The sequence below is a fragment of the Schistocerca americana genome, chromosome 8 (assembly GCF_021461395.2).
Source record: "Schistocerca americana isolate TAMUIC-IGC-003095 chromosome 8, iqSchAmer2.1, whole genome shotgun sequence".
Classification (NCBI taxonomy): domain Eukaryota; kingdom Metazoa; phylum Arthropoda; class Insecta; order Orthoptera; family Acrididae; genus Schistocerca; species Schistocerca americana.
The window spans coordinates 397019281-397163459 of record NC_060126.1 but is presented as its reverse complement, the minus strand read 5'-3'; the positions used below and the strand labels follow the sequence as shown (position 1 = coordinate 397163459).

The window sequence follows — 144179 nt, the reverse complement described above, 5'->3', positions numbered from 1 at the left end:
ATAGGGTTATAAATAGAAAATGAAACAGGGGTAATGCAGGAGTAGGTTTAATAATTAATAAAAAATAGGACTGCAGATAGATACGAAGCCCGCACCTACCACAGTAGTGCAAGTTTACATGCCAAATAGCTCTGCAGATGATGAAGACATTGAGAAATATATTATTCAGATAGTTAAAGGAGACGAAAATTTAATAGTCAAGGGGGACTGGAATTCGATAGTGGGAAAAGGAAGAGAAGGGAAAATGGTAGGTGAATGTGGACTGGGGAAAAGAATGAAAGAAGAAGCCTCCAGGAGGAATTTTGCTCAGAGCATAATTTAATCATAGCTAACACTTGGTTTAAGAACCATGTAAGAATGCTGTATACATGGAAGAGACGTGGAGACACCGGAGGATTTCAGATTGATTATATAACGGTAAGATAGATTTATGAGCCAGATTTTAAATTGTAAGTCATTTTCAGGGGCTGGTGTGGACTCTGATCGCAATCTATTGGTTACGAGTTGCAGATTAAAACTGAAGAAACAGCAAAAAGATAGGAACTTAGGGAGATGGAACCTGGATAAACCAGAGATTGTCGAGAGGTTAAGAGAGAGCATTAGAGAACGATTGACAATTACAGGAGAAAGGAATACAGTAGAAGAAGACTGGATGGCTTTGGGAGATGAAATAGGGAAGGCAGCAGAGGATCAAGTAGGTAAAAAGACGAGAGCTGGTAGACATCCTTGGGTAACACAAGGCATACGGAATTTAATCGATTAAGGGATGTAACCTCCCCACAAAATAAATTCCGTAACTTCCCAACAGTAAAAACAATAATTATTTATGTCATTCACATTTAGTGTAAGCTTCCAACAGATTTATTCCGTAACCTCCCAACAGCAAAAAATAATATAAATAATATTCTCATTTAGCGTAACTACCCAACAGTGAAAATATGTATATCATTGACATTTAGCATAACTTACTAACAGATAAATTGCGTAATCTACCAATAATACAATGTGACTAATCTCTCAATAAATTGACTGTGAATTTAAACTGGTAAATTTAGGACGTCAGCAGTGCTGCGTCATGGCCCTGAAAATTCATTCTGAATAAATTGAAAAATCTTACCTTAATTAGGTCGCCGGATAACGCGTATATATCTGCTCCTATAAGAAATTTTTCTGGCGCAGCTAAGTGCAATGCTGGCCGATAGATTTGTCATGTAAAAAAGAAACAACTGATTTTTCTTTTCAATAATCAGGGTGACCAAGGATTGGAGAAATTAGTAAATTCTTTAAATTGAAATGAATGAGTGTCAAAAGTTACTTCTTATGAGAAAGATTATTATTAAGAGATTTTTTAAAAAGATTTACATGGGACTTGATATAACAATACTACATATGCGCGAGGCTGCTTTTACCTTATACGAGGTGCATTCAAGATCTAAGGCCTCCGATTTTTTTTCTAATTTTCGTGGCAGCCACCTGGATGACACTTTTCGCATTTTCAGGTCGTCATGCAGGATTGTGTGCACAGAACCCACAGAAATGCCAACTCTGGAGGCGATCTGTTCAACAGTCATTCGGCAATCCCCCAAAACAATTCTCTCCACTTTCTCGATCATGTCGTTAGACCGGCTTGTGCGAGCCCGAGCTTGTTTCGGTTTGTTGTCACACGATGTTCTGCCTTCATTAAACTGTCGCACCCACGAACGCACTTTCGACACATCCATAACTCCATCACATGTCTCCTTCAACCATCGATGAACTTCAATTGGTTTCACACCACGCAAATTCAGAAAACGAATGATTGCACGCTGTTCAAGTAAGGAAAACGACGCCATTTTAAGTACTTAAAACAGTTCTCATTCTCGTCGCTGGCGGTAAAATTCCATCTGCCGTACGGTGCTGCCATCTCTCGGACGTATTGACAATGAACGCGGCCTCATTTTAAAACAATGCGCATGTTTCTATCTCTTTCCAGTCCGGAGAAAAAAATCGGGGGCCTTAGAACTTGAATGCACCTCGTACTACAATGCTCAGGCTCCGCCATCGCTCCACCACGACCGGCCCAGCAAACACGATACACCAGACTGCTCGCTAGCAACTACTACACAGTTCCTACTGCATACAACACTGCTCTTTGGTCTGAGATTCTCTTATACCTTACATATCTCAGGCAGCGCATGAGCAATCCATCGAAATTACATCTGCTCGAGTGCGCTAACAACAAATTCCTTAATCATGGACCTCTTACAAGGAGAAAATATAAAAATGCAGTAAGAGAATATAAATGTTTAAAAATGAGATCGGCAGGAAGCGCAAAATGGCTAAGCAGGAATGGCTAGAGGACAAATGTAAGGGTCTAGAAGCAAATATCGCTAGGGGTAAGATAGATGCCGCCTGCAGGAAAATTAAAGAGCCCTTTAGGAGGAAAGAGAAACACATATGCAAATATCAAGAGCTCAGACGGAAAACCAGTCCTAAGCAAAGAATGGAAAGCAGAATGGTGGAAGCAGTATATAGAGGGAGTTGTACTCGATGGCAAAATTATGGAAATGGAAGAGAAAATAAATGAAAATGAGATGGAAGATATGATACTGCGTGAAGAATATGACAGAACACTGAAAGACCTACGTTGAAAAAAGGCCGCAGGAGTTGACAACATTCTGTTAGAGCTACTGATGGCCTTGGGACAGCCAGCCATGACGTAACTCTTCCATCTGGTGAGCAAGATGTACGAGACAGGCGAAATACCTTCAGGCTTCAAAAAGAATATACTAATTCCAATTCCAAATAAAGCAGGTGCTGACAGGTGTGAAAAATACCGAACTATGAGTTTAATAAGTCACGGTTGCAAAATAGTGAGACGAATTCTCTACAGAAGAATGAGAAAACAGGTAAAAGCCGACCTTGGGAAAGATCAGTTTGGATTCCAGAGAAATGTAGGAAGATGCGAGGCAGTACTGACCCTGCGAATTCTCATAGGAGATAGGTTAAGGTAAGGCAAAGCTATGTTTATAGCGTTGGTAGACTTAGAGAAATCTTTTGACATTGTTGACTGGAATTCTATCTTTCGAATTCTAAGGGTGGCAGGGGTAAAATACAGGGAGCGAAAGGCTGTTAACAGCTTGTACAGAGATTAAATGGCAGTTAGAAGAGTCGAAGGGTATGAAAGGGAAGGAGTAGTTGAGAAGAGAGTGAGACAGGGTTGTATTCTATCCCGATGTTATTGAATCTGTATACAGGGTGTTACAAAAAGGTACGGCCAAACTTTCAGGAAACATTCCTCACACACAAATAAAGATAAGCTGTTATGTGGACATGTGTCCGGAAACGCTTAATTTCCATGTTAGAGCTCATTTTAGTTTTGTCAGTATGTACTGTACTTCCTCGATTCACCCCCCAGTTGGCCCAATTGAAGGAAGGCAATGTTGACTTCATCAACGCAGATTTTCTGTGAACGTTTGGGCAGGCATTGTTGGCGATGTCTTGATTGGGCCCCACGTTCTTCCACCTACGCTCAATGGAGCACGTTATCATGATTTCATACGGGATACTCTACCTATGCTGCTAGAACACGTGACTATACAAGTACGACACAACATGTGGTTCATGCACGATGGAGCTCCTGCACATTTCAGTCGAAGTGTTCGTACGCTTCTCAACAACAGATTCAGTGACCAATGGATTGGTAGAGGCGGTCCAATACTATGGCATCCACGCTCTCCTGACCTCAACCCTCTTGACTTTCATTTATGGGGGCATTTGAAAGCTCTTGTCTACGCAATCCCGGTACCAAATGTAGAGACTCTTCGTGCTCCTATTGTGGACGGCTGTGATACAACATGCCATTCTCCAGGGCTGCATCAGCACATCAGGGATTCCATGCAACGGAGGGTGGATGCATGTATCCTCTCTAACGGAGGACATTTTGAACATTTCCTGTAACGAAGTGTTTGAAGTCACCGCTAGAGGGTGTTAAATATCTCAAGGAACACCTGGAAGAAAAGTAGTCACGTCTCTCACAGCTTGAAAACACTTTATACGATCATATGTCGGGCGAAGAGTATAACGAGGACTTAATTCTCTGAGACGAGTAACTTGACAAGGCGGAACACCCAATTTTCAAGGTCTAACAAGAGGGTACCCAGCGTATCTGTCGTGACATCGTTGTGACTGATCCAGTCTCGTCTGTAGTTCAGACCCCTATATCAATTAAGCCGCGACCTATTAAGCTCGAACCATTCTCTGGAGACACTGAGACATGGACCAGATTTTGGGAATAGTTTGAAAACTATACACGTGTTCCAGACAGAATATCTCGTAAGTGAGCCCATACAATTAGTCCATGGCACAGTGGTGTTTGCTTCTGCTTATGAAGGCACTACGAGAATTCTTCAGACATGATATGGAGACCGCAACCGCATAGTACAGGCATACTATTTAGAAGAACTGTGACCCGTTTGAGATTAATGTCCTGAAACAACATTCATAGAATGCTATAAACCTATACAAGCTCTGAAACCATAGGATGAGGATCTGACTGCCTATGGCAAGGTTCTCCCGCCAGACATTTTGCACGGTCTACCCACAGACATTTGCCAGCGTTGGATAATACATGTCAAGAGGGAAAAACTACCCAAAGGAGATGTGCTACGTTTAATAGAATTTTTGGGGAAAGCAGTCGATGGAACACTCACTGCGCGAAAGATACAGGAGGACAAGCCATTCACAAGCACATCCGGTTGTTTGGGCACTCCTGCCACATCCATTCTCAACGTTAACTCCAAGCAAGGTCGTTCGAAACCCAAGATCCCCCTACGTACCTTGAAGCCTTGTTCTTGTTGTGGTTTTCAGTCCGAAGAATGACTTGATACAGCTGTCCATGCTACTCTATCCTGTGCAAGCCACCTCCGAGTAACTACTGTAACCTACATTCCTCTGAATCTCCTTACTGTATTCGCCTCTTGGTCTCCCTCTACGATTTTTACCCCCCCCCCCCCTTCGCTTCCCTCCAGTACTAAACTAATGGTTACTTGATGTCTCAGTATGTGTCCTACCAACTGATCACTTCTTCTGGTCATGTCGTGCCACAAATTTATTCTCTCTCCAGTTCTATTCGGTACCTCCTCGTTAGTTATGTGCTCAATCCATCTAATCTTCAGCATTCTTCTGTAGCACCACATTTCAAAAGCTTCTATTCTCTTATTGTCTAAACTGTTTATCGTCTATGTTTCATTTCCATACAAAACCATACTCCATACAAATACTTTCAGAAAAGATTTCCTGACACTTAAATCTATATTCGATGTTAACAAAATTCTTTTCTCCAGAAATGCTTTTCTTTCCATTGCCAGTCTACCTTTTATATCCTCTCTACTTCGACCATCATCAGTTATTTCGCTGCCCAAACAGTAAAACTCGTTTCCTAATATAATTCGTTCAGCATCACATGATTTAGTTCAACTACATTCCACTATACTCATTTTGCTTTTGTTTATGTTCATCTTATATACACTCCTGGAAATTGAAATAAGAACACCGTGAATTCATTGTCCCAGGAAGGGGAAACTTTATTGACACATTCCTGGGGTCAGATACATCACATGATCACAGTGACAGAACCACAGGCACATAGACACAGGCAACATAGCATGCACAATGTCGGCACTAGTACAGTGTATATCCACCTTTCGCAGCAATGCAGGCTGCTATTCTCCCATGGAGACGATCGTAGAGATGCTGGATGTAGTCCTGTGGAACGGTTTGCCATGCCATTTCCACCTGGCGCCTCAGTTGGACCAGCGTTCGTGCTGGACGTGCAGACCGCGTGAGACGACGCTTCATCCAGTCCCAAACATGCTCAATGGGGGACAGATCCGGAGATCTTGCTGGGCAGGGTAGTTGACGTACACCTTCTAGAGCACGTTGGGTGGCACGGGATACATGCGGACGTCCATTGTCCTGTTGGAACAGCAAGTTCCCTTGCCGGTCTAGGAATGGTAGAACGATGGGTTCGATGACGGTTTGGATGTACCGTACACTATTCAGTGTCCCCTCGACGATCACCAGTGGTGTACGGCCAGTGTAGGAGATCGCTCCCCACACCATGATGCCGGGTGTTGGCCCTGTGTGCCTCGGTCGTATGCAGTCCTGATTGTGGCGCTCACCTGCACGGCGCCAAACACGCATACGACCATCATTGGCACCAAGGCAGAAGCGACTCTCATCGCTGAAGACGACACGTCTCCATTCGCCCCTCCATTCACGCCTGTCGCGACACCACTGGAGGCGGGCTGCACGATGTTGGGGCGTGAGCGGAAGACGGCCTAACGGTGTGCGGGACCGTAGCCCAGCTTCATCGAGACGGTTGCGAATGGTCCTCGCCGATACCCCAGGAGCAACAGTGTCCCTAATTTGCTGGGAAGTGGCGGTGCGGTCCCCTACGGCACTGCGTAGGATCCTACGGTCTTGGCGTGCATCCGTGCGTCGCTGCGGTCCGGTCCCAGGTTGACGGGCACGTGCACCTTCCGCCGACCACTGGCGACAACATCGATGTACTGTGGAGACCTCACGCCCCACGTGTTGAGCAATTCGGCGGTACGTCCACCCGGCCTCCCGCATGCCAACTATACGCCCTCGCTCAAGGTCCGTCAACTGCATATTAGAGATGGGGGATCCGCTCTTGAACTAATTCATAGAGTTGAATCTTTCAAAGGAGTGAACAATCAGTGATTCAGAAAAAAAGAACGGTAGCTCCAAATGTTTCCCACGGCAGAGAGAGAGAGAGAGAGAGAGAGAGAGACGGAGCATATCAGCAGCGCCTCTGCTGGTCACAGCACAGTGCACGCCACACAACACAGCCAGCGCCGGCCTCTGCCCTGCTTCTGCCTCGGCTGCCTGCATTGTGTAGTGCCCCATTGGATTTTGTGTTTCACATATGCCGTGCCGTCTCTGTGCGTCGTCTGCCGCTTGCAGTGTCTGGCGCAGCTTAACTTCGCATCGCACTCTGTCGGCGATCGTTTCAGTCGCACGTCCTGCCCTCTGGGCAGTTGATGCGAGCAACAGGACAGAGAGCCACCTAGCGGATAACATAGGAACTACTTGCAACAACCTGCTCGCAAGGGAACGGACGATTTGTCTCGGAGCGGGTGAGTTCACCGCTCCCCCCACCCACGGAACTCGCCCGCTCAACACTCACCCCACTGTCTCGACTCTAGCCAGAGCGTTGAGCAAAGCGACTCAGTTGTCACTCTGGTCTCTGCGGTCTCAGCTCACGCAGTAATACAGCTCGCGGCTCGACCTGCTCGACTCAGCGCCTCTGCATCAGAGTTCGTCCCTACTGGATATTGTTCTTCGTAGTAATACCGCTATGTATATTACATTATTATGTTATGAATACATCAATTGTTTTTATTTTATTTTTATTTGTTTAAACTGATTAGATTAGGTTCCTGATGACTCCTCTTACTATAGGATTTTTATTATGGACACTCGAATTTACGCTTTAATTACGAGCGAACTGATAAACGTATCGCAAAATGTGATACACCAGTATTTTCCTTGTTTTATTCTGCGTAAGGCTATATGCAGCACTTTCGTTTTACAGTCAAATTTATATATTTTTTTCTTATTCTGTTACGGATTTTGCGATTTTAGGCGTCTTCGGAAGGAAACGTTCACTTTAAAAATATATGGCTTGCGATGTATTTGTATGAGGTTAATGAAATTTTAATACATTATAGCCAAATATATTGTTAATGTAAATCTCAAGTTACAACATTTTCAGATCACCCAGAAAACGACGATAGTGCAAAATAAATCAATAATCAAAAACTTTGTCATATCGTGGAAATTTCAATAAACAATACAAAATTCTTACTCATTATCTGTGTTACTTCAAAATAGGATCAAATAAGATCAAAATACAGGTATAGTACTGGAATAAACCAAGTTTAAAGGGCAATGTGCCTTCCATTTATTTTCTATTGTAAATGAGTGGTGAGTCATGAAAAAGAGCTAATTCATTTCAGGGAGTGAACAGTTCTGATCCAATCTCTGAAAAGAACAGTTTTGCCCATCTCTACTGCATATACGGTTCACGTCCACGCTGTCGCGGCATGCTACCAGTGTTAAAGACTGCGATGGAGCTCCGTATGCCACGGCAAACTGGCTGACACTGACGGCGGCGGTGCACATATGCTGCGCAGCTAGCGCCATTCGACGGCCAACACCGCGGTTCCTGGTGTGTCCGCTGTGCCGTGCGTGTGATCATTGCTTGTACAGCCCTCTCGCAGTGTCCGGAGCAAGTATGGTGGGTCTGACACACCGGTGTCAATGTATTCTTTTTTCCATTTCCAGGAGTGTAATCCTTTCAAGACAATGCCCGCTCCGTTCAACTGCTCTTCTGAGTCCTCTGCTGCCTCTGACAGAATAACAATGTCACCAGCAAACCACAAAGTTTTTGTTTCTTCTCCCTGGATTTTAAATCCTGCTCCAAATTTCTCTTCTGGTTCCTTTACTGCTTACTCAATCCAGGATGTTACAAAAAGGTACGGCCAAACTTTCAGGAAACATTCCTCACACACAAAGAAAGAAAATATGATATGTGGACATGTGTCCAGAATCGCTTACTTTCCATGTTAGAGCTCATTTTATTACTTCTCTTCAAATCACATTAATCATGGAATGGAAACACACAGCAACAGAACGTACCAGCATGTTTGGCGGGAGAACCTTGCCATAGGCATTTAGATCCTCATCCTATGATTTCAGAGCTTGTATAGGTTTATAGCATTCTATGAATGTTGTTTCAGGACATTAATCTCAAACGGGTCACAGTTCTTCTAAATAGTATGCCTGTACTATGCGGTTGCGGTCTCCATATCATGTCTGAAGAATTCTCGTAGTGCCTTCATAAGTAGAAGCAAACACCACTGTGCCATGGACTAATTGTATGGGCTCACTTACGAGATATTCTGTCTGGAACACGTGTATAGTTTTCAAACTATTCCCAAAATCTGGTCCATGTCTCAGTGTCTCCAGAGAATGGTTCGAGCTTAATAGGTCGCGGCTTAATTGATATAGGGGTCTGAACTACAGACGAGACTGGATCAGTCGCAACGATGTCACGACAGATACGCTGGGTACCCTCTTGTTAGACCTTGAAAATTGGGTGTTCCGCCTTGTCAAGCTACTCGTCTCAGAGAATTAAGTCCTTGTTATACTCTTTGCCCGACATATGATCGTATAAAGTGTTTTCAAGCTGTGAGAGACGTGACAACTTTTCTTCCAGGTGTTCCTTGAGATATTTAATACCCTCTAGCGGTGTGTTATCTGGAAACCCGCCAGGGTAGCCGAGAGTTCTAACGCACTGCTTCCTGCACTTGAGTAGGCGCGCCGGCCCCGGATCGACTCCGCCTGGCGGATTAACGACAAGGGCTGGTGTGCTGGCCAACTGGATGTGGTGTTTATGCGGTTTTCCACATCCCACTTGGTGAATACTGGGATGGTCTCCACTTCCCGCCTCAGTTACATGACTCGCAGACATTTGAAACACTTTCTCACTATTTCATGATTTACACTAGACACAGACACCTGGGGTACACTAATTCCATCCCAGGGTATGGGGTGGTGGCAGGAAGGGCATTCAGTCACCCTTTAAAATTAACCATGCCAAATCAATACTTAATCCTGCCAATCCTGCGCACCATGCGAGACAAAATCAATAGCAAAAGAAGAAGAAAAAGTGGTTTGTCATCAGGAAACGCTTCAATCACAGTTACTAGATGTATGATATGACTTCTCTGACAGTACTGTTTTCTCTTCAAACCTTGTAACTCTTCAGGGGGCATTGTTATTCTTAGCTCTCAAATACTATGCTACACTTGTTGTCAAAATATTGCATTGTTTAAAGTAAGCAAGGATTAACTATGAGAAGCAATCATGAAGGTAAAAAAAGAAGGAAAGTGGCACTGGAGACTTATGATGTAGTACGTTGTTTTGAAGCCAGTGTGGGCGGAGCCTGTCGCGATTTTAAGTAGCCCAAAACGTTAGTAAACTGCTGTTTACAGTTTCTTCTTGTTCATGATTTCTACTGTGTGCATGCAACAGCTGTTTTAAATATGAAAAACTACAGTACTTACGTAAAAACTTAGTGTCAGGAAAGCAATTTCACACGTTTTTCTTTCCTCGAATGCGTATTTGCGCTAGCAATGCTACACATTTGGTCTCGTTAACGTAACTTGTTTTTTGCTATTATATGTCAGATAACCAGAAACGGAAAGAAGTGACGTGAAATGCATGCTTTCGTAAGCCATTTAATTCCACTTTGCTGTATTTGTATCGATAGTAAATGAAACTGAAAGTCCGAAACCAATGCTTGTTTGCTTACTGGTATCGGTACTGCTTCTTGTTCGTTACATTTTCAGCTTTCAACTCGTATGCACAACATTTTTGGAGTTCACGTCTGCAAAAATTTTACCTACGTGTTCTTTGCTAGCCCACAAACGAGTGCAATGAGGAAAGAAGCAAGGCATGCTATCGTACCTTGGGCATGTCAATAAAGTGAATGATTATTGAAATATCAAAGAAAGAGAACTGCGTAGAAGTATACCTCCACACAGAATAGAGTCCTTGTTTTAATAGATTGTCAGTGCATTAGTCTCACTGTCGTTTACCTATCCTCTCACTTTGAAATCCTATCTATGTTGAGTTAGTGTGTGGCCAATAATAACAACTTACAGGCTAGAAAAACAATATAATTTTTAAACATCTTCTAGCATTGTGGAATGCTTTATATGTAATTTAGAGAATGGTCTCAGACGCTTAAGAATCCTTAAACTGAATATTTTGCTTTAACATGTAAATGAGTAACTTTTTATTAATGGTAGCCTAACCCATGTAAGATGTAGCCCCACCTTTCGAACAGTAGCCTATTTGCTTCTTTTCCCGGACTGTTTCTCGCCATGAACGCTGTCAAGTTTTCAGGAATAACCAAACGTTGCACAGTTGGAATGTATGTCTACTTTGATCATCTGCTTGATTTGACTTTTGAATTTCATTTTGAGGTTCGGAAAGTATGTAAGTCTGTCTTTGTGATATACCAATAGTTAGTTATTAGTTTCATGTTCCATGTATCACTTGCACGATAAACTGTAATGATATGGGACGAGTCAGTCAATACTGATATCAATTTTTTTGTAAATATGCCTCCATGCTGATCATTTATTAGTTTTTACGTTTTTTAATTAAAGACAGACAGATGTTAGTCAATAATTCCTACCCATCATCATATACACCTTACAGTAGTACATAATCATCTGCGGAATAGGACGAATTATCAAAGAAAAATGTTTTCAGTTTAATTTCAAATTTTACTTTGCTGTGTGTCAGGCATTTGATATCAATTGGTTAGTGATCAAAACGTTTGGTTGCAGCATTGTGAACGCCTGTTTGTGCTACAGACAAACTTAATGTGGCGTAATGAACGCTATTTTTCTCTTCTGGTACGACAAAAAAAAAAAATGGCTCTGAGCACTATGGGACTTAACAGCTATGGTCATCAGTCCCCTAGAACTTAGAACTACTTAAACCTAACTAACCTAAGGACAGCACACAACACCCAGTCATCACGAGGCAGAGAACTGGTACGACAATTATGTACATCGTTGCTCCCGTTGAAGTGTAGTTTGTTATTTATAACAAACTTCATGAGAAAATAACTATACTGTGAAAGGACAGATTGCTACTTTAACGCTGAGCACAAGGCAGGCATGACGAAAAGTGTTCTCATAAGTTACATAGCCGTGTGTGGCTCATATGTCGGACCATTTGCGACTTGGAAGGTAATGAAGAACACAGGAAAGAAGAGAAAGAATGGACACCGAGTAAAGTAAGGCAAATTTAAAGTCAAATGACACGAATAAAAGCATTACAATAAAAGTAAACAGTGCAACGATACTTTATGTATACAAAAGAAAATATTGCTTGGATTGCAGCGCTCAAGAATGAGATGTGATTGCTTTTAACTTTAGATTACCATCAGATCGAATAGTACACCTGAAAACAGCGCAAACTAGCATGTGTGATGAAACAATACGTCTCCACACAGTCAAAGCACCCAACACTGTCGAAACTGGGCACGAGCACGTTAGGGTGACGTCACAGGGAAGTATCACCGCGGTGTACCATGGAGTTATGAATGCGATGAACCTAATGTTTTGGGCTAGTTAATATGGCGGCCATATGCTTCAAGTTTATGACATAATGACACCTCCTTTCTCTTTTTATCGCCATAGAGGCAACTCGCTACTGTCAAAAAATACTAGTGCCCACAGTGTGCGACAATCGACGAACAATTTTAACTTGAATATGTACAGGGTGTTTCAAAAATGACCGGTATATTTGAAACGGCAATAAAAACTAAACGAGCAGCGATAGAAATACACCGTTTGTTGCAATATGCTTGGGACAACAGTACATTTTCAGGCGGACAAACTTTCGAAATTACAGTAGTTACAATTTTCAACAACAGATGGCGCTGCAAGTGATGTGAAAGATATAGAAGACAACGCAGTCTGTGGGTGCGCCATTCTGTACGTCGTCTTTCTGCTGTAAGCGTGTGCTGTTCACAACGTGCAAGTGTGCTGTGAACAACATGGTTTATTCCTTAGAACAGAGGATTTTTCTGGTGTTGGAATTCCACCGCCTAGAATACAGTGTTGTTGCAACAAGACGAAGTTTTCAACGGAGGTTTAATGTAACCAAAGGACCGAAAAGCGATACAATAAAGGATCTGTTTGAAAAATTTCAACGGACTGGGAACGTGATGGATGAACGTGCTGGAAAGGTAGGGCGACCACGTACGGCAACCACAGAGGGCAACGCGCAGCTAGTGCAGCAGGTGATCCAACAGCGGCCTCGGGTTTCCATTAGCCGTGTTGCAGCTGTGGTCCAAATGACGCCAACGTCCACGTATCGTCTCATGCGCCAGAGTTTCACCTCTATCCATACAAAATTCAAACGCGGCAACCCCTCAGCGCCGCTACCATTGCTGCACGAGAGACATTCGCTAACGATATAGTGCACAGGATTGATGACGGCGATATGCATGTGGGCAGCATTTGGTTTACTGACGAAGCTTATTTTTACCTGGACGGCTTCGTCAATAAACAGAACTGGCGCATATGGGGAACCGAAAAGCCCCATGTTGCAGTCCCATCGTCCCTGCATCCTCAAAAAGTACTGGTCTGGGCCGCCATTTCTTCCAAAGGAATCATTGGCCCATTTTTCAGATCCGAAACGATTACTGCATCTCGCTATCTGGACATTCTTCATGAATTTGTGGCGGTACAAACTGCCTTAGACGACACTGCGAACACCTCGTGGTTTATGCAAGATGGTGCCCGGCCACATCGCACGGCCGACGTCTTTAATTTCCTGAATGAATATTTCGATGATCGTGTGATTGCTTTGGGCTATCCGAAACATACAGGAGGCGGCGTGGATTGGCCTCCCTATTCGCCAGACATGAACCCCTGTGACTTCTTTCTGTGGGGACACGTGAAAGACCAGGTGTACTGCCAGAATCCAGAAACAATTGAACAGCTGAAGCAGTACATCTCATCTGCATGTGAAGCCATTCCGCCAGACACGTTGTCAAAGGTTTCGGGTAATTTCATTCAGAGACTACGCCATATTATTGCTACGCATGGTGGATATGTGGAAAATATCGTACTATAGAGTTTCCCAGACCGCAGCGCCATCTGTTGTTGACAATTGTAACTACTGTAATTTCGAAAGTTTGTCTGCCTGAAAATGTACTGTTGTCCCAAACATATTGCAACAAACGGTGTATTTCTATCGCTGCTCGTTTAGTTTGTATTGCCGTTTCAAATATACCGGTCATTTTTGAAACACCCTGTACGACCATTTGATCTTTTTTTTGTCTACACAAGATACTCATTCTCTATTTACGTAACTATAAAAGGCCCCACACGTGGTTGATGGATCGCAGCGATCCGTCTCATGGGAGACCGATCGTTTCGTAAATCGCACATGAGTGGCAAATCACGGCAATCGGTCGCTGATCGCTGATCGCATGGAAATCCCAGGCAGTCTGATGGATCGCATGCAATTTGTGCATGCAGTATGGATGCGATGCCGACGGTTTAGCAGCGATGTGTTGAAATATATCTGCGACTCGTTTTTCTAGTTATTAAGCGTTGCTGTGTAATTCTGTTTCGTTCTGCTTTTCCCACATTGACTAAGATCTTTACATAAGACTCAGTTGTTATTCAGGAACCACGAACTACGGTACGCTGGGAAGTGAAGTGGGGCCCGAAATTTCTGTACACCCACTGGCTTTGCAGTCATTAGCACTTTGGAGTGTGTACTGTAGAAGTAGTACTGTTTGTTGTAATATTTTGGATACTCTGGGCGCCATATGATGATTTTGCGCTATGTACGAAAAATTACATGTACATCTACATCTACATAGATGCTCTGTAAATCACATTTAAGTGCCTGGCAGAGGGTTCTTCACAATAATTCTCTGTTATTCCAATCTCGAACAGCGCGCGGAAAAGACGAACACTTACCGGGTGATCAAAAAGTCAGTATAAATTTGACAACTTAATAAATCACGGAATAATGTAGATAGAGAGGTAAAAATTAACACACATGCTTGGAATGACGTATGGTTTTATTAGAACCAAAAAAATACAAAGTTCACAAAATGTCTGACAGATGGCGCTGGACAGCAAAACGTCAGGGACTGCGCATGACAATCGCGTATAAAAGGAGCTGTAATGAGAGAGAGAATCCGATGCGCCAGCAGTCGCTGCATGTTGACGTTACCTGTAAAGGCGCTTTTAGTGAAGCTGTATTATCAGAATGGGGAATGTGCTAGTTCAGCGTTACGATCCTATCACCATAGGAAGGGGATTCGAACGGGTAAAGGTCCGTTGACAAATGCAGCTGTGGCGAGAATGATTTCGAAGTTCGAAGCCACGGGTTGTTTAGACGATAGACCCCGCAGTGGCCAACCGAGCACAAGGCGTAATGCTGCTGAGACAGTTCAGGAAGAAACTGAGACTGTAGCGGGTTCGTCTATGCACGGGGAAGCCAGCGCTCGTGCAGTCGCACGTCGCACCGGCATTCCATACACTACTGTTTGGTTAGCACTTACGCGCACCCTCCGATGCTATCCGTACAAAATCCATGGGCATCATGAACTGTTACCTGGCGATTTAGTGAAGCGGAGGGCATTTGCGGTGTGGGCGTTTCAAACGATGGCGGAAAATGACAATTGGTTGAGTAACGTGTTGTGGACCGACGAAGCTCATTTCACGCTCCGAGGGTCTGTCAACGCCCACAACTGCAGAATTTGGGTTACCAAAAATCCTAGAACTGTCGTGGAAACTCCATTGCACGACGAGAAAGTCACGGTATGGGTTGGATTTACCACATCTACCGTTATCGGGCCCTTTTTCTTCGAGGAAATGCGTGATTCTGGTTTTGTAACTGCTACCGTTACGGGTGAGAGGTACGCCGATATGTTACAGAATCGCATCATTCCCAGCCTGGCTGATAAACACCTGCTGGAATGTACGATGCTTATGCAGGATGGCGCTCCACCCCATATTGCTAGACGCGTGAAAGATCTCTTGCGCCCGTCGCTTGGTGATGATCGTGTGCCCAGCCGCCACTTTCGTCATGCTTGACCTCCCAGGTCCCCAGACCTCAGTCCGTGCGATTATTGGCTTTGAGGTTAACTGAAGTCGCAAGTGTATCGTGATCGACCGACATCTCTAGGGATGCTGAAAGACAACATCCGACGCCAATGCCTCACCATAACTCCGGACATGCTTTACAGTGCTGTTCACAACATTATTCCTCGACTACAGCTATTGTTGAGGAATGATGGTGGACATATTGAGCATCTCCTGTAAAGAACATCATCTTTGCTTTGTCTTACTTTGTTATGCTAATTATTGCTATTCTGATCAGATGAAGCGCCATCTGTCGGACATCTTTGAACTTTTGTATTTTTTGGTTCTAATAAAACCCCATGTCGTTCCAAGCATGTGTGTCAATTTGTACCTCTCTATCTACATTATTCCGTGATTTATTCAGTTTTCAAATTTATACTGACTTTTTGATCATCCGGTATATCTTCCAGTGTGACCTCTGGTTTCCCTTATTTAATTATGATGATTGTTTCTCCCTATGTAGGTCGGCGTCAACAAAATATTTTCCCATTCCAAGGAGAAAGTTGGTGACTGAAATTTCGTAAGAAGACTCCACCGCAACGGAAAACACCTTTGTTTTAATCATGACCACCCCAAATCCTGTATCATTTCAATGACGCCTTCTCCTCTATTTCTCGATAATACAAAACGTGCTGCCGTTCTTTGGCCTTTCTCTATGTATATCGTTAATCCTCTCCAGTAAGGATCCCACACCGCGCAGCAGTACTCTAAACCAGGACGGACAAGTGTAGTGTTGGCAGTCTCTTTAGTAGACCTGTTACGTTTTCCAAGTGTTCTGCCAATAAAACGCAGTCTTTGGTTAGCCTTCCCCACAACATTTTCTATGTGTTCTTTCCAATTTAAGTTGTTTGTAATTCTCATTCCTAGGTAATTAACTGAATTTTAGATTTGACTGATTTATTGTGTAACCGAAGTTTAACGGATTCCTTTTAGCAGTCATGTGGATGACCTCACACTTTTCGTTATTTAGAATCAATTGCCAATTTTTACACCATGTAGATATATTTTCTAAATCGTTTTGCAATTTGTTTTGATCTTCTGATAACTTTATTAAACGACAGCATCATCTGCAAACAGCTGCTCAAATTGTCTCCTAAATCGTTTACATAGAAAGGAATAGCAAAGGGAATATAACACTACCTCGGGGAACGTCAGAAATCACCTCTGACCTCACTGACAGGAAATTGCGAATCCAATCACATAACTGAGACGATATTCCATAAGCACTACATTTCACCACAAGCCGCTTGTGTGGTGCAGTGTCAAAAGCCTTCTGGAAATGTAGAAATACAGAATCAATTTGAAATCCCTTGTCAATAGCACTCAACACTTTGTGTGTTTCACAAGAACGATGTTTTCTAAATCCGTGTCGACTGTGTGTCAATAGACTCTTCTCTTCGAGGCAATTCACAACGTTCGAACACAATATGTTTTCTAAAATCCTGCTATACATCGACGTTAATGATATGGGCCTGTAATTTAGTGGATTACTCGTACTACCTTTCTTGAATATTGGTGTGACCTGTGCAGCTTTCCAGTCTTTGGGTACGGATCTTCCGTCGAACGAACAGTTGTATATGCTTGTTAAGTATGGAGCTATTGTATCAGCATACTCTGAAAGGAACCTATCTGGTATACAGTCTGGACCGGAAGATTTGCTTTTGTTACGTCATTTAACTTGCTTCACTACTCCGATGATATCTACTCCTATGCTACTCATGTTGGCAGCTGTTCTTGATTCGAATTCTAGAATATTTACTTAGTCCTCTTTGGTGAAGGAATGTCGGAAGGTTGTGTTTAGTAACTCTCCTTTGGCAGCACTGTCATCGGTAGTATTTCCATTCCTGTCACGCAGGGAAGGCATGGATTGTGTCTTGCAGCTAGCATACTTTACTTGCAACCAGAATCTCTTTGGACTTTCTGCCAGGTTTCGAGACAAAGTTTCGTTGTGGAAATATTATAAGTATCTCGCATCGATGTCCGCGTTAAATTTTGAGCTTCTGTAAAAGATCGCCAATCTTGGAGATTTTGCGTTCGTTTAAATTTGGCATGCTCTTTTGGTTGTTTCTGCAACAGTGTTCTGACCCTTTTGTGTAGGATCAGCTCCGTCGTTTGTTAATTTATTTGGTATAAATCTTTCAATTGCTCTCGATACTATTCCTCTGAATTCAAGCCACATCTGGTCTACATTTACATTGTTTATTTGGAAGGAGTGGAGCTTGTCTCTCAGGAAGGCATCAAATGAATTTTATCTGCTTTTTTTGAATAGGTGTATGTTTCGTTTATGGTTGGAGTTTTGGGGGTTACAATATTCAGTCTCGTTACGACAACTCCATATTCACTAATCCCCCCAGGATTATTTGTTGCTTTAAGAGGTCAAGTGGGTTTTCACAATCGTTTACTATTTGCGTGGGCTCATGAAGTAACTGCTTGAAATAATTTCAGAGAATGCGTTTAGCACAATTTCGGATGATGTTTTATGCTTACCTCCAGATTTAAGCATGTACTCGTATTTTCGCCAATGTATCGATGGTAAATTAAAATTAGCCTCAACTATAATTGTATTAGTCGGGTACGTGTTTGAAATTAAACTCAAGTTTTCTTTGAACCTTTCAGCAACTGTATCATCTGAATAAATTTCCTTTACCTTACGTCTATGGTCACAAACTTTTTCGCAATAGATTACCGGTTACGGTCTATAATGACCATCTTCAGATCAGCAGAAAGATATGGGAAAACATATCATTTGAGTTGGAAGATCGGTAAAACGATCCCAATCATTATTTTATTCCGGTTGCCAAGAACGACCTCTGCCCATACTAACCCACAGGAACTATGTACTTCAATTTCGCGACAAGATAAACTACTTCTAACAGCAATAAACACGCCACCACCATCTGTGTTTAGCCTACCCTTTCGGAACAGCGTTAGATTCCTCGCATTTCGGCTGAACTTGTCTCCGGGTTTAGTCACCTTCCATTTCCTATAACAATTTCAGCATCAGTGCTTTCTATTATCGCTTGGGGCTCTGGTACTTTCCCAACACAGCTACGACAATTTACAACTGTTATAACGATGGTTGCTGGATCTAAGTTCTCCATGTGTTCAGGTTGCACCCTTTGAGACTAAGGCCCTTTTTGTGTTTTCCCGGGACCCTCTAACCTAAAACGCATTATTAAAGTTTTAAACTTCTAAAGAGAATGACGTACAGGTTCTGGAATGAGTGGAGGACATTTTAATTTAAACGTTCAGGGCAAATCTATACACGGCTGTACTCAAATTCCTTTTCATTTCATATAATCAAACTTTCCCTCCTACAATTTATTATTGGTAATCAACAGTGCTGCAATTGATACTTCTATAAATTGCAAAACAAATTGTGTACTGTAAATACTTAATTTAAACTGAAAGATCAATGAATAAAAAAGGAATTGAAGACTTATGAACGAAAATCGAATTGTATTAGTTTACTAGAAATATGGAAACAAGCTATTTGGAGTCAGTGATAAATTTAACATATTCAGTAAAGCAATTTACAATTCCCAAGAAAACCGTTTCAAAACAAGTTCAATAAATTTAAATTTCGTTTCTTCTGAATTTATTTCTTGCAAATATTCATGGGGATACAGAGATCAGTTACGACTGCTTCTAAACATAGCAGGTCCTTTTCCATAGCAAAACCTCTCGATGTGGTGGGTGATTGGAGTTCGTTATACTAACTGAAACTACTTGGCAAAACGCTCATGGGTGATGGGGTTAAGGCGTGCAAATAATTTCCAAACTTGGTCATCATTTATTTGAACATTGAGTCTGATGAAGTTCATTTGGGAGAAGGGACCAAACAGTGAGGTCATCGGTCCCATTGGATTAGGGAAGGATGGGGAAGGAAGTGGGCCATGCCCTTTCAAAGGAACCATCCTGACATTTGCCTAAAGCGATGTACCGTCGTCTTCCTGAATGCGAGACCAGTGTACTAACCACCGCACACCTTGCTCGGTCATTTAACTGTGCAATCGTCTTTAACATCCCGAAGTTGATATTGTTTTTGTAGTTATTCTATTTCTAACTTGTTTGTCCACTTTTTTATTATGTACACTATTACAAAATATTGTACTATGTAAATGTCAAATATGTATTGCTTAAGAAGCACTATACGCTACAGTACTATATGCCAGAATGAAACTAGCAAATAAAAATTAGTGTGCCTCCACCGAGACTCGAAACCTGTACCTCCTGCATGCTAACCCAAAACGCTGTCTGCTGAACCAACTACACAGCATTACTGCTGTATCCTGACACAGATAGTTATGGTACATGGGATTACAGAGTTGTCAGACTGACAATCTGTAATGTCCATTTACTGCTGGAAATATGCAAATATGCCCAGGACCAAATTTTGTGAGAGACATTTTTGTTTTGCTGGTATGTGAGGAATTGTGCTGTGAGGCCCGAGTGCGCAAATTTTTCTTCATCCCATAGCTTGCTGGAGGGAGTTGGCTCCACATCTGCACACAACACACAAGTCACCTAATTCCTGTAAATTCCCGGGAGAAGGTTGATGAACTCTGATGTCACATTCAGTCACATCCCAGATGTGTTTGATCAGGCTCTCCATCACACTCCTGTCCTTGTGGCATGGTGTATTATCTTGTTGAAAAATACAACTGTCATTGGGAAAAGTGGTTGTCATGAAGGGGATTTTGTGGTCTGCAATCAGTGTATGATACTTCTTGGTCATGATGATTTCTTACAAGAACTCCACTGGACCCATGAATGTTCCCCAGAGCATAATGGAGCTGTCACCAGCTTGTCATTGTCCTACAGTACAGGTGTCAAGGAGCTGTTCTCCTGGAAGACGACAGTTTCGCGCCCTCCCATCAGCATGAGAAGAATGTATCAGGATTCATCACACCATGCAATGCCCTGCCACTGGGCCAACATCGAGTGCCAATGGACACGTGTCCATTTCAGTCATAGTTGCCAATGTTGTGGTGTTGGCATTGACACACGTGTGGGTCGTCAGGTGCAGAGGCCCATTGTTAGGAGTGTTCGATGCATTGTGTGTTCAGTCACACTTGAGCTCTGCCCAGAGTTAAAATCTGAAGCAGTTCTGCCACAGTTCACTTACTGTCCTTCATTACTAGTCTGCCCAGAGTACAGTGTCCGACATCTGTAATAAGGGGTAGCTGCCCAACCCCACGATGTCTGGATGTGGTTACAGCTTGGTTTCAGCACGTGCTGAAGACACTCACCACTGCACTGCTGTAACACCCGACAAGTTGTGCAGTTTCTGAAATGCTCTTTCCGAGCCTCTGGGCCATCATAATCTGCTCTTGGTCAAACTGAGATAGATTGTGTGGCTTCCCTCTTCTGCACACAGACAGCATGCTCACTGATAATACATGCACTGTGTACGTGTCTGACTAGTAGTCACTCCTTGTCAGTGATGATGCTATCACCTGGATGGGTTTAAATAGATAGAAGGTCTTTGATCATAATGTTCTTGCTGATTGCCTGCATCTCGTGGTCGTGCGGTAGCGCTCTCGCTTCCCACGCCTGGGTTCCCGGGTTCGATTCCTGGCGGGGTCAGGGATTTTCTCTGCCTCATGATGGCTGGGTGTTGTGTGACGTCCTTAGGTTAGTTAGGTTTAAGTAATTCTAAGGTCTAGGGGACTGATGACCATAGCTGTTAAGTCCCATAGTGCTCAGAGCCATTTTTTTGTTCTTGCTGATCAGCGTATGACACACACGCACTAATACAGTGACTGCTGGTAGGCTGGTTGTGAATGAGAAAAGCAAGGAGGGGTAGGTGTTGTTCAGGAAAATAGCCACTCCTACCTCAGCATTCTCTCCATAAAGATCATCCTTTTTGTTGAGAATGTAACCACATAGCTGAGGCTATTGATGATTTAAAATGAGTCTCCTCGAAAACTATACACATTGGTCCACCCCGAGCTAATAGAAGAAGTTCCTCAACACATGTCATGTAACCATTCGAGTCCCACTGAAGTATGGAAGCAATCTTAATGATGAGGTTCTCCTCTGAATATCCCTTCATTGCTCCCCCATGGTATGGAGTCTGCAGTGGAGAAGGGATCCCCTCAGGCAGACGTCGACGACGTAATCATCAATAGTATGGTCAAAGTCTGATCCATCAGACAGGACCAAGACCACATGATCTGACAGCTTCAGAAACGATCATTTTGGCCTGTCCCCTTGATTCTGGGGACAGTGGCAAGGCCGTTTTAACAGTAATATTTTGTTGGTGCTCTTGTGTTTGCTTTGAGGACCTGGTATCGTTTCCAATGCAAAGTTCTGCTGCCACCATTATTTTAGTTGTTGGGTGTTAGAACAGCGGTGCAGGTTGGCAGCTATAATTATTACAGGTGCAGGTTGGCACCTACAGTTATTACAGTGTAAATCAGGTTTGCCAGTTTATGACACATCGACAATAAAAGTGCCAAGGGGATTTAAAGATGAACAGCTATAGTGGTGAAAGCAATATGTGATCACTGTGGTCATATTCTTAGAGACGTGAAGTTGTAGAGTTAAGAAAAATTGATTCACATGCTAGTGCACACTAACATTTTTTTCTCATCTTTTGAAACACCATTTTGAATTCATCGTATATGGGGGTATTGTAACTTGCTTGCTGTGACATTTCACGTAAATGGTGTACTGTAATTGTATCACAAATATGTTGATCTAGGTATAATTGGAGCCATCATTTAGTCCTGTCACAGGCTTATCCTGCCCCATCAAAGGCTGGGCCACCTGTGAAAGCAGCCATGTCATATCAGCTCTGCTGCAAACATTGTACAGTTTTTTACATTTGTATTACAACCAATCAGCTATCCACCACCAAGTTCTGATTTCAGCCAAAGACCAGCTGCATGACATAAATTCTACATAGCTCCACAGCTTTCAATACGGCATCAACTAAAAACATATGGGGCCCTTGCAGATTATGTCATTAGAGCTGTGACAAGAGTTAAATACAAGGAAGACGAAACGCAAATATTGAATCTGAAAATAGATTTTGCACAGAGATAAACCAGGAGCCATAATAACATTTTTGAAAGACATAACACTTGAAGACGAAAATGCTGTCTGCTATGACAAACTAACCAACAGCTGGCATGTAAACATCTTCTGCAGACACACTACTCTTCCAAGGTTTTAGAATCTTATTGTATTTGCTCCTGTACCATGGTTTTTGTTGGTATACCATTTCGAATAACTAATTTTTGGTTTAACAGCTGCAACATCATACACGGGGCTGTTTCCCACATACAATCCACAGTTTATTCAGTGTGTGGGCTAACAAAACTGTGAGGTTCATACGAGGTCTGATCAAAAAATTCCAGAACAATAGTAATTTCGCGCCAATGGTGTGTTGGAGCGAAATGCGTTTGGGATCCTTGTACACGCCTTTGTCTGACGTATAACTGCCGGAAATTCCATTGGTGGATATCTGTTAGTTGTTGTACAGTGCTGTATTAAGTAGATTGTTGTGTCGCACAGCTTGCAAATTTCGAGGGGGCAGCGTTAGAGGCGAGACGCGACTGCACTAAACTTTGCGTGAAACTCAAGAAAACCTTTACAGAGACACACCAAATGATGCAGGAAGCCTATGGTGATAAGTACCTAAGTCGTACTCACAAGGGAACCTCCCCGTTGCACCCCCCTCAGATTTAGTTATAAGTTGGCACAGTGGATAGACCTTGAAAAACTGAACACAGATCAATTGAGAAAACAGGAAGAAGTTGTGTGGGACTATGAAAAAATAAGCAAAATATACAAACTGAGTAGTTCAAGGGAAGATAAGTAACATTAAGGATAATGGGTATACAGGAGCGCTGTGGTCTTGTGGTAACGTGTGCAGGTACAGAACGAAAGGTCCTAGGTTCAAATCTTCCATCGAGTGAAAAGTTTATTTTTTATTTTCAGTTTATGTGACAAACTCTTATGTTTTCATCACTTTTTTGGGAGTGATTATCACATCCACAAGAAAACCTAAATCGGGCAAAGTAGAAGAATTTTTTTAACCATTCGCCAAGTGTACAAGTTAGGTGGGTCGACAACATATTCATGTCATGTGACGCACATGCCATCACCAGTGTCGTATAGAATATATCAGATGTGTTTTCCTGTGGAGGAATCGGTTGACCTATGACCTTGCGATCAAATGTTTTCGGTTCCCATTGGAGAGGCACGTCCTTTCGTCTACCAATCGCACGGTTTTGCGATGCGGTCGCAAAACACAGACACTAAACTTATTACAGTGAACAGAGACGTCAATGAACAAACGGACAGATAATAACATATTCCTGTCGTGTGACGCACATGCCATCACCAGTGTCATATAGAATATATCAGATGTGTTTTCCTGTGGAGGAATCGGCTGACCTATGACCTTGTGATCAAGTGTTTTTGGTTCCCATTGGAGAGACACGTCCTTTCGTCTACCAATCGCACGATTTTGCGATGCGGTCGCAAAACACAGACACTAGACTTATTACAGTGAACAGAGACGTCAATGAACGAATGGACAGATAATAACATATTCCTGTCATGTGACGCACATGCCGTCACCAGTGTCATATAGAATATATCAGATGTGTTTTCCTGTGGAGGAATCGGTTGACCTATGACCTTGCGATCAAATGTTTTCGGTTCCCATTGGAGACGCACGTCCTTTCGTCTACCAATCGCACGGTTTTGCGATGCGGTCGCAAAACACAGACACAAAACTTATTACAGTGAACAGAGACATCAATGAACGAACGGACAGATAATAACATATTCCTGTCATGTGACGCACATGCCGTCACCAGTGTCATATAGAATATATCAGATGTGTTTTCCTGTGGAGGAATCGGTTGACCTATGACCTTGCGATCAAATGTTTTCGGTTCCCATTGGAGAGGCACGTCCTTTCGTCTACCAATCGCACGGTTTTGCGATGCGGTCGCAAAACACAGACACTAAACTTATTACAGTGAACAGAGACGTCAATGAACGAACGGACAGATAATAACATATTCCTGTCATGTGACGCACATGCCGTCACCAGTGTCATATAGAATATATCAGATGTGTTTTCCTGTGGAGGAATCGGTTGACCTATGACCTTGCGATCAAATGTTTTCGGTTCCCATTGGAGAGGCACGTCCTTTCGTCTACCAATCGCACGGTTTTGCGATGCGGTCGCAAAACACAGACACTAAACTTATTACAGTGAACAGAGACATCAATGAACGATCGGACAGATAATAACTATGCAAAAATAAAGAAAGTAAAATTTTCAATTGAGGGAAGACTTGAACCAAGTACCTTTCTTTCTGCAGCTGCTCGCGCTACCACGGGACCACGGCGCTCCTGAGCTCCATTTGTCCATGATGTTGCATATGTGGCCCATGGACTACTCAGTTTGCATATTTTGCTTATTTTTTCACAGTCACACACGACTTCTTCCTGTTTTCTCAATTGATCTGTGTTCAGTTTATCAAGGCCTATCCACTGTGCCAACTTATAACTAAATCTGAGGGGGGTGCGATGGGGAGGTTTCCTTGTCAGTGTTACGAATGGTTACGAAAGGTTCTCCAAGAACAAAAAAAGCTCGTCAGGTCAACTCAAATGTCAAAGCCATGCTCATAGTCTGCTTTTGCCTTTGAAAAATTAGTTCGTAATGAATTCGTGCCAAAGGGACATACTGTTAAGCGATGGTACTATCGGCACATATTGCGATGTCTGCAAGAAGATGTGAGAAGTAAACGGGCTGAAATGTGGTGAGGCAGTTCACGGCTCTTCTATCACGATAATGCACCCGCACTTTCGTCCCTGTTAGGGCCAGACTATTGCACAAGAAACGAAATCACTGTGCAGCCTCATCCTCCGCACACCCCAGACCTGGCCTTGTGGACGTTTTTTTCTATTTCCGTCAAAAGGACGAAGTTTTGTAACGAAAGACGAGATAAACGAAAATTCGCGGGCGGCACTTCGAGCGCTCCAGCAAGAGGCGTACCAAGACTGCATCTGGAAGTGGAAACGGCGTTGGGAGTCGTTCATCATTTGTGCAGGAGAGAATTTCGAAGCAGACTATCCAAAATAAGTAAAAGGTAAGCATAGAAGCATTTTGTGGACAAAGATCCGGAATTTTTGATCTCGTACGACTCACTAGTTTGATTACATATTGAGTTTATTTGTTCATCCAGAAATCTTTTAAGGCCGCGAGGTACATCATTCGTTTACAAATTTGCACACTACCTCTCTCTCTCTCTCTCTCTCTCACACACACACACACAGACACACACACACACATTGCTGCTAACAGAAAATTTAACAGTAACCCAGTAACCAAGTTGTTAAGTTGTTGTTCCACAAGCTGAGAAACTTCACAATAACTGGAACAGAATACAGCCATCAGGTAGCAATAGTGGGAAGCAAGCTGCATCATAAAGTACAATGAATTCAACTTTTTTTCGCGTGACAAAAGTTGCGGCACTTGAGTGATTCCAATACAAACTGGACGTTCACACGTGCAAGTGCAGTATATCTTTATCTGTGGCGTCACTTTAGTGGCGTGTGTGAACTTGGCTTTAGTCCGTGATCAAACATGAGTCACAAGCAAAGACAGTCTTATCAGCAGCGATCATCTTTCCTGCTCATTATGTGTGGCATCGCATTAGCAACTGATATAACACCACATGTTATCTCTCCTAGTTTGGAGTCGATTACGACAAACTTGAGCGAGTTTAGCACTTAAAATCAGATAATTTGATGTAAAAGACAGGTATTACGTACATACACTGAAGAGCCAAAGAAACTGGTGTACCTACCTAGTATCGCGTAGGGCACCCATGAGCACGCAGAAGTGCTGCAACACGACGTGACATGGACTCGACTAACGTTTGAAGTAGGGCTGGAGGGATTGACACCATGAGTCCTGTAGGGCTGTCCATAAACCCGTAAGAGTACGATGGGGTGGAGCACAGCACGTTGCAAGGCATCCCAGATATGCTCACTAATAGTCATGTCTGGGGAGTTTGATGACCAGTGGAAGTGTTTACACTCAGAAGAGTGTTCCTGGACCCACTCTGTAGCAATTCTGGACGTGGAGGTATCGTGTTGTTCTGCTGGAATTTTCCGAGTCCGTCGTAATGCACAATGGACATGAATGGACGCAGGTGATCAGATAGGATGCTTACATACATGTCACCTGTCAGAGTCTATCTAGACGTATCAGGGGTCCCATATCACTCCAAGGCTTCACCAGCTTCAACAGTTCCCTGCTGACATGCCGTGTCCATGGATTCATGAGGTTGTGCCCATACCTGTACACGTCCATCCAATCGATACAATTTGAAATGAGACTTGTCCGTCCAGGCAACATGTTTCCAGTCATCAACAGTCCAGTGTCGGTATTGACAGGAGTACACGAGTGGGCTTGCGACTCTGAAAGCCCATGTCGATGATGTTTTGTTGAATGGTTCACATGCTGACTCTTGTTGATGGCTCAGCATTGAAATCTGCACAGCAATCTGTGGAAGGGTTGCACTTCTGTCACGTTCAATGATTCTCTTCAGTCGTCGTTGGTCCCGTTCTTGCAGGATCTTTTTCCGGCCGCAGCAATGTCTGAGATCTGATGTTTTGCCGTATTTCTGATATTCACAGTACACTCGTGAAATGGTCGTACGGGAAAGTCCCCACTTCATCACTACCTCAGAGATGCTGTGTCCCATTGTTCGTGCGCCGACTACAACACCGCGTTCAAACTCGCTCAAATTTTGATAACCTGTCATTGTAGCGGCAGTAACCGATCTAACAACTGCGCCAGACACTTGTTGTCTTATGTAGGGGTATTCTGCCTATTTACGTATCTCTGTATCTGAATACCATGTCTATATCAGTTTCTTTGGCGCTTCAGTGTATATGCTTTTTTTTTTTACTTAGGTGGAAAATTACGTTATGTAGTGCGAGAGTCAAGTTTTCCAACATTACAAATTTCTACTGACATGCAGCACACAGTGTTAGGTATTCTCAAGGCAGTTATGATAGCCGAATTATCCATCCATTCCATTACAAATACACTCCTGGAAATGGAAAAAAGAACACATTGACACCGGTGTGTCAGACCCACCATACTTGCTCCGGACACTGCGAGAGGGCTGTACAAGCAATGATCACACGCACGGCACAGCGAACACACCAGGAACCGCGGTGTTGGCCGTCGAATGGCGCTAGCTGCGCAGCATTTGTGCACCGCCGCCGTCAGTGTCAGCCAGTTTGCCGTGGCATACGGAGCTCCATGGCAGTCTTTAACACTGGTAGCATGCCGCGACAGCGTGGACGTGAACCGTATGTGCAGTTGACGGACTTTGAGCGAGGGCGTATAGTGGGCATGCGAGAGGCCGGGTGGACGTACCGCCGAATTGCTCAACACGTGGGGCGTGAGGTCTCCACAGTACATCGATGTTGTCGCCAGTGGTCGGCGGAAGGTGCACGTGCCCGTCGACCTGGGACCGGACCGCAGCGACGCACGGATGCACGCCAAGACCGTAGGATCCTACGCAGTGCCGTAGGGGACCGCACCGCCACTTCCCAGCAAATTAGGGACACTGTTGCTCCTGGGGTATCGGCGAGGACCATTCGCAACCGTCTCCATGAAGCTGGGCTACGGTCCCGCACACCGTTAGGCCGTCTTCCGCTCACGCCCCAACATCGTGCAGCCCGCCTCCAGTGGTGTCGCGACAGGCGTGAATGGAGGGACGAATGGAGACGTGTCGTCTTCAGCGATGAGAGTCGCTTCTGCCTTGGTGCCAATGATGGTCGTATGCGTGTTTGGCGCCGTGCAGGTGAGCGCCACAATCAGGACTGCATACGACCGAGGCACACAGGGCCAACACCCGGCATCATGGTGTGGGGAGCGATCTCCTACACTGGCCGTACACCACTGGTGATCGTCGAGGGGACACTGAATAGTGCACGGTACATCCAAACCGTCATCGAACCCATCGTTCTACCATTCCTAGACCGGCAAGGGAACTTGCTGTTCCAACAGGACAATGCACGTCCGCATGTATCCCGTGCCACCCAACGTGTTCTAGAAGGTGTAAGTCAATTACCCTGGCCAGCAAGATCTCCGGATCTGTCCCCCATTGAGCATGTTTGGGACTGGATGAAGCGTCGTCTCACGCGGTCTGCACGTCCAGCACGAACGCTGGTCCAACTGAGGCGCCAGGTGGAAATGGCATGGCAAGCCGTTCCACAGGACTACATCCAGCATCTCTACGATCGTCTCCATGGGAGAATAGCAGCCTGCATTGCTGCGAAAGGTGGATATACACTGTACTAGTGCCGACATTGTGCATGCTCTGTTGCCTGTGTCTATGTGCCTGTGGTTCTGTCAGTGTGATCATGTGATGTATCTGACCCCAGGAATGTGTCAATAAAGTTTCCCCTTCCTGGGACAATGAATTCACGGTGTTCTTATTTCAATTTCCAGGAGTGTAATACAGTCATATTAACGTGAACACCGTCTATGTTCTACATCAAAACGCTATAAACATTCACAGACGGCAGGTGGCAGCACTAGCAGTGGAGGGTATACAAAGGATATCAGGGGCACGTGGAAAACAGTGCAGTCATTCTCACATTTCCGAAACATAAAGATTTATCTGATATCGAAAAGGCCATGATCATTGGCTTTCAGACTAAGAGTGGACGCATTTCTGAAACAGCTTAGTTTGTAAACTTGTGCACGTTCCACCAGGGTAAAAATATATCTTGCACAGCAAAGTACCACAATCCAAAAACAGTGCTGAGACAACTGTGGTGCATTACAAGCCACAGTGGGGTGAACAAGTGCTGCAGAGACAGGTATAGGTGAATAGATGTGCAACTGTTGAGCAGCTGCTCCCCTTGATGAACCAAGGGACTATCAACATTGTGTGTGGGTGAGCTCATCTTTCTGGAAGGCACAATGGATAAATACAAGTATAAATCTATCTTCAGGGACCATTTCCAACCCTACATTCAGCTTGTTTTTCCACAGCATGATGGCGTCTACCAGCAGGACAAATGCATTGTGTCACAGTTTGCAGTATACATGTGTGGTTCAAAGAGCACTACATTGAATTTACCATACTCCCCTGGCCACCAGATTCCCTGGCTCTAGGCCCAATCGAGAACCGGTGGGATCATGTCGATTGGACTCTTCGTGCCATGGATCCTCAATTGAGAAGCCTAGCACAGTTGATCATAGCACTGGAGTCGGTACATAGCAGAACCTCATTGACTCTCTTCTTGCACGTTTCACAGCAGTCTGTGCAGCATAAAACGAAATGCGTTTGGTGATTAAAATACGCATTTTCTTGTAGTTGCAAAGACAGAGTTAAAATACCTTCAAGAATTTCAGAGATAAGGTCAGAAAGATACAGACAGGCCTCTTGAAAGAAATATAACAGGGGGCATGAGATGTGAAACCAATATTACACTGAGCATCAATAAAATGTTGATTGAACTATGTTCATTATTGTAGCTTATTGCCCATTATTTTATGGGTATTGCGTGATTTTCTTTCGAAAAATATATGAGTACATAGCGTACAAACCGTCACCGACAATCACAGTTTTCTTCCTAGAATTGCCCATACTTTCTCTCGAATATATAAACCACTTTTAAAGTGTGAAAATATACTGCTATAAATAAAATGGCAATAAAACGGCGCAATGTGCAACATATTTGCGGTGAGACAAAGTCGCAACTCCTGAAATCTGCGTATTGCGGCCTATGGCCTGTCGAGCATTCACCACAATCCTGAATCCGACGATAAATCACGAAAAATCGCCGATTATGCCACACCTGAACGGTCCAAGCCTGCAGGCAGATCGGAGAGATTAGATCCAGACGGCGGAGTCTGTATGTTAGTGGGAAACGGGGGGGCTCGGATCTGCAGGCCCGATACTGGCACAGATACCCGCGGATCTCGCCCGCAGTTCTGACCTGTCGCGGAAATCCGATCGTTAGTGGCCCGCTATTCATGCCCACAGTCACACAGTCATCAGTCACCTGCAGCGTGTTGATGACTTGAGACCGCAGTGATCAATGCATTCAACAGATAACTTGTGCGAATACTCTCAGATCAGAACAGACTACTCCTCATTATCTCCCTACGTCCGTCCCGATAGCTGCATGGTCAGCTTGACGGATTGTCGTCCTACGTGCCTGGGTTCGATTCCCGACTGGGTCGGGGATTTTCTCCGCTCAGGGACTCAGAGTTTTGCTGCCTTCATCATCATTTCATCACCATCCGGCGCGCAGGTCGCCCAATGTGGCGTCGAATGTAATAAGACCTGCACCAAGGCGGCCGGACCTGCCCCGCAAGGGGCCTCCACGCCAATGACACCAAACGCTAATTTCCATTTTCCATATCTCCCTACCCCCCATGAACCATGGACCTTGCCATTGGTAGGGAGGCTTGCGTGCCTCAGCAATACAGATAGCCGTACCGTAGGTGCAACCACAACGGAGGGGTATCTGTTGAGAGGCCAGACAAATGTGTGACTCCTGAAGGGGGGCAGCAGCCTTTTCAGTAGTCACAGGGGCAACAGTCTGGATGATTGACTGATCTGGCCTTGTAACACTAACCAAAATGGCCTTGCTGTGATGGTACTGAGAATGGCTGAAAGCAAGGGGAAACTACAGCCGTAATTTTTCCCGAGGACATGCAGATTTACTGTATGATTAAATGATGATGACATCCTCCTGGGTAAAATATTCCAGAGGTAAAATGGTCCCTCATTCAGATCTCCGGGCGCGGACTACTCCAGGCCGGCCGGAGTGGCCGAGCGCTACAGTCTGGAACCACGTGGTCGGTATGGTCGCAGATTCAAATCCTGCCTTGGGCATGGATGTGTGTGATGTCCTTAGGTTAGTTAGGTTTAAGTAGTTCTAAGTTCTATGAGACTGATGACCTCAGCAGTTAAGTCCCGTAGTGCTCAGAGCCATTTGCACCATTTTTGGACTACTCAAGAGGATGTCGTTATCAGGAGGAAGAAAGCTGGCGTTCTACGGATCGGAATGTGGAATGTCAGATCTCTTAAGCAGATTCAGAAGGATGTAGGTTGCAGTAGGTACTGGGAGATGAAGAAGCTTGCAAAGGATAGAATAGTATGGAGAGCTGCATCAAACCAGTCTCAAGACTGAAGACCACAACAACAACAATATCTCCCTACTACGCCCGTCACCAGCTGCTCATTGTTGCCCGATGTAACAGTCTCAAAATCAGGAGAACGAAACTCGAAAAAGCAGGAAATAGCAGTAGATGCTAGTCAGTGTAATCTCCAGTATTATAAGTGAATAAACATAACATACATACAAAACTCACACGAAATTAGAAAATTGCTTACTACTCAGTGGTTTCACAAACAATTTACCATATCTAAAATTATCCCTATTTTTACTATATTATTTTCAAACCATAATGTAGTATCACTTTCCCACTCACTTTTGTAGTTTTGAACTAACAACGAATTGATGCATATTAAATTCAACAATGAAATGCAATAAATCAGCAACTGTTGGTAATGTGCACAGTGATAACTACTGATTACATCATTTTCGTTTTCAAACCCTTCACTCATACTATTCCAGCTGACACTAAGTGACATATCTCACTATCATCATTACTTTATAATGCTTTCACACCACAATTTTGCAAATATGTCACTCATTGTTATCCACGTTTTTCGGAAAATTTCATCTGTTAAAATGTCACTCTTAAATGTGTGAGAGAAGGGAAGCATTTTAATTATCACTGATGCTAAGTGACAATAAAATACACTGTTTTTTCAGTGGTAATAGTGAATTGTCAATTACACCATTGGAACAATTTAATAGTTTGGGCCTCCATCGTTCACAAGTTTGTAGACGAGTGAAAACTAGAAAATTTCAATCACAGTTAATCAGAATCAGAATTTTTATTATCCCATAACATACAAAGTCAAATCACAGACCTGATGTACTGGGGCTCGTCAACATTACATTTAGATTACAATTTGTATATACAGTATTACAAAAACAATATATCAACACTCCAGTTTACATGTATTACAAAGTAACATGTAACAACAGCATTTATGTAATGAACATATTTTTACAATCATTTATTTGACACAAAACTACCAAGCTTAATTTACAGGTGATGTTTCCTTGCTGAGACTTCCACATCATCATTCATAAATTCTTCTATGGAGTAATAACATTTCTCCATTAATAACTTGTCCAACTTTGGTTTCAGTTGCCCTAGCTCCATGCTGTTTATTTGTTTCTTTTTTAGCATGTTGTAGATTTTCATGCGTATATATTCTGGGGATTGTGCATATAACTTAAACCTTTGAGTAGGAAGGTTCACATAATAACTTAGCTGCTCCATATGATTAAATACTCAACTTTTACACCCTCGGGGGATGCTGCTTCAGAAAGTCCCAGAGTTGGCAATTGCTGATGTACTAGAACTAATTTTGAAATAAAACACATAGGATACATCATTTTTTCGTCCTTTGTATTATAACCGATTAGTATTTACATTTTATTGTCTGACAGCCTCCGAAAGGGTCTCACACAAACAGCTTCTGAAAGACAATAATTCAGACTGACTTACTGACTCTGTCACTACAGATTGACTCCTACTACTTGTGTGGCTCATGTGCCACTTTCTTTTATATAAAAATAAACAACTGAATACATTGTTAAATGTAAAATTTTCAAAAGTCATTAGATGATTTCCTTACTTACATCAAGAAATGGGCCATGTAGTGCCCTTCATGTTCTGATATGCAATTTGGAAGAGTTTACTTAATTTCCTATACAATTTCAGCGAGTTTTGCAGAGCAACAATTTAAATTACATTTTAGTTAATTATAAACAAACTACTTGGAAGAAAAGATGGAAATAGGAGAGAAGTAAATTTTCAAGAATATGTGGTGCAACTTGGCTGCACAATTCATTTCACGAAATTTCAAAGCTGAAGTTAACAAACGGCTTATTTCTCTTAGTTGCTAATATAGATCACGTAACATATGAATGTGAAATTTTATCTGACCAGAAATAATGTAAAGGTCTCTTATTGCATTAGTGATACTCCCGCATCTGCAAAACTCTGCAGTCGTCCGTTAGAGGCCTCTGCGTATGCCATGCCGCATTGCACACTGACTTACCGGCACGCCAGTCTGGACCAGTAGGGACTGTGCAGTGTGCCTCTGAAGTTGCGTTTTGTGACATTATTTGTGTATTGAAGCGTCAGATGGCTCGGCGATTGGTAGTCAATCCTGCTAATGTATTGCGATCGGTTGAGATGAAGTTATGACGAACCCTTCTTCGTGAAGATGGTATTGGTGTAGAAGACGAATCATTCCCATGTTTTCTGGTATCTATTATAGTGCAGAAATATGAGCATAAGTTAGAAACAGATACTGTTGTATCACTAACACATGATGATGATAGGGATGATAATGACGAACAACTCATTGCAAACGGTAGTGCTACGGCAAGTGCGGGAAGAGGCGATGGAAGCAGTGACAGTGAATACCAGCCGTCTCCCAAGAAGAAGGTTAAAGTTGCAAGTATCATCACGGCGTTTGATGACAACACACTGTAGAACATGTACGATGATTATTACGTAAGAGGTTTCGACACATACGACAAGCTTATGAAAAGATACCCTAAACTGAAGTCTAAAAGCAATATTAAAAACATACTGGATTACGTGGCAAAGAAAAGAGAAGAAAATACAGTTTTCAAAGGAAATCGTACACTGCTGTTCAAGACCATCAAGGAGCATGTAATGGCGAAATCCGATGAAGCGCGAGAATGCGGTTCCGCCGTTCATTATTGGCATTTACAACATTGGGCATTGGACGTAGCCATAAATCTCGGGTGTACAAACTTTACAGCTTCACTAGTATTTATTACTAATTTGAAAAAGGAGTTAGAATAACACCACGCCGTATCACTATGCTCCAAGCACGAAAAGATGAAAAGGATGACGAAAAAGAGCTGATTGAAAGAGCTCAAACGTTTGTTGCTGACGTCAATGAGCATATCACGAGAGAAAACATCGATATTAGTTCTGTATGGAACTGTGATCAGAGTCAGTTCAACTACAGTGTGTAAACTTTTAGATGGCAGACCTCTTCCTAGTCCTGAATCGGTAGAAGTCGGTAAACGTCGGGAGGCTTCGGTAGGCACGCAGTTTCGACTGCTGCCAACATTACGTAGCTGATTGTGTTGTACAAGGTAGCCATTGTCGTCAGCTTCGTTATTGTTTTGCGCTGTACTGTTCGAGTCGCGAACAACCCCTACCGGTAGGCCTACGGTTAGAAGGAAACCAGTATTACGTAGCGATGTTCGCAAAATTATATTGCGTGTGATTGAATGCTGCGAAAGGGGAAGGGAACAGAAAAAATTGCTTCACCCTTTTGTATAGAAATTGACAGTTACGTTATACTATATGACCTGTTTAAGTATATTTAAATTTTATAATTAATAGTTTAACATTGCGGGGAATGAAATGAAAATTGTGATCAGTGGCAATCGAACCCGGGTCCGCGGCATGACAAGCCTTTACCTAATCAATTGCGCTACGCGTGCTACAGTGACTCAACTGTTGATACATTGTCCATTACTCTTTTCGGACGTTCGGAGAACAACTCACCAAAGTTTCATTGCAATCGGACGAATGGTTTGTGAGCGCATAGTAGACAAACAGGACGATTTCAGTTTCGTTTACGAACAACATTTAAAGCGAGTTTTACTTCCAAACTTTTCGTCAGCTTTCGTGTAAGCATGACGCGCAATTTGTAGTGCCAGCACTGAAACTCGTAGGCGTGCCTTGTCGCCCCCCCCCCCCCCCCCCCGGCTCCTCACCACTCGCCAGCCAATACTTGCTTCCTCCTCTCCCCGCACTCCCCACACAACTCTGCCGTCTTACAGTTAAACCACTGTATGAACTTACTTGTGACAGAACACTATCCATGAAAGGGGAGAGAAACACTGTCGCGATGTTGCAACACATAGTTACACGATCGATGTTGCTATTATCAATGGACGGACGATTGGCGGACAAACTCTATATTTGCTTCCAAGAATCCAGTGGAAAGTTTGGACCCCGCGTGCCAAGGGAAATAGAAACGCGGTGCCCTCCAAATGTCGTCGTCGATGCAAGTGTGGGTGGGAAGATGACGAAACAACATCTGAAGACGTTTTTTCTGTCAGTTTTGAATCCACATTTGTCGAGAAAGTCATTAGTACTTTGTGACTCCTGGTCTGGACATAAGGATGAACGAGTACTACTGGAAGCGTCTGGCGGAAAACATGTAGATTTAAAAATCATTCCGCCTAAATCTACAAAATATGCACAACCTCTGGATGTTTATTTCTTCAGGCAATATAAAATATACGCCAAGAGAATAACAGACTTCATTAAACTACGTTCCAGTAATATGCAGCCGAATTTGCACGACAGATTCTTTATCATGAATATGCATTCTGTCATTTACAATCACTTATATGCGGGAGTATACAGACCAATGCTTCGTTACGCGTGGCAGAACGCTGGCTACGATATTGGTGAACCAGTGGACAACTTCAAAAGTGTCACTGACGTGGCGTTCAGCACTGACATTATAGAATGTGCAAATACGCCATGCGATCAACTTGCATTTCTTCACTCTGCGTTTTGCAGTCATTCGTATTGCTCGGAGCATTTTATTAACATTCGCATTTACATTTATAGTTAAGATTGCTGCATTGCGTATGGCGCCTACAGTTACATCTACAGTGATATCTAGAGCATGACTGCAGAATTTTGCAGAAAAACGACACCCACCAGCACATTCGGAGGTACATAATGGTCCTGTAAACAAACGTTCATACAGATCTGTTTGTTCGAGCCCAAGTACTTTCCTGGTGAGATAGTTATCTCATTTGTACTCTATTTTTAAAGAGCAGTTTACTACTGGAAATGGGTATAGACATAACAGTAGAAAGTCCAGGAAGTTAAAAATTCAAGACGAAAATGATCTCTTCAGATAATGTTGACACGAGGAAGGAATTTTAGGTAAGGATGAGAATGTAGTCCCATTTCACTGTGAAAATTGGGATATCATGTAAACAGTTTCACTTTCTTGGAATAAATAACGAAGGGGCAATTATAAACACGTAAACAGAGGTTTTAAATAACAATAAACTGAGAGCATCTTGACTCAGGGCTTAGAGCTGATAAGGGAAAAGTCTCTGGGGTGAGCAATCCACAGAAGGGATATCCAAAATTTAATTAGAACACTATGTGATCTAAAGTATCCTGACACCCCCAAAAACATATGTTCTTCATATTAGGAGCATTAGCTGCCACCTACTGCCAGGTACTCCATATCAGCGACCTCAGTAGTCATTAGACATCGTGAGAGAGCAGAATGGGGCACTATGCAGAACTCATGGACAATGAACTTGGTCAGGTACTTGGCTGTCACTTGTGTCATACACCTGTATGCGAGATTTACACAATCCTAAAGATCCCTAGGTCCACTGTTCCCGATACGATAGTGAAGTGGAAAAGTGAAGGGACACGTACAGTTCAAAAGTGTACTAGCCGACCTCGTCTGTTGACTGACAGACACTGCCGACAGTTGAAGAGCGTCGTAATGTGAAAAAGGCAGACTTCTATCCAGAGTATCACACAGGAATTCCAAACTGCATCAGGATCCACTACAAGTCTATGACAGTTAGGCGGGAGGTGAGAAAACTTGAATTTAATGGTCGAGCAGCTGCTCATAAGCTACACATCATGCCGGTAAATGCTGCTCGCTTCGTGTAGGGAGTGTACACATTGGTCGATTGAACAGTGGAAACATGTTGTGTGGAGTGACGAATCACTCTACACAATGTGGTGATCCGATGGCAGGGTGTGGGTATGGTGAATGCCTGGTGGACATCATCTGACAGCGTGTATAGTGCCAACAGCAAAATTCGGAGACAGTGGTGTTATGGTATGGTCATGTTTTTCATGGAGGGGGCTTGCACCCCTTACTGTTTTGCATGGCACTATCACAGCACAGGCCTACATTGATTGTTTAAGCACTTCTTGCTTCCCACTATTGAAGAACAGTTCGGGGATGACGATTCCATCTTTCAACATGGTCGAGCACCTGTTCATAATGCATGGCCTGTGGTGGAGTGGTTACACGACAATAGCATCCCTATAATGGACTAGCCTGCACAGAGTCCTGACCTGAATCCTATAGAAAACCTTTGGGATGCTTTGGAACGCCAACTTCGTGCCTGGCCTCACAGACCGACATCGATACCTCTTCTCAGAGCAGCACTCCATGAGGAATGGGCTGCCATTCCCCATGAAACCTTCCAACACCTGACTGAACGTATGCGTGCGAGAGTGGAAGCTGTCATCAAAGCTAAGGGTGGGCAACCACCATATTGAATTCCATAATTACCGATGGAGGGTGCAATGAACTTGTAAGTCACTTTCAGCCAGGTGTTCAGATACTTTTGAACACATATCGTATCTCAAGAAATAAAGTTAATTAACTAGTGTACCAAAGTTCGCAAAAATGAAAATTACTTTGAAGAACAGTCATGAATGTGATTAAAAAAACAGAAGATTTGCCCTTTTATTTGCTTTTTAGCGGTAGAGCAGTAGATGTTTTAGAAACAGAAAATCTGCTGCAGAAAGAGTAGATATGACAATACTGCAGCTGCTTGGTTATTGGTGGCAGTGACTGCAAACTGAGGAGAGCAGTGGGGAGAGGAGAACTGGTAAGCAGAATGGAGTAAGGAAAGGGCTGACAACACCCAGTAGCTATTCTGCTGCACCCAGCCGGTGATGATGCGTGATGTCTCCATCTGGTGCAGAATCCCTGTCAGTTAGTTCATGCCACAGACAAGAGTAGCAAAAACAATCCTACAATATATTTCAATATTACAGGATTGTTATCCAACTCATCTACATTAACTTAGTTTTCTATATTTACAACAAGCTACCATTCATCACGGCAAATAGAAATTCTTTCTAAGTCATCATGTATCCTCCTACAGTAACTAAAATGATGACATTTTTCCATACACTATAGTGTCATCAGTGAACAGTTACAGACTGACGCTCACCCTATCCTTCAGATCATTCATGTATGGACAGAACAAGATCAGTCCTATTGCAGTGCCCTGAGGCAGTCCTGATGATACCCTGACACATAGTTGCAATCCAGGACAATGCACTGGTTTTTTACTTAATAAGTCTTCGAGGCACTCACATATCTGGGAACTTATTATGTATGTTCGGACCTTTGTTAACAGTCTGCAGTGTGGCACTGAGTCAAATGATTCCCAGAAACCTGGGAGTATTGGTAGTGTTCTTCTGGACAGTCATATTGATTAAATATCTGGGCATAACATTGCAAAGAAATATGATACGGAATGAGCATGTAAGCTTCATAGTAGGGAAGACACATGTTTGATTTTAGTTTACTGGGAGAATCTATGAAAGGAAACAGCATGTACAGAATACTTGTACAATCCATTCTGGAATACTGTTTGAGTGTTTGGGATCCCCACCAGATTGGATTGGAGGAAGACATTGAATCAATTCAGACACATTCTGCTCAAACTGTTACTGGCAGCTTTGATCGACAGGTAGGTATTACAAAGACACTTCATGAACATAATTGGGGCTCCCTGGACGGAAGACAATGTTCTTTTTGTGAAACCCTATTGAGAAATTTTAGATGAGAATTCTGATTTGGAATCCCAGGACGAAAAATGATGTTCTTTTTGTGTAATGCCAGAGAGAATAATTAGAGAACCATCATTTGCAGCTGATTACAGAACAATTCTACTGTTACCAAGGACCATGAAAACAAAATAAGAGAGTAGGACTTGTATGGAGCCCCATAGACAGTATTTCTCTCTTTCGCTCTGCTTGAAAGTGGAACAAGAAAGGGAATGATTAGTAGTGGTACAAGGTACCCTTCACTATGCTTTATACAGCTACGAGCAGTTAAAACATTCTCCATAAATTAATGTCTTTGATAAAATTGTTGAGGTTTTCCTGATCTCTCATTGACATATTACCTGTTGACTTCTGTTTTGAGTACTTTGGTCAGCATTTGTTTGACGATTTTTCTGGTGTTTCGTCAGCACAAGTGGCTGCCCCTATTAAAGCCTTAGCCTCCATTGCAGCTGATGGTCTGCCACCAGCAATGAAGGGTGAAGCTTTGACAATGCCAGCCACTCATGCTGGTGAAACATCACAAAAATCATCAAACAAGTGACAGCCGAAGAACCTGAGACAGAAGGTAACAGATAATATGTCTTTCATAAACTTAAGTAGTTTCAGATATGGCAGTGGCATACTTCCTCTATACCAGGCATGTTCAACTCTTTTAGACTTGAGATCTACTACATGCAATTTAGTCCATTTAGAGATCTACTGACTTAAAAATTCATAAAGTTTTACACGACAATGATGACGTTTGGTTTATGGGGCGCTCAACTGCGGGGTTGTCAGCTCCTGTACAAATTTTCAACCTTTGCTCAGTCCAATCTTGCCGCGTTCATGAATGATGATGAAATGATGAGGACAATACAAACATCCAGTCATCTTGAGGCAGGTGAAAATCTCTGAGCGCACTGGATGTCGAACCCGGGACCCTGTGCTCAGGAAGAGAGAATGCGACCATAAAGATTTAACAACAACACAACATTGTGGTCAAAATTAATCATTTTAATTGCACAAAACATATAAAAGGTAATTTTCTCTCCATCAAAAGTTGTAGGCCTACTGCTCAGTTTTCAAGATATCACACACGTGTAAAAAATTAAAATATACACCATCATAAACATTGAAAAAAGTTTAGTGAGATACTTCGTTTTGCATATCATTGGCAAGTTTATTGCAGTCTGGTCAATAATTTGAAGGAGCGAGCGTTAAGGATGGTTAAATGCAGGTGGAGACAAAAGAGACAGGAATGGTGGTGTCAGATTTACTGTCTACAAATACTCATTGTCAGCAAACTAGTATTTTACAAAAACAGCTCATTTAAACAGATTTTGGATAAAGGTTTCAAAAGATTCACTCATAAAGCCATGGTGATTGAACGGTCGAACATGACTGATATGTTGGGCAGTTGTGCTCTACACTCTTGTGGAAATGGCAGCCATCATTACCTTCAAAACAAACACCTGTCTGATCACTATTACCGCAGGTGACACGAGCTTTAGATATTCTGAATTTTAGTTGGAATCTCTGAAAGGACAGTCTGCCATGGCTATAACAAATGGTGGCCTTATAAGCTGATGTAACATACCTGGCATCCTGCCGAGCAGCATCGTTTCACTCTCACTGGTCACTTTTTGTTTCCTAGTTGGCCGCTTATCACAACGCTCTTTTCATTTCATAAAATTATCCCATGTGTGTTCCATGTTTCTCCAAAAATTTAGTATTGTGGTTCTTTACATAAATAAATCATTATAGTTTTGTCTATTTGTAATCAACAGTTTTGTGTATGTGATTATAAGCTTTATGGTGATTCAACTGCTTGTATAGCTCTCAGGTGTCCAGCTGGGTGGAGCCATTGAAGAGAGGAGGGGGGGGGTGGGGGGGGGGTGGAGAAGGTGATTTTGCAACTGTACCTTGCCATCATTTTCGGGTGATTCCTGTAGAATAAACATTTTTGCTATGTTCGGCTCATTTATACTTTTATCCCTCCCCACTGCCTGGCCATATGCCACTGCTGTGGAAGTGTTAACTGGGTGTCGTGAATGTTGGATAATCGGCTTGAACCTGTGTCTATCAGTGCCTCTGCCACCACCATTGGACATGTAAGTCAATCTTCAATGACACTGTGGATTCAGTTGACTGACTGCTGGCTTCCATGGTAAGAGTTAAGCCACTGTCCCTTCTGATCAGGCCACTAGCATCCCAAAATCCACTTTAAGACACAATCCCAACACAATGAGGTATGTCTTAGCAATACTGTTCATTCACATTTCATGAAGTCTCCTTCAGATATGTGTCCTGTAAATACAAATTTTGTGAATTGGTTTTCTTCAAATGTCCATGCACTCTACCCAATGTGTGTTACCGTATTTGCATGGAATATTACAGACATCCATTTTATGGAGATCCAAGCCACTTTTCATCATGACCAATAATGCCTGTTTTTAAGATGTGGACAGAAAACAAATTCAGTGTTACGTCAAGCAAGGATTCTGCCAATTTCATTCGCTACTTAGTCAGTAGGCCATCATTGCCTTATTCTCATGTGTGTTCTGTTTATTGGGGCTTTAACGTTTGCCTGAAAGTGCGTCAGACTTGTCTTATCCATAACTGTACTTCTTGAATACATCCTTAAGTTGGCTTTTTGTGTCAGATATTGCAAAGGCCCTGTGTACATAGCACACCCTCGAATTGAGAGGAATGATGGGAGCTGGTGTCATGCAGGTACCAATCAGTGTGAGCGGCTTTCCTGTACACACTGTGTCCCACATTACTGTCCATTTTAAGCTTTACCAGGACATTGAAGAAGGGGAGTTCATCATTCTCTTCCACCTCCATGGTGAATTCGATACTAGGGTGCGGTGTGTCCAGCTGTGGGAGAACCTCCTGAAGCCTTTCACAGCAACGTGACCACACCACAAGTGTCATCAACATACCTAAAGAACGATGTGGGCTATTTCCAGAGCTTTCTCTTCCCATTACTCCATGAATAAGTTCACCACAATTAGTGGCAGCACATTCCATCACAACACCATCTGTTAGAGCATTCACGGTGCAGCAGATGTGGTCATAGCTTTTTCAAGGTTTCCTTTGAGAGAGACTGGTGTAGAAGTACAATGGTCTTCAGGTCCAATTGTTGGCCAGATATACTTTTAATTTCCTGTATGCTGGATCATTTAGAGCTGCATTTTTGCAACTGCATTCAGACAATGGAAGTCGTCCAGTGGCTCTGCTTTAGTGGAGCAGCTCTGGTAATCAAAAGGCACAATTCCCAACGTACTTCTTCCATATCATCACTGGAGGCAGCTGTGATGGCTTCTTCTACATCAGTTATGAAATCTGCAACAAGTCTAGCTGCCGGTGTCGGTGCAAAATTAAGCGCCTCGTCAAGAACTGAATTCTCTGTGATGTTTATCTCCTTCCCGTTAAGACTATAATTCACTGCTCTTCTTGCAGCTGTTCTCTCGTTTCCAGATTTCGAATGTTAGGACCTGTTTGATTTCAACATCGCATTGAGATCAGTCAGCACTCTTCCAAGAATCAGGTGCCAATAAGGAGGGCATCTTGAAATGAAGCATTCGTTACATGTTGTGTCCAGTCCCTGCTGTGTGAATTGGATCCTCTCTCTTAACAAATCCTACCTGGTTCTTCTTGTGATGCGGTGGAGAACTTTGGCATTATGCACACAGCAAACCCCACAAATGACTTATGCTATGGTAACGGCATCTCATTAAGAAGGCAAGAACTTATCCAGCTTCATAAGTCTCTGATACAGGCTCAAGAAGTCAAATGAGAAGATTAAAAAGCCACACAGATTAGAGATTTAAACAAATTTTCTTTTTCGACATGAATCCAGTAGAAATTAATAGATAAGCTTATGTTATTTTTTGAATATGTTATCACTCCGATGGCGTCATCGATTTCACACACAGTCAGATGTAGTATGACGCTGCAAAACATCTGCAGTGGTGTAGTTTATTTCTTGGCAAATTTGTTCTTTCAGGTCATTTCTGCTTCTTGGTTGGTTTTCCTCGAAAACTTTGGACTTTGAGTAATCCCAAAGAAAAAAGTTGAATTGATAAATCTAGTGAATGGGTAGGCCATGGAAGACCATCATTTCTGTTAATGAGACTTTTGAAATGCAGATGTAAATAAGTCAACTGACACTGCAACAGTTTGGCTTGTTGCACAATCCTGTTTCTTCTTCTGAATCACTGGCCTCGAATTCAGGCAGAGGAAACATTACCAACATGTCAGTGTAACATTTAAAATTTACTGTCTTAGTGTTCATCTTCAACAAAGTACAGGATCTTTCAAAAATATATATACATATTTTGAACAAACATTAAACTGCAAGACATAGAACTATGAAACTTGACAGACATATTTACAAATATCTCGAGTTCAGATTACAAATGTTTACCATGTGCTCCACCACCAAGATGAACAATGTCACATCAATACCCAGTTCCTCCCATAATAGATTAAGCATGTCCATCATCTCTGATGTTACTGCTGTATGGGAGCAGTTCTTTGACTCTTCTAGGTTTTGTGGTAGTGTTAGTGCATAAACACTGTCCTTAATGTCCTCACAGCTCTAATTCTGCCAGTACCTCATATCCTACCTTGTTCAGAAGGTAGGAGACAAAGGTACTCATGGAATTAGAGCAGTGAGGATGGGTCCTGAGTTGTGCTTGGGTAGCTCAGTCAGTAGAGCACTTGCTGCGAAAGGCTAAGGTCCCGAGTTCGAGTCTCGGTCTGGTACACAGTTTAAATCTGCAGGAAGTTTCATATCATCCCACACTCCACTGTAGAGTGAAAATTTGATCCTGGAAGTTGTCCTTATTCAGCCTTGGAAAGAATTAGTTTTGTAACATAGCAAGATATTGCCGACAGTTAACCATGTATCCATCAAAGAAGAATGGTCTGTAAACAGATGAGTGGGATATCACACAACACATTGACTTTGGGTGAATCTCTTACACGTTCAGTGTGCGCATGTGGGTTCTGTAAGCCCCTAAATCAAAAGTGTTTTTTTTTATTTTTTCCCACTAAGATTGAAAGTCACTTCACCACTGAAAACAATGCATTGTGCAAGTGTTATGGTCAATGGCATTCTGAAGAGTGCGAGAAAAAAAAAAAAAAACACTTTACGTTTGACGTCATGATGTAGAGCCTGTATCAGCTGTAATACATACGGCTACATAAACAACCAGTGTATCAAAACCCACCAAATTGTTGTTCAAAGCAGTTGTAACTTCTAATTGGTATGACAAGTTGATTTTGTCGGACGATATTTGAAAACTGTTTGAATTCATGCGATATTTTTGTCAGAAACATGAAGGCAGCTAGGACTCTTACCTTCTACATACATATCCTGTGTCTACAAACTGCAGATAACATCTGTGAATAGTCCATCCTCCATTTGGAGAATCAATTTTGGGACCTCAATATGAAACGTCTTTGCACTGTAATCACGGAATTACAGTTCGCCAACTTGACAAAAAATTATTTCTGGTGCAAATTAACCATTTTGCTCCCGACAGTAACCAAGCAAACAGAGGGCAACCAAAATCTAGCAGCAATGGATATGAACTAGACAATGTATTCATTCCTCCGAGAACCAAATTTTAGCAGTTTAACAACATAATACTTTGTAATATGTATCTAGTTTTTTTTAACACCCTGTAATGTCCGACTATATTATTGCTTGAATTTACACTGTGCACCCAGCTGTTACTATTTCTGAATGGAGAGGAGTTTCATGGAGACAATGTGGGTTTTCACCAGACCAATTTGAAAGTTCTATTTGTTGACAACCACTAAGGCGAAAGAGAGCTTCATCACTCGTACCTAAGTTGTAGACTCTGTTCATTTTCTTCACATATATTATTTAAATCCTTTGGCAAAAACATATGTGGTAATTGTAATCTTGAGATTGGAGGGATTGTACGGGGGTGTTCAAAAAGTCTCTCCGCAGTGCCGTATGATTGTTAGCTGCGCGTGCCATATGCTGCAGTGAATATACCAAACTGAAACTCAGTGAAATGCAAGTTATTAATTTATTGACTATTCATTTTTACTTAAAAATTTTCACATTAAATGTTGAAAGTGTCCCCCCAGTTGCTGAATAACATGATTCAATTTGTCTAATCATGTTTCCAAACCCAAGCTGTGACATTTCTATTTTTATAGACAGTTACTTTCGCTGCACCCCAGAAGAAAAAGTCAGGTGTGTTAGGTAAAGCAATCGTGGAGGCCAAAGCCCCTGTGAAATTATGCGTTCACCGAAAACATCAGCAAGCAGTGACACTGAAACCCGAGTTGTATGCATAGTTGCACCATCTTGTTGAAAATAACCATTCACTATTTCACTTAACACAAGTTCTCCTATGAATGGGTACAGAAGATCACTGCAGTATCATTGTGTGTTTACTGTTCGTTGAAAAATATGAGACCCACAATCCGATGTCTACAAATTCCAACCCAAACTCCTATTTTCACACAATGAAGTGGTTCCTAATGAATACACAAAGGATTTGCAGTACATCACATATGAGAATTTTGCGAGTTCATGTACGCGGATAAATGAAACCACACCTCATCAGTAAAAAAACGTTTCATTAAGAATATCCCTTCCATTTTGTTGAACAAAATTTTTGAACCATTGACCATAATGCAGTTTCTTGCCACGATCAGCACTTTTCAGTTCTTGCACGACTGTCACTTTGTATGTGAAAAGTTCTAATTTTTTCTGTACAGCTGTGTGGGCCATTCCGACACTAACATCAATTTCCTGGGCAGTTTTCTTACTGACTTGTTCGGACTTGTGGTCATTTTATCAGAAATATCGAAAATGTAAATGGAAGAACAGGATATCCAATGTGAAGAAATAGCACACCAGTTGCGTTAAATAACAATTTTTAATACAACAAGTGTGCTATTTCTTCACATCTGCATTTTTCAAAAACAGTTGCTGAAACTGACTAACAAAAATCTAAATGACAAAATTGGTCTTTGCAATAGGCGGAGACAAGTGAGGGGAAATGCTGATGTAATTAGCACTTGGTGCTACCAACAGAAACTGCAATGTTCAACTTCGCCACGCAATTCTGACATGACACTACAACTGTGAGGTTGCTTGCATTTGCAGAAATGAAAAACCATGGAAGTCGACATGAAGTGTTCCAGACAAATATGATATGTAACAAAAGCGAACGACAGGTCCTTTTATTGTGCCAGTTACCTAAAAACTGGTTATCGACAAGCGTGAATGTGCATTGTTTTCCTTTCAGTTCTTGATCTGAGGAGGATAAGCAGGCTGCAACCTCGCTGACGTGCAGAATATTTAACACTAAATCAATACTGAAATGTACAGCTCTGATACTGGCAGTATATTTACAATGTGCAGTCAGTATTTTTTTTGGCCAGTACACTGATATTTTTTCCGTCAATATGTTGACAATTTTTTTCGATGCAATGAGGGCTGATAATTATATTTTTTTAAATATCGATATATCGGATTTCGATATTTTTTAAAATATCGACAGTACTAGCCCAGACAAATCAATACCTTAGTTGATATCTGACATACTTCAAATCTGCTGTAACTCATATGAAGTTCACATATTACACAGACAACATGGTTATTACAAGAACTAAAAAATGCAGAACAACCAGCATGCTTTATCCCAGAACATACACAGGAAACATGAAAGAAAGAAAAAAAGGCCACAAAACCACTTAAGAAGCAACTAAAGGCAGAAACATGGTCAATATCCCAGACATGACAATGATCACTTTTGGTGATGTAGTTCACAATGTTTGAAAATATAATATGGATAGATAAAGAATCTATCATCATTTGGTGGTAGGAGAAATCATGAAAACACAGAAACATGGGAGCTTTTGGATCCAGTGGCGGCTTCTGTCATAAGGGTTGAAGAAAAATGAAGAGTGGCAAAGAAAATGGTCTTTTCCTTCTCTTTCTTTCATCACTCTTCCTTTCCCTTCAACCCTTCTCCCAGGAGTCGTCGAAGACTCAAATCTCACTAATTTCCATATCTTTTGTGTGTTTCCCCCTGCCACTGCTTGGTAAATAGATTTTTCATCCATTCAAACAACGTAAACTACATATCTTGTATACTCAAGTGTGCCACACTATTCAAGACTCCACAGGTCAATTTTTGTTCCGTACATCTGTTAACATGTATTGTACAGTAGGGAGCAGATTACTCCAGTGTATAGTTTCATAAATTTTGGATGGCACCGAACCACTCATAATCGGGACAAGTACAAGTTTTAACAGATTCTAGCATCATTCAGATGTATCTTAACATTATACATTGGTTTTTATAAATTTGTATCACTTAATATTTCTTTGAGTAGCAATATTGGCTTTTTGGTCTTATTAAAACAATACATTAAATTACTTTCAACTAGTTTATTGCGGGTTACAGAAACAACACAATTAATCTTTTGGTGAAATTATAAACTGCCATGTATTCGTAAAAAAGTTAAATACATCTGTCTGATAAGTAACAGTAAGCTGTTAAAGTTTTTATTCAATAATGTAACAAGTCTGCAGTGTGTGAAATATTGTGGAATGCACCATAACTTTCACTGACAAAATGCATAAGTTAAAAGATGTTATAAATAGCAAAATAAGTATAATGTGACAGTTGGGAGCTTCAAAAATTCGGATTTCATCCTTTCAGTGAAGACATTCCTGCTCTCATGATTTCATCAACAAGAAGTAAGTTGCTTGCAATCACTGTGCTGAAAACAGAGATAACATACAATAAGGAACAGTGTCATATTTTAAAATACTATAAGCATGTCGATATGAATTTTAATTGGAAAAATTAATGAAAATACTAATAATTAGAAATTACGTTTATTGTGATTGATGCTCCATACAAAATTCTCTATAACAAAGACATTTGTCGGGTAAAAGAGTAAAGCAACATGGGAAAACCAGTAGTGTTTTTATCTCCTTAATGGCTATTGAAGACTAGCCATATCAAAGAAGATTATCTATAATAAAATTTTTAATAGTTGGATAGGACTATGTATCTCTCTTCTTAACTATGGCACTGAATTATGGGGTTGCACAACAGACACATCTCAAATGGATGTTTGCAGAGTATGCCTGTAGATACAAAATAAAATGGCAGGAAAGCTTATGTGAGGATTGAGCTACTAAAAATCTTATTGTGTGGGTTTGTCGACCTTGTTAATTATCAAATTTCTTTGTAGCCATTTAAAATCAATTTTTGCATCAACAAACTGAACTAAACAAGTGCAATGACACAGGTGAGAGCAACTTCAGTACCTTAGATAACTACTATTGACAAAGAACAAAATGAAGAAGAGCCTTTATATGAATTTTTTTCTGTGGCTCAACTTGTCGTGAATTGTTTAAAGATACTATAACGAGTGTCTCAAAACAAAAGCTGTTTGCAGAGAAATGTAATTCTACAAGGCATGTTAAGTTGCAAATATTATATCTCATAGATAACAGGATGTTGTGAATTGGTTTATGTGGAAAGAACTAGGATCCACACTGTAACTATTTTATAAGTAGGTGGTTTTCCTTTTCTTCTAAACTTAATCATTGGATAAGTTCTCAAACTTTGAACTGAACTTAAGTGAGAAGTGAAATTTTAATTTTACACACACACACACACACACACACACACACACACACACACACACACACACACAGAGAGAGAGAGAGAGAGAGAGAGAGAGAGAGAGAGAGAGAGAGAGAGATTCTCTTCTTTACATTTACATATATTTAAAACATACCAAGAGTTCAGTATCTGCTTTTTCACAATATAATTATCAACAATGCCATGGTCCATTGGTTTCAAGGCTTCACCAGAGTTTATGTCAAGTCCAACAGGCTCCCCTGCTATTCTTGCTTCTTCTTGTAATTTCACAATGACTTCTTGGGTATCAAAACCACTGTTCACAGCTGTAAATAATAAGGGAGATATTGTTTGACTTATACTAGCCAAAACTGTGACATTTTACTACTGGCTCCAGTATACAAATGTTTAAGAAAAGTGACAAGCATAAGCATTTATAAGCCACTGGCATATACATCACTGAAAAGAAGCTATTGCACCAATGATGGTATCAGATAATTACGAGAATTTAAAACATCACTGCTGGTTGCAACTGATGACTTAACAACAATTTCAGATTAACTTTATAACTTGTGTGTACCAGTTTAGTAGTTATTGAACAGAAATACGTATGTGAAAGTTACTGGAATATGTTTTGATTTCTACCCACTAATGGGCTATAACCGACTTAAAATTACTTTGTGATTGACAGATTGCAGTGGTGGTGGTGGTGGTGTCGGTGGTGGTGGATGGGTGGATGGGTGGATGGGTGGGTGGGTGGGGGCAGCGTTGCAAGCGTGCAGCCAGCCATACGTCACAAGGTGCTTTATGTAGGTACAAAAGAGGCAATACAGCAAGCATGTGACTATGACTGAATGGCAGCTGTCCCCTATCATTTGACTTGCTGAAACATCAATCATGAGGAAATTTTAATCTGAGCACAGACTTCGTGGAATATTAACAGTTGTATAGCCTGTTATGATTTGTTCTAACATTCTTATCCTCATGCACATGTTTTTCACATGAAGACTGAAGCATAAGAACACTACACATCAGTTTTATGAACTACCGAAAGTAGGGCCTGCAGAGGGCACGGTGGCTGATGCGCAATGACCAATTTTTGTCCGAAGAACTGGGAGAATTCATTCATTTGTTCAGAAGGGAAGGACGACAGCGTGCGCTGCCTTTTGGCCCGTCAGCGATGACAGAATCGGGGCGCATATCCTGCAATTTTTCTGAAACGATTCTACAGAAACATCGAGTAAAAAAAATAATTTTTGTGTTACTTATAGCTTTATATACCAGGTTCTTGATAATGTGACCAATACTTTGTTAATGGTCATAGTTATTGTGATATTTACATTGAAGTAACACATACGAGAAATTCTAAAAAGTTCGAAATGAAAAAAATTGTACTTGGGATGTGCTTTTACATAAGCTACTGATCTTACTTTTTCTCAGTTTCTCAATTAATAAATTTAATAAACCGCTGTTTTAGAAGTCTCTCGCAATTGTGTCTGCACAACACATTTTGTAAACTTTGCCATGTTTCGGCAAAAGAAGCAATTTTTAACATGGTAACAAGCGAAATGTGTAGGTTTTTCTCAAAGTTCGGCACGCATGACGTTTCTCTGAAATTTACAAATGGTTAACAACCCTAGTAAAAATAAATCGCATTTTCAGGGGAATTCTTTTTATATACTAACCAAAGAAGAGGTGACAGACCTTTCTGAATGATGGCCTTGCATGTGTGGTTGTGGGGGTGGAGAGGCTCCATTAAATATTCAAAAAAATGTGAGCTTCAGTTTAAAACAGCACTTCCCTCCAGTGCTCAGTATTTCCCCTACAGCGTCTGGGCGTAACCCCCACACTACTGCTCTCCGCCCTTCTTTCAGCCACAGTATTTTGTGCAGAGACTACTGGATTTAAAATTCTCGCTATACTAGTAATTAATATTTGTCATAAAAATTATAGGACATGTGTGCTGAAACATATCTGCACCAAGAAATTAAGAAGAATTTGTGTTTCTGAATACAAGCAGAATCTATTCCTACAACCTTTCTGAAAACATCAATACTTTTACAGTTTTGCAAACCTAATGACGACAACATAAAATGTTCTACCTATTCTCATTACCTTCAGAAAAATTATTTTTGCACATATTTTTACACAGAGACCACTCGTTTTTACTTATAATATTCATATGTAATTACCAACTACACTTACCTAAAGTCTTTGGAATAACAAGTAGAGCTTCAGCATACGCTTGGACACCTAATCGCATTTTTCCTTTTACTTCATCCTTATAACGAGAAAGTTCTTGGTATGCAGATATTTCAAATGCTCCTGCACCAGGAACCACACAACCTGAAATTTTAGAGTACACAATAAATCAATACAAGTATATATACAGACTGGAAAAAAACGTTTCCTACTCAAAATACAGCAAAACAAGTGAAAATTTTTTGTTGAGAAATTACTTTCTATGTAAAACACCTGAACATTTTGCTGTCTCAATTACAAATGGAATGCGTTACAGATATGGTGAAGTAAGACACCTACATAATCATACTGGTACGTCTTTCAGTATCAAAGACCTATACCTCATTCAATGATTTCATCTGGTTCTCTTGCAATATAATTTTCATCACTCCTACCATTTCAACATTTGTAAAACAAGACACATGAAGAAAACACATTATAAAGTTAGACTCCCTTTTTACACTTTTCAGCAGACTATCCCAAAAAATTGTAAAATGCAGGAAAAAGAATGTGTAGGAAAATAAAGGAAAGCATAAGAAACACACCAAGCAAAAATGAATAAATTACCCTTCGTGTCATTCTCTTTATACTGCTGAAAATATGAAATTAAAACAATTTTGCTTATTTACAAAAATCCGAAATAATTGTTTTTGTTTCTTTCTAACAGCAAGGAACTCTACTTGTCTCTCCATAGTATAAAAAGCATCAAACCCTTCATCGTTGTCACCTGATGCACTACCAATCAACTGCCTCAAAATATTACAATCATGTCCAATGGCGTAAATAAAACATGAAAGCAAAAGACTTTCCTGAAACCACATAAACGGATATTCATGTTCTAATGAGACTTGTTATTGATAATCATCATAAACTTATGGTAAATAAAACTTGTAACACAGTATTCGTCAAAAGACTGAAGTTGCCAATCTTCATAAACAGTAAGCACAAAACCCACAGCTTATTGCCAACAAAGATGTCACTCTATTCAGGGATGTCCTACGTGAAAAAGAGGGCGGAAATTGTCGTCATATTACTGAGTGCCTTGAGGAGGAAAGTTTACATCTAACATCAGCTCGTAAGATTGCTACTAGAATCACTATCATCAGAGCTTGATCATAATTAAGACAGTGACTCAGAATACTTCCCCAGCTTCCCGAGCATTGCAAACATGTAACACAGGCGGCCAAGACCCAACACGACAATAATAAAACTTTCGCTTATTCTAAAGCTAGTTACACGATCAATAACTGTGTATAGTCTATGTTTTCTGCTTTGTTACAAGGCTGACTTTAAGCCGGAATACAATGCACTTTTTGCAGTGATCTATATAAAAATCAATGTTGAAGTTAATAATAATGCCAAAGAAAACTTAAAATGTGGGAAATACTGTAACACAGAATCATTAACAATGGGAAAGCACTGTATTGAGAGAATAGCACTTCTGATTGGACTGATAAAAAATGAACATAAAAAGCAGGAAAACATAAAATGCAGGGAAGTAAAAACTTGGTTTTACTGTATGTATTTTTCCAGATTGAACAAGGACTAGCCCCTGCGATTTAGTAATGCCAAGCATGCACGCCCCCCCCCCCCCCCCCAATTGTCCCGCCCCCCCTCCAGTTGCTGGTTTCATAATAGCACCTTACCACGACAAGCAACCCATATTCTTCCCACAGATTATTTAGTACTTACTTGTCGTCATCACATTAATGGGATAGCACTAAAATAGATCCATACAATCTCTGCTGCAGTAAGGAGGAGGGTGAGACACCTTTTTCAGATTCCCAAACTTACTATTTCCATCACTTGGAGGTGTTCTGAAAATCTGGAATGAATAAATCAACTTGATACTTTAGCTGTGTTGCTTGTGATTTGGGGGAAAAAAATTAGGAGGAGGTAGGGAACTTGAGCATGTCTACTCACTGGCTTTAGAGATTTGCCTGGCAATCTCCACTTAACAAAAATTTCTTTGGCAGATAATCTTGAAAATACGATTCAGGAGAGACTAAATTACAACCCACTGTGCATCATACCTTCAGCTGGTACACAAAGTCTCTAAATGTCATGAACATACAAGTACAACTTGGTTGATTTTTATCTAGGGAAACGGTTTTGAACGATTGAGCTGTTGGCTTCACTTTGTGGAAGCTACACTTCTTAAATTATACACTGCTATCTTTCTAGGTACATACAGAAGTGTGCTGCTTGTTGACTTAGGATAGCAAATTAGCTGTCATTGTGGGTCCTTTTCCTTCAAAGAAAAAGAGATTCAATGATACATTCTAAATATGTCAAACTGTTAAGCTTAGACGTATGTGGAAGTTTGGAACTTTTAAACAAAGAGTTCTTCTTATTGTGCAGCTATGATGTAAGTTTCTTTCCAATCATACAATTGAGAATTTGAATTAAAAAAAAAATACTAGTGAAGGCTGGGACAGCATGGGATAGGTATCTGAAAGGATTGGAGAGAAACTGATGTCAGCAAACATAGCTCCAGCATTTTTTACACCAGAAAATTTGGCAGTAGCTTAGGGGACACTGGCACGTATTGTACAGTAGGTTAAGGGACACTGGCATGTATCTTGCTGAGTGCAATACAAGCCAGTAGTGAAAGAGCAGATACATCAGTCAGACGTGCAGGAATTTTGATACAAGGTTTAAAAAACACAAAGACCTGGCCAATTCCAGGTCAGCTTTGACAATGCATTTAATTGACAATCAGCATCAGCTGCAGCAGGTTAGCAATTATTTAAATGTCTTACACACTCTAGGGCAACGGCCTTGCCGCAGTGGATACACCCGTTCCCGTGAGATCACCAAAATTAAGCGCTGTTGGGCGTGGCCAGCCGCCATGCGATATTGCCATTTTTCGGCGTGCACTCAGCCTCGTGATGCCAATTGAGGAGCTACTCGACCGAATAGTAGCGGCACTGGTCAAAGAAAACGATCATAACTAGGGGGAGAGCGGTGTGCTGACCACGCGCCCCTCCTATACGCATCCTCCACTCAGGATGACACGGTGGTCGGATGGTCCCAATGAGCCACTTGTGGCCTGAAGATGGAGTGCTTTTTTTTTTTACACACTCTAGAGAAAGTTTGGATATTAAATGTCCTGAAAGAAACTGAAATTCTCTCGATAAAATTAATGGATGCACTGACCTCTATTACAAAAAGATTGTTTCCATCTCTTCTGCTGTTTCTGCCTGCTTTTCCAACTTAAACAGTTCAGCAATCACATATGTTTCATACTCCACCTGCACTATGGGTCATGCGTGACCTCTGTACCCACGAGTAGTATTTACTATTACATAGTTTTCCTGTTAGTGTTCCTGATCAGGAACCAAGGGGAATTCTTTTTATGCAAGTTGTGTAATTCCAAGCAGTATGTGATTTTTCCTCTCCTCTTTATTGCATTTTACAAGTTTCAAGATACTGATGACTTGGTATCCAGCTGTTATGTTGGTTTTTTCAGATTTTTCTAAGTGTCACTTTTATCATTTTGACATGGAACACCTGTTTCATGACAACACTGGGATGAGGATCCACTCCCATTGCCTTCTAACATAATATTTTCATTATTAGACTTTACACCAGAAGATGGAACTTACGTGGGATTATGTTGCTAGTTTAGAAGCGGGGTCATTTTTTTCACGGCTAAAATTTTTTTCTCACCTAGCTCGCTTCGTATTTTAAATTACTATTGCTCGCTTGGACGTATGACAACACAATTTATTGCTGTTTTACATGAAGCAAATAATGAAGGAATAGGCATAGGTTTGCAATTGTGAAACAACGGAACTGCACCAAATCATTTTATTTTTGGTTGGCGCACTTTATACACAGGCACACATGCTTGAGGGTTAAAGGGGGTCCAGCTGTGCATAATTAAACTATCCAGCAAAGTACCTATCACTGCTGTTCATGCAAACACCAACAGAATAACACAGTAGTCCATGTTCACGTGCATACTGTAACTCAACCATTCACTAAAAACATATGTGGAAAGGAGTGTATCAACAACAGTTTCACAGTCACTTTGTTCTTTCTTCTGCTTGTAAAGAATGCAAATTTTAAAATCATATGTGTTGTATACCTTAGCCTCCTCCAAACATATGTGAAAGAGTCCATCACATGTTTGAGAAGCAAAAATTTTCCATTAAAATGCTACTCTTGCCCATACCCTTACTAACTTGTCAGTCTATGCCTTAACTGACTGAACCATCGGCATGCACTACATATAAGTGCCCTAAGTAGCAACGGGTTCAAGATAGGACTTGATTCAGCATCCCTTCTGTACTCACTGTTCTTCACAGATCTGCGGGAGAGATCTCTCCTGTACTGTTGTGTGAAACTGTTCCGCCTTTGTAATGAAATGTGTCTTCACTGATGAATGTGTGTTCTGTTTGATCTCATACGAATTTCCAGTGAAAAAGTTGTTAAGAGAACTATGACATAGCAAATCTGACATACCAATATGGTACTGTGTCATGTACAAATGCATTTTAGTCATGAAAGAGAGTGTGTGAGTACTTGTGTGCTGCCGCCGGGATTGTAGTTCCAATAACTCACCTTGATAGGATGAAGAATATTTCCTACCTCCAGAAATTTAAATGCAGCTCTTACTGACCCTTTGTCAATTCACTCATTACCCAAATCACTGATACACACTATACTAAAGATACTGTAGGTACTTTCAGGTCAATATCGCAGTTAAAGGCTAGTAAAATAAATTTTTGCACATTGTTTTGTGAAACCCACCTTTTATTGAAGCATACTACAAGACTATCGTTCTGTTCTCCATGCACAGTAAGTGCACTTTACACAAAACTACATTGTTGCTGCTGCAATGCCATGAAAAATTTTTGTACACCATTATACTTTCTGCATCAAAAATCAAGTGTATGGAGAAGAGAAAGAATTGAGATCTCGGAGCCAGAATAATTAATTTTTTCACAGGGATCACCCTGCATACAGGGTGTTTCAAACAGGACTTTACAACTTTGAAAATTTATACAAATTAATTCACAGTATCTACAGAGGTGATTGTAGTGTCAATTTGTAGGGAAATACGTCAAGTTTTGTCTTGCGTAGTTCGCTAGTGCCGAGTCACATCGTAAGGAGTGCCAGCAGCAGTTGCGTTAAAGATGGCTGCCTTCACTGGACCCAAGTATGTGTGTTTTGGTTTGAAGAACCAAAGTCGGCAACAAAAGTTCAGCATAATTTCCACACCAAGTACGCTAAAGATCCTTCTAGTAGGCCTACGATTTATGAGTGGCATAACTGTTTTGTAGAAACAGGGTGCTCCCTAATACATGGGAAATCATCAGGTCATCCAAGCACATCTGACAACGTTGTTGAGCAAGTGGGACAACGTTTTATCAACAGCCCTACGAAAATCAGCACTGTGTGCATCTCACAAATTGCAAATCCCACATACTATTGTCTGGCATGTGTTGAGAAACCATTTACATTCGAAAACTGTACAGATTGACGATCGTACAAGCCATAACATATTGATAAAATTGCTCACAAGAATTTCTGTGCAGATATGTTAAATCGATTACATAAGGATGAATATTTTTTGAACAAAATCATCTTTTCTGACAAGTTCAACTTTCAACTAATGTGGCAAGGTAAACACACGAAATTGTATGATTTGGGGCAGTGAAAATCCAATCAAACATTGCAACATGTTCGTGATAGCCCTAAACTGAATTTTTTTGTGCACTGAGCAAGAACAAAGCATACAGCCCCTTTCTTTCTGTGAGAGAACTATCAATGGGATAGTGTACCTGGATATGTTACAACAATTTTTGATACCATGGATCGATGAGGATGACCAAGAACGAAATGTTTACTTCATGCAAGATGGTGCACCACCCCATTACCTGGCTGGCATCCGGGATTTTCTCAGTGACCACTTTCCAGGTCAATGGACTGGCAATGATACGCCAACTGCATGGCCCCCACATTCCCCAGACCTGACACCACGCGATATTTTTGTGGGGGGATTCATCAAGGATATCATGTTTGTACCTCTTGTGCTGCCTTCTCTACCTGAACTTAAAGCAAGAATTTACACTGCCACTAGGCAAGTTACACCTGAAACGCTACGAGTTTGGGAAGAAATTGACTTCCGATAGGATAACCAATGAAAGCCACATACACATCTTATAGTTTAAGGTAAAAAAGACTTGATGTTTCCCTACAAAATAACACTAGACCCAGCTCTATACCTTCTTTCAATAAATTTATATGAATTTTTAAAGTTGTAAAGTCCTTTTTGAAACACCTTGTATTTTTAACCGCTGAATGCTCTCCGCTGTTGTACTCTCAAGTACAGTTCTAGACACTAACTTTTTGTCAAAATCATCAAAAACTGCAATTTCTGTTTTCATTTATATCAATTCCTTGGAGAATCAAAACATGTGCCCACCTCTAGAGATTCTGCTACTGTTACTACACTGTTCATAAGGAATGCAAAACATTCAGAAATACTGCAAAGATTTTGTCATTTTACGAACTTACGCAAAATTTAAGTTATTCCTGGCTTCTTCAGTGTTGGCTAGATCAGTAAAAAAATGTTTCAATACATTCGATAAGACAATTTAAGATTGTTTTCGAATGTGTGTGTGTTTTTTTTTTTTTTGTTTTTAACACACATCGACCAGAGTAGCACTACGCATTGGCCCTTGCTCCTGCATTTCCATCACTACCAAACACTCATCAATGCACCATACCACAAAAGATTGAAAGCACACACAAACACACAATAAAATTTTGTGATGGCCACTATAGTTACCACCACTTGGACTGGTATGTAAGAGAGCCTTGTTTGTAGTCAACTGGATTCTTTTCCCCAGCCTGGCCAGTCATGCTCGAAGGAAAGGCAGTTCCAATTTATTTAAAAGCAAATATAGTTCCTCAACCTTCACTCCTCTTTCATAAAATAAATAAATAAATAAAATTAAAATATGGTAAGCTGTTAAAGTGCAAGTTCAAACACAAACTATGTGGGTACTCCAGAATTTGAGTACCAGCTGTTAGCCAACTGCTATTACAGATATCTTTCCAATACTTTTTGCCTCCAGATTTGTGGTTGTTTGTTTGTTTTGCTTTAGGGTGCAAAAAACAACTGGGGTCATAAGAGCCCAAGTCAAAAGTATGGAACATGAACACAAAGAGGAGTTAGACTGTACATCAGTCCCAATGGACAGAATAGTAGACAGCTAAAAACAGGCACGTGGAAAAAGGGCTAAAAAACCATACAGGAATGGAGGTCCAAAACTAAAACTAAATGGCCTTTGCTGTATTGCTTCAGTGGATAAAAAGTAAAATGCGGTTGACAGCCCTTATGTCACTTGCTAAAACTGCTGATAAAGCAAGCAGCAAACCCAAGTTGGAAAGTAAATGGTTTAAAAAAGGGCATTCCAGCACGAAGTGGCAGACAGTTAAAATTTGGGCACAATATGTACAAAGTGGTGGGGTAGTGCCACTTAGCAAATGACGATGGCTAAAAAGGTAGTGCGACGTACGCAGCCGAGTTAAAATAATCTCCTCCTGGGAGGAGGGCAGAGAGGTGGTTGGTTGGTTGGTTGGTTTAAGGATTGAAGGGACCAAAATGCAGAGTTCATCGGTCCCCAGAGAGGTGGTGTCCGAGGTGCTGGGAGGGACTTAATAAGCTGAAGCTTATTCCCATGAAGGGAGGACCATTGGTGATGCCAAAGGGACACCACCCCCTGACAGATGGCTATGCAGAGATCATCGGAGGGAATATAGGTACTTGCAGGCTAAGGTACAGGGATTGCAACCTTGGCAGCTGCTTCATTTCATGGCAGACCGCCATGACCAGGGACACACAGAAATAGGACACCGGCTCCACCAAGAGTGAGGAAGTGACAGTTTTCCTGGACCCACTGCACTGCGGGATGGGCAGTGTGCAGTGCACATAGACTTTGAAGGGCACAGAGTGTATCTGAGCAGAGGACACAATTGAAAAGGCCGAGTCACTGGATGTACTCCATGGCCTGATAGAAGGCGAAGAGCTTGGCTGTAAATACTGAGGAGTGTGCCGGAAGCTGATATCGAAAGACACGGGTGCCAATGACTAAGGCACACCCGACCCCATGGTCAGTCCGAGAGCCATCAGTGTACTGCTGCGAAGTCCCATGTGAAGGTCGTGAAACTGGAGGCGATAGACCCGAGGCTGGAGTGGTGTCCTTAGGAAGCGAATGAAGGCCAAGGTTAACATGGGCCGCTTCACGAAGCCAAGGTGGTGAAGCGTTCACACCCACAAGTAAAATTGCAGATAGTGTGAAGTTAGGCTGCCACATCAAATGGCGAAAGTGGACTCCATGAGGTAACAAAGAAGAGGGACCAATCCCATACTGACAATCAAAGGAATCATCAAAGGAGCAGGCACAGGAGGGGTGGCCACGCATGGCAGACAAACGGCATGAATACCTGCTGAGGAGAAAGTCACGGCGGTAGGACAGTGGTAGTTCAGCAACTTCAGCATACAAACTTTCAACTGGGCTGGTGTAAAAGGCGCCTGTGGCCAAACGGATGCCATGATGGTGGATAGTGTTGAGATGGTGTAGAGGAAAGGGCATGCAGACGCATACAAAAAGTGCCCATGGTCGAGTTTCAAACGGACAAGGGACCGGTACAAATGGAGGAGGGTGGTTTTATCGGCACCCCAGGAAGTACCGTTGAGGACATTTAGGAGACAGAGGAACACCGTACAGTGGGTTGCCAGGTAAGACATGTGGGAAGACCAAGAGTTTCCTATCGAGCATTAGCCTCAGAAATTTTGTAGTTTCAAAGAAAGGAAGGGCAACAGGCCCCAGATGTAGAGATTGCGGGAGAAACCATTTGCACTGACAGAAATTCATAGAGACTGTTTTGTCGATGGAAAAGCAAAAGCCATTGTCGACGCTCCAGGAGCAAAGACGATCAAGACAGTGCTGAAGACGCCCCTCAGCAAGACAGGTCCGTGATGAACTGCAATACATAGCAAAATCGTCAACAAAAAGAGAGAAAGAGATGTCAGGCGGGAGACAGGCCATTATAGGGTTAATCGCGATCAATGAGGACGATGCTCAGAACAGAACCCTGAGGCACACTGTATTCCTGGATAAAGGTGTCCAACATGGTAGAACTCACACACACCTTTAAAACTTGGTCTTGTAAAAATGCCCAAAGAAAACAGAGCAGGCACCCACAGAAGCCTCACATGTAAAGAGTACAGAGGATACCAGTTCTAAAAGCAAGTGTTGTAGGCCTTCTCCAAATTGAAAAACATGGCCACAGTCCGGGATTTCCACAGAAAACCATTGATGACATGAGTGGACAAAGTAACGAGATGGTCAACAGCAGAACGCCGCACTCTAAATCCACACTGTGCATTCGTTAGTAAATGGCAAGACTCAAGCCACCACACCAGCCGGGCATAAATAATACGTTCCATGACCTTGCAAACACATCTAGTAAGAGAGATGGGGTGGTAGCTAGAAGGAAGGTTTTTGTCCTTACCAGGCTTAGGTATGAGTCGGACTGTGGCTTCAAACCAGCATCCAGGAAATGTGCCCTCGGCCCAGACGCAGTTGTATGTGTTGCCCGCAAGAGAAAGGTGCTGCAACATCTGAATGTGGATGGTGTCTGGCCCTGGGGCAGAGGATTGGGATGAACTGAGAGCATGATATAGCTCTCTCACAGTAAAGGCAGTATTGTTGTAGCACTAACTATTTGGAGAAAAGAAGGGTATCGCCAGAGCCGCCTCCGCTCCATTTCTGATGGAGGAAGGCAGGGTGATAGTGGGAAGAGCTCGAAACTTCCAGAAAATGGCAGCCCACGGTGTTTGAGAAACCAATAGGGTCCATGATGACATCAGTGACAGCGAATGCTGGAGGGACATATATGGTGCAAAGGGGAAAAAGTCAGGTGAGGAAGAAAAGGCGAACTGCAACAGCTTGAAAACAGGTAGTCCGGAAGACGAGTTGAATATTCCAGAGAGCCGTCGGAGGTTGGCCCACACGACAGAGGAAGTGTGGAACTGTTAAAAGGACTAGTGAATGAAAGCCAGCTAGCTCTTGATATCCCGAAGAACGCAATGACACATTGCGTGCATCTTTTTATAATGAATGCGGTCTACATGCACAAATTTTGTCACGGCATGCCTCAGTCCATCAAGGGACTGGGACACAACGTGGTAGAGGAAGTGCAGGGGATGGAATGTTCTGCAGCAGTAAGGATAACGTTTGTGAGATATCCACCTTGTCATCACAACTGAGGAAATCCTGTTCTTCGAAGATTACCAGGGAGGAGTAAAGCTGCCAGTCAGTCTTAGAAAGCTGCCATTTAGGCGTGCACGCAGATGGGGTAGGAGTCAGCAAACGGATAGCACACAGAAAATTGCCGCTTGAGTAAATGTCAGAAAGAACGGACCACTCAAGACAACAGACAAGCTGGGCAATGCAGAAGGATAGGTCCAAATGGGACTAGGTGTGCGAGGAGTCAGGAAGGAAAGTGGGTGCCCCAGTATTGAGGCAGAAGAGGTTAAGTTGGTTAATGTGGTCATCCAAGAGGGCAACTCTGACAGGTCCTGGGAGAACCCCAAAAGGGATGATGTGCATTAAAGTCACCGAGTAGCAAAAATGGGGGAGGTAGCTGCCCAATAAGTTGAAAGAAGTCTGCCCTGGTGACAGCAAATGATGGAGGGACATACATGGTAAAGAGGGAAAAAGTCAGGTGGGGAAAGAAAAGGCGAACTGCAACAGCTTGAAAATAGGTAGTCCGGGAGATGGGTTGAGTATGAATGTCATCCCGTATGAGCAACACGACACCCCCATGAGGGGGAATGCCAACCTCAGGGGGGAAGTTCAAAACGAAATCGGTAAGAAACGTGGAAGTTCGAAGCGGTCATGAAGGCAGAATACAAGGGGACATTGCGACAGTAAAAGAAGCCATAAATCCTCTTCGTGCAACCGAAGGCCATGGATGTTCCATTGGAGGAGAGTCATGATGAAGAGATGTAGAGGTGTCACCTCAGCAGCTGCCGAGTGACAGCTGGGGTAGAGGCACTACTACAGGGCACAGAAGCAGGATGATTCTGCTCCATGGGGGTCCACAAAAGCATCAGCTTGCTTGTGCGGTTGGTCTGTGGAGCCAACACAGAAAAGCGGCTGTTGGTGCACACCGGCGACACGGAGCCTGGCTGGGCTAAGGTATCATGGGCTGACACCATCGAAGAAGACTGTTCGAGGTGGCGAAGGAGGTCATTTGCTTTTGGTGGACTTCTTCGAGCTTTTCTGGTTAGATGAAGACTCAGGTGTTGTTTAGCTGGAGGGACGGAGGACGTCTTCATGGGAATACTCCTTCTGTCCTTTCCAGCCAACCAGTTGAAAGCTTGTGGCTTCGCCCCTTGAGGCAAGAGTTTGATTGCTTGTTGCACAGCTGGACGTGGGGATGGTGATGTGACCTTGACATTGGACGATTTCACAAACTCCGAGCTGAATTGGAGGTCACATGTCTGTATGGCCATGTTCTTCATTGAGTGAGGGGTAACAAGAAGAGAACTATAGGTACGAGACGGGAGAACGCAGGGTTTGTGACAAGCCAGTAACTTGTGAGTGACTTGATAAGGCACCTTTTTCTTTACCCACATATCTTGAACAGCCCGCTCATCACGATACATTGAACACTCCCGAGAGGCGGCAGCATGGCCACCATTGCAGTTGACACAGCGAGGACAAGGAGGTAGACAATCACCCTCATGCGTATCCCTACCACATGTGACACATTTGGTTGGGTGTTGACAAGATGTTCTAGTGTGGTGAAACAATGACACTGGTAGTAGCACGTCTGGTTCGGAATGTATGGCCGGACAGTGACAATTTCAAAGCCTGCTTTGAGCTTGGACGGAAGCACCACTATCAAAGTTGAGTAAGGGAGTGTGGGTGGGCACTAAGGTGAAATCTACCTTTTTCTGACATGATGAATGACAATGACACCCTGATCAGAGAAGTTAAGATTGTATTTTGGCCTCGGTTAGACTGTCTGCCAGCCTGGTGTAAATTACACCACAGGAAGAATTCCAAGTCCTATGGGCCTCAACATGAACAGGGTAACCGTGGAGAAGTGAGGCAGAAGCAGTTGTGCTTGGGAATCAGAAGTGGTCTCCAAAAGCAAAGTGCCAGTCTGTAAACGAGAGCAGGTTTTCACAGGGCCAGCACTTGCATCTACACCTTTCTTAGTAATAAACGGATTTGCTGTGGCAAAGTACTGACCATCTTCAGTATGTGAGACCACGAGGAACCCGTGGCACGCGGGAAGCCCCATTGCGTTTACGTTTGGTAGATGTTGAGTGGGAAGATAATTGACTCATTGCGAGGAAATCCCCCAAGATTGCCCGCGTCTCCAATGGTGCACTCCTTCCAACTGGGGGCCCCCTTCACAAGAGGGTGCACCTGCCTTAGGTGATTGTTCACACCTCAGGCCACATCTCCCAACACCTGACAGAGGGACCAACTGGCCATTTGGGAAGGTTACAGATCAGGCAATCATCCCTCCCTATGCCTGGCCTGTACCAGGGGATACGTGCGAGCCCTACCTGTCGACCAGGGGTTGGGAATTGTGTGTTACCCAGTCACCTGTTACGCGTCAGACACATTGGTCGACCTTCAGGAGCACACAAGGAGGAACAAGGAAAGAAGACGATCCTCAAACGCCGAAGTGGAGGAACGAGAGAAGAAGGGAAATGAAAGGAAAACAGAGTGAAAACCAGAGGTGAGGTTGTTCGCACGTCAGCGACAGAATGCAGGTCATTCCCAATAATATCCCAGACATGTTCCCCAAGGGAAGGGAAATAGAAAAGCCAGAGGATAGACATGCAGCATGGAAGAGAAAAAATGCTGCGAAGGCTGGGGCCCCATGGTAGCCAAGCACAAACCCACCAAAGAGTGGCAGGCCCCTTGGGGGATTTGTGGTTGGCGAGGTCTCTCTTCCCTTCCAATGGAATAAACTGCAATTCATGGAAAAGGAACCAACTTTTATGCACCACAGTTACAGTAAAAGTGGAGAAAATGGTACTTCGATTTCAGAATAGTGTAACGAAGTGCATAAAATCTACACGCAAGACAATTCTTGGGTAATGACATATATACTGCCGAAATCAGGCAGTCACAGCCCTTACCTGCATACAAGTAATTCTGTTACACCATAAAAGAACACTACATGCTTTGATATTCAATGCAAACATAAAGCTGAAGATACTAACTTACCATCATCTATAGCATTTTTGATGGCACGTAACCCATCCCTAACTGCATCTTTTATCTGTGTAAGTGTGTGTTTATTGGGACCTTTAATCAGTATGGTGACACTTCTTGGTCCTTTGCATTCCTCGACGAATGTGAATTTGTTTTCGCCCTAGAAAATGGATAAACATAGCTATCAAAGAATGTTTATTTTCTATGAACATTCTGCAATTGTAAACTGCCCTATAAAGTATTGTTATTATTTCTCTTACACAAAAGTAAGACTTAGACCAAAGCAGTATAAAAATATTTGCTTACCAATACATGCTCATATACAAGTCCAGCAAATCCAAGGCTTTCTTCAGTTAAATCATCAACACTGTTCACAGCAACTCCTCCACAGGCCAATGCCAATCGTTCCATATTTCGCCTTTTAGCTCGTCTCAGCCCAATGATGTGTTCCTTTGCGAGCATATCTAATGACATAGGGTCAATTCCCTGAAAGGCAATATTCTTCCTGAAGCAGACCTCCAACACAAATGGTATTTCACGAAAAACCAGCAACAATAACTGATACCCACTGAAACCTCAAAACCCCATATCTGATTTGATCAACAACAAATGTTCAGAACAAAGCAAGATTTACAAAAAGAAACTGATGAAACCAAACATATATGTTCAAGTGAATTAAAACAACAAAACAAAGTCCCATTGGCATATGTGAGTTTTCTTAGACTGAATTCCATGTACCTCCTGGGGTACATGGACGTATGAGGATGATTGCTAATAGTAGTTATACTTTCCAATTGATCTTACTATTTTGACAAGTTCGAGAATTTTTGGCAGGGTCTACATTATTACCAAAATGGGTGTTAGTAATATGACTTACTTATGCAAAACTAGGCTACACACAACAATTTAAGGATTATGCTATTAAAGTGGCAAAGCCACGCAGATACTGGAACTTACCTTCTGATTAATAACTACAAAATTTTTGTCAGTATTATCACAGAGCTTTTTCTTAAGTTCTACAACCTTTTTAACTCTCTGCTCTATGAATTCTCTTTCTGCTGCCACTAATTTCTCACGTTCTTCAGCAGACTTGTAGAAAAACCCAGAGTTCACTTCACTGTCAACATAAGGAATCATTTTTGTAATTGGAAAGCACATTTAATAAGGAGAAAACCTTAAAATTAAATAATGGAAAGTTCAGGCCAGAATATCAAAAATATTATGGAAAGGACAGACTGTTACTCACTCTGCTCTCTCCAGCCACAACGACGACGACAGAGACAGAGACAGAGACAGAGAGAGAGAGAGAGAGAGAGAGAGAGAGAGAGAGAGGTAGGTTTTCTATTCCTTTTTGATGAAAGCTTTGGCCGAAATCTCAGCATGTAAGAGCCCTTTTTGCTGTGCCTGTCTACAGCTCACCACATCACCTGTACAGTGAGTAGCAATCTACCCTTTTCATAGTATTATTAAAACTAAATTACGTGGACAAACTATATCCCTTCAAGAAATAGCATTTAAGATATGTAAGGCTAGAAATACAAATGTTGAGAAAAAAAAATCTTGTTTTAGGTTTAAAAGCATGTAACTTATGACAGGTCACATTCACCTGTAGTATTGATAATGATATGAAATATCAAACAGTTTTCACTTATCTTAGTGCATATCGAACCACATCTCACGCGACATTTAGTTATAATTGTATCCTAGCACTTCTGTTCTGTTTGTACCTCTCTCCTCTGAGAACTAAAGTATATCAAATGTGTGCAAAGAGGATGTAACCCAACACTTAATGCCAAAGCTGTCAAGAATCAATCTGAAAGCCAATTTCAGACTCCCAGCCTCTCCATTTTAGCATTTGCCCAATACTCACTCTATATGAGTTTCCTTACTGCATGCCATATTTTTGCACATTGCATACAAAGACAAAATTATCAAAAGCAGAGCAGTGCTTTCACAAAAGCAGGACATTAAAGCCTGACTATTTTAGAATCATTAAATTTTATATATTTTACAAAGTGTGGTAACAAACATACTCTATTCTCAATGTGAGAAGAAAATAATACATTAATACCAGGCAATTCAAAAAGAAAAAACAGGTTTAAATTGTTTGTTACAGACAAACTGTAAAAAGATAGAAACGAATTGCACATGTTACTGGACAGATGATGGAACAAAGTTTTGGCACAGCTGTACTGTTGTTTGTTTTAATAACATGGTGACAACACCACAAGAGAAATTATTTTGTGTGTTGGAATTTGCACCAAGTCACTCCATTTTTCAAGTGCAACATGCATTTTGCAATTGATTCAGCGAGATGCTGCCTCTGCACAAGCAGATTTATGACACACATAAAATTCTTTGAACTTTGTTGCATGTGGAAAGGGAAGAGCACCGGTCAGCCATCCACATCCAAACTTCCCAAACAATGGTGTGACATGTTCGGGGGAGGGGGGGTGGGGGGAGAACAACCATGCATATGAAGCCTTACAAGTTGCAGTTACTGCAGTAATTGCATCCCTGTGACCATAACACACAGTACACACTTTTTCCAAATGACATCTTTTCTGACAAATCAACAATTCATGTGTCGGGTAAACACACTGCCATAATGTAAGAAATGGGGGTGAAAGTCCTGGCGTTGTCGTCAAACATGAAAGAGACTCACTGAAAATAAAGTTTAGTCCCCCCCCATTTGTGTTCACAAAGTTCGCAGACCTTCCTTTTTTCTGGAGAAAACTGCCAGGATTGTCATACCTGGACATGCTGCAAAAGCTGGTTGTTTCCTCAACTTCACGAAGATTCCAATGATTTCATTTTTATACACGACTGCATACTGTCTCACTTTCACCTTGAGATGCAGCATTATCTTAACAACACTGTCCAACAATGTTGCATTGGAAGAGGTGGACAACAAGATCTTGTTCATTACTTTTGGAGTTCCCAACACATCTTGTGTTTTATGGTTTTTTTTCTGTGGGGGTCCATAAAAGACAGAGTCTTTGTCCCAACTATGGCAAATTAGTGTCATTCCATGTCAAATCACCCAGAACATGGCACCCACCACCTCAGAGTTTCATGACACACTGTATATTTGCTTATAACTACAAGAACTTCTGGTGATTTTCTGATAATATGGTTATTCGAGAATGTCCACACAAAATGGTAATTATCTACAGAAATACTCTTAACTCAGATGTGTATGAACTTCTGATTTGGAATTTTTTTCTAAGTTAAGAGAGGAATATAAGTTAACAAGAACACATTTATTTAAGGCATAAGTTACAAAAAAAATTACAAAAAGATATTAATGTAGGTCAAATTTCTAGAAAAATTACAGGTATGTTGAAAAACACTTATATCACATTTCTCCAACCTTCTGGGATGTTTTGGTAGTTTTGGTCTTAAATAATTTTCAAGGTTGTAGGCTTTCCAATAAAATAAAAATATTAATGGGTTTTCTGTGAAAGGATATACAAATAAATTAGCAATCGAAAAGACTTTTTACTGTGATCAAAAATGAGTCATCCCCAACTTAAATTCATCCAGTTCTAATACCCACTGCCACTGACAATTTTTTTTTTTTTTTTAAATACCATGGTAATAATCAGTGCAAAATTTCTTCCATATATTTCATACAGTTTTTGAAGGAAAAAATATGGTAAAGTTTTCAAAAAGCTAACTGTGTGCCTGAAGCTTCCCATTTGGATTGCATTATTTTAGGGGAAAAAAACAGAATTAGCTAGTTTTCAACAAATTGCTGTCATTTTTCCAGGTACCAGAAAAAAGAAGGATCTTTATGAGAAAAAATATTTAGTAACTCTGATTAACATCTAGTAGTACAGATAATCAACTTAAATTGTTATGGCACAAACAATGATTTCCTAAATATTCAAAACATTTTTAGACAGAGCCATTACATCTGGCCAGTTGCTTCGCTTTAGTACATGTCTCACATTTTGATAAAGTAATAAAAGCACAGAGCCAAAAGTTATAATTTTAATTGAAACATTTTTAGTAATAATATTAACTTTATTTAGGAGTACCCAATCAGCATATTTGAATCACACTTATTCTACACACACAAATGTTTAAATTTAAAACTTGCATGTTCTCTCTCCCTCTCTCTCTCTCTCTCTCTCTCTCTCTCTCTCTCTCTCTCTCTCTCTGTGTGTGTGTGTGTGTGTGTGTGTGTGTGTGTGTGTGTGTGTGTTTTTGTGTTTGAATCCCTTGTAAGAAATTGGATTCTGTTGACTTCATATCTTTTTATTTAAGTAGTACATTCTTCCTAATGTGTCAGATTCAGATATACCAACAGCACACAAAATGTTTTCCAAAGGCAAAAAATAAAAGTCTTCCTTTTCTGGCCACAAGAATGACACTGACAGTCCAGGTGGGCGGAGAAACAGTAGCTCACTGTCTCCTCCTCCATCACATGCATTTATGACAAAGGCAAATTACTACCTGTCATCACATACACCTGCCACTGAAGAGTGTTGTTGATGGGTACATGTCCCCTGTTGGAATTTTTTAACTGAATGAGAAAAATCAAGACTTTTCAGAACATAATTTCCAATGAATCACATAAAGTGGTTTGTAATTGTGAAAAGTCCATGTAACGCCTATTGTGCAGGTTGTCAAAAAAAATCTATTTATTTTCTCTAAGAATATATAAAAAAAAATAAATAAATAAATAAAAAGATATAAACATTAGCCTTGCAGAAACTGTAAACACAAGACACAGTTGTTATTTGTACATCATCATCTAATTGAAAAACTAGCAAAAACTAGCTTTTCTCAACACACGCTTTACAGTTCCTCCCAATCCTTCACACACAGACCTATAGTGGCTAGTAGCAAAAAAGAAATGTTCAATGTCAATGGAAAAATCTACTGCACAGCACATCCATCAGTGAAATAATGCAGTTTCTTGACACACACACACACACACACACACACACACACACACACTGAATGAGTGCATGCAGTACCATCTAAAATAAACCACTTTGGAGTTAGTGAACAAAATTTAGAAAAAATAATGTTAATGTTGGGGTTCTCCCATATACAACAAGAGTACAGTTCCCAAAGACTGCAGACACCAAGTCTTTTTTGCATATACACTTTCTTCTGAATGCTAAGTCTGTCTTTTGCTCCCGGCAACATTAGAGTGTAGTCATCATTTCAGTAAAAATCAGTGACAAACTATACAGCTTCATCAGTATTCATTTAATTTCTTTTTGTCTTCGGAATTGATAAAATACTTCTCTATCTTTTCAGTTTCCTTGCCTATCAAACTAACACTGAATTCTACCAAAAAACAAAGATGATGTGACTTACCAAACGAAAGCACTGGCAGGTCGAAAGACACACAAACAAACACACAAAATTCAAGCTTTCGCAACAAACTGTTGCCTCACCAGGAAAGAGGGAAGGAGAGGGAAAGACGAAAGGATGTGGGTTTTTCGTCTTTCCCTCTCCTTCCCTCTTTCCTGATGAGGCAGCAGTTTGTTGCGAAAGCTTGAATTTTGTGTGTATGTTTGTGTTCGTTTGTTTGTCTGTCGACCTGCCAGCACTTTCATTAGGTAAGTCACATCATCTTTGTTTTTTGATAAATTTTTCCCACGTGGAATGTTTCCCTCTATTATATTAACACTGAATTCTGGCATTTTTTTTTTCTTTTGACCAAGAGGGAGCAGCTAAAGTTAAAGTTTTGATTTTTTCAGATCTCCTTGCACCAGCTACTTCTTTCATTAACAATTTCATAGCATCAAACTCTTTGGTCTTTGTAACAATTTAATCACTCATTTTTATCCTTCCTACTGTCAAATTTCAACACTACAATCCAATGCCTGATACACTTTCTCTTCCAAACACGTTTCACTTTTTCTTGCTTCCATTTGCCATATGATATTTACTAAGGTGTGTGTGAATGAAGTTTTTAGGGACAGCGCATCAAATCATCTGAAGTTTTATTTGCATACTTGATACTTTGACTTTTTAGCACTGACTCTCATAATGTAACTTCCAGGTCACTGACGTCACTTTCATTTCCATCATTATTTCAGTTTTTGTTCACAAATGTCACATGTACACAGTTTATTGCCTAGTCTCCCATTTATTCTCCTAGCACTTAATGATTTAGACAAAGATAAACTTACTGACCAGACGGATTTTTTAAAACCATCTGCCTGTGTATTCTGAAAGGATAAAAAGTTCTTTGGTAGCTTTCAAAACATTTTAAATAAAAGTAACTGTGATCCCAACAAACGGTTCTTTCTTGATCATCTGGAAAATTTACTTTGGACCATAACACTACTGAATCTTGTTAGTCATAACTAAGCTCTGAAAATTTTTGAAGAGTTTTTACTAAGGTGTATCTCATCAAATGAACAGGCAACTTAAATAATTTTCGGCCCCTACATGAATTCATATTTTCGATCAAGTAACTGAGCACTACTTCAGTTAAAAACACATACTACAAGCAGAATGACAAATGGTTGCACCACAAACAAATATGACCAGTGCAAATGATGCCAAATGGACTGAGTGTTGTATGTCAGTGATGGTCAGCAATACATGGTTGTGATGGGTTGCAGTATTTTCATTTATGTTCAGGTTTCAAGCAAGCTATTGCAAACACACAGAGCATTACCACTCTGAGCTGGTGGTTAGCTGCACAAATAAATACAATATATTATATTCTTTCAAGAATCAATTAATAAAATGAAATAAATTTTTCACACTTAAGATTAATTTGTCCACCTATAATAACTGATATTTAAATATTCTCACTCGAGACCCCTGCATCCGAGGCTGTGGGTGTCAGACCTGGATGACCTTATTGGGGTGACTCATTTTCATCACAGTAAAAAGTTTTCTGATTTACCATTTATTTGTGTGTCCAGTCACAAAAACTTATTAATATATTTAAAAGCTTACAACTTTACAAGTTTTTTAAGGCCAATGCTAGGTCACCAGCAGGTTGGAGAAATGTAACAAGTGTTTTTCAACATGCTTGTGATTTTTTCATAAATTTGAAAGTGACCTACATTACTAACTTCCTGTGATTTTCTTTGTAACTTTACTGCTTAAATAAATGCATTCATATTAACTGTATGCCTCTCTTAACTTCTTAAAAATAATTCAAATAAAAAACTTTATATATAGCAGAGTTACGAGTTTTTATGCACATAAGTAGCACTTTGCATGGAATTCTCGCACAGCCAAATCATCATATCATCACTATAATGAAAATCCAATATAAAAAAGTTTCAGTCTGAGACCAGAAAGATTTTGCAGCTATTCTTATGTTATAGGTATAAGCAAATATACAAAGTTTCACGAAAATCTGAAATGGAGGGTACAAATTCGAGAATTACTTGGTGATCTGATAAGGAATGACCCTCTACTTTCGAACAGCTGGGAAATCAAATTGTTGAAGCTGTCAATTCAAGAAACAAGGACCTGCTAATTTGTGTGTGGAATGAAATTGACTACCATTTCAATGTTTCAAAAGTAATGCTTGGTGCTAATATTGTGTGTGTGTGTGTGTGTGTGTGTGTGTGTGTGTGTGTGTGTGTGTGCGCGCGTGTGTGCGTGTGTTGTTTTAAGGTGCAAAATCCACTGGGGTCACATGCACTCAAGTTAAAACTATAGAACCCGAGGACAGAGAGAAGTTAAAAACGACTATATGTCAATCCCAACTAACATAAGAGAAAGACGCCAGTGGCCAAATGGATGTCATGATGGTGGACCGTGTCGAGATGGCATAAAAGGGACGGACGCGCAGACGCATCAACAAAGCACCCATAGTCTAGTTTCGTATGGACAAGGGACTGATATCATCTGAGGAGGGTGGTTCAATCTGCACCCCAGGAAATACCATTGAGGACACACTGAGGGACCGCATACAGTGGGCTGCCAGGTAAAAGACATGGGAGGACCAAGAGTGTTTCCTATTGAGCATGAGCCCCAGGAATTTCGTAAGTTCCACTAACTGAAGAACAACAGGTCAAAGATGTACAGATGGTGGGAAAAACCAATTGTGCCACCTCTGGGCCGACTCTTAAGTAAAACAACACTTTTCTTCTTCACTGTAATCTTCAATTAAAGTAATGTCTTTAGGAAACACACCATTCACACTTTTATGACATGCTTCATTAATAATAACACCAACGGAACACTGAGACAGCATTTTTCAACTGCACACTTCAAGAACTTCTAGCTAAATAAGTGTGAGTAGACCATTGTTGGTGTAAGGGGAAAGACAACAATCAGACTTGTATAGGCTTGCAGATGCAATTGTTAGCCTGCTGAAGCAATTACCACAGCATTGTTTCGATAAATAATCGTTAGCTAGTGTAATGTGGTGTGTTACATTATGCAATTGGTATACTTTATTTGATTCGCCTACCAGATATCACAGATGTTAAAAAACGTCTTTTTGACTCGAGTTTGTAATTTTTTCCCCATATCTTTCAATTGAATCTCAAAGTTGAAGCTTATACTGAAGTTTGATATCATAAAGGTCTATTAACTGTGAAATTTTCAGATTTTTATCTGGGCCCCCAGCAAAGATATTGCAAGCCACAAAATGGAAAAATAAAAAAATAATTTTTTTAAAATACTATATACAGGGTGTTTCAAAAATTACCGGTATATTTGAAACGGCAATAAAAACTAAACGAGCAGCGATAGAAATACACCGTTTGTTGCAATATGCTTGGGACAACAGTACATTTTCAGGCGGACAAACTTTCGAAATTACAGTAGTTACAATTTTCAACAACAGATGGCGCTGCAAGTGATGTGAAAGATATAGAAGACAACGCAGTCTGTGGGTGCGCCATTCTGTACGTCGTCTTTCTGCTGTAAGCGTGTGCTGTTCACAACGTGCAAGTGTGCTCTAGACAACATGGTTTATTCCTTAGAACAGAGGATTTTTCTGGTGTTGGAATTCCACCGCCTAGAACACAGTGTTGTTGCAACAAGACGAAGTTTTCAACGGAGGTTTAATGTAACCAAAGGACCGAAAAGCGATACAATAATGGATCTGTTTGAAAAATTTCAGCAGACTGGGAACGTGACGGATGAACGTGCTGGAAAGGTAGGGCGACCGCGTACGGCAACCACAGAGGGCAACGCGCAGCTAGTGCAGCAGGTGATCCAACATAGGCCTCGGGTTTCCGTTCGCCGTGTTGCAGCTGCGGTCCAAATGACGCCAACGTCCACGTATCGTCTCATGCGCCAGAGTTTACACCTCTATCCATACAAAATTCAAACGCGGCAACCCCTCAGCGCCGCTACCATTGCTGCACGAGAGACATTCGCTAACGATATAGTGCACAGGATTGATGACGGCGATATGCATGTGGGCAGCATTTGGTTTACTGACGAAGCTTATTTTTACCTGGACGGCTTCGTCAATAAACAGAACTGGCGCATATGGGGAACCGAAAAGCCCCATGTTGCAGTCCCATCGTCCCTGCATCCTCAAAAAGTACTGGTCTGGGCCGCCATTTCTTCCAAAGGAATCATTGGCCCATTTTTCAGATCCGAAATGATTACTGCAGCACGCTATCTGGACATTCTTCGTGAATTTGTGGCGGTACAAACTGCCTTAGACGACACTGCGAACACCTCGTGGTTTATGCAAGATGGTGCCCGGCCACATCGCACGGCCGACATCTTTAATTTCCTGAATGAATATTTCGATGATCGTGTGATTGCTTTGGGCTATCCGAAACATACAGGAGGCGGCGTGGATTGGCCTCCCTATTCGCCAGACATGAACCCCTGTGACTTCTTTCTGTGGGGACACTTGAAAGACCAGGTGTACCGCCAGAATCCAGAAACAATTGAACAGCTGAAGCAGTACATCTCATCTGCATGTGAAGCCATTCCGCCAGACACGTTGTCAAAGGTTTCGGGTAATTTCATTCAGAGACTACGCCATATTATTGCTACGCATGGTGGATATGTGGAAAATATCGTACTATAGAGTTTCCCAGACCGCAGCGCCATCTGTTGTTGAAAATTGTAACTACTGTAATTTCGAAAGTTTGTCTGCCTGAAAATGTACTGTTGTCCCAAGCATATGGCAACAAACGGTGTATTTCTATCGCTGCTCGTTTAGTTTTTATTGCCGTTTCAAATATACCGGTCATTTTTGAAACACCCTGTATTTAAAGTGTAAGCTGCTCACCATTGATACTTTATAAAAAGTAACTGTACTATATAGTGTAATAGCAGAAAAATATTAAAGCTGAGAAATTAATTTTTCTTTGGAAAACTACTGTTCAAAAATTGAGTTTTTTAATTTGTCACTGATAAATTTGAACTATTAAAAATATACTAATGAATACATTCAGCTAAGTGATAATGATGTTAATTTGTAGTCCAGAGTGTTAACTAAATGCATTTTACCTGAAAGGCTTAGAACAATCCACTACTGAATAATTGTAAAAAATCTAGATGCTTGCAAATACGAAAAAACGCATGCAGCCTGGAACAAATATGGTCACCATTTAAAAATAATAAACAATGAACTAAAAAATAATATTTTTGTGACTACTAAACATTGGGGAATTCACCCAGCAAATACAAAATTTTTCTTGGACCACTTGGTATGGACTGACCCTAAGAGAAGGATAGCCACAGGACGTAGGCACTCAAATTTCCTCTTGGCCTCAGTGTAGGTCAGTCGGTCCAGTGTCTTGTATTTCATGATTTTCCTTTCTCGCTGTAAAAGCCTGCAGTCTGGCGAGAAAGGTGAATTATGCTCTCCGCAGTTGACATAGATGGGAGGCAGAGGACATGGAGTATTGGGATGTGATCGACATCCACAATCTCGACATGTGACGCTGGAAATACATCCGGAAGACATATAGCCAAACTTCCAGCACTGCATCCGGGCACGGATATATGGCTTGACGTCACAGCGGTAGACCATTACCTTGACCTGCTCAGGCAATGTGTCGCCCTCAATGGCCAAGATGAAGGCACCGATGGCAACCTGATTATCCCTCTGACTCCAATGAATGCGCTGGACAAAATGAACACCTTGCCGCTTTAAATCTGCATGCAGCTCGTCGTAAGACTGCAAAAGAAGGTGCTGGTGGAATATAAAATCCTGGACCATATTTAAGCTCTTATAGGGTGAGATGGTAACAGAAACATCCTCCAACTTTTCACAAGCTAGTGATGCCTGTGACTGGGCAGAGGATGCTGTTTTTATTAAGACTGACACAGAGTGCATTTTGGACAAGCTCTCCATCTCAAAATTTGTCCTCCACTTGTTCCACAAAAAAAACTGGGGCTTCATGGACAGGAAACATTCCCCATCAACTCGGGTACATACAAGGTACTGAGCGAAAAAGCTTCACTGCCATCCTTAGCCTGGTGTTCCTCCCATGGTGTGGCCAGGGATGGGAATGATTTGGGTTCGTATTTCTTAGCATTGAAGTTTGACTGTGCCCGCTTAGAGACTGCTGGCAGCGGACCACCTGCAAGAGATGATGTACTACATTTCATGGCGTGTCATCCACCCTGATGCCATGCACTTCGACCAGGGGGCCTCTCCATGACCCACGAGCGCCACCCAGCCTCAGCAAGAGCCACCTGGCAGGATGGCCATTGCCGGGAGTCCCGATGCCCTAGGGAGATGGGCATCTACTCAATGGCATACATGGGGAGTTAATGATGCGGGCATCAGCAGAGCGATCCCTGTGTTGTCAGGGGGCTACAACCAACAGGGTACATGGCGCCCCCACCACAACGAATTGCTACGGTGCTGGATATGAGGCACTAAGAAGTCCAAGGTCATCGTTGGTGCAGAAAGTGACACTGCATAGTGCATGGTGGAAAATGCAACCAAGAAGGTGTCCTCACCCAAGAGATGACGACTTAGCGGGACTGAAATGCAATGACGTGAAAGTTGGCTGAAGATCTCTCTGCACAATGGACACGATGCACCATGTAAGATGGCCTTCCCCAATTGGCTCGCTCTTCGGGAAAATTTTGAAAAATGGTGGTCAAACCCTACAGGGGACCATCACAAAGGCCGAAAGCTGTGAGACTCCTTTTAGTCGCCTCTTACGACAGGCAGGAATACCTCAGGCCCATCCTAAACCCCGGTCCCACAGGGGGATGCACCAAGAATGGTGGCGTCTGCAGATTCCGCAGGTCTGCCGAGCACACAGGCCAAAATGAAATTGCTCCGGGAAACCGTTGAAAAGAACGGCGGAAAAAAATTCGAAATGAAACTATGAATCGAATCCCTAAAATGCTCCCAGACTGTACAGCGGCGTGAATATGCCAAAGTACGCATGAATGTAAAATGGATAATAAGGACTGTCTCATTTTTTATAGTGCCTAATTAATGTCTTTGATTTTACATATACCATCCCCTCTTTCCCATGATCTGACCCTCTGCAGGTTTACTACTGTGTAAGTAAGATGACATTACCGGAAAAGCAAAATGATTTGCCTCAGAGTGACACTAGTGCTCAATAACCACACAAAGCCAACAGAAGTCAAAACATATCAGTTATAAATAAATACTTTAACATAAAGACAATCCAAAATAATTAAAGAAACCATTACCACTTTTAAAAGAATACCTTTTCTCATATTCCATGCTTACATTACAAGTAAGAATATAAGCATTTTCCACACGTTTTGGCATGTCTGGGTGCCTTGATCCATGGTCTAGGACAAGTCCATGAACAAGAGTTGTCTCTGTATCTGTTTTGTGCTGCATCTCCATCAACTCTATCATATGCAAATCAATCTCCTTTCCTTCCTGCTGTATTGCTAGAACTGCATCCACACACACCTGAAATAACGATGTTCTTAAAATTCTAGAAATAAAAACACTAAAATCAGAAAAAAATGTATAGCAACCGGTGACATTGTAAAGATTGACATGATGAAAGATATTACTGAAAATCTTTCACAGAAACAAAAAATTCACACATGGACAAGACTGACACAAGAGAACTAATACTGATGATATGTATTTGTGGACTTATTAAATACGAGGGTCACACCAAAAGAAATGCACACTATTTCTTTTAAATCCATCTTTTATTCTGCATGTTTGAAAGTTTTACAGTGTGTAGATACATAATTTCCATCCATCTCAACTGCCTTACACCACCTTGGAACCAGCGCATGTATACCCACACAGTAAAATTCTGGACCAACCTGTTGGAGCCACTGTTTGGCAGCGTGCACAAGGAAGTCATCATCTTCAAACCTTGTTCCACGAAGAGTTTTTCAGTTTCCAAAAGAGATGATAGTCACATGGAGCCAGGTCAGGACTGTAAGGTGGGAGTTTCTACATCTACATCTACATTTATACTCCGCAAGCCACCCAACGGTGTGTGGCGGAGGGCACTTTACATGCCACTGTCATTACCTTCCATTCCTGCTCCAGTCGGGTATGGTTCGCGGGAAGAACGACTGTGTGAAAGCCTCCGTGCGCACTCTAATCTCTCTAATTTTACATTCGTGATCTCCTCAGGAGGTATAAGTAGGGGGAAGCAATAAATTTGATACCTCATCCAGAAACGCACCCTCTCGAAACCTGGCGAGCAAGCTACACCGCGATGCAGAGCACCTCTCTTGCAGAGTCTGCCACTTGAGTTTGCTAAACATCTCCGTAACGCTATCACGGTTACCAAATAACCCTGTGACGAAACGCGCCGCTCTTCTTTGGATCTTCTCTATCTCCTCCGTCAACCCGATCTGGTATGGATCCCACACTGAAGAGCAATACTCAAGTATAGGTCGAACGAGTGTTTTGTAAGCCACCTCCTTTGTTGATGGACTACATTTTCTAAGCACTCTCCCAATGAATCTCAACCTGGTACCTGCCTTACCAACAATTAATTTTATATGATCATTCCACTTCGAATCGTTCTGCACGCATACTCCCAGATATTTTACAGAAGTAACTGCTACCAGTGTCTGTTCCGCTATCATATAATCATACAATAAAGGATCCTTCTTTCAATGTATTCGCAATACATTACATTTGTCTATGTTAAGGGTCAGTTACCACTCCCAGCACCAAGTGCCTATCCGCTGCAGATCTTCCTGCATTTCGCTACAATTTTCTAATGCTGCAACTTCTCTGTACACTAAAGCACCATCCGCGAAAAGCCGCATGGGACTTCCAACACTATCTACTAGGTCATTTATATATATTGTGAAAGGCAATGGTCCCATAACACTCCCCTGTGGCATGCCAGAGGTTACTTTAACGTCTGTAGACGTCTCTCCATTGATAACAACATGCTGTGTTCTGTTTGCTAAAAACTCTTCAATCCAGCCACACAGCTGGTCTGATATTCCGTAGGCTCTTACTTTGTCTATCAGGTGACAGTGCGGAACTGTATCGAACGCCTTCCGGAAGTCAAGGAAAATACCATCTACGTGGGAGCCTGTATCTAATATTTTCTGGGTCTCATGAACGAGTTGGGTCTCACACGATCGCTGTTTCCGGAATCCATGTCGATTCCTACAGAGTAGATTCTGGGTTTCCAAAAACGACATGATACGCGAGCAGAAAACGTGTTCTAAAATTCTACAACAGATCGACGTCAGAGATATAGGTCTATAGTTTTGCGCATCTGCTCGACAACGCTTCTTGAAGACTGGAACTACCTGTACTCTTTTCCAATCATTTGGAACGTTCCGTTCCTCTAGAGACTTGCGGTACACGGCTGTTAGAAGGGGGGCAAGTTCTTTCGCGTACTCTGTGTAGAATCGAACTGGTATCCCGTCAGGTCCAGTGGACTTTCCTCTGTTGAGTGATTCCAGTTGCTTTTCTATTCCTTGGACACTTATTTCAATGTTCATCCGTGTTTTGTGATCGCTTCCATCGTTTTTTGACTGACATATGGCTGTGCATTGTCGTGCAACAGCAAAACATCCTGCTTTTGCCGATGTGGTCGAACACGACTCAGCCGAGCTTGAAGTTCCTTCAGTGTCGTCACATGTGCATAAGAATTTATGGTGGTTCCACTTGGCATGATGTCCACAAGCAAGAGTCCTTCGGAATCGCAAAACACCGTAGCCATAACTTTTCCAGCAGAAGGTGTGGTTTTTTTTTTTTTTTCCTTCTTGGGTGAATTTGCATGATGCCACTCCATTGACTGCCTCTTCGTCTGGTGAAAAATGATGGAGCCATGTTTCATCACCTGTCACAATTCTTCCAAGGAATTCATCTCCACCATTCATGTACTGTTCCAAAAGTTCACTGCTTACCGTTTTTCTTATTTCTTTGTGAGCCACTGTCAACATCCTGGGAACCCACTTGGCACAAACCTTTTTTAACGCCAACACTTTCAGTATTCTGCAAACACTTCCTGCCCCTATCCCAACATAGAGTGACAATTCGTTCACTGTGATGTGTCTGTCAGCGGTCACCAATTCATTAATTCCCTGCACATTATCTGGAGTGTGCGCAGTACGAGGCCCGCCGCTGCGAGGACAATCCTCAATACTGCTGTGTCCACTTTCATCACGTAACCTGCTTGCCCACCGACTAACTGTACTGCGATCGACATCAGCATCTCCATACACCTTTTTCAACCTCTTGTGGATGTTTCCCACTGTCTAGTTTTCACAGCACAGGAATTCTATGACAGCACATTGCTTCTGACGAACATCAAGTGTAGCAGCTATCTTGAAGACATGCTGTGATGGCACCACTCATGGGAACAGGTTGAACTAAGTTTGAAAACAAGCGGGAAGGATGTATCTACACTCTGTAAAACTTTCACACGTGCAGAATGAAAACTGTATTTTTACAAAAATAGTGTGCAATTCTTTTGGAGTGACCCTCACATGTATAAAAGAGTGCCAATGTAGCAAGATACATGAGTGTCCACTCATAACTGCACTTGATACTTCCTCTGCCCAAAAAACTTGCATGCTGTCTACGAGACTGATATTTTTGCCTTCAATTGAAGGAGCAGAGCACACCTGTAGCATACTGATCATTCACTGCCACTAAGTTGAAGCAACAAGTTTGTCATAATTTAGAAAAGTTCAAGGGTAAGTGGTATTAATAAACTAATAAGCTAAAACGAACAGTTCATTAGTAATGGAAGCAGTTTCACTTATTTTTTGTCAGACACTGTATATCTGAATACAGCAGTTATGAAGTGCAGAATCAATTTTGTTGAACCAGTGCAAATGAATTATAAACTTTTTTGCAAACCAACTGCAGTGTCACAAAAGCAAAGCACGGCACTTCCTTCTACCACTTCCGCAACACAGTAATGAGAGCAAAGAACGTGTATTTTGTATAGGTATTAATTTCTGAAGTGTAAGAACGATTCTCATTTTGTGGTTCTTTAAGATTCACCATTCACCAAATGACATGGCTGAGCAAAGACCATCCATTACAAATCATGGATGATCTTTGGAGCTAGCTGTTAGATGATAGAGCAGTGTGGGTTTCAAGTCACAAGTGAATCAACTTTGGCCCTCTGTGATACTGTTCTTTGTACAACAAAGAAAGAAAAACTGTACTACTTGACCTGTATATAAGAGCAATGTCAGAGTTGGCTTTGAAATGGATATTAGTTGCTATCTTGCACTGCAGTGGATACTTGCCTTTGTGATGCTGTAGTTGAAATTACAACACAACATTACTGAAACTACAGTTGGAACTTCTTTCATAGAAGTGAGTATTATATTTTGAATGAATTCCAGTTATATTTTCAAACTCAAGAATAGAGTGAACATGTCCTAATCCTTAGATAGTGATTTTCTTGTGAAGTACTTTCTTTTGTAAAACAGAAAGACATCAGTGGAGATAGTCCAAAAAATTTGTCAACGAACGACAAGGAATATTTAAAAAAGAACTAATATAAAGGAAATATTACTAATGCTTTCCTTTACATTAAGGTCCTATTTTGATCCTGGACAAGTAATTAACTGAAATTAAGTTTTCAGTCTGCTAAAGTAAATAAAAAGCTACTAAAGGATAAATTGATGCTTTACAAATTACCATTACAACAGTCTTTCCTTCATTTCTACAGACACTCTCTGAAAGAGAAAAAATTACAAAAGAGCTAGGGGAAAATGCATCTACTAATATTTTTTAGTCCTAAATTTTCTATCCATGTTGAGCATAGGAGGAACTGGATAACAGTGTTTAGTAAAACCAGCATTGATATGTAGTGGACTACACACACTTCGGGGAGCTCCATAATGTTACTCAGTACTATAATCACAAAACAAATATTGCATGAGCTTGCTTCACAATGCCAAACACTACGAAGTCAAACTAGGGCAAATATTTCAACGAGTTGCTAAAGTTAAATACATCGTAAGGACGGGGTTCGGAGAAGAGGTGTGTAACACTACATATCCAACAGCACAATTTTAGTATCAGTTATAGCAAATGTGTGAACTATACACTACAAAAAGTTATTATTGATAAAGCAACGTTTAATCTGTGATTTGTACATACCTCTGTAAGAAGTTCAGCCAGCTGTTTATGGACTTTCGTCAGTAGAGCTGTACGTGCTACATTAAGAAGGTTTTCTCGGGTGGGTTCTATCTTCACTTTTATTTTCTCCAGTGTTTCCAGTGTTCGAGCACGGGCCAGCTCAAATCCTTCTGTGATGACTCTTGGATGCAAACCCTATACATAGTCACACATACAAAAATCTTAGTACAACTTGTAGTGTTTAAAGCAACATGCAGTTAGGTGACAAGAGTCATGTGATGGCAATATGCACATATACTGATGGCAGTAGTAACACGTGCACAAGATATACACGACAGTATATTGGAGGAGGTGTCATTTGTACTAAGTTGAGTCATTTGAAAATGTTTCTGACTTGATTCTGGCCCAACAATGGGAATTAACAGACTCTGAATGTGATATGGTAGGTGGAGCTAGACACATGGGAAATTCCATTTAGGAGATCATCAGGGAATTCAATATTCAGAGATCCACAACACCAAGAGTGTACAAATAAAACCAAAATTCAGGCATTACCACTCACCATAGACAATGCAGTGGCCTTCACTTAATGACAGAGCAGCAAAATCTGCATCGAGTTATCAGTGCATTTAGACCAAACAACTGGAAAACCACGGCCTCATAAGATAAATCTCAATTTCAGTTGGTAAGAACTGATGGCAGGGTTCAAGTGTGGCATGGACTACATGAAGCCATAGACCCAAGCTGTCAATAAGGCATTGTGCAAGCTGGTGGTGGCTCCATAACATTGTGGGGTCTATTTACATGGTATGAACTGTGTCCTTTGGTCCAACTGAACTGTTCCCTGACTGGGAATGGTTATGTTTGTCTACTCTGAGGTCATTTGCAGTCATGCATGGACTTCATGTTCCCAAACAATGGCAGAAATTTTATGGATGACAATGCATCATGTCACTGCACCACAGCTGTTTGCGACTGGTTTGGAGAACATTTTGAACAATTCAAGCAGATGATATGGCCTCCCTGACTGCCCGACACGTATCCCACGAACATTTATGGCACATAATCGACAGGTCACTTTGTGCACAAAATCCTGCACCAACAGACTTTCGCAATTATGGATGGCTAGAGAGGCAGTGTGGCTCAATATTTTTTTGCAGAGGACTCTAAATGACTTGTTGAGTCCACACTAGACTGAATTGCTGCACAACACTGTGAAAAAGGAATTCCGACATATTAAGAGGTATTCTACGACTTTTCACATCAGCATAAATTATCCTTGAACAATATGAATTAAAGGTTTTCACTTTTGAAAAAGGTAATCTTCACTAAATATATCTGAAAGTTTGACTCTGTGGAGATGAAAATGTGTGACTTGGGCAGTTCCTATTAAACACCAACAAACTCTATCACTCTGAACTGAAAGGTTGATTTCTTCTTCCTACAGATCACCTATTTTCCCATAAAAGCTGTGAGCTAGCTCATCAATCATACCTGGACAGCTCAGTCAGTGACAGCACCGCCTGTGATAACTGCACCAGTCTCATACTGGTATACTAATGTGCAACTGGCTGATCCTTATAGTAAGTTTCAGAAACTATCCCCACGAACCCCCAAGTACGCCTAACTATCTCATTGTTCCTGAAGTTGTTTTCGTGAAAGAGTTCTTGGTGAAATTACAAATAGCAGTTTGGCACTCCTGAGCAGGCCGTGTTATGCACTTGAAGCAACACTTCATAGTAATAAGCACATAACTTCAGGATTATTGTTCAGCTGTGATCAAAACACATAGGACAATTATTTTTCTATCAAGGATGGTAGCACACTGGCGAAGTCTCAAGTGCCAATAGAACCATTTTACAACTCAGGATCATCATTCTCAAGGCTTTGACACAAACAACAGATTCACACTCTACTGTTGCAATACCATCAAAATCCCATGCAAGCTTGTTTAAAATGACTGAACTGCCACTGCACTCATAACAGTAACTAGCTTTGAGACTAACTTTTCATCTGCATTTGGTCCTGCTTATTAAAATTTGTTCCATTAATAGGCAAACGAAAATACAGTAACTGTGATACGTAATACTAAGTTCAGTGGCCTCCACACAAAGAATGTTTCTGTTACAATAATCTCGTTAAACCCACAACTATCACAAAAAAGGCCTCAAAACTGCTCTGCCTGCTACCAGTGGCCAACTTGTAAGCCAAGGCTTAAAATTTATGGCAGTGTGTATTGTCTTGCTGATCACACATTTTTGTTAATTCCTGCAGAAGACCATGCAATTTGGGTAGGGGGCTATCAGTGCCAATTCTTTGACAGAAATGACAGGATAGTTTTCACAGTCATATTGCTACCAAGACTGCACTGTGCAAATGAATGATAGCACATCACTTAGAGGGGTGTAAACAACACTCTCTGGGGCAATGGAAGAAAATTTTGAAGAGTAATGTAACACCAAGACTAGTGTGTGTAAATCTGACATGATTCTGGCCAATAGTAATTGCCAGAGCTTCTTGTGACCACAATAATGTTCTGGAGGAGGCACTGTGATGGTTTGGGATTGGTTTCCTTAATTTGGGCTTGAATCATCACTTGGTGACATTTTAAGCTGCTTCATTTAAAATTAATCATCATAATGGGCTGTGCAATACAGCTGTCAAAGGTAATTGAAATAGCATAGCTATAAGAGTTCAATGTATGCTCCTCAGCATAATGTACACTCATCTCAACCAATGTCAAGTAGCAAAATATGGATGTACTGGAGTTCAGGATAGAATATTTCTGCTATGATCAGTGACATCATCAACACTATTTTCTCAAGATGTAAGTTGTGGTGACGTACAGATCTCAAACATTGCTAGAGATCAATGTCAGGTTGGAATGTGATAATTTGGCTCCGAGTTGGCAAATCTAAAATATATGTTAATAAACAATAACAAATTTATTATTATTATTATTATTAATTCAGTTATACTTCTGTACATACTGAAACCTTCAATTGTTTCGACTACGGTCCGCATTTTCAATTTTTTGGTATGTGGTGACAGTGATAACACAAACATCCTCACCCAAAGTTCCCATTTCATTGAGGGGATCATAAGACATAGCTAAAATATCTGTGATTGTATGATGTCAAAATCATCAGTCATTATGATGTGCTGATAGTTGCCTTACTGATAGCGTCACTGGTCAAAGATGACTGATATTACGTTCTTCACCACTTCCACAACGTATAATTTGCCTCATATACAATTTACACGTAACTTGTTGAACAAATACCTTCATGTAATAGATAAGATACGAAAGGGGCAGTGATAGTGTCACGTTATATGATGTGGAATGAAGGAAGGTAAATATATGTAAATGTCATGTGACTAGGGCTTCCCATCAGGTAAATGGTTTGGCAGGTGCAAGTCTTTCGATTTGATGCCACTTGCGCGTCGATGGGGATGAAATAACCGACGATTAGGACAACACAACAGGCAGTCCCTGAGCGGAGAAAATCTCCAAGCCAGCCGGGAATCGAACCCGGGCCCTTAGGATTGACACTCTGCAGCACTAACCACTCAGCTACCAGGGGCAGACAAGAAGGAAGGTTAGGAATTAATATCCAGTCAATGCTGAGTTCACAGAGAAAAAAATACAAAGACATAGCAGACAAAGATATGTTGGTCATGGTCTACTTCAAAAAAACCTACCTCACATTCACATAAAATGATGCAGGGAAGCCAAATTAAACCCTAACCTGAATGAACCAGTAGATATTTCAATCTCATTCCTCTCAAATGGGAGTTCAGTGTCTTGACTGCACCTCCCAATATAGTAGTTATGAGTGACTAACTGAAGCAAGAGCCAGGTAAGATTTAAATGGTCCATATTTTGTATGTTTTGTTTTGTTTCAGGGCACAAAAACAATTAGGGTCATATGCGCCCATGTCAGAATTGTAGAACATGAAGACAAAAAAAGGAGTTAGCAGCGACTGCACATTAAGCCAAATCGACGGAAGGAACAGCTCAAAACAGATACTTGGAGAAAGGTCCATAAAATACACCATAGGGAAACAGAGGTCCAGAACTAAAGATTATATGCCCGTCGCCATATTGCTATGACAGATAAAAAGTAAAACGCAGTCCACAGATCATGCATCGTATGCTAAAACGGCCGATAACTCCGACGGCGAACATAAATTGGAATGTAAGCGGTTGAAAAAGGGCATTCCATCAGGAAATGGTGAACAGTCAAAGGTTGAGGGCAAGGAGCCCCAAGTGATGGGAGAGCACAACTTAACAAATGGCAATGGCTAAAAGAACAGTGCCCAATAATCAAGCTAAAATGCTCTCTTCACAGCGAGAGGGCCAAGAGATGATCCAAACCGACGGGAGAGGCTTAATTTGCTGGAGCTTGTTCCCATGAAGGGAGTACAGCGGTGATGCCAATGTGACCGCACCTGCTGACAGACGGCAACACAGATCATTGGAGGGAATGGAAGAACTAGCGCACTGAGGCACCAGGACTGCAGTCTTCCATCACGAGTGAACAAGTGACAGCTTTCCTGGACCTGTTGCACTAAGGGGTGGATGGTGTACAGTGCACAGAGGCTCTGAAGGGCACAGAGAGTGAGAGCAGATGATGCAATTGGAAATTCGGTGTGTCTGGATGTACTGTGTAGCCCAATACCGGGCGAAAAACTTTGCTGTAAATACTGAGCAGTGTTCCGGAAGCCGATACCAAAAAACGTTGGTGCTAATGACAAAGGCACACCCAGCATCATAGTCAGTCCTAGAGCCATCAGTGTACAAAAAGGTACTATCATGAAGTTCCATGATAACGTCAATAAACTTACAGCGATAGGGCATGGATGGAGTTGTGTCCTTAGGAAGCGAATGAAGGCCAAGGTGAACATGTGCTGCCACATGAAGCCAAGGAGGCGATGGGTTTATATACAACGGGAAACTGGAAAATTGTGTGAAGTTGAGCTACTGGAGGAAGGGCTGAAAGCGAACTCCAGGAGATAACAGGGACAGGTCTCATACAGGTGATCAAAGGAGGCAGTACAGGATGAGTGGCCAGGCATAGCAGACAAACAGCACGTGTATCTGCTGAGGAGGAAGAAGCAATATGACAGAGGTAGACCGGCAACTTCTGCATACAGACTCTCAACCAGGCTAGCATAAAAGGCGCTAGCGGCCAAACAGATGTCACAATGGTTGATTGTATTGAGATAGCATTAAGGTGCAGATGCATAAATAAAACATCCATAGCCTAGTTTCGAACGGACAAGGGACCATTACAAATGGAGGAGGGTGGTCCAATCCGCACCCCTGAAAGTACTGCTGAGGACACATAGGACATATAGGGACCACATACAGCGGGCAGCCAGGTACGACACACTGGAGGACTAAGAAAGTTTCCTATTGATCGTAAGCCCCCAGAATTTCATAGTTTCAATGAACGGAAGAGCAACAGGTCCAAGATATATGGACAGTGCAAGAAACCAATTGTGACATCAGAAATTCATACAGTTTTGTCTGTGGAAAAGCAAAAGCCACTGTCGATGCTCCGTGAGTAAAGATGACCGACACTACTGAATACAACATTCAAGGAGACAAGTTCATGGAGAACTACAATAGCTAACAAAACCATCAACGAAAAGGGAGCCGGATATGTCTGGCGGGAGACATCATAATACAGTTAATGGTGATAGCAAAGAGGATGACACTCTGGACAGAACCCTGACGCACACCGTTTTCCTGGACAAAGGTGTCTGACAAGGCAGAACCTACATGTACCTTGAAATCTTAGTCTTTTAGCAATTCCTGTAAGAAATGGGCCATGTGGCAACAGAAGCCCCATGTGTAGAGAGCACCGAGGATATCAGTCCTCCTGCAAGTGACATAGGCTTTCTCCAAATCGAAAAATACGGTCACAACCTGATATTTCTGCAAAAAACTATTCGACATGGGTTGACAAAGTGACGAGATAGTCAACTACAGAACAACACGCTCGAAATCCATGCTATGCAGTGGGTAGTAAGTTGCGAGACTCAAGCCACCATACCAACCGGGTATGAATTATACATGCCATCGCCTTGCAAACACAGCTAGTGAGAGAAATGGGGCAATAACTAGAAGGAAGGTGTTTGTCCTTACCGGGCTTAGGTAAGGGTATGATAGTGGCTTCATGTCAGCATCTGGGAAACGTGCCCTCTGCCCATATGAGATTGTACGTATGAAGGAGAAAGTGCTTGCCTGCAAGAGAAAGCTTCTGCAACATCTGAATGTGAACATCGTGCGGCCCTGGGGCGAAGGATCGGTATGAAGTTAGAGCACAATCTAGCTCCCTCTTAGTAAAGACGGCATCGTAGTACTCACTATTCTGAGAAGAGAAGGATATCGCCTGAGTCGCCTCCACTCGTTTCCAATGGAGGACAGCAGGATGACAGTGAAAGGAGCTCGAAATCTCAGCAAACAGTGGCCCAAGGTGTTGGAGATAGCAATAGGATCTACTATGACATCTGCTATTGTCAGGCTGAAAATTGGGGAATGGACCTCGATCCCAGAGATCCATCGGAGGTTGGCCCACATGACAATAGGCAGTGGAACTGTTAAAAGAATTAGCAAATAAAATACAGCTAGCTTTTTACTTTTGCAAAGGACATGATGACACTGTACATGCAACTTTTTATAACAAATGCAGTTTGCCATCGTAGGACGATGGTTAAATATGTGGAGGGCACGTCTCTGCATGTGAATCGCGTCACGGCATGACTCAGTCGATCAAAGGACACAGCACGGTAAAGATAAAGTGCAAGGAATGGAACATTCTGCGGTGGTAAGGATAATGTTTGTAACTGGTCCTAACAACTGGGGAAATGTGGTTCGTTGAAGCTAATCAAGGATGAGTAAAGCCTCTACTCAGCTTTAAAAAGCTGCCATTTGCGTGTGCACATTGGTGAGGCAGGAGCGAGCAATCGGATAGCACATGGGAAATGGTGGCTCAAGTACGTGTCAGAATGATGGAGATGATGGGCAAGCTCAGCAGTGCAGAAGGATAGGTCCAAATGGGAATAGGTGTGTCTGGAGTTGAAAAGAGCATGGGTGCTCCCATGTTGTGGTAGCTGATTATGAAGGTCAGCTAAGAGGGCAATTCTCTGACAGGTTCCAGAAGAACTCCAAAGGAGATGGTGCACATCAAATTCACTGAGCAGCAGAAAGGGGTTATGGAGTTCCCCAATAAGCTGGAGGAAGTCTGCCCTGGTGACACCGAATGACAGAGGGACGTAAACATTACGAAAGGAAAAGGTCAAGTGAGGAAGGAAAATGTGGACTGCAACAGCTTGAAGCTGGGTTGTTAGGGAGATGGCTTGACTATGAATGTCATCTCGGATAAGCAGCATAACTCAGCATAACTCTTACACGAGACGGAATGACATCCTCGGGGGAGGGGGGGTAATGTCAAAGTGGACGAAATGCGGAGCTAGAAGTGGTCGTGAGAACACAATTTTGTTTCCTGGAGTACAGCAGAACAAGCAGATGCTGTCATTCTCAGAGCAGCCATAAGTCCTCTTTATTGGATCAACAACTGCGAATGTTCCACTGGAGTAGAGTCATAACAAGGAAAGGGGAAGAGGGAAAAATCAAGAGGTGCCATCTCGTCGATTGATGGGTGCCAGCCTTCGAAGACTCACTGCTACAGGCACAGAGACTGGAGGATCCTGCTCCATGAAATCTACAGAGGCATTGATATTCTCCTTGTCTGCAGATTTCAGAACAGAAAAACTGTTGGCAGTGCACACCGGCGACACAGAGGTCGGCTGGATGAATATATCATGTGGCGACACCATCAAAGAGGATATTTGAATTGGCAAAGGAGAAGACCGTTTGCCTTTGTTTCACTTCTTGGGGCCTTTGCAGAGGAAGACTGAGATGTTTCTTGACTGGAGGAATGTAGGAAGTCTTTGCGGGAGTATTCCTTCTGTCCTTTCCAGCCTGCTGGTTGTGTAGCAGGTGACTTTGCCCTGTGAGGTGAAACTTTGGTGGCTTGTTGCACAGATGGGACAAGGGGTCAGCGATGCTACTATGACAATGGGTGATTTTACAACCGCAGTGCTGAATTTGATGCTGCATGACTGCGTGGCCATGACCTTCGTGGAGAGAGAAGAAACAAGACCAGCACTGTATGTGCCGAATGGTAGAATGCAGGGTTTCTGACTAGTCAACAACTTGTGAGTGACCGTTTAAGACACTTTTTTCTTCAGCAGGATCTCCTGGACAGCCTGTTCGCAAAGATATACCAGACAATCTCAGGAGGAGCCGGCATCATTGCCATTGCAGCTGATGCAGCGGGGAGAAGGAGACGACTACCATCCTTGTGAGCATCCGTACCACAGGTTACACATTTTGCTGGGTGTCAACAGGGCGTATGAGTGTGTGTTTAACAGTGACACTTTTTTTTTTTTTTTTTTTTTTTTTTTTTTTTTTTTTTTTTTTTTTTTTTTTTTTTTACCTGCTAAAACTCAAGGGGATGGGGGGACATCAAAAGGACCTGACAAAGATGCAGATGAAATAAGTAAAAAGGTTAAATGTCTTTGGTCAAGCCAGTTAAAGTGATAAAACGCAGAAGACGAGCAGCTGCTCGAGCGTCATCAGCTAAAACATCCGGTAAGGTAGATGGCAGGGACAGGACAACATGAAATTGACTAAAACGGGGACACGACAATAAAACATGGCGCACCGTTAATGCCTGACCACAAGGGCACTGCGGGGCTGGGTCACCAGAGAGCAGGTAGCGGTGGCTAAACCGGCAATGCCCAATCCGCAACCTGGTCAGAAGGACCTCCTCGCGCCGAGATGGTCGGGAGGAAGTTGTCCAAGCAGTTGGGAGCGGTTTTACTGCCTGGAGCTTGTTTCCTTGGAGGGATGACCAAGCATCCCACCACAAGGACACAAGCCTCTTACATACATCCCCACAAACGTCAGATGACGGGACACAATGGGAGGCTGGCCGAGGCTGGAGGACTGCAGCCTTGGCTGCAGCATCCGCAGCCTCATTCCCAGGCACTCCCACATGTCCGGGGACCCACAGAAAGCTGACAGGAGAACCATTATCAGTGAGAGAATGGAGGGACTGCTGGATCCGTTGAACCAAGGGATGGACCGGATAGGGAGCTCCAAGGCTCTGAAGAGCACTGAGTGAGTCAGAGCAGAGTACATACGATGAATGGCGGTGGCGGCGGGCATACTGAGTGGCCTGATGGAGAGCAAAAAGCTCGGCCGTAAAGCTGGAACATTGGTCAAGGAGCCGGTATTTAAAGGTGGCGGTCCCGACGACAAAGGCACAGCCGACACCATCGTCAGTTTTGGAGCCATCGGTGTAAATAAAGGTGTGACCAGCAAGTCGAGCACGAAGTTCGACAAACCGTGAGCAATACACTGCAGCCGGAGTACCCTCCTTCGGGAGTGAGCTGAGGTCGAGATAAATACGAACCGGAGCCTGGAGCCAAGGTGGTGTCGGGCTCACACCCTCTCTGAAGGTGGTAGGGAGGGCAAAATCCAATTGTCGAAGCAGGCGACAGAAGCGGACTCCGGGGGGCAGCAGGGCAGACACATACAACCCGTACTGACGGTCGAGAGAATCGGCGAAGAAGGACTTGTAAGAGGGGTGTTCGGGAATAGACAACAGCCGGCAGGCATACCGACACAGCAGTATGTCGCGCCGGTAGGTCAATGGTAACTCGGCAGCTTCAGCATAAAGACTCTCGACAGGACTAGTGTAGAAGGCTGCGGTCGCAAGACGTATCCCCCGATGGTGGATGGAGTTGAGCCGGCGTAAGAGGGATGGCCGAGCAGACGAGTAGACGAAGCTCCCATAATCCAGCTTCGATCGGACTATGGACCGATACAAGCGAAGCAGGACAGTGCGATCCGCTCCCCAAGATGAACCGCTAGGAACTCTGAGGACATTAAGGGAACGTGTACAACGGGCCGCCAAATAAGAGACATGTGGAGACCAACACAGTTTCCGGTCCAACGTGAGCCCTAGAAACTTAGTTGTGTCCACGAATGGGAGAACAACGGGACCGAGATGTAAGGATGGCGGAAGGAACGCTTTATATCGCCAAAAGTTGATACAAACCGTCTTCTCTTCAGAGAACCGGAAGCCATTTGCCACGCTCCATGAGTAGAGGCTGTCTAGACAACGCTGGAGGCAGCGCTCCAGGAGGCATGTTCTCTGGGCACTGCAGTAGATCGCGAAGTCATCGACAAAGAGAGAGCCTGAGACATTAGGTGGAATGCAATCCATAATTGGATTGATCGCGATGGCAAAAAGGGCTACGCTCAAGACGGAGCCCTGAGGCACTCCGTTCTCCTGGAGGAAGACGTCGGACAATACGGAACCCACACGTACCCTAAACTTTCGATCCGTTAAAAAGGAATCAATAAAAAGGGGCAGACGACCGCATAGGCCCCACTTGTGCATAGTGCGGAGGATACCTCCTCTCCAACAGGTATCATAAGCCTTCTCCAAGTCGAAGAACACGGCTACCGTTTGGCGCCTTCGCAAAAAGTTGTCCATGATGAATGTCGACAAGGTCACAAGGTGGTCAACAGCGGAGCGGCGGCGACGAAAGCCGCATTGGACATTAGTAAGTAGTCGTCGAGAGTCAAGAATCCAAACTAACCGAGCATTAACCATGCGCTCCATCACCTTACAGACACAGCTTGTGAGAGAAATGGGGCGGTAACTAGAAGGAAGGTGTCTATCCTTCCCGGGTTTGGGTATAGGAACAACAACGGCGTCACGCCAACGCATGGGGACCTGACCTTCGGTCCAGACGCGATTGTAGGTACGAAGAAGGAAGCTTTTGCCCGGCGGAGAAAGGTGTGCCAGCATCTGAACGTGAATGGCATCTGGCCCCGGAGCAGAGGACCGGGACAGTGCAAGCGCACGTTCGAGTTCCCGCATAGTAAAGGGGGCATTGTAAGTTTCCAGATTCAGCGAGTGGAAGGAAGGTCGCCGAGCCTCGTCTGCCTCTTTCCTGGGAAGGAAGGCAGGATGGTAATGGGCGGAGCTTGAAACCTCCGCGAAAAAGCGGCCAAAGGCGTTGGAGACAGCCACAGGATCAACAAGGACCTCATTACCTGAGGTCAGGCCAGGTACTGAGGAGTGGGCCTTAATGCCCGACAGCCGGCGCAGGCTACCCCAAACAACGGAAGAGGGAGTAAAATTGGTAAAGGAGCTCATGAAAGAGGCCCAGCAAGCTTTTTTGCTGTCTTTGATGACTCTACGGCATTGCGCTCGGAGTCGTTTGTATTCAATACAATTCGCCAACGTAGGATGGCGGCGAAAGGTGCGTAAAGCACGTCGTCGAGCACGGATAGCGTCCCTACAAGCCTCGTTCCACCAGGGGACGGAAACGCGACGTGAAGAAGAAGTAGTACGAGGTATGGAACGTTCGGCAGCATGGATAATAACAGCCGTGAGGTAGTCGACCTGACTGTCACAACTGGGAAAATCGTGGTCCGGAAAGGTCGCCAGGGAGGAGTAAAGTCCCCAGTCAGCTTTCAGTATGTTCCAGCGCGAAGGACGTGGGGATGGGGTGTGGTGCAGGAGACGAACGACACAGGGGAAGTGGTCGCTCGAATAGGTGTCAGAAAGGACATACCACTCGAACCGACGGGCAAGAGTGGTAGAACAGATCGAGAGGTCCAAGTGGGAGTAGGTATGAGTAGAGTCCGAGAGGAAAGTCGGGGCGCCGGTATTGAGGCAGACAAGATTGAGATGGTTGAAGACATCCGCCAAGAGTGAGCATCTTTGACAGGATGCAGGAGAGCCCCAAAGGGGATGATGGGCATTGAAGTCGCCAAACAATAAGAACGGCGGGGGAAGCTGATCGATCAGGTGCATCATGTCAGCCCGACTAACAGCAGATGACGGTGGAGTGTAGACGGTACAAACTGAAAAAGTAAAAGCAGAAAGAGTAATGCGGATAGCTATTGCTTGGAGTGGGGTGGTCAATGGGATGGGATGGTAATAGACATCGTCCCGAACGAGCAACATGACCCCACCATGAGCTGGGATACCGTCCACAGGGGCGAGGTCATACCGCTCCGAGGTATAGTGGGAAAAGGCAATACGGTCAGTCGGGCGCAACTTGGTTTCCTGGAGACCAAGGACGAGCGGACAGTGCAGGCGGAGGAGCAGTTGTAATTCCTCCCGATTAGATCGAATACCTCTTATGTTCCAATGAAACAACGCCATTGCTAGTCAAAAAGTTGGGGGAACGAGACGGGGAAGAGCTGGTCACCTCGATGGCCGCGGAGGGCCTAGTTGCGAGGCGACAACGCTACAACTGACGGCAGGCGGATCCGGTTCCATCGACTCGTCGCCAGCTGCGGCCGCTGTCACTGATTGTGTAGGAGGGGCCGCATCATTTGCCGACAAAAGGCCGGCGGAACGCCTGGCAGCAGAGCGTCCCGGCGAAACTGAGGACGGCCGGGAGCAGCGACTCACGGATGAAGCGTCAGATGAAACGCGCCGGGGTGGAGAGGGGGATAGAGACTTCTTCTTGGAGGCCTTCTTGGAAGGCCGAGGAGGCACAGGGATGGTGGGCTGGACCCGAAGAAGGTCCTCACGCGCGGGGTCCGTTTTGGAACGCCGGACCTCGGAAGCTGGGGTCCGGAACGTTTCCCCGATGGACGCCTGAGAAGAGGATCGCTTCTCAGGTGGCGTGGGGGGAGGAGGAGGAGGAAGGGTGGCCCCTGGGGCAGGGGGGGTGGGGGCCGCGGGGGAGGAGGAGTTGGAAGGGAGGGATTTGGGAGGCGGAGGCAGAGCCCCCTGATGGGCAGAGGAGGCGGAGGGGGGACAGGATAAAGGTGAGGATACAGCGGAAGGAGTGGACACAACTGAGGCAAACGAAGTGGCCAGTGACACGGGATGAAGGCGGTCATACTTCTTCCTGGCCTCAGAATAAGAGAGCCGATCCAAAGTTTTGATTTCTTGTATCTTTTTCTCCTTCTGATAGGCGGGGCAGTCTGGGGACCTAGGCGAGTGGACGCCAGGACAATTAGGGCACCGAGGGGGTGGGGTGCAAGTATGTTCCTCACGAAGAGGACATCCACAGTCGCCACAAAGGGGCTCAGCCTCACACCGGGACGGCATGTGCCCAAAGCGCAAACACCTAAAACAGCGCATAGGAGGCGGGACGTAAGGTCGCACGTCGCACCGGTAGCACATCACCTTTACCTTCTCCGGGAGAACGTCCCCCTCGAAGGCGAGGATAAAGGCCCCGGTGTCGATGCGACGGTCTTTGGGGCCGCGCTGGACTCGCCGGACGAAATGCACGCCGCGGCGCTCCAGGTTGGCCCTGAGCTCCTCATCAGATTGTAGCAGGAGGTCACGATGAAAAATAACCCCCTGCGTCCTATTCAGTGCCAGATGTGGGACAATGGAGACTGGGATGTCCCCTAGGCGGTCGCACGCCTGGAGTGCTGCCGACTGTGTGGCAGAGGTGGTCTTGATAAGAACGGACCCTGATCGCATCTTGCTGAGAGCCTCGATTTCCCCGAAGACGTCCTCAATGTGCTGAACAAAGAACATGGGCTTGGAGGTGGCGAACGTCCCCCCATCTGTTCGAGAACAGACCAAATAGCGGGGGAAGTACTTCACCCCAAGCCGGCGGGCCTGTCCCTCCTCCCATGGAGTGGCCAAGGGGGAAAGGGCAGGAGAACCAGAACTAGAAACGGTACCTTTTCTTTTGGAAGACTCGGCCGCAGAGCGACCTGATACGTGTTGACGTTTCATGTGCGAAACGTCCGCCCCGATACCACCCACTCCGACCAGGGGCTCTCCCCACGGGCGCCACCCAGCCGCAGCAAGGGCCACCTGGCAGGATGACCATTGCCGGGAGTCCTGATGCCCCAAGGAGACGGGCATCTACTCCTTGGCCAACGTGGGGAGGGTGCAGCTCAGGTATCGGCAGTACGATCCCTGTGTTGTCAGGGGGCTACAACCTAGAGGGTACATGACGACCCCACCACAACGGGCTGGCTACCGTGCTGGATTTCTGGTGCCATGGAAAGTCCATCATGATCGCTGGTGCAGACGGAGATGCACTATGGGCGTAACTTGGACAACCCATCAGGCGTTTAGGCCCAATTTGAGGAATAATGGGTATGGTGACAACGCCGGTGCAATGCTGAGTGCCAAGGTCTTAGTGCACTTAGGACCAGTGGTACACCATGTAAGGTGTCCTTCCCCAAAAGGCTCGTACTTCTGTAGAATTTTGAAAAATGGAGGTCAAACCCCAAGGGGGACCAACACATAGAAGGCCGAAACGGTTGAAACTCCTTTTAGTCGCCTCTTACGACAGGCAGGAATACCTTGGGCCTATTCTTACCCCGGACCCGCAGGGGGAACAGTGACACTGGTAGCAGTGCATCGGGTGTAGAATGTACAGGCGGACTGTGATAACTTCATGACTGTTTTGATCTTTGATAGAACCACCACTCTATCAAAAGTGATAAAAACAGTGCTTGCGGGCACTGAGGAAGCATATATCTTTTTTATCACCCAATGGACTGCTTATCAGAGAGGTTTGTTTGGATTTCTGCCTCAATCAGGCCATCGAACAGCTTAGTGTAAATAACACCAGGAGAAGAATTCAGCGTTCAATGGGCCTGGACATGAACAGAATAGTGGCGGTGGAGCAAGGCTGTGAGCAGTTGTTGTGCTTGAAATCAGAATTAAGTTCCAAAATCAAAGTGCCATTGCATAAACAAGAGCAGCATTTCACAGGGCCAGCAACTGCATCAACACCTTTCTGAATAATAAACGGATTTACTGACGCAAAGGACTGACCGTCTTCAGTACGAGGAATCATGGTGGTCTCTGAATTGTTAACCTCATTCCATTTACGTTTAGTAGATATTGACTGTGAAGAAGATAATTTTCTCACTGTGAGAAAATCCCCCGTTATGGCACCACACTCCTTCCAACTTGGGGCCCCCTGCAGAGGGTGGCGCACCTGCCTTATGTGATTGTTCACACCTCAGGTCACGCCTCCCGAACACCTGACAAAAGGGATTATTCGGCAATTTGGGAAGGTAGCAGCTCAGGCAATCACCAAGCCCTGGGCCTGGCTTGTACCTGCGGATACGTGCGAACCATACCTGTCAACCTAGAGCTGAGAATTACTCATTACCCAGTCACTTGCTGCATGTCGGACGCATGGACTGGCCTTCAGGAGTGCACAGGGAGGAAGAAGAAAAAGAAGAACCTTAAACGCCAAAGCGGAGGAAGGATAGGAAAAGGGGGAATGAAGAAAGGAAACAGGAATGAAAAGCAGTGGAAAGACTGATCTCATAGCAGCTCCTGAAAATGCAGAACACATTTCCAAAAACATCCCAGACTTGTTCCCAAGGGAGTGGAAAGGAATAGCAACAGGATGGACAGGCAGCATGGAAGGGAAACAAGGCTGCAATGGTTGGGGCCCCGTGGGAGCCAAACACGAACCCACCGAAGAGTGGTGAGCCCCTTGGGGAGATTTTGTGCATGCTCTATCAATTAGGTGTCAAGAGATAGGGAAATTATTTCAGTCTTCAATAGTTACTACTATTAAAATGATACCATCACATACCTCAGCTATGTATAAATCTGCCTGTTTCAGAAGTTCTCCAATCATGAGTACTGTTGATGTAGTGCCATCGCCAGTCATATCATCTTGTGCTGTTGATGCACGTGCAATAAGGGTCGCTGTAGGATGCTGTATTTGCTATAACATGGGATATCTCAATTTTTTATCACACTTTATTTGCAAAAGCTTGATATTTCATAGACAAAGAACAGGAAGTAACTGCTCAACTTACCATGTCATGCAAAAGAACATTTCCATCTTTCGTAATCTTAATATCTCCAGCACCTGAGACCAACCTGAAACATTGGATGATTTAAATTACAGTGTTCTTGGCTCCATAACTATTTTAGAGATGCTCCTCGTCGAAAGAAGACATTACTTTTATACCCTATACTACTTTTTTTTTATTTTTAACGTAAAAAACCTATAGGAAATTACATTGCATTTAACTGCTACTTTCATTTTCAGGACTTCTGATGTTTCTTGTCTTTAACTATTCATATTTTTTCTTTCCTGGGCACTATCGATCAGAAATTTTTTGACTTAGGCTCCTTCTGTTAAGGAAACATCTCCACACATTAATGGACTCTGATGATGGAGTGGGGGAAGGAATATTGGATGATGAAATAACCACAGACAAGCAACTACCACAAACACTACAGACAAAATTGAGTAAATTGAGAACAAAACAAAAAAAATGCGCAAACATGTTAGCTTCTGTGAATGATAAAGTAGGGATTCCTACTAAAAACTGTTTTTGTACAGAGAAAAACATGGGAGTTTTATTATTACTGTGGTAATTTGATTCAGGAGTTAAATGTGAGCAATCACAAACATTTTTAGCTAATCAACCAAGAGAAACTTGGAACTCAATCCTCTTCAGCCTACAGCTGTTTGCAATATTCTGCACTTAAAGTGTTGGGGGCTCTTGCACTATGCGCTGATGTTGGCAAGTCAGTGACGCTGGTCATAGCCAGTCGAGTAATGATATATGCTAGCCAGTGAGGAGCACTAAATCTAATGATTTCTTTTGGCAGAAGATACGAATTTACTTTATTTTTTCAATATGGAGGGTGCCTGAATAACTTTTAGTGATCTTGTTGTTATGAATTTTATGGTTGCTTGCCAATTTTTGTATTTATTTGGTGACTAGAGAAAACTAAGTCCGGACAGACTGATCTGTAGTGAAGTCTGAAGCCTAGGTTAGGTTGGAATATGATAATTTTCTTATGAAATACCAAAACCAATGAATCTCAACATGAAAATACAACTGCTAAATGAGTGTGATGTTTATTGTAGGCCAAGATATAAATTACATTCGTCACTGCAATAACCCACTTTTACATCATTTCTGGATTTGCCAAAATTTCTGATAATTCAGTTAAATTCTAACTGAATAGAACAAAATACCAGATAATTTTATTTACAAATCATAGGAAATTATGAATGAAAATTTCATTGAATCTCTGACTTCAGATTCGTTGTGCTGAGTTACCAAGAGTCATCGTGCAAAACCGTAACAACAGAAAGGCCACCAATAACGTAATTACACTTCTACCATAGTATTGGGGTGAGAGGGGGGGGGGCAGGGGGGGAGGGGGGAGGAGGGATCGATCATACAGAGGTCCACAATTCAAATCAACCGCCAAACCACAGATGAAAAATGTTCCATTAACCGTAATCTAGATCACTGAAATGCTGTACTTATTTTATAATCTAGTCATGGAACAATACCAAAATCACAGCTGCAGCCTTAATCTTATGAACTGGATGGCCCTCTGCCTTGTTAGGTAATTGAGCAGAAAGATTTAAGCTTTTCTCAAATTCCAAACTTGCACATCTTACTGCTTCTTTATTCATGGAGGCCAAAATTTGGTAGAATGTTAAGTATATTTTGCCCTAAACTATTACACCACAGAAAAATCTGATATGGATTCTGGAAATTTAATCAAGGGCCTTTAGAACAGTAGTCAGCTATGTCATCACTGAAATAATGAGCACCTTTGAGGTAGTAACATGCTGCAGGTCAACATTTGCACAGTTTGACAGATTCAAGATAGCTATTCGATGGTGGGCTTCTGTATGGCACAGACCACATGTTGTGTTCAATACAGACATTTGGATGCAGTTCCTCTACACTAGTCTATCCTGCACATTCCTCCTCATCTCTGCATAGCTACTGGAATCTATGAGATACATGTGGTGATGGTTACTGTGTTTAAGCCTTGATCTCAATCTCACTCTAGAATTTTTAGCAACACACTTCCCTCCAATAACAAATTCACTAATCCCTGATGCAACAGTATACTCCATCAACTGAGCCCTTTGCCATAAGTTTCTTCCCCCCCTAATTTGAGTCAGTACTTCATTAGACATTCAATATTCTCATATAATTTTCAGCATTCTTTCATAGCACCACACTTAAAAACTTCTAATATTATTTGTACTGTTCATCACACATATTTCACTTCCTTGAAAGGCTATATTCCAGACAAATACTTTAAGAAAATGATTCCCGACACTGAAATTTATGTTTCATGTTAAAATCTCTCTCTTTTTAAGAAACACTTTTCTTGCTATTGCCAGTCCACATTTTATAACCTCTCTAGTCATGCTGTTTTTAGTTATTTTGTTGCCCAAATAGCAACTCATTTACTATCAATAGTGTCTTATTTCACTGTTTGATGTAATATGACTCACTGCACCTTGTTTACTTTTGTTGATGTTCATCTCATAACCTCTTTTCCAGACAATCCATTCCATTCAATTACTCTTCCTGGTTCTTTACTGTGACTGAATTACGGTCATCAGCAAACATCAAGATTTTAATTCTTCTCCCTCAATGTTAACTCTCTTTCCAAATTTCTCATTGTTTCCTTCATTGCTTGCTCAATGTATATACTGAATACCACCAAGGATAGGCTGTAAACTTGTCTGATACCCTTTTCAACCACTGACTCCACGAAATGATTCTTGAAACAGCAATCCATGTTATGTATGAGTTATAGATAAACTTTCACTTCCTGTATTTCAACCCTGTTACCTCCAGAATTACAAAGGATTTATTTATTAAGGCAAGTCATGTGATCAGAAGTGGTTCACATTTCCCACGCTTCCCCAGAATGCTGAGATCTTCCCTGAGGTCGACTACTGCCAGTCTTTCCATTCCAAAGATTCACATAACCAATAACTTCCAGAAATAGTCTGCAAAGGACAAAGAAGCATATGGGATTAGATTGGTTGGTTTGGCGTACAAAGGGACCAAAAACTACAGAGTCATCAGCCCCTTTTCCTGACACAAACAAGGCTCAACATAAAACAATGCCAAAAGTATGTTTGGGAAAGTAAAAGGGGGAAAAGGAATGGGGAACCACACCTAAAAAGAAAACAAATGGGACAAACAAAAAATGTAGAAAACATACAAGACAAGGAAAAGTAGAAGAAGGTATTAAAACCATGAGCAGATGGTCTGGGCTGGCTGATCACAAGCATAAAAGAGAATGAGACAGCCACTCTGCAACACATTAAAATGTCCACCCCAAAAAGCCGAGGCCAGATGAACACATGTAGGGAAAAGACGAACACAAAGGCAAACAAATGCAAAGAAAGGGGTGACAGGGTTAAAATGGAGGGAGGGTGGAGGCCTCGGAAAGAAGGCCAAATGCCCACCTTTAGATGGTACGATAAAAACCCCCTCACGTAAAACTAAATCTGCTGTTGAGGCATTGTTGCCCAACACCGAAGGTAAGGTGCTGGGAAGGTTAAAAGTCTGCCGCAGAGCAGCTAAAATTGGGCAGTCCAGCAAGATGTGGACGACAGCCAGAAGGGAGCCACAGCAACACCGAGGTGGATCCTCGCGATGGAGGAGGTAACCATGTGTTAGTCACATATGGCCAATGAGGAGCCGGCAAAGGACAACAGATTCCCTGCGAGTGGCTCGCATGGGTGACCGCCACATATTCGTCGTCTCCTTGATAGCACAGAGTTTATTTGGTGTACTCAGATTGCATTATTCTGTAACGCAGATCGCGAAAACTTTGTGGCGGAAGATAGCTTGCAAATCAGTCTCCAGGAGGCCCATCTCCAGAGATGGTTTACTGGTGACCTGTTTGGCCAGGCAGTCAGCAAGTTCATTGCCCGGTATCCCGACATGTCCTGAGGGTCCAAATAAAGATACCGAGTGTCCACTGGTGCAGAGGGCATAAAGAGACCCCTGGATTAACAGTACCAAAGGATGCCTAAGGAAGCACTGGTCGAGAGCTTGTAGGCTGCTTAAGGAGTCACAACAAATGATGAAGGACTAACCAGAGCAGGAGCAGATATGATCAAGAGTGCGATAGATGGCAACCAACTCTGCAGTGAAAATTCTGCAGCCATCCAGCAAGGAGTGTTGTTCAGCATGGCCAATGTGAGTGTAAGCAAAGCCAACAAGACTGTTGACCAGTGATCCATCTGTGTAGATTATTTCTCAGCCCTAAAACTCGCCAAGAAAAGAGAAAATTCCAGCAGAGGGCCTCAGGTGGGACTGAGGCTTTGGGGCGTTCCAAAGGGTCCAACCAAAGCTGTTGCCGAGGTATGGACAGTGGAGGTGTACGGAAGTGGGCCTGCAGGAAGTGTCAAGTTCATGAAGAAGTGACCGGACACAGACGGCAAAGGGATTCCCAGTTCTGGGCCACCATTACGGGAGATGGAGCACCGTGTTACAGAAGAGAAGAAGGTAATTTGGATGGCGAGGAAAACTATGTATGTGGGCGGTATATTTGCGAGGAATAGTTGCTGCCGGAGCAGCAACGGAGGAACACCAGCTTCCAAAAGGAGGCTGTTCACAGGGCATGATCGGAAGGTGGCTCTCGTCACAAGGAAAACTTCACAGTGGTGGACAGGGTCTAATATACCCAGTGGAGAGGGGGGCTGCTGAACCACACACCACACTTTCATAATCAACATGGGACTGTACAAGGGCTTGATGCCACTGCAGCAGTGTACAACAATCAGCACCCCAGTCTGTGTAGCTCAGGCATCAAATAAGATTAAGGTACCACCACCATTAACAGACGTCGAAGACCAGTCCCAGAAAGCAGTAAGTCTCCACTATATCTAGCAGTTGGTCATCGAGGTGAAGTTCTCGATGGGGGTGGACGGTACGACGATGACAGAAGTGCATCACGCAAGTTTTGTCAGCCGAAAACAAGGCCGTGAGTGAGGGCCCACGACTGCAGTGGTGTTCAGCCGCAACAGTACAAGAGGAGCAAAACGAAATACAAAAATAGTCAGCGCATAGGAGGGGAGAGATTGACAATCCTACTGCTAATGCGAGAACATTGACGGCAAGAAAAGAGTGGGTCACTCAGACAGAGCCCAGTAGGACCCCATTCTCTTGTACATGGAGTGGACTAAGGGAAGCACCGACACGAACTCTGAAAGTGCAGCGTGACAAAAAGTTCTGTATAAAAATCTGGAGTGGGCCCTGGAGACCCCACTCATGCAGAGTAGCAACGATGTGGTGTCACCAAGTGGTATCGTATGCCTTCGTGAGATCGAAAAAAATGGTAATAAGATGTTGCCTGGAAAAGGCTGATCGAACGGCAGACTCCAGGTACACCAAGTTGTTGATGTGGAGCGTAATTGGCGAAAACTGCCCTGGGACGGAGCCAGAAGGTCCCCAAACTCAAGGAGCCAACACAACCGCCAGGTCACCACATGTTCAAGCAGATGGCACAGAATGTTGGTGAGGCTGATGGGATGATAGCTGTCAACACTCAGTGGATTCTTCCCGGGCTTTAGCACTGGAATGACGACACTTTCTTGCCCTTGTGATGGGAATTTGCCATAGCTTCAAATGCGGTTGAAGACAGCAAGGAAGTGGTGTTGGGAATCCACTGACAGATGTATCAGCATTTGCGAATGGATGCAACCTGGGCCAGTGGATGTGTCAGCACAGTCGGCAAGGGCACTGAGAAATTCCCGATCACTGAAGGGAACATTATAAGGGTCAGGGTGGCGTGGAGCAAAAGAGAGACGTTGTCGCTCCGTCCTCTATCTGAGGAGATGAAAGATAAGCTCGCTCCAAACCTGGGAGGGGGAGGTTCATGTTCCAACGGTGGAGATATACTGTTCCCAACAGATCACTTCATCGATGGTGGCATGCAATGGATACTCAATGTTGGTAGCGGATGTGAAAGTGTTCCAGTCAGCCTTAAGAAGAACTCACCTGGGCAAGTGTCGATATGAGGGACCCTGCAGTAGGGACAGGAAGAGTGGAAAGTGGAGGGACCCTGCAGTAGGGACAGGAAGAGTGGAAAGTGGTCACTACCACACAAGTTGTCGTGCTCTCCAGTGGATAGATGGGATAAGGTCAGGACTGCAAACCAAGAGATCAATGGCCGAATATGTGCCATGTGCCACATTGAAATGTGTGAGGGCACCTGTATTTAGGAGGCAAAGGTTGAGGTGAGGTAGTAGGTCCTCAACATCTGTGCAACGGCCATTAACCTTGGCTCCACCCCACAAAGGGTTATGGACTTTAAAATCACCCAGAAGGAGAAAAGTTGGGGGGAGTTACGAAATGAGTGCAGCCACAACATGGGGTGGTGCTTCACCACCTGGAGGGAGGTAGATGTTACATACGGTGATCTCCTGTGTTGTCCTCACCCTGACAGTCATCACTTTTAAAGGTGTTTGAAGGGACACAGGTTCACTACAGAAAGAGGTAAGGACGAAAATACATACTCCACTTGACAGTCTGTCACAGGCAGGATGGTTTTTGTAGCACCTCTGGTAGTCACAAATGGCAGTTGTGCACATTGTGAGAAACCAGGTCTCTTGAAGGACAATGCAAAAAGCAGGTGTACTGCTTAAGAACTGACGTAACTCAGCAGGTGGGAGAAAAAATTGCCGCAGCTCCACTGGAGAAGGAAGCTTTCTGTCATCTGGGATGGCACGGAGTGATCAAGGAGGCTAATTAGTCCTCATCATCACCTGTTGCCACTGGTTGATTGTCGGCATCCAGTACCATTGCATCCGAGGCGTCGGTGAGATCTAGGTCCTCAGGGGCCACCAGAATCTCCACCTCCTCCTCGGACGCAGAGCCGTGAGGGAGTGCTGGTGTCAGGGGCACTGGAGGCTCCCGTTTCTTAGTGGACTTTTTCTTTGAAGTTTTACCCTCTTGCCGCTCCTTAGGGGTTTGCTGGGAGGGCTTCTCAGAAGTAGCTTCATGGACAGACGAAGACCTTGAAGCCCTTACACCAGCAGCCAGTGGCTCTTTCAACCACAGGCTGGTGTTCACTGGATCACTGGCAGGGGACCGTGGAAGGTAAGAGTGCCAAGGGACCCCACCCCCATAAGAGGAGCCGGTTGCTTCTCCGGCTGCAGCAGGGGAGGGGGGGACCGATGTCCCTGGCCTTTTGGGGGGGGATGTTCCCAAAGTAGAGGCTTTGGGAGCAACAGAAGACCTGCCCCCAGTCAACTGGACAGGAGAGGAAGGTGGGTGGCCCTGAGGGCCCACTGGAGCAACATTAGATGATGACCATAATGGCATCATCGATGGCGACGCCGTCGCAGCGGCAGCGTGAAGATAGCATGGGAACAGGGTTTAGTCTTTCATATCTGAGTTTAGCCTCATGGTAAGTACCAGGCAGTCTGGCAAGCAGGGGGAGTGATGCTGTCCACAGTTCACACAGGTGGGAGGAGGCACACATGGAGTATTTGAATGCAGTGAACATCTGCAGTCTCTACATGTGGTGCTGGAAGGGCACCAGGAGGAATTGTGCCCAAATTTCCAGCACTTAAGCATCGCATAGGGGAAGGGGTCACAGGATTTGACATCACATTGGTACACCATCACCTTGATCTTTTCAGGTAATGAATCACCCTCAAAGGCCAAGACGAAGGCACCAGTGACAACCCTATTGTCTTTGGGTCCCCTGTAAACACACCGGATGAAATGAACACCACCACCATTCTAAATTGGCACATAGCTCATCATCGGATTGTAAAAGGAGGTCACGAAGAAAAATAATTCCCTAGACCATATTGAAGCTTTTGTGGGGAGTAACCGAAACAGGAATTCACCCACCTAGTCACAGACGAGTAATACCCACAACAGGGTTGGGGATGCTATCTGAATCGAAACTGACCCATTGCGCATTTTGGACAGCGCTGTCCCTTCCTCAAATTTATCCTCCAGGTGATCAACAAAAAACAGAGGCTTCATTTCCAGAAATGAGTACCCATCAGTTCTGCTGCAAACCGAGTAATTTGGCGAATATGGATCCTGTTGCTCTGAAGCCCAATGGTCCTCTGAAGGTGTTGCTAGGTAGAACGATTTAGGGTCATACCTGTCAGCATTTAAATCAACCTTTCCTTTCCTTAGAGACTGCTGGGGCCATTCGGTCACCACCAAAAGATGATCTAGTCTGCTTCATTGCACGTCATCCGCCCTGATGCCACCCACTTCGATCAAAGGCTCTCCCCAAGGGCGCCACTAGCCACAGCAGATGCTTCCTGGCATGATGGCCATTCCTGGGAGTCCAGATGCCCCACAAAGACGGGCATCTACTGCTTGGCATATGTGGGGAGTTTACAGCTCAGGCATCAGCAGTGCAATCCTTGTGTTGTCCGGTGTCTACCACATGACGACCCCACCACAACGAACTGGCTACCGTGCTGGGTATTGGGCACAGACAAATTCAATATTGTCGTGGAGGTGAAAGAGGACAGGACACAACGGAAGAAGATGACCTACCCCAGAAAGTGTCCTCGCCCAAATAGTTGAATTGCAGGTGGTGATGCAAAGACATGTTGACAAGAGGTTCAGGAGACTGAATCCGAGGACACTATGGGCAACTCGTGCACCAAGTAAGACATCCTTCCCCATATGGCCTGCACTTCTGTAAAATTTGGAAAGTGGCAGGTCAAACCATAAAATGGTATCTGAACTTACAGGGCTGAAGAATGATAGACTCCTTTTAGTCACCTCTTACGACAGGCAGGAATACCTCGGACCTATTCTAACATGCTGACCCGCAGGGGCCATGGGTTTAGATTCAAAGTGTGCAGGGGATGAAAGACTAAGCCTTATAAAACAGCACCATAGAAAAATAAATATTTCACTATGAAATATAGAAAAAACAACAATAGTGCCATTCATTCCAAGTGGTTAATTTTGCAAAACGTTTCTGCATGACCATCATGTATTTCGCTGAACTTCTATGTGAGCATGAGCACATGCTCCCAATGAACATTGGTAAGTTTTATTTAACACCAATATAATATTCTAGACACACAGTCATTAGTTTGACCCCATAGTGCAAATGTAAAAAGTGCACCCGTAAATTTTTATAAACAGACATAAGAGTATCTCCGGTAATTTTTTTTAAAGCAATTTTTGTGAGTTCACTTAAATGAAAGATGATTTACTGAGCAATTTTCATATGGATAATTTGAAGCAAAGTTGGGCGAAAAAATAGACACTTGGGGAAAAAGTGAAGTTTAGCTTTCATATCTCTGGAAGTAACTGTAGGAAACTTTGCTCATAATAAGTTACCAATACAAGGTTTAGAATATAAAATTTCACTTTCCAACTGCTTCCCAATAGTTAACAAATTGATGGCAAAGTTTTCACTTTCTGTAATAACACCAAAAAAGCCTATGTTCAGCTCACTTTTACAGAAAAAATCTGCACATTTTCTTAAAGCATTTTTATTAGAAAATCCACCTGAAAAACTAGATTTGGTTTCACAATGTGAACATATAAAGCTCTAAAAAGCAACAATGTGGAAGTGCATTTAACCAAGCAAAACATTCTGCAGATGAACATGTGGATGGGGTTTCCGACATTTAAGGTACTGAATGTTTAAAGTACTCATTTGCATGGACACATTTCATTTTTAGAAATGTTTAAAGTTGCTTTGTTTTACTCATACATTTTCACAATATTGCAATTTTACTCACAGTACATACAAAATAGTTTCACTTATCGGCAGCACAGTTATATACAGACCATTTCACCAAATCATCATAAAAATACCTACATTCATGCAGAATATAATCAATTGAATGTTATACGTCTTGCATTTTGTTTCTGTTAGTAGTCACTAGTTCACTGAAAGGCTTTTCAAAATTAAAAACCACAGACATTTCTGGAAACTGAAGATTCCTGGTACTTTCATTGCGTCCTAACTCAATACTTGTCCCATTTTACATCTCACAACACTGTTGAACTAAAAAAAGTGAAATGTAACATGTCCTGCATAAGGTGTTCGACAGATGGCATGCGAACATAATCACCATTGAAAGGGCGTTATTCCAGTGGTAAAAAAGCCTTTAAAAATTGACATCACTGTTACACAGTCACAAAAATCATTTACAACATTTCTCATATATATAGAATCTGGTACCACACTTCACTCATTTTGCCAAAATTTGGTAAAGGACCTTTAAAAATGAATGTATCAATTGTTTAGTACTCTGGAAAAGTTAATGTCTAAATTCCTGATGACTAGGAAGTGAGATCATCAGAACAATTCAAAAAACTTTAAGAAATCCTCATGACTGATCGTTAGAAATATCAGCCTTTTTTTGGGTAACTGTAGAATCAAAGTGGTATTAAATTTCTTCAAAGTTTAACTGTGCATTACCAAAGAACTGGACATCATGGGAGTAAAATTGTTGCATAACAGCTGCAACACACATTGTAATACCCATAGCAGTCTACCTGACATTTTATGCTAAAAGAGTAGGGTAATCAGAGAATAATGAAACAAGCCATTTGCAAGGATCAAAAGATGAAAAAACACATTTCAAATAGATCTTTTTGTCTACTTCCTTTTCATGATCATCTGTCTGCTCTTACTCAACAGTATACCGTTTCAAAACAAGATTGATGATCTGATCATCATCTAGTTCTTTATTGGTAACAGCATCATCATCATCTGTTAGCCATTAATCTATATCAGCATGCTGGATACCATTCTGAAGAGTTTGCAAATCAGTAACTAAAACTACAATGCCTGACACTTTCTAGTCTGGATGTTGTTGCTCTTAGGTTGGGCTAAGACAAACTTCCATGACCTTTGTAGAGTGGTTTTGTTTAAGTTCTCAAGCAACTGTGTAAATTACATCTTTTATGTGAAGGTTCTTCATTGCTTCAAAAAGACCACAACTCTACTGTTTTCTCTGACAAACCACTGATCTATTTCCCTCTGTAACATCATTTTAACAACTTGGTAACACCTTGGTCCATTAGCTGGATTACAGTCACTTTGGGCAGAAAGTCAGATTTTATGTCACTGTGTAGAATTTCTGAATCAGAAGGTAGTGTCTAGTAACAAAATTGCACAGGGTGGTAGGTTTTTTGATTTCAAGTATTTAACTGCTGCAATAAATGCATCAAAAAATCGCACTTTAAACAAATTACCATTCACCCCAAAAACTTTGAGCTTTGGAATAAACAGGAAGTGCTGACGTGTTTGTTTTTCAAGGCTCTTGGTTTCTTAGATTTGTAGATTACAAACTACGGTAACTTATTGTCCCCACTTGCACTGTTGCATCTTGCAATTGTCAGCTTTTTCTTTGCTAGTTTTGTGCATTTGACTGCTTCATTCTTTGGGTAGGGGTTTTGAGGGACCAATTTATAATTCAGCCCAGTCTTGTCAATGTTGTACAAGGGTCATTCCATGCCAAACTGAGCCTGAGGCTTATTTTTTGAAAAAATTGCCAAAGTTAACAAAGTTATAGTTTTTCGAATCTTCAAAAGTTTAATTTTACTGTCCTGAAAAAATTACATAATTAGCTGAGGAAATAACAGAGTTGGCGATTCTACAGATGAGGATGGAAAACAAAAGGTTTGCTTTTTGTGTTGGCAGCTGTTTAAATTTGGGTTGCAGCGATTGTTGATGTTTTAATTGTTAAATTTCAAGAGCAGAATCTTCTCTTTCTGACAAACTTCAGTTTTTAAAGAAAGGTAAGTTATTAAGTATGCAGCTAATTCACAAAAGTTACTATGTATTTAGTGTCCCGCCCGTGACAAAAAACATGAAAAAGTTTACCTTCTAACTCAGCAATTATAGTAATTCTATATATTTTAGGTTAGAAGTAAGAAAAACAAATAAAAACATCCAATGAACCATAAGGCACCTTCTAAGTTGAAAATGATCATTTATAAATGTTAAAAGAAATTGTGTCCCACCCGTGACAGTTTTTTGGATGTTACTCAAATCTAAACCATTTAACACTTCTTGTTATTGTTATGTTAAATTGGTTGATATAACAAATGCTTTGATGGTTTACACTAAATAAAAACTTACTGTTTATTCAGAAAACGAGGAAAACAACATCAGTAGAGCTTATGAGAAAACTTCGAGAAAAACTGAAGAAAGATACCAGCAAGTACAATGTCCATAAAGAAAAAGAAAGAGAGCAGGATAAAAGAAGGAGGGAAAATATGAAGAAGAAGGTATCCTCCAGTGAAAAATCTTTATTGGAATATCGAAAGAAGGAAGCTGAAAGAAAAAGGAAGTACAGACTTAAACTAAAATCCGTATTAATTGAAGATCAGTCTGAGACCTGTATTTCCCAGTTAGGATCATATAAATGTCCTCAGTCCCTTGACAAAGCTGTTTCTCGGGTAAAGAAGGTGCTTCCTTCAAGCCCCTCAAAAAAACCAGCAGTAATAAAAAAGCTTGTAAGTAAAAGCTTACCTAAAAAGGTAGTAAACCAGATTTTCCCAGTAGTGAAGAAAACATCTCGTACTCTTAGAAAACATCTCATACTCTTACAGGTGATAATCTGTTCAAAATACAAATTTTTTCACAAATGATGAAATCAGAAGGCAGACACCTGATATAAAGGATGTAAAGTCTATTGTAGACCATGAAACTGGGAAAAGAGTTAGCTTGCAGAAACGTCACATGAATATGACAGTTACGGAAACTGTTTTTTCTTTTTAAGCAAGACAATCCAGATATTGCTATCAAGATTTTAAAATTCTACGAGTTGCGGCCTAAAAATGTTGTTCAAACGTCTCAAATGCCTCACAATGTATGTGTGTGCAGATATGCTAACTTCAACTTCATCATTGAAGCCATCCACAAAGAAATAGCTAGTTCCTCTGCTACTCACACTCACCTATGAATCTTGTTTGCTGTGATGTAGAAAGTGAAATATGCATGACAAGTCAATGCAAGAAATGCATCATGAATTTACACACATCAATAGATGGAACGTTTGATTTGTGTGACATAATATCTTGGAGAAAATGGACCGAACATGAGTGTCACCCTAAACAGACTACTACCAGTGGAACTCTCTGTGAAGCTCTCTCTGAACTTCAGTCTCAACTAAAAACATTCAAGGAGCACTTATTTGTCAAAAGGATGCAATCTGGAGCTTTCAAGACTGTGAAAGCATCAGTTAGTGATGATGAAGTGATTTTGCAAATAGATTTTGCAGAAAACTATGTAGCACTGGCACAAGATGAGATACAAAGTGCCCACTGGAGTCATACACAGATTACAGTGGTCACTATTTGTGTTTGGATGAAAACAGGGCTACACTCATTTGCAATTGTGAGCAATGAACTGTGCCACGACAAGTACTCAGTTTATGCATGCTTGAAGAGTATGATTCAAATGGCTCTGAGCACTATGGGACTTAACATCTGTGGCCATCAGTCCCCTAGAACTTAGAACTACTTAAACCTAACTAACCTAAGGACATCACACACATCCATGCCCGAGGCAGGATTCGAACCTGCGACCGTAGCGGTCTCGCGGTTCCAGACTGTAGCGCCTAGAACCGCACGGCCACACTGGCCGGCGCTTGAAGAGTATAATAAGTAAGCTGAAACAAGAGCTTCCCAATTTGACTTCGATACGAATTTTTTCTGATGGTTGCGAAGGTAAATTTAAGAACAAATTCACCATTTCTAACCTCTGCTACATGATGCAAGACTTTGGAGTATCTGGAGAATGGCTTTTCTTTGCAACATCACATGGGAAATGTGTAATGGATGGCATTGGAGCTGTAACAAAAAGGGCTATTTGGAATAAAGTTAAGCAAAGAAAAGTCATCATCAGCAATGCGCAGGAATTTTTAGACTGTGCCAAATCATCTGTTTCTGGAATAAACTTTCTTCTTCTGACAAAAGATCATATTGATGAAAACAGAGACCTTCTGGATAGCTGCTGGAAAGCTGTTAAAAAAATAAAAGATATCCGCAGCAAGCATTACTTCAACGGTTACAATATCTGTAACCTAGTATGTGGTAGAACTTTCCTAAAATCAGGTTTAGTGAAAGTGGAGGTTTTTCCCACTTTCACCCAACATATATTCACTAATCTACACAGATTCTGAGATGAGTGATAAGGAATCATATCCTGATGTCCTGTTGACACCCAATTCCCAAGCAGTTACAGGTTCAGAACCAGCTGTGGAACAAATCATGCCAGGAGTATTTATTTTAGTAGAGTTCCAAATCCACTACATACAGATATGCTGCAACTGCACAGAGAAGTGTAGAAGACAATGAGGAAATACAGATTATGTGTATGCGATCTGTTGGGGACTCAGCAAAGGTATTTAAAGCTGACGAGCAGGATGTATCCTACATAGAGTTTAAAGAAGTTCTTGCTATTCTCCCGAATCCAAATGTCAAACATGTTAGGGACACTTTATATTATGAGTTTCCCGGCAATTTAGACATTTTCGAAAGTGGGTGAGAGGTCAAGTGCATTTTTTCAAAGTGGTACATTCTTCAAGTGAAATAATTAAGTACTCAGAACTGTAAACTAATACTATACAAAAATTTATATTATTTATAAGCAACAAAAATGTTCTACAAAGTTACTAAAACTTAAAGTGCCTTCTAAGTATATGTTACCTACTGATTCATAGCTAACTTACATAATAAAATCAGTTTAATTAAAAAGATTGTACTTCACATGAGTCCCACCGTGACAGTCTTTGATTGCAATTATTGTAAGTAAGTATTACTAATCTAATATTTATTGATATGTCATGTAGATAATTGTTTTATTAATGTGAATTCAATATTTTCAAAAGAAAATAGGTGCTTAAATCACAGAATTCTTCTAAAATGTTAGCGGTTATTCAATGCTACGTCTATTTGCTGTCCCACCCGTGACAAAGTTTTAAAGATGAATAACAGCTGAATTTGTAAACTTCGGACATTCAGATTTAAAGCGAAGGTAAAACAATTATTTATAACGCAACCAGTCAATTTTTACTTTATTTCTATTTATACTTTATGTTATATCAGCATCTGACTATTGAAAAACTTAGTGCAACTGTCCCACCTGTGACAATGGAATCCCCCATAATCAATGAGCTACCAGTTAATTTTCTGAGAATACTTTTTCAGTTTTTTAAACAAACTCCTTAACTGCATCATCATTAGAGAAAGTTTTTCACCTGAAACTATAGCACCATAATGCTTTTCCAACCGATGAAGTGCAAACCACCACTTGCTTGCAATCCATGTTCTCCACACACCCCCAGGTTTTGTGCAACTGAATAGCTTTTTCTTTCATGATAGTGCCTGAAATATGGGCTCTTCTTACTTCTTTCCCGACAAAACCAAACCCACAGAGTATCATCCAAGAACCCAAGTATTGATTTTTCAATTTTTTTTTTTTTTTGTTTAAGTATTTTACTGTAATGGTTGTCACTCCAACACCCATTTCAGAGGCTATTTTGAACTTCACTTTACCTTTTCTGATTTGTAGACTTTTTAATCTTTCAGAATCCCTGAACTTCTTAATCACAACTTGGAAATTAAAAGGAATACAGTAACAAATTTATAAAGTACACAAATAAAGCAGCAGATTAAAGGATACAGAACAGTGAACAGTCCAGCAGTACATTAGTCTGTCATGCATGAGCAACATGACTCAAATGGACACATGCTGTGACACGAATAAAATCACTTGGTAACAAAGGTATGCCAATCAGCTTGGAACGCACATGGACGGTTGGACACAGGGTTGGATGATTCAAAGAGTTGGTTAATTGAAGGTAAATAATGAAGGTTGTGCTTGAAAAGTGTTGCTATGATCCAGTGGCAAAAATACTGTTTGTTTATTTTAAAGTGAGACAACCAGCACCCCCCCCCCCAAAAAAAACACCATAGTGGCCACACCCAATTGCTGTGTAACAGCAGCCACTGGTGGGTTTCTTTACCACATGTTGAGAAGTCTGATAAGGGCCTCTATCCCAAGCATCATGATATATTTCTGTGTCAGAAGACAAAAGCCCTAAGCTTATGTTTCCTTCAAATTTTTGTACAAGTTTCATTAATTTTCTATAGAATGTTATGCCAAAAATTATATTGCTGGCCAGACGATGTCACTGGGAGTGCTGGAATAACTGCCATAACGTGCTGTTCCAGAACAGAGAGCTTGTCACCCCTTGTTGGTCAACAAAATGAATTTGCTGGGCCATGTGGGTGCATTTAGCTTATTAAAGCATCCTGCTCAGCAGAGGTCTCTACTGTGACTAATTTTGGCCAGTAAATATGACATTTGAAAACCCGCTGACATGGATCATTGTTTCAGCAACTTGCAAATCATCACTGTTTTCTCTAGTTCCTACTAAAGTATGCCCACGTTAGAAAATCGCCCTTTCCGTAACACTATTTCATTCAATTTCTTCTTTGCTGATGAAACAAAATTTAATCCCATTAACACCTCAGTGCAGAAGAGAAAGTTCGGAGCTCCATGCACGATAATCTGCTGCATGCATTTGTCAAAAGAGTGGTTGACTGGAAATATCTGGGACTTCCACTGAGAAGGATGTTTTAGTAAGCTTTATGAATTCACAAGGCCAAGAAGTTTCATAGTATCGGGCATCACAGACTGACGTGTGGATTCCAGAACAGCACATTATTGCCGTTATTCCAGCACCCTCAGTGACATTGTCTAGCTGGCAGTGTAGTTTTCCTCATGACATTCTACAGAAAATTCCTGAAAATGTATAAAAAAATTGAAGTATCTGGAAGAAAGCTTAGGATCCTAAGAGATCTCCTCTAGCTTTGTCCTCTGACACTTAAATGTATCATGCTTGGGATCCTTTGTAAAAAAAAAAAAAAAAAAAAAAAAAAACAAAACACCCTTAACAGGCTTGAAAAACTGTGATAAAGAAACCCACCAGTAGCTGGTGTCACATAACTATTGGGCATGGCCTACAGTAGATTAACACAACTCTTCATAAACTAAGCGAACACAAAATATTGTGTAGTTCAAATTTGAATTAAACTAGCATGTGAACAGCATTGTACACTAAAAATGTATACACAAAATTCTATATGATGATAAACCTTTTTTTAAAAAAAAAAAAAAAAAAAGTCAAGGCTGAATGCTAACACCTTCCCCAAAACTGACACAATGTAACAATCGTGAAAACTTTAAGGCAATATATATAATTGTATTGCAGCTATTATGCAAAAATATTACTCCCATAACATTCTGTTCTTTGGTAATGCTGTTAAATTTTGAAGTTTATAAACAGTCTGATCGGTGGTTACCATGGCAGAAAAACAGGCTGATATCTGTCACGATAAGACTTGAGGAAAGTCACCATTTTTTTAAAAGTGTTTTTGGGTTATTGTGACTATCTCATTTCCTAGTCATCTGGGTTTTTTGGTATCGCCTTCTCCAGAGTAATGTACGACTGCAGAACATTTTTACAGATTTAAGTACCAGCGGAATAATGGTGAATTTTAACTGCAGCTCCTCTTTGCCTTCTTTTGGTGCCTTACATGTTCGCATTGCAAAACCAAATCTAGTTTTTATGGGTGGTTTAGAACATAGTTAATTTAATATTTCGATACTGTTGAATAACAGATCAACCAATGCTTCCGGAAAATAATTCTGTAGTAAATGTAACGTTAATTTCGTAGACTATAACTTGTACATATTAGCTATCCAAATTAATAACAAACACAACGTTACCTGAACGCCACTACATTTTTCAATGGCTTAACTAAGGCACATGGCCATCAACGAAACTTCACTTACATTTTCATTGTGCCTTTCGGTCCTAAATTAGTTTTCATGACATCCTGAATCCCCTTTGCCGCGGAAATATTTACAGCCAACGCTTGGGCTGCCCTAGCAAATTCAGCTTTTGGGTTTAATAAACTTATAGCAGCCATTTCAGAAATTAACCACAATCAAAACGCCTACAACACTCACGCCGCACTGAAATATCCAGAAACCTTCTTTTGTTTACATCGATGCTTTCGATATATTTGAATCGATAGTGATAAATGGAAGCCGGCGACTTCCATTTTAAAATCGAAAGTGTCTGCTTCATTAAATTCCTTAAATTGAAGTTAAAAGATATGAACCATGGATACGTCGCAGCAACAATTATGTCAGGCCGATTACAAACGATCACTAAACCAAAACAATTTATAATGAGCTATACCAAATGCGTGCATGTTCACATCTAATTTGTGAATCCCGTAACTAATTAGGTTTGTTGTAAAATGTAAAGTAGAGATGTCTCTTTAATGGACATATGGATGTGCAGGAAAGACTCTTGCCTTCGCAACATGCATTTCGACCCTGGTTACTCTATGTTTGACCATACAGAGCTCTTCAAAATTTTTAAGTTCATTGCATTGTGACTGCAGAGTCCCTACACAGGTATACTTACCATATTTTTCTGTCTCCAGCCTAGGACAAATGTGTATATTTTTTGGATCCAACCCATGACATATTTTTGAAATTACTTAACAGTCTCAACTGAACTTTAACACTTTGTAGGGATGTGAAATGGAATGATAACATAGACTCAGTCGTGGGTAAGTCAGGAGGTAGACTTTGGCTTATTGATTGAATACTGGGGAAATGCAACTGGACTACAAAGGAGACTTCATAGGAATCACTCGTGAGACTGTTTCTCATGTATTGCTCGAGTGTGTAGAACACATACTGAATAGGACTAACAGGGGGGTATTAAACGTATATAGAGAAGGGCACAATGAATGGTCACAAGTTTTTTTGACCCGTGGGGAGCGTCATGGAGGTGTTGAAGGAACTGAACTGGCAGACTCTTGAAGATAGACCCAAACTAACCCGAGAAAGTTTACTAACAAAGCTTTGAGAACCAGCTTTAAATGATGGCTCTAGGAATATGCTACAGCCTCTACGTATCGCTCACGTAAGGATCACGAGGAAAAGATTAGAATATTTACAGCGCACACTGAAGATTCAAACAGTCATTCTTCCCGCGCTCCATATCTGAATGGAATGGGAAGAAATCCCAATAACTGGGCAAAGGAACGTACCTCCGCTATGCACATCACAGTCGTTTGCAGAGTATAGATGTAGATGTAGATATTTATTGAGTTATATTTTTCACTAGACATGGCTTTTTAAGAAATTGGTTTTTTTGTGCTTATTACATCATAATATTCACGACAGGATAGATTCTGAATTCATCTTAATATTTCATAAATTTGTATTCCTGTTATAGCCTAACATTCAAAACATGCTTCCTTTTTCCTATTGCGAAACGATGAGACAAAAGATGAATAGAAATAAATAGATCCAAAAACGTGCAGACGTGTTACTTCACACACGAAAGCAATTTAAACGCATTGCCCCTGCAATGTTGCCATATGACTAAGTGAAAAGTTGCGGATGGACTGGTAGTCATGCATTGCCACTGATGTTCCAAACTCAGCTGCAAGAAGTCCAGCTGTAGGAGAATGGTTAAAAGCATGATATCAAATGTATAGGGCTAATTTTTTTAAAAATCCTCGCAGTCGTAAGTTTCTCAAACAACAAACATTACTACAGACAGCACTCAAGAAGCAGGACTGTCCAGGCTAATCCCATAACAAATTTTTATATCTATATAAGAACGGGGTTTTACATTTTATAGCTAGTTTGACAACACATGAACCTGTGTTCAGTGTATGCCACCTTTAGGTATGAACTATATGTATTTCGCATAAATTCTGTAGATTACTAATAAGCCTGGTTAAATATTGCACTTATTTTTAGGTTTTAATATAAATTTTATTTTGTATTGTTATAGATTCTGAAGATGGTCATTGTATGGCCGACACCGGTTATGACTGTGTCATAAGAATGTGATTGCGTCTATAAATAAACAAACAGTTTTCAAAATAATCCCATATATGTGGTAAGCCCATTAATACATATAATACGTACTGTGGATTCGGTGTATTAACAGCATAGGCACCTCAACAATTTGCATGTTATATACTGAATAAACTTTGCTAAAAGTTTGGAAGAACCAAATGCTAGGAAGTTTCACCTGTTTGCGACAGATACCACAGCTCAGAAATAACTAATTTTTGTTATGAGAGAAGAAGAGAGAGCCACCTCAACGTTTTAAGTTGCCTGTTACTACTGTTAAAGACCGGAATACATCAACCAAATAATTGATGATGTGTAGCAAGCGCTACTCTGAGTTGAGGAGATTAGCACTATAGAGGAATTCGTGGTGTCTCCTATCAAACCAGTAACATGACCAAAAAAGACAGAAAAAAACCTACAATTGACCATGCTGCTGAGTCTCTCTTCTAATACAATGTGCTGTGTTGGCATCACGAAAAAGTTTCATAAAACAGTAATGCCCTAATAAGCTTCGAATATACAGGGTGTTACAAAAACGTACGGCCAAACTTTCAGGAAGCATTCCTCACACACAAAGAAAGAAAATATGTTATGTGAACATGTGTCAGGAAACACTTACTTTCCATGTTAGAGCTCATTTTATTACTTCTCTTCAAATCACATTAATCATGGAATGGAAATACACAGCAAAAGAACGTACCAGCGTGACTTCAAACACTTTGTTACAGGAAATGTTCAAAATGTCCTCCGTTAGCGAGGATACATGCATCCACCCTCTGTCACATGGAATTGCTGATGCAGCCCTGGAGAATGGCGTATTGTATCACAGCCATCCACAATACGAGCACGAAGAGTCTCTACATTTGGTACCGGGGTTGCGTAGACAAGAGCTTTCAAATGCCCCCATAAATGAAAGTCAAGAGGGTTCAGGTCAGGAGAGTGTGAAGTCCATGGAATTGGTCCGCCTCTAGCAATCCATTGGTCACCGAATCTGTTGTTGAGAAGCGTACAACACTTCGACTGAAATGTGCAGGAGCTCCATCGTGCATGAACCACATGTTGTGTCGTACTTGTAAAGGCACATATTCTAGCAGCACAGGTAGAGTATCCCATATGAAATCATGATAACGTGCTCCATTGAGCGTAGGTGGAAGAACATGGGGCCCAATCAAGACATCACCAACAATGCCTGCCCAAACGTTCACAGAAAATCTGTGTTGATGACGTGATTGCACAATTGCGTGCGGATTCTCGTCAGCCCACACATGTTGATTGCGAAAATTTACAATTTGATCACATTGGAATGAAGCCTCATCCGTAAAGAGAACATTTGCACTGAAATGAGAATTGACACATTGTTGGATGAACCATTCGCAGAAGTGTACCCATGGAGGCCAATCAGCTGCTGATAGTGCCTGCACAGGCTGTACATGGTACGGAAACAACTGGTTCTCCCGTAGCACTCTCCATGCAGTGACGTGGTCAACGTTACCTTGTACAGCAGCAACTTCTCTGACGCTGACATTACGGTTATCGTCAACTGCACGAAGAATTGCCTCGTCCATTGCAGGTGCCCTCGTCGTTCTAGGTCTTCTCCGGTCGCGAGTTCCGTGCTCCCTAAGACGTCGATCAATTGCTTCGAACGTCTTCCTGTCGGGACACCTTCGTTCTGGAAATCTGTCTCGATACAATCGTACCGCGCCACGGCTATTGCCCCGTGCTAATCCATACACCAAATGCCCATCTGCCAACTCTGCATTTGTAAACATTGCATTGACTGCAAAACCATGTTCGTGATGAATACTAACCTGTTGATGCTATGTACTGATGTGCTTGATACTAGTACTGTAGAGCAATGAGTCGCATGTCAACACAAGCATCGAAGTCAACATTACCTTCCTTTAATTGAGCCAACTGGCGGTGAATCGAGGAAGTACAGTACATACTGACGAAACTAAAATGAGCTCTAACATGGAAATTAAGTGTTTCTGGACACATTGTAATCTCCCCACGGAAAATTACCCTCTACCACGCAATAATTAATAATGGTCAATCAAATCATCCACATTTATTCACTTTTGAAAAGTATCTGATCGGATTTTCTAGTAATATATGCGCCGACAGCTCGTCGACGTCAAGGTATTTTTCTAGTACGTTTATTCTTTGGAATAACAGAGATACATATATGTATTCTCCATGGTTATCAGAGACGGGTAACTAGGACAGCTTCGGAAGTATCTGTTGGAAGATTGTCGGGTTGCAAAAAGAGACATATTTGCTCTTCTTCTCGCTAAAGCGAGCTATTAACGTTTGTGCCACTAGCGGGTTATTTGAAGAGAGAGAAAAATTGTAAACGCAAATTAAGTAAGGCTGGGAATCAACAGAAAACGGAACATGTAATGGAGATGGATTGAATATACAATTTTCCTCAGAAATAAGGTTTGTCACCCTTTTATTCTAGAGTGAATGACGAATGAGTTCTCTGTCTGAATCATTGATGATTGTCTTGGCCCTGTAATTAGTGGGGAAGTTTCAGTTGTGACGAAGAGAGCCTGCAATCACCGAGATTTTATAAAATCGTCCAAAAAAGCTTCGGACACATCTGAAATTCTAAATCTGTCGTAAAATGAACGAATTGTTCAAACGATCGATTTTCCCAACTGAATGCAGCGCTTAACAATAATAATAGATATAAATATCTTTTACAGCAAGCCAGCCGCTGAATATTAAGACGAAGGGCTCCACCAGAGATTCTATTGGGCTGAGTTCACGTAATGAAATATTATATTTAAAACTGTATATAGATAAAGGACAGAGAGAGAGAGAGAGAGAGAGAGAGAGAGAGCAAATGAAATTAGAGAAAATACGCAGAATCCTCCATTAGTATAATTGTTTGCCTGTCTTATCATGGATCAGCCTAAAGATAAAACAGGAGGCCCTTACTTTACTGTACAGGTTTATGTGTGAGAGACATTACACCAAGTTAGCGGCAAGCTGCATTCACATACTTTCATCATTCATAGTATAATCTATTATAACATGTCCACATAACATCTTTTCTTTATTTGGGTGTGAGGAACGTTTCCCGAAAGTTTGGCCGTACCTTTTTGTAACACCTTGTATATAGCTACATGATCTTCCTAAAATGCATTTAAAAATATCAAATGGATTGCTCAGTTGTCCACCCATCCTGTGACGTACAGGAATTCATTATTTATAGCGTACTGAGGTAATTTCAAAAGGTAGCCCACTATAATTCTATGTGTATTAATTAACTAGTGCCCTGCGAGTTTGATGCTGTCTATTGCTGTAATGCCCACTGCTTCTTGTTGTGGTCATCAGTCCAATGTCAATTTTGATGCAGCTCTACACACTAGTCTAGCCATTCGATCTCTGCAGAGCCACTGCAGCTGACATGCATTTGAACCTGCTTATAGTATTCAAGCCTTGGACCTCCTCTGCAATTTTACTGTCTACCCTCTGCCCTCTCTCCTGGACCTACACAGACCACAGACACACTCACTTTGCCCATTTACCAAATTAACCACTCCTTTTCATGCTATTTCAGATGTATTTTATAGTTTCATTACTATAAAAATATTAATAAGCATTACCATGTTATTACTGAAACATTTAATCTGGAGCTATGATTTGTAGAAAACCAGTGATTCGTGCCATCTCCATTTCCATTGTTCTTTATCATTTTTTGGCTTTTCTCTTTTGCAAGTACATATTTGACTCGTTTTATATACAAATTTTCACTTCATCAGAGGATAAACATCACGTGAAAACATTCAGAAAGTTGAATAAATATGCAATGATGTCAACAAACATTTGAAAAACTTGATTTATTTCAAACTACTCAATACAAAGTTACGTCTTGCAAAATTTTTTAGTAGTGCAGTGTCATCTAGTTAGTAAATTATTTCCATTTTTTTCCAATTAAACATTTGAAAAAAAAAATCATTCTTAGATGTATAATGATATTACAGTACTAAATTGAAGCACAATAATGATAATAAAAATAACTTATACAGGTTTAATAAAAGTTGGTAGTAGTATGTAGAACATAAATTGCTAATTGTAGTACTAATAATTAAAATAGTAATGTTATGAAGCACACTAAGTGACATCATACTTCTTAAGGAGCTCACTGTGTACTTCAATGAATACATACATTTTTTACCAGAAAATATTTTACTTTTATTCTTAATAATTTGGATTCATATGTTCTTACTATGAATGGAGGCATGTTAAAACATATATGACCAAATATATCAACTCATTTCTAGTTTTGCAGCCATGAACATACCTGGACTTTCTTGTTCCTTTATATAAATACTAAGAATGTATCATTAGACATTTATATCCTAAAAATTAGCATGGCTGGATTCTCTCTATCCTACACCAAGCAACAGTCTAGCTGCATTTTTACACTGAAATGTATATCAGTAGCACAGCTACAAAATTCTGTTCTGTATTTAAGGTAATGGTGAATTATGCCATAATCTATTATTTTTAAACTATTGGTGGGGCTACATTTAATAGCTGGCTCCGCAGACATATTTCTCTCTAATTTCCCCACACATCTCATGTGATCTATCTACTGCAACTATATTTCTACATATACTAAGGAGTTTCAGATTGGCGTGATCAATTGCTGCATACACTGTCTATTTCCATCTAATGTGAGTTTGTAAGGATTTCACAATTCCTTGCCCAGAGACAAATACATAGGTCAATGGTAGGCACACTGAAGTGCAGCGAGCACAAAGTGGGCAAAATGGGTAAATACGATAGCAGTCTGATTGTAGCTGTCAGTCAGAGAGCATATCATGGTTTGAATGGAGGGGGGTAAAAGTATCCCATAACGTTGTATCAGCTGAGAGTGCTCCAAACACCACAGGTTGACCCTGAGTGAAACATTATTCCGTATTGTGACAAGTGATATTACTGACAAGTGTTCAGAAAGTTTGTGGAGTGCGGAAAATACGCGTTTGCGTCAACCTCATGCCAGTCACAAATTGAACTCCAGTGAGAAATGTGTGTGCTAACTATTGTTATAGCACGTGGCGATGTACAAATGAGATGAGCCGTTATTACCAGCCTAAGACGAAACTAGTGTTTGCAACACATTGTGCCTAACCAGAATATATCGCTCAAATAGTGTAAAATATCTTTAGATTGATCACTGCAGAAATCCCTCATCACTGTGTTTAAGACTGTTGAGCAAGAGCATTCTTATTAGAAACGACACTCAAAACAGCTAAAACCGGTCAGCACTTATCTATTAAGCCACATAAAAATTAGAACTCAGGCTGCTATTTGCTTATTAACAATCACCGAAATTTAACTGGGAGTGTTTCATCTTAACGACCATGACAGGACAATTGTAATTTTCGACAAAGAATAAACTACACAATGCAACATTTAATTTAGTCAATGTACACTAGACTCTCGCTAATCCGGCCCTCAGTAGTCTGGCCTCTCTGTAATCCAGCGCACATCCAAAAATAAGTGCAAAATGAAATATCGTATGCAATAATGCTTTATATACTGTATATGAAATTGTAGCTCTCTTTACAGTTCGGAATCATATCTTCTAAAAGGAAACTCATTATGCTATACATCAAGCAGAAACTCGACATTTTAGATAAGTTAAATCGAGGTTCTTCGCAGAAAGCCATTGCTGCTGAATTCAATGTTGGACGAGCAACTATTTGTGACATCGAAAAGAAAGAAGATGTTATTCGACAGTATTCACCACAAATGGATAGTGAGTTGGGAAAACGGAAGGTTATGCAAAAGAGTGAAAATAAAGACCTGGACGTAGCTGTTTATAGATGGTTCATACAACAATGCAGTAAAGGAATTCCAGTCAGTGGCCCGATTATAAAGGAAAACGCAGCTGCATTTAATAAACAACTTGGCGACGGTAACTTGTTTGCAGCGAGCGAAGGTTGGCTACCAAACTGAAATAAATGACATAGCATTCGGCAGCTGACAGTCAGCAGGGAAAGTCGCGCAGCTAACGATAAGGATGTTGATGTGTTTGTAAGCAAGAAATGGAAGATAATAGAGGAAGAAGATTTAACTGCTGATGCCTTGTATAATGCTGATGAAACAGGACTCTTTCACAAGATGCTTCCTTCGAAAACATTAGCTGCCAAGAACGAGAAAGAAGCTCGTCGTTACAAGCAACAGAAACAGTTTGTAACATTAATGGTGTATTGTAATGCAAATAGGAGTCATAATCTACCGCTTATGGTGATTGTAAAATCCCAACATCCACGTTGTTTTCAACCCTTTGACATAAATACTCTACTAGTGCAGTATTGCGCTCATGAGAAAGCGTGGATGGGCAGATAAATATTCTCTCGGTTGTTCAATGAAACTTATGTACCAACAGTGAGAAAAAAGCTAAAGAAGAAAAAGCTTTCACTGAAAGCTATCCTTATAACTGGCAATGTTCCTGGTCATCCTTCAGATGTTTCTCTTAAGTCTGATGGTATACAAGCACTCTTTCTCCTACCCAAAGTGACAGCCCTAACTCAGCGTATGGACCAAGCAGTTTTGGAATCGATTACACGTCATTATCGATATTTACTTCTCGTCTCCTTGCTTTACAAAGGTGAAAACGACTCAATCGAGACTATGCTGAAAGCGTGGAAAGCAATTAACATACATGATGTTGTTTTCCAAGCAGCCAAAAGCATGGGATAAAGTGGAGAGCGCTACCATAATGAAGAGAAAATTGTAGCCATCCATTGATGCCAAGTTGGATCCATGGATCCAGTTGTGAGTGACAGCGATGAGCCAGTCAATTCGGAATTATCAATTACGTTGTACACTGAAGGCAACAGTCTTGCACCGGTTCCGGTTCCCGTGAGATCACCGAAGTTAAGCGCTGTCAGGCATGGCCGGCACTTGGATGGGTGACCATCCAGGCCGCCATGTGCTGTTGCCATTTTACGGGGTTCACTCAGCCTCATGATGCCAATTGTGGAGCTACTCGACCGTATAGTAGCGGCTTCGGTCAAGAATGCCATCATAACGACTGGGGGTGCGGTGTGCTGACCCCACGCCTATCCGCATCCTCCACTGAGGATGACATGGAAGTCGGATGGTCCCGGTAGGCAACTCGTGGCCTCAAGATGGAGTGCTTTTTTTTTGTACACTGACCTGTTCCACAACCTTCCAGAAGGAGAAGAAATTGATGATGAAGATGTTACTAAGTGGCTGAATGAGACAAACTATAATACGGACCAAACTTTAACAGATGAAGGCATAATCAAAACCGCGCAAGAAAGTAACGATGAAAGTGATGCAAGAAAGTAACGATGAAAGTGATGAAGAAGAGGACACAGGAGAAGACAGCATAAATGTTGCTCACACTGCTGGTGCTGAAGCTGTCAACATCTTGCTGGAGTACAATATGCAACAACCAGGTACATCCAGTACTGATGTAATACTTGTAAAGCAGTTGTGTGATAATACATGCTACCGTCACATAAAATCATTGCGACAGTTAGAAATTAGAGACATGTTTCATAGTGATGATACGACTGTATAATTATGTACAGTATACACCAAAGGACTAACTTTTCTTTGAAAATGAATGTATTTTTTGGATTTAATAATGCATATCCTCTATGCTTTAAAATTGCATCCTTCAGTTTAATAAAGTTCAGTACTCTATATCCCCTGTGTTTTCAAAGTAAATAAGAAACAAAATAAATGAATAAGACAAATTTCAGATACTCAATAATCCTGCTCCCTATATGTGCCAGGAATGGCCAGATTATTGAGAGTCTAGTGTATTTCATATTTTTCGCCATTGTTTCTAGAATCTGTTTGTAAAACTGAACAATAACGAACATTGAACTCTGGAGGGTGTAACATAACGTAATTTGCTAAGTTAGAAATCGGCAGAAGGAACAATACAGTTTGAAATTCACAGTGCGAATAAACCGTGTCTTTTCAGTCGTCTGTACACTTACTCGCTGCACCGTACTCTGATGTGCACCAACACACCTCTGCATATGTGAACTGCTGCCAGCGGCACTGTGCGACGACTGCAGGTCAAATGCAGCGCATGGTTATACCCCGAGGTGATTTAAACCCGCAAACCGCCCACCAGAGCGTTGTTTCACTATGTATCAGCATTATTCTTAAGTTATGAGCATGAGTGTAGTTTGTATTGGTCGATGTAGGAAAAAATGGACGAATTTCTGGTGGTGGAGTAATTGAGCACACAGAATTTTACAGTAAATTAAGGCAAAGACAGCTGCATTTGCCTGAAAATCACGAGACAGTAAAAAATTTGAATTTTGTCTTCATTGGAGATGAAACATTTCCGTTGACCGAACATTTTTTGAAATCATACTCGCAACGAGAACTCGACCATGACAAAATAATTTTTAATTATTGGTTGTCTCGTGCTCGGAATATAGTTGAAAATGCGTAAATTGTGCAAAACACAGATGGCCTAAACAACATCATATTTTTGTGGTTTCACATTAATGGCCGTATTTAACACCCGCAGTTTACTTAGGAAAAATAATCGTGGCTATCTATCACCATCAGCCGTGGATACAGAAGACACTGAAACCTTGTCAGTGCGCAAAGCAAACTGGCGACAAAAAACAGAATTATACAGTTTGCAAAATATGTTATCTAGAAATAAAAAAAATTGTCAAAGAGAATAGAGAGTCACACAAGAAATACTTTGTTTCAGAAGGGAATGTGCCTCGACAGGAGGAAATGTTGAGACTAGGAAGAACCTTAAAATTTTTATTTAGATAATTAAGCTCTATAATCTCAGATGCAATTTATTGCTTTCCTTTGTTAATTTAATATCAACTGTTTTTAATTACCTGCTTGTTCACTGCAAGAAGCTCCTCTTCACCAATACTGTCGTTATCGTGATGCTCTGGATTTACAGCACGCTCTTCAGTGTCACCTTTATTTTTTCACAGTCTCCTGCATCCATATTTGAGATGCTTGACGACGGAAGCTCCTGGTCCATAATGGATTCGAGAACATCATAATACCACAAGTTCGGCACATAAATATCATCACTCGACCTACCAGATCGATTGCTGTCCAAAACCTTTTTCATTTCCTTTCTGAAGGAACCACGCAAACTCTTGAATTTTTCTGGTTACAAAGTCTCTATCAGCATTATTAAAAATTGGTTTGCATAAAGAGACTATTTTATCGTACACTTCGTTTTTTAGATTTTTGTTCGTATACTCCCTACTCTGGAAGCGCCATAAACAAGAATGTTGTCAGTATACGTTAATAAATTCAGTGAAGAATTCCTTCGCCCACAGCGTGTATCTGCCATGGTTTTGAACTGCAAGTGCGCCCGTGTAAATGTGTGGACGTTTGCTGCGGCAGTTCTGAGCGAGTAACAGAGTGGGCAAATCCCCCTCTACCGGCTTAGCCCTTAGATGGAGGCACCTGAGTCCATACCTGCATGATGTGTCACAAATCGCGCCGGTAGAACTGTCCGTGTAAAGGCCACTAATGGAATGACCAACAGTGACTATGTGGAATTGCGGCCACCTAATCCATCGCAGGGGTCACGCAGAGAAAATTCAAACAGGAATTAGCACACAGCCGATGCCGACTCAGCTCAAAACAATGTCGCAGAAACTATCGCAACGAGCGATATCAACCCGTTAGAGTACGAAGATACAAGAGAACTGCTACGGGAAGAGAAGGAGATCATGACACAACCCGACTTACACTCCATCATTCTCATCACAGTCGGCAAAGTCAATCTAACCGGGATTGTGGACAGTGGAAGCCAAGTGACGGCCATATTGGATTCGGCATACAAGAAATGCACTGCGAATCATTCTTGGGCGGCACTCACGCTGAGGAAAACCAGAATCACCCGCACTCTGAGAGCGAAGCATAGAGAAGTGCAGTTACAAACCAGGTTGACGTTCAGCTGCCAAGGGCACACCTTAGAAGCGAACTTTCTGGTCGTCCCTTCTTTGGCAATTGAGATAATGTTTGGCATGAATTTTCTAAATCAACATCAGGCCTTACTGGAGGTAGGGTAAGGAGAACTGACTTTACATAAACACAGCGCCATGAAGATTTCCTTTGCAGACCACGCAATATTTGCGCAAATCCCTGCCGAATGCGTCAATCTAAACTACGCAGAAAAAAGAGGGCAAGAGAAAAATCAATCGTGGCACCATGAGTGTAACCGCAACACTCAAGATGTTGAGCAAATTCGACGAGAGGTGAGCAATGCTATTGATCACATGCTAGGGAATTTAGTAAACATCCCGACGCAGGAAAAAGAAGAGCTAGAGGGAATATTAAAGGAAAACGTGGATGTCTTTCTACCGAAAAGCGGAGCAATACGAAATTTCATGTATGCATTTCGCATGTGGGAACACACTAAATTCTTCGTGCCTCCCTACTAAATCCCACACGCCTGCGGACAGAAGGTTTCTCTCGAAATCAAGAGGATGCTTGACGAAGACATCATTGAACCAACAAGCTCCACGTATAACAACCCACTCACAGTGCTAGAGAAGGCTGACGGCTCGATCCGTTTGGTCCTGGATTCGCGCCAAATCAATACAATCATTGAGCCAGAGACAGATCGTCTGGAAAAGCTGGAGGAACTCCTGCAGAATTTCCATGGTGTTACGGATTTTTCATCTCTTCACTTGCGGTCCAGTTTCTGGCAAATTATGCCCCACCCACACTGCAGGAAATACACGGGATTCGTTGCATTCAGAAAATGCTATCGATTTAAACGTCTACCTTTCGGGCTAAACGTGCCTTCAACTGCCTTCATCAGAGGACTCGATAGCATCTTAAGGGATTCCACCAAGCAAAGGATCACCAACTACATGGGCGACCTCTTGACAGCGGAACCGACGTGGAGAGGACACAGGCCTTCAAACAATGTGGCGTAACCGCCAACATCACGAAATCATGCTTAGGAACCTCACGAGTAAAATTCCTTCGACATATCATTACCGCAGAAGGAATCACACCGGGCCCGGATAAAGTAGAGGCAATTACGAAATTTGCCAAGCCACCAACCAGGAAACAACTACGTGGCTTTCTTGGCATTGCAAATTTCTATAAACGATTTATCACAGGAAAAAAGACGCCGCGGGAATGGGACGACGTAGCGGAAGATGAATTCTACGGCCTCAAAACCGCGCTGATAAATGCGCCAATTCTTTCGCACTCCAACCTGGTGGAGGACTTTTGCATGGCGTCAGGCAGCTCCTACTCGGGGATTGCTGTAGTGATTTTCCAACGATATCAGCAAGGGGGAAACAAGGTGCACAAGGCCATTGCTTTTGGAAGCCGAATTCGATTACTGAATTAGAAGGTTTGGCGGTTGTTTTCAGCTTCGATAAATTTTGTTGTTTCTTCTATTGGAGAAAAACAAGAGTATACACCGACCACAAAGCCTTGGAATTCCTACTCACAGCGAACCTCCGAAACAAACGTCTAGTGAAATGGGTACTCTTGCCCCAGGAGTATGACTTGTCGAGCACATACATACCAGGGAAGGAGAACACCGCTCAGTATGCGCTGTCACCGTCACCTGTGGCGGTAGAAACAAGTGAGGCCAACCCACTGGAAGATACACACTTCAGTTTGTTCTATATGAAGAAGGTTGCATTTGAGAATTGTGTAACCTCGAGCCTCAAGGACATCAGCAAGGAAAAGGACAAGGATCAAGGTCTATTTGATCTAAAACAGAGGGTGAAAATCAAGATGGAATCAAAACTGAGGCAGTTTTACTTGGTACGAAAAGGCTTTCTGTTCTTTCGAAGTGAGGGAGAAGGAGCGCCCTGGCGCGTTTGCATTCCAGATGAACTGGTGAACAAGATCATTTGGCACAAGCACCTGAGTTACGCACATTTTGGACCCAAGAAGTGCTACTTAAAATTACGCACACTGTGCTATTTCAAGAATATGGACAGAAGAATCTGGAGGGTTTTGGATGTCTGCAAAGCGTGTCAGAAGTCAAAGCACGTCACTGTGGCCACCACACCATCGGAGTAGAAGCAGTGTGCAGCAACAGACTTAATGGGCCCACTAGTGCGAACAAATAGAGGGTACTGCTACATCCTTGTTGTAGTAGAGGTGACATCCAAATACACCACTCAAGAAAGTAACTGCGCAGTCAGTATGTGGAGCACTCTGCAAGGATTTCCTCACGCAAGTTGGCCATGTCGACAGGATCATCTCCGGCAATGGACCTCAGTTACGGTCAGAGAAGTGTAAAAGGATGTTGCGGAAACTGAGAATCAAACCCATATTCGCTTCCATATGACATCCACAATCGTCGCCAGCAGAGAGAGTGATGAAAAGTCTGGGAAACCTCTGCCGTATCTACTGCGTAAAACGACATGCCACCTCGGATATTTTCTTACGTGACTTCCAGGATGTGATGAACGAGTTTCCACACGGCGTCACCAAAATATCGCCAATAACAGTTCTCAAGAACAGGCAACCCACGGATCTCATCCGTGATGTTGTACATTTTCCCACGCGAACTCGAGAATAACACCAACAAGTTGTTGACCTTGCGCTCAGGAGATTGCGTGAGGCAGGAGAGAAACGGATTGCTCATTGGCTGAGGCCATAGTTGTTTTTGGTTTACCAGTCTTGACGCTTGGTATCCTTGTGCACTCTGTCATATAAGTGAGCCAAATTGGTACTTGGTACGACCAGCAAACAAGAGTGTCACACTGTAATCTACCTTGATTTCAGGGCTCTGGTAGAGAGTAAATTGCATTCCGTCCACCTGATTGCTAGACTGCCTGATCACTAGACTGTGAGATTTTTGAATTTCTTTTGTGGCCTCATCAATTCACATGTGCCGCTTCCACGTCTCACCTCCACTGCACACATCTCGCTAGCTGCAATTTACATCACCTCACGAAGCAAACAGGGTAACGCCCTGCCATTCCAGCATTGTCAAGGCATACTGATCTCAATCGCCACTTGCTCTCAGCTGCACCGATATAGAGAAACATCAGTAGGTTTGATTGATCAAAGTCTGATCAGCGTCAGATCACTTCAGATTGCGTTATCCACATTTTTAGGGCCAGAGTTAAACTGCCTTTGCCGACCCACGATCCTTGTCCAGTATAGTCTTAAAACCACCTTTTAGTTATTTACAGTATTCAATCAATAACTTGCTTAGCATAATTTATGTCTATTTTTTTAGAAAAAATAAATTTTGTTTGAATACCAAAATTATGCCAACATTCTCATACATTTAAACTGTACCCACTAGGATTACCTTCCAACTCTAATATTCGGCTCTGGATACCAATCTAGAATTGTGCATGCGTTCAGTTGCTGGTAATCTCCACAGGGCCTCCAGATGCCATCCTCTTTTGTGACAAAATTCAATGAGATGCCCACGAGCTGTCTGACCCATGCACAAGCCCTGCATACAGTATAATCTTGAATTCCAACTTTGCCTCTGCATAAAGGATGGGTGCTAATCTTCTCGGCCACTGCGGTATTGGTTGGCCTGGTACAGTTTTAATGTGGTGGAACATGTTACGTGTCGCACTCTTAACTCGACTCTCACTATTGTGGTCCTCTTCCTGTACCTCTGAATTTCAATTTGAGCCTTATGTGCTCACAACTGCCAACCCTAATGAATCTGTCACACTCTCACTGTCAAGCTTAATTTGCCCTGCACAGAGCTCTACCAAAGGCCACTGGTGACTGATGAAGTCTGCACCTAATATGGACTCTGTTACACCCGCTAGCACAAACTTCCACTGGCAATTTTTACTAAACCCAAGATCCACTTCTATATCACTCTCTCCATAAGTCAGTAAGGACAAATTGTTGGCTACCATGAGGTTGGCAATACGGGTTGACATTGCTCTTTTTCTCCTAAAGGATCCTCAATATCCTAACGTCCAACCCAGAATTGACCAGAGTGAAACGACCCATCCTATGATGCCTCATATAGAACCTATGTGACCACGTTAGTAACTTGGATTGATTACTTCCCTTTCTGGCCACAGTGTCCGTAGCCTTCTAGCTGTGGCACTTTCCTTTTCTCCCCTGACCCACAGCAGCTACTGCTGGATGCTGGCTCCATTTGGACAGGTACACAGGGATGCAGATCTTGTGGCTCTTTTGGCAAAACATCGATGATACCAAAAAACTTGCTCTTGTTGCTTTCATTGAAAGGATGGCTAGGCTACATGAAAATTATTTTTGTGCCCTTATTAACAAGAAAATGTACTGGGAAAGGAGAGTAAGAACTTCAAGATCCTTAAAATGGTTTCTGCAAGATGTATGGTCATTTACTGCTTGATTCTGCTGAACAAAAACTTTATTAGGTTGCCCTTCATGGGGTGGGTGCACGCAACGACTGTGGTTATATTGGGTTAGATAGGGCAGCAATCATAGTATATACTCTTATATTTGTTTTAGCATTGATAATGACCTGACATAGGTTGAAATCTGATCTGCGTTGTGACTATAAATGTCATACTAAAGCAACTTAATTCTACGACTGATTGCTGCTCTATCTAACCCAAAAACTTTATTTACTTTAAGCATGCTGAACTAGAATATAATTCTATAATAACAGGGGGTGATAATATGCAAAAGAAACCAACACTCTTCTCTTTAAGTCAACTCAGGGTGAGATATGAGTTCGTAGGCTTCCACAGCCAGTGTCATTTTAGTTGTTTTAGTGTTTTATAATGACATGGCCTAATATCCTAAATTGTTTCATTCCAAAATTGAGATGTTTATAAGGGTACAACATGCTGCACTGATAATATGAGTCTTCATATCATTAAGCCTTAAAATTTTAGCTATGAACCATCTGTAGGCCTGTTCAGCTACCACCTGAGCTGTGTCTGCTACGGTTGAGTTTGGATACTTCTTTAGTACACCTGTGTTGTCAGCAAAATCAGTTTTTGAACTGCCATTTGAAGTGGAGAATCACTTATGCAGGTTAGAAACAAGAGTGGCCTCAGTAGAGATTCCTGTGGCACTCCACATGTTACATTCCCCCATTCTGAAGTTATTTTTTTGGCTGAGACAGAGTCTGTTAGTACAATCCTGTGCTTTATGTTGTGGAGGGATGCCATTAACACCATAACACTTTCGTTCAATAAGTACAATTTTGTGATTCACACAATAAAAGGCTTTAATAAGATCAGAGAATGTAATAACAGGATTATTTTTATCATCATTTGTGAGGTCTTGTATTGCTTTCTGTGTGGAGAAGAAAGGATGCAAGTGATCTGCAGTAACACTCACATAGTACACAGCTAATGTATTTGGTAACTAATATACATCCCGAGAGCCCAGATGGATGTTGCTTAGAATGCATCTGTGGTGCAGTGTATGTTCCAAGCATCGTTTGTGTGGATGATGTCATATCTGGACGTGAGCATCAACTTGATTTAAATGACAGTTATGTTGGCTCAACATGAAAACATGTGGGGACTGTCTGCTAAATGCTATACTCTGTAACATTTGTACCTGAACCATAATTTTCTGTCATTAGGTTTGCCACATACTGATGTCTATCAAGCTTTATAGAATGGACAAATCTCTGATCTCCGCTTTCTGTGATGAGGTGTGGACATTCAACACCTTGCTCCCTTTTTGTGGTTTCATGTATGTTCAGGGACTTTCTGTAAATGTTCACGACATTAGCATATCAAGACCTGACAAGCGTCACTGTTTCCAAGATACTCAACACCAGGTGACAGGCAATAACTTCTGCCCCTTTTCAAAATTGCTGGTGGTTTACCTCATTTGCAGCCCATATCATCACTTGAATGATGCCCCATTTGTCTCTGCTTCACTTATATACATTCCTCACTGTGTCACACGCTCACAACTTCACCAGATGGCACCCAATTTTGTGGTGGTCAGTGCTGCTGTTTTGATGAATGAGAAGATTCTATGCAGTTAATATTAGTGGTACAACAATTAATACCTGTAAAACAGTACACCAAAAAATACATAATCATTTGCTCCCTATGCAAGTGACGCACATCATTATAAGTCCATGGAATTTACCATGGGGTCTACTGTGTTGAATATTATTTGTGGCTGATCATTGAAGATATGTAATATCTATTAAAACAGGATCAACAGTGAGGTTACCACATTGGTAATATACTGGGCTTAAGGCTTAATCATCTGCTTATGAAATGATGAACAACTATTAAATATTTCAATGTTCAGTTTTGAAGAAAACAAGAAAAACAATGAATTGCATTCCTTATCTGAGCTACATGGGCAATTAAAAGTGATTGTCTAAGCACAGAATTAAAATAAGCATTTTATAGAAATCTACTTTTATATGTGTTCAGATAGGTTTGGCTGGTATTGCAACAGTATTGTAGATTATGTCCCAGTCATACGGCGTACCACACTAGGTTTGGTCACATTGATAATGCACAATTGACAACTCATTAATGACCAGATTCAGTTAAGCTGATTAGATTACTCAACAATATTAGTATTCAATCAGCTCAAGTAACCTCTCATAATCACTCTGTACCAATTATGTCCTCAAGGAACAATAGTAAAATGTTAAGTTATGGTGGTAATTACTACTTCATATGCCTGGACCAAATTACTATTGTCTCTCCAGAGAAATTTTCTAATATTGCAGGTCCTAACTTCTATCCTAACTTCTACAGATAAGGCAAACAATATCTTCTAATATCATTAATGAGTAATATTTAAGTCCAATATTGTGAATTATCATAGTCTAGATTAAATTGTTCCATAGATCACAACTATGTACCAGGTGGATTCGCCACCACATCCGCGATGACAAAAGGTACTCCTCTGTTGTTCAAATGGTGGAATTTTTACACACGGTCAAAGGAATGTTATAGACATATCACATCATGTCAGCATCACGTCACATCAAGATTTCTCTGGAAGGATGTTTCAATGGGCCTACTTCGTGAGCAACTGTTACATTAAGTACACAGTGTGAACTAATGCAGAAGTATTCCCCACTGACTGCTATCGCGAAAAGGTCTTAATACGTACTGAAAGACAATGCTAAGTTAATGTATTTTGTTTTACACACTGAAGAAATACATTGCAAAATAAACTAAGCATATCTTGTTCAATGTGCATGACTCACCATTTTTCCAGTGGAACAGTGAAAAGAAAAACTGGGGGTAAAGCTGATGCGGCATGCAGGAGTTTAAAATAAGATTTGTAATAAATTAATGATGAACAGCAGGTAGCAGAAATATATGCAAACATAGTTAAAATAAGATTTGTAATGAATTAACGATGAACAACAGGTAGCAGAAATATATGCAAACATAGTTCAAGTACACTAAAACAGTCCATCTAGACAGGCAAACCATCAGCTTCTGTCAAGGTGATACTGAAGGCTAAATCTTGAATCTCTCCTTGCAATTTTCATTCCTTTCTTGCTTAACAGGTAAAAAAACTGTTGTTTAGACATTCTGAAATATTTATAGAATGATGACTCTTTCTCTGCCAGCCATTGTAAAGAGTGTGAAACTCTCCTTCACAGTCTCGGTTTTTTAACATTATTCTAATACAGACTCTTTCTGCTCTCTGTTATTAATCATCAAGTGCAATAGCAATCATTGCAAACTGCTTTAAACTGAATGTTGAAATTTTATGATGATCTACCATGAACTACGAAATTGCAACTCTGGTGAGTATCTTATGAACCCCCTGTAACGTCATGAAGTTCATTTGATGTTGAAGTGCCATGCAGTGGGAAAGCTCAGGAATTCCTCTGAGTTTGGACCTTTGATGTTTGTTCAAAACGTGACGGTGGCCTTACAGCAAGTGTGAATCCACCTTCAAGAGTGTACTATCACAGTAATATCTCTGCTTTAATATAATGTCAAATTTTTTAGAACCTTCTCTCTTGATTTGGATGTTATTTTAGGCTACAATGATGTAATATTCAATAAAACTTTCAGTCAAGATATTCCCACTTCACAAGGATCACTTTGTTTAATACAAATTTTTGAGTTTCCTAAGTAATATGTTCCAATTATGGAAAATTCCTATAGTCAGAAAATCAGTCTTTCAGATTAAATCCTCTTGTTTCTGTTGGTTAGGTTAATACTGTCTTCAAAGTAAATATTTAGGACCACTTATATCAAACATTTACATTTTTATGCAGTCTTTGTTGCTAAATACTAACAGAGACTGGCTTCATTTTACACATTTTTTTTCAGTAACAAGAAGGTAATGATAGGCACAGAAAATGGCCACAACCAAGATGGCTTCTACCGGTGTGTGGCTGTTGTCTGAATGCAATGGCGATCAGCTTCTTAGCATGCAGCGCCCATGTCAAGAACTACTTCACCCTAGTATCTGTTTCCCCATGACCATGAAACAAACCACCCAGTATTTTGTGACAGAAGATATCTCAAGTGAGTCATGGCATGCTGATCATCTGTATAAATATCAGCACACCATAACCATTCCATTGAAATTAATGTTTTAGCTCACTTTGTTCTTTAACAGTTTCAATATTATGTGTTAACTGGAATTAACCAAAGGACAGTCCATTAATCAATATGTGATTAAGACTTTCCCGCAATGGCTTTGGGAATTACACTGCCTGACCAAAAAAGTGAAGCACCCATAAGGAGAGGAGGAAAAGAAATGAAATTTTATAGGTTGAGAGGGAATGTGACATTATTTCAGTGATTAAAAAGTTGAGTCAAGTTTTTAAAGAACTTGCCAATATGAACCCATGTATCAGTATGATGTTGCATTTCCTTTGTTATGAATACATGGTCTGATTTGGTTGGGAAGGGTGATATAAAGTTGTTTTATCTTCTCCTGAGGAAAGCTGGTGCACAACTATTGTAACTGGTGCTCAACAGCCTGGGTACTACTACTGGGATAGAATTGATGCGTGAAGTAGTCTCACACGTTCTATTCGGGACAGATCCAGGAATCTTGCTGGCCACAGGAGCAGCTCAACATCATGCAGACAGTTCATAGAGACACATGCCATCTGTGGACAAATATTGCCCTGTTGATAAACAGCACCATACCATGGTACTGTCGCATGAGAAGAACACAGCAGGATGCAGGATGTTTGTAATATTATTGTTATGCTGTCAGAATTCCCTCAAGCACTACTAGCCATGACTTAAATTTGTACCCAATGGGTTCCCATTAATGACACCAGAGGTAACACTGCTGTGCCTCTCCAAAACCATGGAAAAATAGAATCTCTCCACAGGCTGCTACCACACTCACCAATGATGGTCATCTGTTGTAGTGCAGAACTGCACCTCATGGCTAAACACAAGCAATTCTATTCATCAGCAGTCCATGCTTCCTAGTCACGGCACCACTCCAAATGCAGATGTTTGTGGCATGGTGTTAACGGGAGCCTACTCATGGAATGGTAATTCCCTAATGCAGCTGCTGTTAGTCTCTGACCAATGGTGCAGGATAACACAGAAAGTCACAGTGAATCCATTACTTATTTTCAGATGGCAGACACAGATGTGAGTGGGCTACTGTGTGCTTCGTGTACAATACAGCACTTCTCCCTAGTGATGGTGAGGTGTGGTCAACCAGAACCTTGACAACGAGTATGCTTCCCGTCACATTCCCATATAGTACAACAATGCACCACTGTCACAGCTGAACACCTTACAATTCTGGATATTGTATGATTCGACAAGTTTGCCAAATGGAGACTCACAATTAAGCTGATTTTGTGGTGTCACCGCCAGACACCACACTTGCTAGGTGGTAGCCTTTTAAATCGGCCGCGGTCCGGTAGTATACGTCGGACCCGCGTGTCACCACTATCAGTGATTGTAGACCGAGCGCCGCCACACGGCAGGTCTAGAGACTTACTAGCACTCGCCCCAGTTGTACAGCCGACGTTGCTAGGAAAGGCTCACTGAGAATTACGCTCTCATTTGCCGAGACGATAGTTAGCATAGCCTTCAGCTAAGTCAATTGCTACGACCTAGCAAGGCGCCATTTATCCTTTGCTATGTATCTAATGAAGCATGTACAGTAACAAGACCAATGTTCATCAATTATGGATTAAAGTTAAGTATTCCAGAAGCTACGTACTTTTCTTTATAGCATTCATTACGTATCCTGTTTCAGACCTCACGCCAGCCTGCGTGAGTTTAAGCACGTGCCTTTCGGCTTCCTCTCATTGTGTCTAAGCTGTCTTGCCTAGACACAACAGATTTCAAATATTGTGAGGTGATGATAACACTGTCTCACACAAATACCCTGCATCTCTGTATCCTGCACAGTGCTCCTTCAACATCTGACACAGTTCATTTCACTTTATACCCTATCAGATCTGCTAACAACAAGAAATATGAACAACATTAATGGTCTCTGGTTCTAGCTGTTCTAAATGTGGCAGAGAATTGTAACTCAACCCACCAATGTTGTGTGCATGTACTTTAACATCTGACCATGTCTTCTGGGTGCTTCACTTTTTCTGCCATGTAGTGTATAATATTCATACTTGCAGAAAACACATGCAACATGTTTTTTTGCATCATTCTAGGCAGAATTATTTTGACTGTCTCTTGAAAGATGACAAGAATATCCCAGTTCCCAAAGTAACAGATATTGCCTCCAAATTTGCATATGTGCCAAAGTTGTACCATGTACAATGCTACAATACAGAACACATACAAAAGTTATTGTAAGTGCAATCTGTGTGGAGAGAAAGAGAGTACAATGTGACAACTCCAGTTTATTGTCATTTGACCCAAGTCTGATAGCTGAATGAATGCTGGCACATACAATGTTCGACAATAAACCACTTTTCAGTAGCAGAAATGTGAACACACATAAAAACTACAATATTATCATTAACTGTTGATACTGTAACTTCTGCTTCTTGCTTTAAATACTGTTAATGTTTAATGCTTTACTTATTAAACAGTAACAATTCATTTTGCTGAGTGACAATGTCTCCCTTGTTTATGTTTTGCTATATCGGTGTTCAGTGACGTTTAAAGCAATTTGAAGCTGTAAAATTCAAAATATAAGGGGTGATCAAAAAGTTTCCATCCAAAGGCAGTACAGTCCAGAATCTGTTTGCCAGTCAGGCAAAATTGCCCTGAGTATTGAGGCAATCATCCCACTGATGCACCAGAGTGAAAATACCTGTTTGATAAAATATCATGTCCTGTTGCCTGAAGCTGTCTGTAACTGCCTGCTGCATATCCTTGTCTGACAGAACTCATCGTTCCTTGAAGGCCTTTTTTAAGGGACCTAAGGTGTGATAATTGCACGGGAAGAGATCAGGGCTATAGGCTGTATGCTCAAGTGTCTCCCGTTTGAGTTGGCATAAGTTCTGTGTCACAACATTTGCGATATGGGGACATGCATTATCTTGAAACAGCATTCCACAATGCAATTTTTTATCTCATGTAGACATCAAAATAAAGATGACATGCTAGATTGCATAGTGCATCAGAATACTAATTGTTATGAGGTGGGATGATTCATAAAGTCTACAGAGGAAGAGATAGTTCGAATTTAAGATATAATTTGGACAAACTTCTCTCTGAGGCTGATTCTGTGTCTTGTTACGATTATTTTTGCCATTATGGTGAAATCAGATGCAGAGATCACTGTAGGAGAAAGACAAGTTGAGGTATGATTGACTGTGTTAAAATGCAACACAATGTGATGAAGTAGGTCACAGTGCAAAGCAAGCATAATCCAACTTGGTATAAGAAACAATTTAGACTGCATATTCAAAGAGAAAGGATACAGATGTGTGTATGATGGCACTTCGATGGCATGCAATCATCACATCACCAAATTTTGCTTTCCAGCAGAAAAACTATTGAAACATGTAATAAACTACTACAGACTGTTAGTAATATTTAAGGTACAGACTCAATAAATCATAAGTCCTTTTAACTTAATACCAAGATTATTATTCATAAAGAACTTGAAGCTACAAGCATGGTGATCTTACATGCACTGATATAGACAGAAGAAAGAGTGTGTAGTAAGTCGGACTCTAGGGAACTTCCTTCACTTCTTATATAAGAATAATGAAATTAATACATTGACTCAAGCACATGTAGATCAAGGATATACGCATCTCTCTGCACGCTACTTAAACTAGGGAATTTAATTTGTTACAGCTGTGGTGGTTTTCAACAGACATGCTGCCCCATGCTCATTTTTCATTCTGTTATGGATATCTACTGGTGCTTGTCCTTTGGCAGGAATGAAAAGAACAACAGCATGTTGGCCCTCTTTGGACACATTTGGTAATAATGTTGCCATAGTTCATGTTTCTGCATTGCACGCACATCGGAAGGACATAAATGCCACACTAATCCCTTGTTGGTGCTTATGTAGGGGAAGGGTTGTACCTTGGGATGTCTTTACCTTAGGACACTTTTACAAAAAGTAGCAGCACCTCTAAGACCTACGAAATCAAGCTGGCAGATCTTATTTAGATAATGTTTGAGGCCTGAGGAGTAATTTTACAGATTTTCATATTTGAAAGTGCAATTTAGCTATAATACTTAGAAGATATAAATAGAAGATAAGCATCATTATTGATAATTTCTTAAATACGATGTGGAATGGCACTGTTTAAGTAAGCTATTGATGCCATATGTGACTTAAGTGTGTGTATATAGGTTAGGATACTGTTTTCTTTTATTGTGTAGTTGGTTTTACCTTGGGACATTATTCTGTTTACGCATTGGGCATGTCACAAGGTACAACAAAATATTTTCTTTACAGTTTCAGTTATGTTCATTTTTTTTCCTTTCAGATGGACAGGGGTAAAGTGGGAAAGAAAACAGAAAACCAGATGCAGAATGTATGGAGGCAGCTGCCAATGATGTTTATTATATGGAAATGATCTGCAGCTAAAGTGTACGGAGTGTTGAAAAGTACTCCTGTGAGGCACATCCAAAGAATACAAACTGTCTGGTCAAAATCATTTCAAATATGTAGCCATCAGTGCTACACAAAAAGTCTTCACCATTGAGCAAGAGGAAGATATTCTTTCTTATATAGTAATGGCTGTAAAATGAAACTTTTGTGTGAATGTGGATGATTTGAAGAATTTTGCCTTCCAATATACTACAGCTAACAAAATTACATAGCCAGTGACTTGGGAGGAACAGAAATCAGCTGGAAGACAATGGTATAGAATCTTTCAGAAGTCTCACCAGAACAGAATTTAAGTAAGAAAACTGGAGTCAACTAGTCAAGACTTAATGGCATCTTTCAACAAATCCAGTGTTGAAATTCTTTTTAAGAAACTCCAAGAGGTTTATTCCAGGTGTAGTCTACAACCTCAAAAAGTGAGGAGTGTTGATGAAACAGGGCGTTCTATAGTACTCATACCATTGCGTGTAACTGGCCATATAAAAGCCAAACAAATTGGAGCAGCTACTTCAGGGAAACAAGGAAGTAACGTTACAATGATAGCTTATGTGAATACTGCAGGAACATTAATTCCACCAGCCATTATACACTGAAGTGCCAAAGAAATTGGTACACCTGCCTAATATTGTGTAGTGATCCCACGAGCATGTAGAAGTGCTGCAACATGGTGTGGTATGGACTCAACTAATGTCTGAAGTAGTGCTGGAGGGAATTGACATCATGAATGCTGCAAGGCTGTCCATAAATCCATAAGAGTATGAGTGGGTGGAACACAGCACGTTGCAAGGCATCCCAGACATGCTCAATAATGTACATGTCTGTGAAGTCTGGTGGCCAGCAGAAGTGTTTAAACTCAGAAGTGCGTTCCTGGAGCCACTCTGTAGTAATTCTGGATGTGTGGGGTATTGTTGCACTGCCCTGCTGGAACTACCCAAGTCCATCAGAATGCACAATGGACATGAATGGATGCAGACAATCAGACAGGGTGCTTACACATGTGTCACCTGTCAGAGTCATATCTAGACACTCCAACTGCACATGCCCCACATCATTACAGAGCCTCCACCAGCTTGAACAGTCCCTTGCTGACATGCAGGCTCCATGGATTCATGAGGTTGTCTCCATACCCATACACGTCCATCTGCTCGATACAATTTGAAACAAGACTCGTCCGACCAGGCAACATTTTTCCAGTCAACAGTTCAATGTCAGTGTTGATGGGGCCAGGCGAGGCTTTCTACAGCGTCATGCAGTCATCAAGGGTACAAGAGTAGGCTCCAAACGCCCATACCAATGGTATGTTGTTGAATGGTTCGCACACTGACACTTGTTGATGGCCCAGCATTGAAATCTGCAGCAGTCTGCAAAAGGGTTGCACTTCTGTGATGTTGAACGGTTCTCTTCAGCCATCATTGGTGCTATTCTTGCAGGATCTTTTTCCAGTCACAGTGATGTTGGAGATTTGATGTTTTACCAGATTCCTGATATTCACTGTACACTCATGAAATAGACTTATGGGAAAATCTCTACTTCATCACTACCTTCGAGATGCTGTGTCTCATTGCTCTTGCTACAACTATAACACCATGTTCAAACTTGCTTAAAACTTGATAACCTGTCATTGTAACAGCAGTAACCAATCTAACAACTGCACCAGACACATGTCATCTTATATAGGCATTGCGGACTGCATGCCATATTATGCTTGTTTACATATCTCTCTATTTGAATACACATGCCTATACCAGTTTCTTTAGCCCTTCAGTGTATTTCCAAGGGTTAATTACAAGGATCACATGTTAAACATTGCACCAACTGGCACTCTTTGTATGGCTGCTTCTAGTGGTTGGTCCAATGCTGATTTTTTTGTGAAATTTCCAAAACATAGTGAAATCACGTGATGCTGATGGAATTAGATTAGGAAATGAGACAAAGTAGTAGATGAGTTTTGCTATTGGGGGAGCAAAATAACTGATGATGGTCTAAGTAGAGAGGATATAAAATATAGACTGGCTATGGCAAGGAAAGCGTTTCTAAAGAAGAGAAATTTGTTAACATCAAGTATTGATTTAAGTGTCAGGAAGTCCTTTCTGAAAGTATTTGTATGGAGTGTAGGCTTGTATGGAAGTGAAACATGGACAATAAATAGTTTAGACAAGAAGAAAATAGAAGTTTTCAAAATATGGTATTACAGAAGAATGCTGAAGTCTAGGTGGTTAGATCACATAACTAATGTGGAGGTACTGAACCGAACTGGGGAGAAGAGGAATTTGCGGCACAACTTTACTAGAAGAAGGGATCGGCTGAGAACACTTTATGAGGCATCAAGGGATCACCTATTTAGTACTGGAGGGAAGAGTGAAGGGTTAAAAACATAGAGGGAGACCTAGAGATGAATATACTGAGCAGATTCAGAAGGATGTAGGTTGCAGTAGTTACTCGGAGATGAAAAAGCTTGCACAGGATAAAATAGCATGGAGAGCTGCATCAGACCAATCTCTGTACTGAAGAGCGCAATAACAACAGTGAAACCCTCTTTTGGCAGTGAAGTATCACTAATTATGGACTACCGTGAAAGTCATCTATCACTGGAAGTAGTAAACCTGGCAAAGGATAATGGTATCATCTTTTTGACTTCCATTCCCCATACTAGCCACAAATTACAGCCATTGGACAGGACGGTCTTTGGTCCCATGAAGACACACTTTTATAATGCAAGCAAGGATTGAATGCTCAAAAGCCCTGGAAAGAAAATTTATGTTGTTTCTGCACAAGTGGACAGGGCACATTCTATGGTTTTCACTTCAAACAATGTAACTGCAGGTTTTAGCATTACTGGCATCTGGTCATTCAATGAAGAAGTGCTCAGAAATGATGAAGTATTACCTGCAGGAATGATAAACAGGCCAAATCCTAAAGGAGCTGGTGAAATCCATTCACCAGATGCTCCACCCAAGAATGAAAATAACAGAGAAGAAATGCCTTTGGCAAGCAGTCCTTCATTGCAACCATCTGTCCATTCCCAAGAGTACCTTCTAGGAGGACTTCTGGTAGAGTACGAAAACCTGGAAGATGTACAATTGTTACTGATACATCAGAAAAACAAAGAATTGAAGAGGAGAAAAATAAGAAAAAGAAGCTTGCCCAAAGAAAGACGCCACTAAACGTGCAAAGGAGTTTTCGTCTACCTTTCTTCTTTTTCTTCTTCTTCTCTTCTTCTTCTTCTTCTTCTTCTTCTTCTTCTTCTTATGATGATGATGATGATGATGATGAT

The 144179-nt window shown here is 41.9% G+C and overlaps 1 protein-coding gene across 1 annotated transcript; it reads right to left on the bottom strand.

Moving 5' to 3' along the window:
- Positions 1 to 47983: 47983 nt before the first annotated feature.
- Positions 47984 to 116069, bottom strand: LOC124545352 (T-complex protein 1 subunit zeta). The gene is made up of 11 exons (XM_047124253.1): positions 115859 to 116069; positions 98059 to 98122; positions 97830 to 97964; positions 82209 to 82382; positions 77338 to 77552; positions 65675 to 65834; positions 65024 to 65203; positions 64730 to 64877; positions 51414 to 51554; positions 49366 to 49534; positions 47984 to 48333 (listed from the first exon to the last, which is right to left on the bottom strand). The coding sequence occupies exons 1-11, from the start codon at positions 115993 to 115995 to the stop codon at positions 48261 to 48263; spliced, it is 1596 nt and encodes a 531-aa protein (XP_046980209.1). The 5' UTR covers positions 115996 to 116069; the 3' UTR covers positions 47984 to 48260.
- Between the last annotated feature and the right edge of the window lie 28110 nt (positions 116070 to 144179).

Bases quoted from the DNA above. Each gene is read 5' to 3' on its own strand.
- LOC124545352 (XM_047124253.1), bottom strand. From the start codon at position 115,995: ATGGCTGCTATAAGTTTATTAAACCCAAAAGCTGAATTTGCTAGGGCA. The intron at 51,555-64,729 runs GTAAGTTAGTAT...CTAAAATTTCAG, and splicing joins CAAAAATGCTATAGATGATG to GTTGTGTGGTTCCTGGTGCA. The intron at 49,535-51,413 runs GTAAGTGTAGTT...TATTATTTACAG, and splicing joins TGTTATTCCAAAGACTTTAG to CTGTGAACAGTGGTTTTGAT.